Genomic DNA, 144,179 nt, shown 5'->3' on the forward strand with positions numbered 1-144,179 from the left:
CTCAAATAAGAAAATTTTCTCTCATTTAGAACAAAAAATTCAAGAATCCGAAAGGAAACTTGAGGCACTTAAGGCTTCTATAGTGGAAAGCACAAAAACTAGTTATGAGGACCTTAAAAGTAGAATGATGAACTTTGGGTGTGATACTTGTTACATTTGACAAAGTGAAGTAAGGAACCTAAAAGCCAAACTTAACAAGGCTCTTGAGCCCAAGATTACTTTTGCTATTGATAAATCAAATTTTCGAACAAGTATGGTTAATCCATATCAAAAGTACAAATATGTTATAAAGGATGAAGATAGCAAAAGTAATCAAAATGAAAAGTTCTCTTGTCTTTATTGTTGCAAGAAGGGTCATTCCATTGCTAAGTGTAGATTTAGGAGATTTTTAGTTCCTAAAGGCATTTATCAATGGATGCCCAAATGCAACCAATTTGCTTCTCACCACTCAGGACCCAATAAGCCATTGGGTACCTCCTTTTGTTAATTATCTTATCACAGGTACAATGCCTCGAGACTACCGAGAGAAGATGGGTTCTCGATAGTGGATGCTCAAGGCATATGTCAGGAGACATATCTCTCTTCATTGACTTCGTGGCTAAGAAGAAGGGATATGTAACTTATGGTGACAATAACCGAGGAGCAATACTTGGTAAAGGTAGTGTAGGTAATCCCTCTTCCACTACTATTTCTGACGTATTGCTTGTCGAAGGTCTTAAACATAACCTACTTAGCATCAGCCAGTTATGCGACAAAGGATACAATGTATCGTTTTCAAAAGATTGTTGCAAAATTGTGCATACTGATGATAAGAAGAGCATGTTTAATGGTCTTCGTGTGAACAATGTCTATATGCTTGACTTAAATGAAGTATCGTTAACAAGTGACAAATGTCTTGTAACAATGAATGAAGATTCATGGTTATGGCATCGACGTTTAGCACATGTTAATTTCGACTTACTTAACAAAATAGTCTCAAAAGATCTAGTCCTAGGTCTCCCCAAAATTAAGTTCACCAAGGATCACCTTTGTGATGCTTGTCAAAAGGGGAAGCAAACGAGGATCTCTTTTAAATCCAAAAACATCGTTTCAACAACGAGACCTCTCGAGCTTCTCCATATGGATTTATTTGGGCCATCTAGGATTAAGAGTCTAGGAGGAAACTATTACGGTTTCGTAATAGTGGACGACTTTTCTCGATTTTGTTGGACTATTTTCTTAGTAAGTAAGAGTGACACATTCGCCGCCTTTGAACGATTTGCTAAGCTTTCTCAAAATAAACTAAACACAAACATTGTTGCAATTAGAAGCGATCATGGAGGTGAATTTGAAAATCACCTATTTGAAGAATATTGCGGTAACCATGGCATTGATCATAACTTCTCTGCTCCACGCACTCCTCAACAAAATGGGGTTGTGGAGCGTAAAAATCGAATTTTGGAAGAATTGGGAAGAACAATGATCAATGAAAGTGGCTTACCAAAATATTTTTGGGCCGACGCCATTAGTACGGCGTGTTACGTTTTGAATAGGGTGCTCATTCGCCCCATTCTTAACAAAACACCGTATGAACTTTTAAAAGGGCGAAAGCCAAATGTCTCTCACCTTCATGTCTTTGGTTGCAAATGCTTTGTGTTAAACAATGGAAAGGAAAACTTAGGGAAATTTGATTCCAAGGCCGACGAAGGTATCTTCCTCGGATACTCTCAATCTAGCAAAGCATATAGAATTTACAACAAGCGATTACTTACAGTAGAAGAGTCTGTGCATGTTACCTTTGATGAATCCAATCCGAGAAACGTCGGAAAGGATAGTGTTTTTCATGGTGCAGGTACATCTACCAAAGACATCCTCAATGATGGCGAGCCGGGGATTGATCAACCCGACACAATCAAAATTGAGGAGGACAAAGATGTACACCATGATGAAACAGAAGTAGATCATCCGCCTTCAAACAATGATCTTCCTCAAGCTTGGAAGTCTTCCAAAGACCATCCAATCGACAACATTATCGGAGATATCTCAAAGGGTGTAACAACTCGGTCTAAGATAAGTAATTTCTGTTATCACTTCGCTTTCGTTTCGCAGATGGAACCTAAAAACCCTAAAGAAGCCCTACTCGATGAACACTGGTTTTTATCAATGCAGGAGGAACTTAATCAGTTCACCAGAAATGAGGTTTGGGACCTTGTCCCTCCTCCGCGAGATCATCGAGTAATCGGCACCCGATGGGTGTTTAGGAACAAGCTGGACGAAAACGGGGTAATAACCCGTAATAAGGCGCGTTTAGTCGCGCAAGGGTATAACCAAGAGGAAGGCATCGACTATGAGGAAACTTATGCGCCGGTTGCCCGACTCGAGGCTATACGCCTTCTCCTTGCCTTCGCTTGTGCAAAGGATTTTAAGCTATTTCAAATGGATGTAAAAAGTGCCTTCCTTAACGGTCACATAAATGAAGAAGTGTATGTCGCACAACCTCCGGGATTCGAATCCCATGAGTATCCTGATCATGTTTATAAGCTAAAAAGGGCTTTGTACGGCCTCAAACAAGCTCCTAGAGCTTGGTATGAGAGACTAAGCAAGTTCCTATTAGATCAAGGTTACTCAAGAGGAAAGGTTGACACAACCCTCTTCATTAAACGTCAAGGAAAGCACTTGATACTAGTGCAAATTTATGTGGATGATATCATTTTTGGATCTACTAACATGAAACTTGTGAGAGAGTTTTCTGACCTTATGCAGGGTGAGTTCGAGATGAGTATGATGGGGGAGCTTACATACTTCCTCGGTCTACAAATCAAACAGCTCAAAGAAGGAACTTTCGTGAGCCAGACAAAGTATTGTTTGGACCTTATCAAGAGATTTGACATGGCAAAAGCTAAGGCCATAGACACCCCCATGCCTACGTGTACCAACTTGAACAAAGACGAAGACGGTAAGGAAGTAGATGTAAAACGGTATAGAGGTATGATTGGTTCACTCCTTTATCTTACTGCTTCTCGTCCCGATATTATGTTTAGTGTTTGCATGTGTGCAAGATACCAATCATGTCCCAAGGAATCCCATTTAAAAGCCGTTAAACGGATACTTCGATATTTATCCGGTACTCCGAAATACGGACTATGGTATTCCAAAGGTAATGATTGTTCTTTGGTAGGTTTTTCCGATTCCGACTTTGCCGGTTGTAAATCGGATAGGAAAAGCACAAGTGGCACTTGTCATCTATTTTCAAACTCTTTGGTTAGTTGGCATAGCAAGAAACAAGTTTCTGTCGCTTTGTCAACCGCCGAAGCTGAATACGTTGCAGCCGGTAGTTGCTGTGCCCAAATCTTATGGATTAAGCAACAACTATTGGATTTTAACCTAAAACTGGAACGTATTCCCATATTTTGTGACAACACGAGTGCTATTAACCTAACCAAAAATCCTGTGCTACACTCTCGCACTAAGCATATCGAAATTCGACACCACTTTCTTCGGGATCATGTAGAGAAAGGTGACATCGTGTTTGAACACGTAAACACTGAAAATCAACTAGCGGACATTTTCACAAAGCCGCTAGCAAATGAACCTTTCTTTCATATTCGTCGAGAACTTGGCATCCTCGATATTTCGGAACGGGCAGTCTAAACTGCTGTTTACCTTCTCCCATATTAAGCCTTAATACTGTACTTCTAACAAATTTCTGTTGTTGCAAGCACATGTCTAATGTTCACTAAGTCACTGTGGTATTAAGGTGATATCGTTCCTTTCTCTATATCTCTGCTAAAGCTCATGACTTCAAAATTTCATCTCAAAATGATGTGGTTTATATATATATTCCCTTAATATATCCATTTGGTTGTGTATTGCTGTATATATTGTTGCTTATGCATCAAACTAGTCATTGCATGTGGTAAACAGTGGAAAATGAAAATTTGTACAGTATGAGTCGACCGCACCAGGGTTATGGTCGACGCATGAAAATTAATTTCTGCATATTTTCAAAAATCAAACAGTATGCGTCGACGCATACAGGGGTATGGTCGACGCATCGCTCGAAAATTCCGTTTTTCTGCAGAAAAATTTGAATCATCACTCATGCATTCCATCATTAACCGTGCATTTACACTCCACACCCTTCCAACTACCCACTACATTGTAACCTGCACCTACCCACTAGCTAGTGCTCTATAATCTTCCATCTTCCCAAAACCCTAACCTTTCCACTATAAATTAAAAAAAAAAAAAAAAAAACCCTCTCTTGAAAAATCACTCTCAAAACCCTCATTAAACCTTCTCTATACATCCAAACACTCTATCTCAAACCCACTCAAATGGCTTCTTCATCACGCAGACCTTCCGGCAAGAGACCACGTGAATCATCTGGTGTATCTCTTCCCATATCTGCCGTATCTCTCGTTCCACCTGCTCGTGTTGAAACCTACAACCAAGACATCGGTAAACGAAGTGTTGTGCAACAACATGCGTTCTACAGACTTGAAGCTGACCGTATGCACTTACCGGAAGTTTTGGCTCTGCTGAAGCATCAAGGTCTCCTAAATTTCTTGGAGTGCAACTCTCAATACAGTGAAGACCTTGTCCGAGTCTTCTACTCCGGTCTTCATGAGAAGTTTCGCGGACACAAACTCTCCTCCAAAGTTGGCTCTGTTAAGGTATCAGTTAAATCAAACTTTTGGAATAGATATTTTGATTTGTCTGTGGATGATGCCGGAAACTCCCTGCCTGAGGTGACTGATACTCACCACATTGATGGCTATGAGTTTAAGCGCGCATTGAATGACATGTTGGTACGGCCATATTCTGATGATTTTGTGCAGAGTGACATGTTCCCACGAACCGTCACTGCCGGCAAACTGAACGCCGGGGAAAGGATTCTTCAGTGGGTTGTCTCACGCATCCTGCGGCCCAAGAAGGGCGGTCTCTCCAGAGTCGAACAGCCCGAAGTTCATTTGATCTATATTCTGAAAAATAAGATACAGATCAACTGGCCATACTACATTGCCAGTAGAATGTATAATCTTAGGGATTCCGGACGAGGAACTGCTCTCGCCTACGGATCGTTCATCCAAGAAATCCTCACATCAGCAAATGTTAGCCATCCGTCCTTCCCGTTAACATCAATCACACCTGACAAAGAGTTTAGCACAAAGACCATGTCTATGATGGGTTATCTATGGTGCAAGGAGCGGAAGCAATATAAGTTTGTTAGAAGATCAAATATTCCTGTAAGGGATGACAGTGATGATAGTGAAGATCAAGAAGATGAAGTGGAAAGAGAACAAGAAGAAGAAGCAGAAGAAGAACAAGAAATAAGGCACGATGATGCTTTCATTGGTGGAGATGAAAGTCCTCCACCAGTTGACACGCATGACCACTCCGGCTCTGCTTGGGTACAGCAGCCGGATACATATGAAGAAGATGCTCCACAGTGGGGTGGCTGGGGTGAATGGCAACATTCAGGTTGGACAACTCAACGTGAATTTTACCAGCCATATCACCAGGTTGAGGAAGAACTTCCTCCATCCCCTCCACATCAAGCTGATTCTTCAGAGCTGTTGGAGATGATGCAAAGCATGCAGCTTGCCCAACAAACATTCATGCAATCCCAAGATGACCGACTTGCTCAAATTAACAGTCAACTTCAGACCCAAAATGAGCGGCTCGACAATCTCTCAACAAGCCTAAATGAACGGTATGCAGATTTGGATCGGCAAGTCACCGGTAGTCTTAGGCATCTGGAAGGTGTTACTGATTATCTAGAAACTCTGGCTGACCCCAGCAGAAATCCAGGCGTATGCTACCATCCTGGACACCGTCACTTAAGACAATAGCCATTCATATGCACTTTACATGTTGCTTGTTGTTTTTGCATGTATTTTGTTGTTGTTTTGCCTGTTTATGCACCACAACTTCATTATGTATTTTCTCATTCTTAATTAATGACCAGTGTTAAGAAATGATATTTGTGTGATATTATTTCGTTGGTATCTACTACTGCCTGTGACTTTATCGTTGCAACCTTGAATAATTACTCTGTCCCTCTTTTTGATGTTGTCAAAGGGGGAGAAAAATGCTGACATTGCTGACAAACTAACAGTCTGACAAACTGCAAATGGCCTTAGATTACAAAAGAAAGGGGGAGTGTGCAAAATGTGTCAATGCTGCATGATGTTCGTCACGCTGAGTTATACGGGTTGTCATCATCAAAAAGGGGGAGTATGTAAAGACAAAGTCTCATACACATACGATGTCAAGTTTCGATGATGACAAAAGACCATCATGCAAGTCTACGAACAAATGCATCACATTACTCACCATATCCTTTTCAAGTTATCCTAAAGCTATTATGATCATTAAAGACATACAAACAAAGCGTGATCATGACCATATATATAAAATTCACTAACCACAGTTTTTCTGCAGATTTCATGGCTTTGAGTCGACCATAGGGGTCAGCTCAAAGCCCACGGGTCGGCGCAAGGGCTCTGCCCAAACTGGTGGGAGTCAGCGCAAGAACCCTATGCGTCGACGCATAAGGTCGACGCTTAACTCACGGGTCGGCGCAAAAATCCCTTGCGTCGACGCATGCAGTCAGCGCGTGCCCCACGGGTCAGCGTGCGCTGACCCTATGGTCGACCGTTCGCGCGCAAACTCAATTTTCTGAGTTATTTCAAAGTTTAAATTTCTGTTCTGTCTGTTTGGTTTTGTCTGTTACTATAAATAGAAGCAAAAACACTTCTATTAACTAACATTTGAATTTTTGAGTACAAGTGTTCAAGGAAACAAGAAAGAGTGAAATAGTTGTCAAAGATTCATCATCTTCATCTTCAACAGTCCAAAAATTCATCAACTGCACACAATAACTTTTGATGCAAATTTGTGACAGCTTGAAGGTGATAAGGTTCGAGGTAGCGATTGAAGAATCGGGTTCGAGTTGAAGTCTTGACAGGTTCTTTCTTGAATAAAACCATTAAGGTTTTATCCTCCAATACCGGTTTGCGTTTGGGGGTTTTTGGACGGGTTGCTTCATTATCATTCAGCTGAGCGAAGGTAACTGATAAGAGAAAGTCTTCATCAGTTTAGTAGCGGAGTCGGTGATTGAGCAGTGAAGAATCCGGGTTTGATTGTTCTTGTTCGTGATCAGCCGGGCCAAGGGATTGAAGAACGGAAGGTTCATCAACAAGCGGCAGGAAACGGAGGTCAAACATCAACAATCAAAGGTCTTGATTCATCTTGAATCAAGGGGAAAGGAGAAGAAGTATCATTCAACATATTGCGAAATTCTGTTGTTTACATACTCTGCACTCCTTGTAAAAACGATTAAACATCACAGGTTATATCTATTGATCATCTCAATTCTAATTTTAGAATTGAGGGCAGACGTACCCCGAAGCGAGGACGGCGGGGGAACTGCCTCATCAAATCTCTGTCTTCTTTAAATTTTCTGCACAAGTTAATTTTCAGCTTAAAATTTAAGTGATTTTAGTTTAAGCAATTTTCTGACAAACATTGATTTAAGTTGAGAAAGTGGTGCAAACGGTTGTTGGAATACTAAGTACAATAACATATTGTACTAGGAAAAATCGTATCACTTACTTAACTCAAAAATCACTTGGAGTGCTTGTGCACACCAAGTGTTTGTAATATTGCCTAAGCTAAAATTACCTTAAGTTTTCTCTTTGGTATTTTGACTCATTGGAACTAGGCTTGCAAATAAGTGATCTAGATAATTGATTGTGCTTTGTGTGTAGTGAATTGTATCTCTTCTAATCAAATAATCCATTCGCTTAACGCATATCCGGTTTTCCAATAACGGTTCGTTTTAGACTAATTTTCCTCGGCAGCTTCCGCACCTAAAAACATTTTTAAACCAATTTTTCTTTTAAATTGGTAGCGCCGACTAAAGTTTTTAATTGGGATCTATTCAACCCCCCCTTCTAGATCCGTGCCATAGTCTAACACAATCTTCATCTCATTTCTGATTTCTCATTGCTTGACTTTGACTTTTCAATGTCATTTGGTCAACACACATGGATTGGTACATTTGATCTCTCCTTATGCACTTTATTCTTATTTCCTTTTCCATTATTCATCTCTTTCTTCTTCTTTTTCTTTTTCTTTTTGATCAATGAGTTGAAGGTTGATAAGTTAGCATTGATTAGGGAGGTTTAATCTTCCTTGATTCAAATCTAATTCATCTTGATCAATTGATCAAGTGAGTGACTTTGCATTAAGGATAGGTTGCTTCCTTGATCATGCAAAAGACTTAAACCAATACAAGAATAATTCTCTTCTTCCTTTTGGCATGGCAAGTTGTTGGAACTTGGTTCACTAATCAAGACTTCTAACTTGTGTTGTTGCCTACATTATTATTGACCGGCCTCAGATAATTGTGACTTCTACATAAGTCCAATTACGATTGCTTAACATAGCGCTAAATTTGCCTTATGGCACACTAACTACTAACACTAACCATTAACCATTAACATTTACTTTTTGCTCTTTACTTTTATGCTATTTACTATTCTTGCACATATTATTCATTTTCTTTTCCTTTTGCTCATTTGAGCATATGTTTATGCTAATTTCATTTGCCCTTTGCTCACTTGAGCACATGTTTATGTTAATGCAATTTTCCTTTTGCTCACTTGAGCATATAATTGTGTATATATCTTTTGTGCTTGTTTTTGTCTGTTTGTTGTGAACCAAATGCAAAGAATTGGACAAAATGGACTTAGATCTTAGGACTTTACCCAAGCTAATGGAGTTTGAAGAGCAACTAGCCCTCACTAGCATGTTGAAGTTATCCTCACATGGTGGATTTGTGGTTTTAGGTTGAGTTTTCTCCCTTGGATAACAAAAGACCTTAAGGCTTTTGGACCAATCAATTCACCAACTCATTTTTTGAGATTTTTACCCCGAACTACGAGGTTTTGATCCAACCTTTTAAGATGGTACGTAGGCAATGGGTTTATCCATCCAAACACAAAATGTAAATAACTTGTATATTCTTTTCTCATCTCTTCAATCATGTTTGCACAAACAATTTTTCACAAAAACAACAACCTTTACAACAAATGTGAAAAGGGCTCCCTAGGAGTACCTAGGATGTTTTGGGTGCCTAACACCTTCCCATTACATAACCAACCCCCTTACCCAGATCTCTGACTCTCTTTTACTAGTTTTTGATTCGATAAAACTATTAGGTTTTTGTTTGCTTTCTAACCATTCCTTTGGATAAATAGAAGTGCGGTGGCGACTCGACTTGTATGATTTACCTTGGATTTAGTCAATATCTCTAATGGTAACGAATACCCCGCTACACAAGTCAATGAGAAACACCTTGCATTTAATAAAGTCATAACAAAGGAAGGACGAGATTAAATCTGGAAAACACATCACACAGTTCACATTTGGATTCAATTGTGCAGCATATCAGGCGCCTTCAGGTTGTGGAATGATGAAGCCAAGCACACTTATTTATAGCAAATGGCAAAGACAAGCATGAGAATTGTGTGTGCATGAATGAAGAGGGCCTGTACAGGCGCATGGAGGGCCCAAATCCTATTGGTTTGGAAAGCTTAACATCAGCATAGTAGTTTTGGACGTGCAGATATGATGTAATTGGATCATGCATGAAGTTTGAAACAAGTTTCCATATTTGCACTAAAATATTCCCCTCTTCGAAAATGCCTCTTCCAAAAATAAAACATGGCCTCGTGGGTAATGGTTGGAAAGGTCTTGACATGAGGATCAATTGTTATGTTGAACAAAACTTCATTTGGAAATGAGAAATTAGTGAAAATTGGTCATAAAGTTCAAGGTGCAAAACATGTGCATGTGAAAGTTTCCAAAATGGGCCAACTTCAAGCCCTTCTGTTTAAATTATGCAAGCTCCAAATGACAAAACCTTCAACATAAAAGTTGTAGATAATTTAAAGAAAATCAATTTGGACTCAAATTTTTCATAATTTGGATTTTTGATGAGAAAGTTATGGGCACTTGAAGTTGGACTTTTTCACATTTCAATGCCTTTAGTCCAAAGTGACCTATAATGTTTTGCATTATCACATGTGTTTCATTTAGGATTATAAAAATTTGTTCAACATAACAAATGAAGTAAACATCTTAAAATTTCCAATGCATTTGATCCCACCTCAAAATCCTGAAAAATGAATGAGTTATGTTCTTGGGAAGTTGACCCAAAATTAGGGTTTCAGTAAAAATGACCCATAATGTTTTGAAATGGATGATGACCAACCAAGATTCAAATCAATTTTTGATGAATATGAAAGTTGTTCATATGGTTCTGAAGAACAGTTTATATTTTGGGGTCATCTTCATTTGACAAACATATTAAAAGTTAGGTCTCAGTGGATTTCAAAATAGTCAGATGAATTGACTAGTCAACTTCTCAAGTCCATACCTAAAACCTTGATGAATGGATGATTGAGGACACTCAAATAAGATAAAATATGCATGAAATGATGAATGAAAGAACTTCCCTTGATTGTATTTGATCATGGGTTAAGGTTGCTTCATGAGCAAGGCATAATTGATGCACAAATGAATTAGGGTTTCCTTGGGAAACAAGTCTCAAGCCCTTTGGTTTGCTTTGATCAAATTGACAAATTGAGATATTTGGGAGGCATATATGATGATTGAGAGCTTTGTGAACCATTTTCATGCTTGCTTTCACCTTCACCTGACCATATCAATGAGTATAGGGACCATCTAGGAGCTTTGGTTCGTATGATTGCTCAAGCTACAAAACAAAAGATGTTAGTGACCTATTTTTCTGCTTTTGGTTAGTAAACAAAAGAAGAAAAGCAATAATATACAATTCAAGCATGCTTGGTGATCTCAGATCAACTCACACAAGTGTTCCCACCCAAAGGTTAAGAAGCCAAGATACTATGATCCTTGAGGCAAGATGCAAAATGCAATGATATGATGCCATGAGGGAACTTAGGGTCAAAATTGGGGTCTTACAGATGCCCCTATTTAAGGTCATTCTAGCCGGAGATATGAAGGTTAAAATCTTCGTCTCGACGAGGTAGAATGGGCTTAAATAATATCAAAGAGATACTTCGGATAAAAATCCGGACTCAGGCTGGGAAAATCCACCAAGGGACTCCGATGGGGATTGTTCAAAGAGGACTCAGCTGAGGAAACAACAAAATGAGGTATTTCCGGTTACTGGGTAATAAGCTCAAAGAGACATGTGATCAAAACACCGGTATAAGGGCGAGAGAACAACATGCTCGGGGAGAATGACTATCTAAGATCGGTATAAGGGTGAGAGATATCAATCATCCAAAACATATGAGGAAGACCTAAAAAAGGCATATTTCAACTCAGGAAAATCTGACTCCACAGGGGACCAAAAAGTCATAAAAGGGAGCAGAAGGGAAGGAACACCAGGGATACCGGTTACTGGGTATATAATAGGTGACCAACCAAGCGTGAATTGGGGAATATTTCCAAAATACTCATCATCTGAAAGGAGGGCTGAAAAAAAGCAAACTCGATTACAGGATGGACATTCGATTCCATAAGGAAATACAAATCTTACTCGACTGGGGAAGAAAAAGACTTCGACTGAAGAGCGCATGAGATATATTATCTATTACCTGTTAGAACGTAGATAACATACTCGCATGGAAGATTATCCACAACCAGTTACTGGGTTAATAAAGGATGAATCGACCGAAAAGAAAGGACATCGGGATACTGACTACTGGGTCCAAAATGATGACCAATCAAAGGGGAGAAACAATCATTACCAACCAAGGGTAAATGAAAGATGACTCGCTGGGGATAAATTGCTTTATCAGAGAAATTATCCAAGAGATATATCACCGGTTACTGAGAGATATACTCAAAAAGGTGAAGGAATATCAATACCGAATATTGGATAAAGATAACCAACAAGAAGGGGATTACATCTACCGGTTACTGGGTAGAAAACAACAGGAGAGAGTAACCGTCATCGGTTAGGATGAACAAAAAATCAAGGGTTAACTCTGCAAGGGGATAAAAATGGGGTTTACAACTACCGGTATGAGGGTAGAAAACCACAAAGATAGGACTTACAACTACCGGTTACTGGGTAGAAGGCCACAAATTCCGCCGGGGAAAAGATGGACAATTACTGGTTACTGAGCAATCATTCATCTAAACTACGGGGAAGCTGTAAGTGAAATAACAAGAGAAGTCAATCTAGGAACAAACTAGAGAGACACAATGAAACAAGACTCAACCCAATGAGGATATAACTCAAGGGAGAAATTTAATCCCAATACATGTTTTGGGAGGAAACATAAATAAAAACCATCCAAGAGGACATAACTCAGTGGGGAAGGCGGAAGAAAGGGGTAGACACTTTCTGCTTATGGGGCTGACTCTATATGGGGAGATCAAACACCAACATCTGCTTGGGGAGATATATATCACCAAATAGCAGGAGATAACAAACAAAGATATATGGCAAAGAATGCATCATGAATATCTGAATGTTATACTTATGCATATATATGCATGGTTTATGTGTGATTGATGCTGACAAACAGACATATCTAACACAACCAGGTCCGAGAATCAATGGACAAACATCCGGTACTAAATCTCAAAAATAGAAAACCAGGCCCACTGGGGAGCTCCCAATCTGGTGGGGGCTAAAGATACCAGGAAACAAAGATCTCTGCAGGGGAACAAGGCCAATGCTCAGGATAAAATAGAATCACTGCCAGGAACACAGACTAATGCCAGGGGATACGAACAGGATCACCGGGAACCAGAGACTACTGTTGGGAATAGGCAAGGGATCACAATCACCAAAGCTAGGGGATCTTCCAACAGTATGCAGAGATAAAGATCAGTCAGAGAAGAAATCTACCGGGGATCTTATCAGAGGATAATGTAGAATTCTATGGGAACAACCACCAAACAGAAGCACATCAAACAACAATCACTTCTAATCATGGAAGGAAATATCTCTGCTAAGGAGGAGGAGAACCAATCACTCCACCGAGACGCTCATTTTTGCCTAAGACGCCCTTTTGGGTTTTAGCGAGCTATTCTGTTTTTATTTTAGGCGAAGTATTTCTTGACTACATCTGAATTCAAAGGACGAGTGAAATCCTCCTCATCCATAGTCGTAAGTATCAAAGCACCGCCTGAAAAGGCTCTCTTGACAACATATGGTCCTTCATAGTTTGGACTCCACTTGCCCCTGGAATCGGGCGCGAAAGACAAGACTTTCTTGAGCATAAGGTCGCCTTCCCGGAACACGCGAGGTTTGACCTTCTTATCAAAGGCTTTCTTCATCCTTTGCTGATACAACTGACCATGACACATGGCAGTAAATCTCTTCTCTTCAATTAAATTCAGCTGGTCATAACGACTCTGAACCCATTCATCCTCGGTCAACTTGGCTTCCATCAAGACTCTCATTGATGGGATCTCCACCTTTACTGGGAGCACAACCTCCATGCCATAAACAAGAGAGAAAGGGGTATCCCCTGCTGAAGTGCGGACAGATGTACGATAGCCAGCATCTCTTGCCAATCTTTGTATGTAACAGCCATCTTCTGGATAATCTTCTTGATGTTCTTGTTAGCAGCTTCAACAACCCCATTCATCTTGGGTCTATAAGGAGAAGAATTATGATGTGCAATCTTGAACTCGCTACAAAGCTCTTTCATCATCTTGTCGTTCAAGTTAGATCCATTATCAGTAATGATCTTGTCTGGCACACCATAACGGCATATGAGTTGATTCTTGATAAACTTCACAACCACCTTCCTGGTCACGTTTGCATATGATGTTGCTTTAACCCACTTGGTGAAGTAATCAATTGCTACGAGAATGAACCTGTGACCGTTGGACGCTTTTAGCTCTATCGTGCCAATCATGTCAATTCCCCACATGGAGAAAGGCCATGGTGATGAAATCATATTCAAAAGTGTCGGGGGAATATGAATCTTATCCGCATAAATCTGACTCTTGTGGCATTTCTTCACATATTTGCAGCAATCAAACTCCATTGTCAGCTAATAGTAGCCTGCTCTCAACATTTTCTTTGCCATGGCATGTCCATTGGAATGAGTACCAAATGAACCCTCATGGACTTTAGTCATTAACAGGTCTGCTTCGTGTCTATCCACGCATATGAGCAGAACCATGTCAAAACACCATGCTCCTTCGGGAACCATGCTCTGGCCCTTCATCAAGCGTAGGCTCATCGCAATCTTTCATTTTCAAATACAAAATCGCCTCATCCGGGAAGTCGTACCGAACCGACTGATAATCCTCAATTGGTTGATGTGCCAAGTGCTCAGTCAAGATACTACCTTTAATAGCTTACTGAGCTCGATACTCGATATCATACTCAGATAACAACATCTGCCAACAAGAAATCCTCCCAGTTAAAGCAGGTTTCTCAAATATATACTTAATTCGATCCATTTTGGATATCAACCAAGTCACATGATTCAACATATACTGGCGTAAGCGCTTAGCAGCCCAAGCCAAAGCACAACATGTTTTCTCAAGCATTGAGTATCGAGACTCACAATCAGTGAACTTCTTACTCAGGTAGTAGATAGCCATTTCCTTCTTTCCAGATTCGTCTTGCTGACCAAGGACACAACCCATAGAGTCTTCAAGAACTGTCAGATACATAATTAAGGGTCTCCCTTCCACAGGCAGAGACAGAATCGGCGGTTCGGACAGATACTCTTTAATACTGTCAAAGGCCTTTTGGCAATCCTCGGTCCAATCATGACGCTGATCTTTCCGGAGGAGCTTGAATATAGGCGCACATGTGGCAGTCACATGGGATATGAATCTGGAAATATAATTCAAGCGGCCAAGAAAACCTCGGACTTGCTTCTCAGTTTTGGGCGCAGGAATCTCTTGTATTGCTTTGACCTTGGCAGGGTCAACCTCAATACCACTCTCGCTGACAATAAAGCCCAATAACTTGCCATAACGGACTCCAAATGTACACCTGTTAGGATTCAGACGAAGCTTATACTTCCTCAAACGCTGAAAAAGCTTCAAGAAGTGCTCAACATGTTCAACTTTCGTTCTTGACTTTGCAATCATATCATCAACATATACCTCGATCTCCTTGTGCATCATATCGTGAAACAAGGTAGTCATAGCGCGTTGATACGTGGCTCTGGCGTTCTTCAAACCGAAGGGCATCACTCGATAACAGAATATTCCCCAAGGTCTGATGAATGTTGTCTTCTCCATATCCTCGGGTGCCATTTTAATCTGATTATAACCGGAAAATCCGTCCATAAATGAGAAGACATTGAATTTTGTTGTATTATCTACCAACATATCAATATGTGGTAGAGGAAAATCATCTTTCAGACTAGCTTTATTCAAGTCTCTATAGTCCACACACATTCAGACTTTTCCATCTTTCTTAGGCACGGGCACAATATTGGCCACCCATTGAGGATATATAGAAGTCACCAGAAACCCCGTATCAATTTGCTTCTGAACTTCTTCTTTGATTTTCACTACCATACCAGGATGAGTTTGTAGGTGTTTAATTGGCTGCATTATATGGTAAAACACTAATGTCTTGACTGATGTCATAACATGTATGTGTGACTACATTGTAGTTACTGCAGGACTAGCTAACACAGGATTTATTGAATGTCAAACTGGATGTTGTGACACTCATACCTGTTAACAGATACTAAGGAATAGAACAGCAGGAGTTCTGTTAGAACTTAGTATTTAAGTGCAGTCTGGTTATCAAGGAAGAACCAGACCTGGCATAAGGCCTACTGATTGAATGTCAAACTGGATGTTATGACATTCCTCATTGAAAGCAGCTGCTGAAGATTAGACAGAGTGGTGTTCTGTTATACTTCAGCATGTAACTTAGTTTGTTCTTCAAGAGAATAACAAAACTAACTTAAGGCCAAATGTGTAAATGTTAAGTTGGACACTTTGACATTTATTAATGTAAGCTGTTACTGTAGTATGGTCATTTTGATCATGTACAGGTCAGCAAAATTGTACAGTCTGTTTTCTGGAAAAACAGACTCAGCATATGGACCTTGATGTCAAGCTGAATGTCGTGACATTCATGCCTGACAGCATATGCTATATTGTAGGTTGTTCAGTTTTCTGTTTCAGCTTTTTCTCAGGCTATTCTTTAGGAAGTCAACAGCTTAGAGAAAAACCAGGAAATCAACAACCAATCTACATTCAATGAACCTAACAAATAGCCTATTTGTTAGTAACCTAAATGTTGAATTTATGGGAACTTGTGTGACCTTAAATTCAGGATAATACAGGTGCAAAAGCCCAGGATGCTGCAATATAAAAAGGAAGGCGTTCCTTCATTCAGTTTCGGGGATTTTGAGGGTGAAGATTTTGTGTGTCCATCATACTTCACTGCTGTATTTTTGTGAGTCTAGTATTAGACGTATCTTGTAAGCCAAGCCATTATCAAGTAGATGATAGCTTTGGCATAGGGTGTTCATTGAGTTGTAAGTGTTGTGTCACTCAAAGCTTTTAAGCGTGAGTGCTGTGTATCTTGATTTAAGCTGTGAAGCATAATCAAGAGTTGTTTTTGAAGTGTGACTTCAAAGTGTCTTTAATATCACTGAGGTGATTGAGGGGGAGTGAGTAGGAACTCTGATCTTAGGTTAAGATTGAAATTGCATTGGGTAGGGATTAAGTGATAAGTTGTAAACGGGTGAGTTTAGCTTTGAATTGATACTACTAATAGTGGATTTCCTCCCTGGCTTGGTAGCCCCCAGATGTAGGTCATGTTGGACTGAACTGGGTGAACAATTACTTGTGTTATTTACTGCACTTACTGTTAAGTTCTGCATAATCCCTGTCTGTGCAGAATGGGATGTCATAATAACCAGTGTGACATCCAAAGTCTGATAACTAGAATTTCAATTGGTATCAGAGCAGGCACCCTGCCTGTGAATTTCTGGGTGAGATCTAGGGAAGTTACTTTCTAGTACCATGGACAAGGATTTAGGACACTCAAACAGACCACCCATGTTGGATGGATCTAATTATGATGACTGGAAGCCTCGTATGATAGCCTTCTTAAGGTCTCTAGACAGCAAAGTCTGGAGAGCTGTCAACAAAGGATGGGAACATCCAATGAGGACAGGTGAAGATGGAGTCAGTGTGCAGATTCCTGAAGAAGAGTGGGACAAGGAGCAAGAGGCGTTAGCTCTTGGAAATTCCAAGGCCTTGAATGCATTGTTCAATGGAATCAGCAAGAACATCTTCAGGCTGGTACACCACTGTGAACTAGCTAAGGAAGTTTGGGATACCCTCAAGGTAACTCATGAAGGTACTTCCAAGGTGAAGATGTCCAAACTTCAGATGCTGACCACCAAGTTTGAAAATCTGAGGATGAAAGAGGATGAGACTATTCATGACTTTCACATGAATATTCTTGAAATTGCAAACACCTCTGGTGGACTAGGTGAGAAAATGGCTGAAGAGAAACTTGTAAGAAAGATTCTCAGGTCCTTGCCTAAGAGATTTGCTATGAAGGTCACAGCCATAGAGGAGGCGCAAGACATATGCAACATGAAGGTGGATGAGCTCATTGGTTCCCTCCAAACCTTTGAAATGGGCTTGGGTGAGTATGCTGAGAAGAAGAACAAAAGCATAGCTTTTGTATCTAATGCTGAAGAGGAGTCAGAAGCAGGATATACTGAAGGTGATGAAAGTATATCAGAAGCCTTAGCCATGCTTGGGAGGCAGTTCAACAAGTTCGTGAAGAAGATTGATCAAAGAGGTAGACCTAATGTCGAGAACATCCCGTCTGACATTAAGAAAAGATCAACTTCTGATGAGAAGTTCAACCATGGCAAGGGGATCCAGTGTCATGGTTGTGAAGGGTATGGACACGTCAAAGCTGAATGCCCCACTTACCTCAAATTGCAAAATAAGGGGCTAGCTATCACATGGTCTGAAGGAGATTCTGAAAGTGAATCTGAAGGAGAATCTGCCAAACATGTCACTGCACTAACCAGTGTTTGTGCCTCTAATGATGACTCAAGTGCAGATGAACTGTCTTTTGATGAACTTGCTGCAGCCTATAAGAAGCTGTGTTCCACCAGTGCAGAGGTGCGTGCACAAGGAGAAAAGCAGAAGAAACTCATCAAGGAACTGGAAGATGAGAGACAAAAGCAACTGTTTGTCATAGAGGGTCTAAATGGTGAAATAGCCCTGCTGATCTCCAAGCTGAACCAGATGACTAAATCCATCAGAATGATGAATAAGGGAACTGACACCTTGGAAGAGATTCTCAAGGTGGGACAGCAATCTGGAACCAAATCTGGCCTAGGATTTGGGAAAAGATCCTCAACCAAACACAAACGCCCAAAGGCTAAAGTTCATAAGTACAAGCAGAAGTCAAAGCCAATGTCTTAACATCGAGGATCTAGGATGAATGATCATCAGAAGAGGAAATACCAGGATTGGAGGTGTCACCACTGTGGTAGGCTTGGACATATAAAAGCCTTCTGCTACTGGATTCATGGTTTCCCTAACAGAGCCTCACATGTCAGACCTAAGCATAAAACACATAAGCGATGTGTTCCCATTAAGAAGCAACAATGGCATGCTAGGATAGCACACACTGCCCTAAGGGCTTCTTCCAGAGAAGACTGGTACTTTGACAGTGGATGCTCAAGACATATGACTGGTATGGAAAATCTACTGGTAGATATTCAACCTCACACAACCAGCTATGTGACCTTTGGTGATGGTGCCAAAGGAAAAATAAGAGGTGTGGGCAAACTGGACTGTTCTGGAGTGCCAAAACTGAACAATGTGCTGTTAGTAAGAGGACTAACTGCAAACCTCATCAGCATAAGTCAGCTGTGTGATCAAGGTTTTCATGTTCAGTTTACTAAGGAGCTGTGCATTGTGACAAATGGTGACAATCAGGAAGTTATGAGAGGAACCAGGTCCAAGGACAACTGTTACCTGTGGGAACCTGAAGTCTCTAACTTTTCCACAACATGCTCCTCAGCCAAGGAAGAACAGGAGGTGAAGTTGTGGCATAGACGTCTTGGACATCTCCACTTACGGGGAATGAAGAAGATTATATCCAAGGAAGCAGTCAGAGGAATCCCAAAGCTTCTGATTGATGAAGGAAGAGTCTGTGGAGAATGCCAGTTGGGCAAGCAAACCAAGATGTCACATCCGAAGCTGGGACATTCCACAACCTCCAGAGTTCTGGAACTATTGCACATGGACCTAATGGGACCTATGCAGGTTGAAAGTCTTGGTGGGAAGAAATATGCTTACGTGGTGGTGGATGACCATTCCAGATACACGTGGATAAGCTTCATCCGAGAGAAGTCAGATACATTTGATGTCTTCAAAGACCTATGCATAAGACTTCAAAGGGAAAAGGACAGTTGTATGGTCCGGATTAGAAGTGATCATGGTACGGAGTTCAAGAATTCCAAGTTTGATGAGTTCTGCTCGGCTGAAGGAATAAGTCATGAGTTCTCCTCCCCTATAACTCCTCAGCAGAATGGAATAGTTGAAAGAAAAAATAGAACTATTCAAGAATCTGCCAGAGCAATGATCCACGCAAAGAAGCTCCCAATGCACTTTTGGGCTGAAGCAATGAATACCGCGTGCTATGTTCACAACAGAGTCACCTTGAGAAAAGGAACCTCCTCCACTCTGTATGAAATATGGAAGGGCAGAAAACCCACTGTGAAGTACTTTCATATTTTTGGAAGTAAATGCTACATTCTCACCGATCGTGAACAGAGAAGGAAGCTAGATCCCAAAAGTGATGAAGGCGTATTTCTGGGATACTCCACTAACAGCAGAGCCTACAGAGTGTTCAACTACAGGACCAATGTCCTGATGGAATCCATAAATGTCATTGTGGATGATAAAGAGGAAGGAACTGATGTCATGGAGGATGTTGAAACATTCCTTGAGAGTCCAACTGACAGTCCAGTCAAGTCTGAAGAAGTACTGGAACCTCCTCCTGAATGTGAAGTAGAGGCACCCACCAAAGTGCCATCTATCAGAATTCAGAAAGACCACCCTAAGGATCTTATCATAGGGGATCCCACCAGTGGTGTAACTACCAGGTCAAGAGGAATAAACTCAAATTTCTGCTTTGTTTCCAAGGTTGAACCAAAGAATGTGAAAGAAGCCCTGACTGATGAATACTGGATCATTGCCATGCAAGAGGAACTTGAGCAGTTCACAAGGCATGAAGTATGGGAGCTAGTTCCAAGACCTGAAGGGTCCAACATCATTGGTACCAAGTGGATCTACAAAAACAAATCTGATGAGAAAGGAGTAATTACTAGAAATAAAGCAAGACTAGTAGCTCAAGGATACACTCAAGTTGAAGGGGTAGACTTTGATGAGACATTTGCTCCTGTGGCTAGACTTGAGTCCATCAGATTGCTGTTGGGGGTAGCATGCATCCTGAAGTTTAAGCTATTCCAAATGGATGTGAAAAGTGCATTCTTGAATGGCTACCTGAATGAAGAAGTCTATGTGGAACAACCCAAAGGGTTCTGTGATCCTAACCAACCGGAGCATGTATACAAGTTGAAGAAAGCCTTGTATGGGTTGAAGCAAGCACCCAGAGCTTGGTATGAAAGGTTAACCGAATTTCTGACCTCAAATGGATACAGAAAGGGTGCCATAGATAAAACCTTGTTTGTGAAGGATGAAGAAGGAAAAATCATGATAGCTCAAATCTTTGTTGATGATATAGTCTTTGGTGGAATGTCAGAACAAATGGTTAAGAAATTTGTTCACCAGATGCAGTCTGAGTTTGAAATGAGTTTAGTGGGAGAACTGACCTATTTCCTTGGAATGCAAGTAAACCAAATGGAGGACTCTATGTTTCTCTCCCAAAGCAAGTATGCCAAGAACATAGTTAAGAAGTTTGGTATGGATAATGCCAGGCACAAGAGGACTCCTGCTCCTACTCATCTGAAGTTAACCAAAGATGATGGAGGGCCTAGTGTTGATCAATGCCTGTACAGAAGCATGATAGGTAGTCTGCTGTATCTAACTGCAAGTAGACTTGACATTTCTTATGCAGTTGGAGTGTGTGCCAGATACCAAGTAGAGCCCAAGGTGAGCCACTTGAATCAAGTCAAAAGGATTCTCAAGTACATCAATGGGACGTGTGACTATGGGATGCTGTATTCACATGGGTCTGAGCCTGTCCTATCTGGGTATTGTGATGCTGATTGGGCTGGAAGTGCTGATGACAGAAAAAGCACATCAGGTGGATGTTTCTTCTTAGGAGAAAACCTCATATCATGGTTCAGCAAGAAGCAAAATTGTGTCTCTCTGTCCACTACAGAGGCTGAATACATAGCTGCTGGAAGCAGTTGCTCCCAACTGGTTTGGATGAAACAGATGCTCACTGAGTACAATGTCTCTCAAAATGTCATGACATTGTTCTGTGATAATCTCAGTGCCATCAATATCTCCAAGAATCCCATCCAACACAGCAGGACCAAACATATTGACATTAGGCACCACTTCATCAGAGATCTGGTGGAAGACAAGGTGATCACTTTGGAACATGTAGCCACGGATCTTCAACTGGCTGACATATTTACAAAGGCTCTGGATGCAACTCAGTTTGAAAACTTAAGGAGCAAACTGGGAATATGTCTCTCTGAGACCTTATAGCAACCACTGATGTTGGGAATAAATTGTTTAATATCTCTGTCTATTAAACAATTTGTACTAAGTTATGATTGGTCACCAGATCATAGCTATGCTACCTGTAACAAGGGTGGATACAAGAGGGTAAGGAGACACCCTACTGTGAGAAGGCCAATGTACCTGCAGGAGTTCAAGGATGTTGTTCATGCAGGAGTGGTTCTGGATGTCAGAAACAAAATCAGGGCATCTGATATGGTGGTACCTACTGTAAAGCAGAAGTGGGTGATTACTTGATCGAAGCTGTGAAGCAAGATCAAGGGGATGTTAACTTGGTTGAAACTGTGAAGTAAAACCAAGTCTGGAACTCTGTCATTGTGCTCTGGCTATGTTGTTGGCTTTGGCAACATTTTTGACAAAAAGGGGGAGTAATAACCACCACCACACCACCACTACCCCTGACAAACAGAGTGGGTCTCTACAACAGACTCTCATGACAGATCTGAAGATTCCCTCCCCTGCAGCAACTGTGTGTGTGCTGCTGTGTGAAGTTGGTATTTAACTTCCATGTGTGTGAGTGTGTTGCCACTCTGAGTGTATTAGCTAGTATTATTCCGCTGCTATGAACTTTGTTATGGGGATCAAAGTGTTTTAGCCAAAAATTTGCCAAAGGGGGAGTTTGTAGGTGTTTAATTGGCTGCATTATATGGTAAAACACTAATGTCTTGACTGATGTCATAACATGTATGTGTGACTACATTGTAGTTACTGCAGGACTAGCTAACACAGGATTTATTGAATGTCAAACTGGATGTTGTGACACTCATACCTGTTAACAGATACTAAGGAATAGAACAGCAGGAGTTCTGTTAGAACTTATTATTTAAGTGCAGTCTGGTTATCAAGGAAGAACCAGACCTGGCATAAGGCCTACTGATTGAATGTCAAACTGGATGTTATGACATTCCTCATTGAAAGCAGCTGCTGAAGATTAGACAGAGTGGTGTTCTGTTATACTTCAGCATGTAACTTAGTTTGTTCTTCAAGAGAATAACAAAACTAACTTAAGGCCAAATGTGTAAATGTTAAGTTGGACACTTTGACATTTATTAATGTAAGCTGTTACTGTAGTATGGTCATTTTGATCATGTACAGGTCAGCAAAATTGTACAGTCTGTTTTCTGGAAAAACAGACTCAGCATATGGACCTTGATGTCAAGCTGAATGTCGTGACATTCATGCCTGACAGCATATGCTATATTATAGGTTGTTCAGTTTTCTGTTTCAGCTTTTTCTCAGGCTATTCTTTAGGAAGTCAACAGCTTAGAGAAAAACCAGGAAATCAACAACCAATCTACATTCAATGAACCTGACAAATAGCCTATTTGTTAGTAACCTAAATGTTGAATTTATGGGAACTTGTGTGACCTTAAATTCAGGAGAATACAGGTGCAAAAGCCCAGGATGCTGCAATATAAAAAGGAAGGCGTTCCTTCATTCAGTTTCGGAGATTTTGAGGGTGAAGATTTTGTGTGTCCATCATACTTCACTGCTGTATTTTTGTGAGTCTAGTATTAGACGTATCTTGTAAGCCAAGCCATTATCAAGTAGATGATAGCTTTGGCATAGGGTGTTCATTGAGTTGTAAGTGTTGTGTCACTCAAAGCTTTTAAGCGTGAGTGCTGTGTATCTTGATTTAAGCTGTGAAGCATAATCAAGAGTTGTTTTTGAAGTGTGACTTCAAAGTGTCTTTAATATCACTGAGGTGATTGAGGGGGAGTGAGTAGGAACTCTGATCTTAGGTTAAGATTGAAATTGCATTGGGTAGGGATTAAGTGATAAGTTGTAAACGGGTGAGTTTAGCTTTGAATTGATACTACTAATAGTGGATTTCCTCCCTGGCTTGGTAGCCCCCAGATGTAGGTCATGTTGGACTGAACTGGGTGAACAATTACTTGTGTTATTTACTGCACTTACTGTTAAGTTCTGCATAATCCCTGTCTGTGCAGAATGGGATGTCATAACAACCAGTGTGACATCCAAAGTCTGATAACTAGAATTTCAGAGTTCTTCTAAGCTTCTGCTTCATAGGCACACACTCAGGCTTCAAAGGCAGGAAATGTTGCACGATATCAGCATCCAGGCCAGGCATGTCTTCATATGACCAGGCAAAGACGTTGACGTATTCTCGTAGCAACTCAATCAACCCCTTCTTCACAGACTCTTCTAGGAGTGCCCCAATCTTCACTCCTCGCACATAATCTTCAGACCCCAAGTTGACTGTTTCCAGATTCTCAAGATGTGGCTGAATGATCTTCTCTTCGTGCTCAAGTAGAAAGGTAATCTCATCAGAAATCTCTTCAACATCATCTTCTTCGGCCTCAAATACAGGGAACTCAAAGTTGGGAGATGGTGTTGGATCATTATGTTCAATGGGTTTGATCAACCTGCATAATGATTTTGGATATAAAGAGATTTTAGAATTCAAACAAGGAAAATCATTATGTAGATGAAAAGATTGATTTTATTCTATTTTTAGGGTTTTATGTGATCATTAATTTCATGCAAAAAGCAAGAAGTGAAAATAATTGGAAAAACAAACATTTAACATGAGTTTATTGAATGAAATATCATTGTATTTATGGGCCAACAATGTCATCACTCCTCCTTTTGGCATGGGAGAAGGGTTTTTAAACAAAAATGAACATTACGTTGATTTATGGACAACTGTTGGAACATCAACAACGACCCAGTTATTGTAGACCCCTCCAGGGATGACACAGTTGCCAGAGTCTTCCTCTACATCCTCTTTCACAACAGCACCAACTTCCTGATCTTCAACGGTGTGGATGAAACCACCACTCTGAAACAGCCAATGCTTGTTGGAAGTGCCCGAGGAATACCCTATGCCAGCCCGTGATTTATTGTCTTCCCGCTTGATCATTTGTCCTAAACCAGTAGTTGCGCCATGCTCAATGGCCAACTTAGCATCATTGGAGGATGCAAATGAAGAAGTTCCTTTCTTAGAAGGTTCAACAATAGACAAAGCTTCGAATGGCGTTCCAACTTCGTCCTTAGCATCTATATAAGAAAAGGAAGACAGATGGCTAACCAAGAGAGCCTTCTCCCCCTACCACTACCAACTTTTTGTTCTTTACAAATTTCAATTTTTGGTGTAGGGTGGATGTCACGGCGCCTGCCTCGTGAATCCATGGTCTGCCCAACAAACAACTATATGATGGGTGGATATCCATGACCTGAAAAGTGATCTGGAAATCACTTGGTCCAATCTTGACTAGGAGCTCAACCTCGCCAATCACAGTTTTGCGGGATCCATCAAAAGCTTTCACGACCACTCAACTCTGCCTCATGGGAGGCCCCTGGTAAGAAAGTCCAGCAAGAGTGGATTTTGGCATCACATTCAGTTATGATCCAGTGTCTACCAGCATATTAGACATGGCATCATCCTTGCAATTCATTGAGATGTGAAGTGCCAAATTGTGGTCTTTTCCCTCCATAGGGAGATCAACATCACAGAAACTCAGATTGTTATAAGCGGTAATGTTTGCCACAAAACTATCGAATTATTCTATTGTGACGTCATGATCTACATACGCCACGTCCAACACCTTCTGTAGAGCTTCTCGGTGTGGCTTAGAATTCATTAACAAAGATAGCCCAGATATCTTTGATGGCGTTTATAGAAGCTGATCTACAACGTTGTATTCACTCCTCTTGATGAGCCTCGGCATCTCATCACAATCCTCTTTCATCATGCCATTCTGGCCAGCAGGGACAGGAGTTTTAGCAACAGCGGCAGAAGGTTTATTAACAGCAAGTGCCGGATTCAGAGAATTGGAAGAATTTCCCACGGGATGAACGACACTATCAGCAACATCAACCCTTCTTGTGTCAGCCTGGGGTTTCGGTGGAGCCGAGAAACGCGACCACTACGGGTCAGGCCACTGATATCAGCGATATTAACAATTGAGGTGGAGGGTAGGCGCACCTCCTTCCCATCTTCTAATGCCACATCATTATAACGATAGGGAACAACCTTATCAGAAGAATATGGCACAGGGCCAGATGGCTTGATTATGAGAGTAGGAGAAGCCTTCTGCTTGCTGCCATCATACTGGATGACAACAGGCCCAGGAATCCTGAATACTAGCGATATCACATTGACTTCATCATCCTCATCGCGATTTTGAAGTATTTCAATTACACCTTCGTCCAGCATTTCTTGGATGTCTTTTCTAACTTGACGACATCCTCTCTCATTGACAGTGCAAACACGACATCTGTCATGGTCATGCTCGTAATAACTGTATCCACACAACAGTCAGTGCATCTCGACCAGAGATTATCAGATATGGTTGACATATCGGACCTTATACTTGCCAGGGCAACCCTGAACCATGTTGACAGCAGATTTCCCATGCTCGGGCAATGGGTTCTTCTTGACGTTAGGACCTACGTCCTCGGAAAACAATATACCGCTCCTAACAAGGTCTTGAACCTTGGTCTTCAGCGGGTAGCAGTTCTCCACATCATGTCCGGGAGCACCGGAATGATAAACACAATGAAGCTCAGGCTTATACCACCACTGAGGGTTGATAGGTATAGCCAGTGGGTCACGTGGAGTGATCAGTTTCCTCTCTATAAAAGAAGGATATAGCTTTGCCTAGGTCATCGGAATAGGATCAAAACTGACCCTCTTCCTATCATAGCTTGTACTGGTCTGATTATTGTTTCGAGGCTGGTAGGCCTGCTGTTGAGGACGGTGCTGTTGTTGTTGATTTTGATGATGTTGCTATTGCTGGTTCTGATTGTGATGCTGATATTGCTGGTTCTCCTTGAAAACAGGTGCTATATGAGCCACCTGGTGCTGGTTACCGGCGGGACGCACAGTCTTCCTCTTCACAGAGGGTCTTCTGGATTTGACATGGGAGGTCACAACATGTGCCTCACCATCTTTCTTCTTCCCAAACGCCCCATAACATTTGGCAGAAGAGCCTTCTTCTCTAGTCAGGCGCCCTTCGCTGACTCCTTCCTCCAGACGCATCCTCATATTCACCATCTCGGTGAAATCAGAAGGAGCGCTGGCAATCATCCGCTCATAATAAAATGAGCTCAAGGTCTTCAAAAAGATCTTGGTCATTTCTTTTTCTTCCAGCGGAGGCACAATCTGTACAGCTAATTCTCGCCACCTCTAGGCGTACTCCTTGAAAGTTTCCTTGTCGTTCTGGGACATGGCTCTCAATTGATCCCTATCTGGAGCCATATCCATGTTATATTTGTACTGCTTGATGAAGGCTTCGCCAAGGTCATTGAAGGAGCGGATGTTCGCGCTGTCCAAACCCATGTACCATCTCAGGGCGGCACCGGACAGGCTATCCTGGAAATAATGAATGAGGAGGTGATCATTGTCGGTCTGAGTCGACATCTTTCTCGCATACATAACCAAGTGGCTGAGAGGGAAAGTATTTCCCTTGTACTTTTCAAAGTCAGGTACTTTGAACTTTATAGGGATCTTGACATTTGGAACCAGGTAGAGCTCAACAGCAAACTTGCCAAAGAGGTCTTTCCCTCTGAGAGTTTTGAGTTCCTTACGAAGCTCAAGGAACTGATCGTTCATAGCATCCATCTTCTCATACACATCTGGGCCCTCATATGGCTCAGAGTGATAAATGGTGTCGTCTACTCTTGGCATTGTATGCACGACCGGAGGTGGCACAACAAGGACCCAGTTAGACACCGACAGAGAAGCAAACGTTGGGGCGAGACCCTCAGGAACAAAATTCGCGGGCATCCCCCAGGGAAACCCGGCTGGCATAGCAGTTGGTGTGAAATGGGCACTGGCAGCAGGCACTGTCGAGGAGGCAAACTCAAAAATGACTGTCCTCTTGGGAGGAGTTGAAGGCGTTGGAATAGACTGGCTTTGGGAGGCCAAGAAAGACTCCATCAGGGCAGTCAATCTTGCCACTTCCTACTTCAAGTCCCTGTTTTCTTGGTCGAGGTGATCCATTAGCTTTGATGACTTGGTTATAGTATAGTACCAGTGCGTCAGCTTGTCTTCAAGATAAATGAAGAACACAGAGTTAAACCACTAAACAAGAAGCCCGTAGCAAAACCTGCTTATGCACATGATGCATGAAATGCTTGTGCATATGATTTATTTTTAATTAGAGGAACTTTAGAGTTCTATTTGCAAATATTGGAAATATTAATCATTTAAACATATATGGAAATATCATATTAATAATATCTGGAAAATAATTTTTACACCAAAGAAGTATAGTCTTGGTAACCAAATAAATTATAAGAGAGAAGGAAAATGAACTTCCTATGGAACCCTAGAAACAATCGTCCAAGACTCTTGAGACCGGAAGATAAGCTGCACGAAGCCTCTTCACCTCTCGCTCATAGGCTGCCTCCATATCTGCCTTCTCCTTGGCGAGTCGATCATACTTCCTCTTCCAAAACTTGGAAGACTGAGAAAGAAGAGAAGTCGCCACATTATCAGGCTCGTCGATAACCCGATGCTCAAGAAACTCTATTAATGCATCCTTATCTCTAAGCTGCTGAAGTAGCTCCTCTCGTTCACGGATCCAGGCACGCGAACGGTCTTTGTCTCTCAACTCCTCTACTCCTTGGTCAGGGAGGGTTGAAGGCCCAGCCATAACCAACGGTGTAGGTCTTGGATACTCATAAGGCATAAGGTACTCAGAAGCTTTCCTCCTAACCAACGAGGTATAGGGTTCCAAAGCGATACAACTCTTCGGACCAAGCTCTTTCCTTCCCTTCTTATGAATCTTGCGCCAAGCGCGGACCATCCTGCCTTTCAAGCCTTGGAGATCTTTACCCTCTTGAAAGAACACACCTTCTAACAGAATGTTATTAGGTTATCCTTTAAGGGGAACCCAAGCTGACGACGTGCTAAAACAGGGTTGTAGTTAATCCCACCACATGTACCAAGAAGAGGCACATTAGAGAATTCACCACAAGAATCGATAATCTGCACACTATCATATACACGGTTGCACCAAAAGATATCATCATTAGTGAGAGACATAAGTCTCGTGGACCACTGTAGACATCCTTTGTTCTCCTTGAAGGCGACAGTCTGTGGCAAGTGCGAAATAAACCACTTATACAACAGAGGCAAATAGCACACAATGGTGTAGCGGTGTATTCGTCACTTTATGATTTATTGACTAAATCAAAAGCAAAGCATACAAAGAATCGAGTCGCCACCGCACTTTTATTTATCCAAAGGAATGGCTAAAAAGCGAACAAAAGCCTAAGAAGTTTTAAACATAGAAAACTAATGAAAAGATCAGAGATCTGGGTAAGGGGTTAATTACGCAATGGGAAGGTGTTAGGCACCCAAAACATCCTAGGTACTCCTAGGGAGCCCTTTTCACACTTGTTGTACGAAAGGTTATTTGTTTATGAAATATTTATTGTGCAAACATGGATGGAAGGGTAAGAAAAGAATATACACTTTTATTATTTTTGTGTTTGAACGGATGAACCCGTTGCCTACGTACCTTTCCAGGGAAGGTAAGGATCAAAACGCCGTAGTTCGGCTAAAAGATTTCCAAAATATGAGTGGGTTCATTTTAAAACAAAAGCCCTAAGGTCTTTCGTTATCCACGGGAGAAAACTCAACCTTATACAAACAACAAGTCCACCATGTGAGAAAAGCTTCAACTTGCTAGTGAGGGGTTAACCCTATAATAAGCAAAGAAGTCTTATAATTCAATCACTAAGGACAGAAGGTTAGATTAACATCAACCAACTAGGATAAATCAAACCTATGGCTAATGTATGAAAACTTATCAAGAATGGACAAAGCCACAAAACAATTGTATGAGTTGGATTAACCAATTAGAATTTATTCACAAAAGAGGGTCAAAATATGATTAGAATTCAATTCAAAGAAGTATTATGAAATGGAGTTTGAAAAAATCAAAGGCCTAAAGCCTAGGTTTCTAATTTGAAAAGAGATGAGAATGTTTGCACAATATTTTTCAGGTTTTGGATTAGCATGCACATGGAGGTTTAAAGAAACAAAAAGGTGGGAGGGTGAGGAAGTAAAACTTCTTAGATGTTCACCTCTTGAAATCATATGTAGATGATTCAAGTGATTCCTTTGGAATAAGGCAACAATGCAAATAAGCAAATGAGCAAAGCAAAGGGATACCGGATGCCAATCAATGGACTTATACCAATCTCACAAACAAACATGGATACCGGATACCAATCAATGGATTTACACCAATCTCCTAAAACAAAACAATGATACCAGATGCCAATCAATGGACTTATACTAGTCTCACACCATATCATAGGAACAACTGCTAAGTAATGGACTTATGCTTGTCTCCTCCATGGACAAAGCAAAATGCTATAAAGCAAAGCTTATGAAATGATATACAAATGATGATGATAAATGCACAAAGGCACACTCAAGCAAATATGCACAGATGAATCAAGTAGGCAGACAATCAAGTCAGTTAGCACACACTGTAGACAATCAATTAGGGTCAAACAAGGTTAGACTTTACGGTCAACTGGAATGGGGTACTGTGAGCTCTTAACCCTAACATTGAGAGTTAGGGTGAAGCAGATGAAATGGAGATGAGGGGTGTGCCTCATAGCTCTTATCCCTGGCTTGGGAGAGCTTTAAACAATAGAATGTATGGGAGTTCAGAAAGTTGGAACTCTTCTCCACAAAGAGACTCTATAAGATCTTGGGTTAATATCCACAATGTATCAACATGTTATGTGAGCAAAGTGGATGACACACTGAGTAGTAGGAGATGGACTACACATCTCTTTTATCTACCAATTGCCTCATAAGAGGACTTTTCCTGCTTGGCACAAAGATAAACAATCACAAGCATTGCCTCTTAAGGAGGACTTCAGACAGGTGCCTGCCCACATAACAGGACAGGTCTTCCAGACTACATGAAGAAGAGAGGTTATACCTAAGTGGTTAAGCAACCAAGCAAAAGCAAGTTCAAAGTGAACTCAAAGCAACTAATGTACCTGTGGAAACATCAAACCAATCAGTACAACTATACAGACAAACAACCAACAGTTAATATCAAACAAACAGTCCCAATGTGCACAATGTGTGAGTCAAAAGTCAAACTCAAATGAGTCAACATCAACCTACAAAACACACAAAGATTAGTAATCAAAGGCAAACATCAATGCTCAAATGATGGAGCATCCTTAACCAAGTAACTTGGATGTTCAACCTGAAATCAAAGCTCAAACATGAGAGGTAAACCACTAGGTCAATACCTAGGGTCAAAGATGGAGAAAAAATTCAAAACAGAAGCTGAAAATTAACATGAATCAACTTCAAACACATCTTGAAACAATCCAAAAGGTCTCACATAAATATCATATACCAATTGAAGTTCAAGGCAATTTTAAAGCTCAAATGTGATCAACCAGAATGAAAAATCTCAATTAAATCAGAAATGATTCAAATAATTCCAAGAATATTCATGCTCATTCACAACATCCATAGTATGCATCACACAAAAAATCAGGACAATTGAAGATCATTTGGCATGGCAAATTCATCACATAAGTTGAACAAGCAAAGGTGTGACACAAATTGTAACACCAACTTAGAACAATCATAAAACAGAAATGATATTGATAAAAATACCAAATCAACACCAAAATGTCAAGCAAAGTGTCTAGTTTCATCATGTAAATTTTCAGATTCATTGGATAAATTACCAGCATTTCACAAATGATATAGCAAGGCAAGGTACAAAATGGATACATGTTCACAAACCCTAGCACAAAATGAAATCCAGCCAAGCACAATTTATGGAAAAATGATCAAAAAATACTAGGAAGAAAATGGAATGCAATGCAAAAAACCTCATAATTTTTGGGTCAATTTTCGATTATATACGAATTTTGTAAGATGAAGAAAAAAATAAAAAAATGCATGAAGCATGGTACATGAATATATGAGGAAAATAGATGAAGCATATGAAGAAATGCTGGCACGGAGGATCGAACAGAGTGACAATTTGAATGTGATTGGCGCCAAGCATGAAACGCCGCGTTTCATTTAAACGCTGGCTTGGTCAACACAAGTCAAAGCGGAGAGGACCAATCAGAACGCGCGCATGGGATTTCTCATGACCAATCAGAACGCAACCCTAACCAAACACATATGGCAACGCTTTATCGTGGCAAAACGCATCAAAACCATTCCCTTAGACCTGGACTTCGTCTTCCTCAATGCGCAACAGAGAACAATGAGTGTTCATCATCACTCAAGAACAAATATCCCAGATTTCAAAAATAAGCACATGTACACATAGCATATTCATCATAGATCATGAATCAAGCATGGAAATGACATGGATCATCATGTACACATGGAATCGAGCAAATCAAAAATCAACCATGAAACTTGAATCTACCATATCTAACTCAATAATGCATGGAAATTCATGGTTCAAAGCTCAGTTTAATCAGCACACATAGATCTACAACATTAGCATAATAATTTTGAGAAAAGAGAGATTCGATTCAATGACCTCTTGAAGATGCAGAACTGGAATTCAGGCCTTGTGATGCTCAACAGTTCTTCTACAATGCTTGTGAAGTTGATTGGAAGAGAAATTACAGCTCAATTGCACACGATTTTGCCAGAATTTGGATCTACCATGGATGCTTCCAAGCTTCACAAATGCTTCAATGCTGCAATGTTTCCACTGATTCCACGTATGATCCTGCTCAAAAACAACTCAACAACAAGAATTAAGCAAGAAAATGGATTGAATGTGTAGAAATTGGAAGAAAATTTTGAGAGAATTTTTTTGTGATTTTGATCTAGATCTGAATTTGTGATTGTTGTTATGCTGAAAACTGTTAGGGTTTCATTTATATATGCTATGCTAATCACCCTCCTAATCATGTTTAAGCCAAATGGTAAGTGAATTAGCAAAATGAGGTGTTATTGCAAATTGTGGTTTTCACCCTATGCATGGTTTTCACTTAAAATGCGATTTTAAAATCATTGGTGAAGGCAAAATGTTCAAATAGTTCACTAAATTTGAATATTGAAATTTTCCCTCCAAAAATCCAAGAATTTGCAAATGATTATATGATGACAAATTATGCAATGCAATGTATGTTTTGGAAACTAGAGGTCAAAGTGAGAATTTAGCAAAAAGAACCACTTGAATTGGAGCTATGGTTGAGAAGTTATGCACATTTGAAGCTCAATGTACACTTTGCCATGTTTTGATCATATCTCCTTAACCACACATGATAAATTGATGATCTTGGACTTTTTGGAAATGGGATAGAACGATCTACAACTTTCATGTTCAACAAAATTTCATTTGAAGCTTTCTTGATGATGTAATTTGAAGTTGAAGTTAGGTTAAAACCTTTCCATTTTTGGCAAATTTGAATTATAGGTCACTTTCTATTTTTGGAAAGTTTTGACCTGACTTTATTTTCTTCAATGTTGATGTTTGAAATGTCAAATGAGACTTGTTTGAACATGAATGAAGTATTTCTAATCACTTCCCACCTCCAAATCCACAGTTGACTTGGCAGTTGACTTTCTAGGTCTTCAGTTGACCTGGCAATGTTTTGATGAAATTCAAGCCTCTACCACTCGGGATTTTGATTCAAAATAACATCATAGCTCATATGAACTCTTGATAATGATTGTGGTGTCCAAATTCTGAAGAATGGCCACCATCTATGGCTAAATGAATGCTTTTGACTGCTTTGACTGTTGATTGCTTCATTTGCAAGACAAAGGTTAGATGACATATTTTTGTACTTTTGGTTAGTGGTAAAAAGAAATGAAATGATATACAAATGCAAAACATGCTTGGTGATCAAGAACCACTCTCAAAAAGATAAACCACCCATAGGGAAGGAGGCAAGTTGCACCATGATCCTTGAGGTAATGAATGATATGATATGATGCCATGAGGGATCTTAGGGACAAAATTGGGGTCTTACAGATGCCCCTATTTAAGGTCATTCTAGCCGGAGAAGTGAAGTTTAGAAATCTTCATCTCGACACGGTAGAATGGGCTTAAATAACAGTAATGAGACAAATTTTGGTCCCTAAGAGACCTCATGATGCAGATGTATACGTGCAAAAGAAACAAGACTCTGTGGGGAATAACTGGTCCACAAAGAAAAGACGATCCATCGGAGTAATACACTCACCAGGAACAGAGACTCTAATAGGACTCTCATGGGGATAAGAAAAGAATGTGTGAGCAGGACACGACTATGAATTAGGGTAAAAGAACTAGACACAGCGTGAACAAAACACGACTGGACTAGAGACCTCACTAGGGAGCGAAGGACTCAAACTGGGAACAAGAAGAACTCCAAAGGAAAACACATCCATTGGAAAGACACAAGCTGACTCAAACTATCCACAAAGGACACTTCGGATGAAAATTCAGACTCGGACTGGGGAAAAGATTCACACAGAACCTCCCTGCCGGGAGAAAATGCATATATTGGGGAAAACGCCAATACAGCAAAAGGGCAAAAATCACAACGGACACTCCATTGGAGAAGGTCTAACAAAGAGACTCTCTTGAGGAAGCAACAAAGAAATGAGGTGTTACCGGTATAAGGGTAACAAGCTCAGGAAGAATGAATATCTAAGACCGGTATAAGGGTGAGAGATATCAGTCAACCAAACATCTGAGAGAAACCTGAAAAAGGTACATCAACTCAGGAAAATCTGACTCCACAGGGGACCAAGGTCATAATAGGGAGCAGAAAGGAAGGAACACCAGGGATACCGGTTACTGGGTATATAATAGGTGACCGACCAAAGCGTGAATTGGTATATATGCCAAAACACTCATCATCCGAAAGGAGGGCTTTGAAAAAGCAAATCGACTTACAGGATGGACATTCGAATCCGCAATGGGAAAACGAATCTTACTCAGCTAGGGACACAAACCCAAAGAGTGCATGAGATACAATATCCATTACCGTCAGATCGTGGATAGTATGCTCGCATGAGATATATTATCTATTACCGTCAGAACGTAGATAACACACTCGCATGGAAGGAAACACCAGGGATACCGGTTACTGGGTATATAATAGGTGACCTACCGAAAACGTGAATTGGTATATATGCCAAGACACTCATCATCCTGAAAGAGCAAAACGCAAACTTATCAAAGGATGGATATTCGATTCTTTAAAGTATACGAATCTTACTCTACTGGGGAAGATCAACAAAGGATTCCAACCAAAGAGTGAAAGAGATATATTATTCATTACCGTCAGAACGTGAATAATATACTCGAAAAGGAAGAGACACCAGAGATATCGGTTACTGGGTATATAATAAGAGGCCTACCAAAAAGAGAGACGATCGATACCACAACAACAGGGTAAACAAAAGATAACTCACAGGGGATAAATTGCAAACATCCGGCAATTATCCAAGAGACAACAAATATTTGATTCCACAAAGGAGTGCGAATCTTACTCGACTGGGGAAACACAACAGGCTTCGATTGAAGAGTGCATGAGATATATTATCCATTACCGTCAGAACGTGGATAACATACTCGCATGGGAGATTATCCACAACCGGTTACTAGGTTAATAAAGGATAAATCAACCGAAAAGAAAGGCATCGGGATACCAAAACTAGGTATATAGAGATGACCAATCAAAGGGAGCAACAATCATTACCAAGCAAAAGGGTAAATGAAAGACGACCCGTTGGGGATGAATTGCATAAACAACAACTATCCACAAGGACTTACTGGGGATACAATGGCTAGCAAACGGAAATTACCCAGAAGCAAGGAGGGAATATCAACATAGAATATTGAATGAAGATAACCACAAAGAGTAACCATCATTGGTTAGGATGAATCAACAAGGTTAACTCTGCAAAGGGGAGAAATTAGGGTTTACAACTACCGAATACGGGGTAGAAGACCACAACTCTGGCTAAGGATAAAATTGCTAGCATCCGGCAATTATCCACAAGAAAGCACAGACTCCGTTGGGGATAAAACCACAACAACATAGGATTTACAACTACCGAATACTGGGTAGAAAACCACAAAATCCACCATCAACCAGAATGAACCACAAAGGTTACCTCTGCTAGGGGAAAAGAGATAGGACTTACAACTACCGAATACTGGGTAGTAGCCAACAACTCAGATGAGGATAAAAAGATAGGGTTTACATCTACCGAATACGGGGTAGAAAGCCAACGTCTCTTGCTGAGGAACAAAAGGTATATAACCACAAATCCTACCAAGAGGAAAATAGGAACATAGGACTTACAACTACCAGTATAAGGGTAGAGGCCCAAAATATTCCGCTGGGGATAAAAGAATTATTGCCGGTTACTGGGAAATTTATTCATTTATTCCACAGGGAAACACGAGAAACAATTGACAAATTCCAATTCAGGATCAAACCGAAAAGACAGACTGAATCAAGACTCATCCTAATGAGGATATAACTCAATAGGAAAATCCATCCCAATATATGTGTTGGGAGGAAACGGAAGAAACCGTCATCCACGAGGATATATCTCAGTGAGGAACTGCAGAAGGAAAGACAGACACTTTCTGCTTATGGGGCTGACTCTATATGGAGAGATTAAACACCCGACATCTTCTTGGGGAAGATCTATTGGAGAGATTTGTATCATCCATAGCAGGAGACAACAAACAAGAGATATATGGCAAAAAATGCAATCATGAATATCTGAATGTTTATGAGTATACATGAATATGCGGAATTTATGTTTGATGAATGCTGACCAAACAGACATTTCTAACACAAACAGGCCCAGGAATCAAACGCCCGGTACTACACTTCCAGAGGATAACCAAGGAATCCAACTGGAAAGCCAATCTGCCGGAGATCTTCAAGCTGAAAAAGCAAAGATCTGCGGGGAGGCAAAAGAGTTCAGAGATATCAAAGAAAATCACAAAATCTCTGAGTGATGGATCAACAATCAACCCAACTGGGGTACAGAAAGTCATAACAGGCCTGAACAGCCACAAAGACAAATCTGTTGGGGAAATAGAGAAATCCCGAGATATCTGCAGGGAGATCCTCAGTATCAACTGAGAAACAGAAGTTCACTGCATAAGAGAACAGAACACACAAGTAGAATCTAGCTGCACAAGCAACTCTACTGGGAATAATGTCAGCCACTCCATCGGGGATACACCCACTGAGGGAAAATAGATCACAAAAGTAGTTTCTGCAACAAGCCATCTACTAGGGATCAAAGCATCAGGGAATCAACCAAATCCGTGGATGATAGATCACCAACCAATCCTACTGGGGAAACAGAGATTTCAACAGGCAGAAACTGCCACAAAAACAACTCTGTTAAGAATACCAACTCTTGGCGGGGATCCTGACTCTGTTGGAGATACCAACTCCATCGAGGGATCACATAGATACAATCCACCATACCATAAATCTACTGGTGGCTCAACTGGGGATGAGGAGGAGAGCTGGGGGTCAACCACCGAATGCTGCTCTGCTGAAGGAATAAGAGGTGAAAACCTCAACAAGCACTCTGATGGGGAGATATAACACACATGCAGTATATCATATCAACAATTTTGCCAGCGACTACTGAGGAAAGTGATGAAATACCGGGATATCAACCCAACTGTCACACCCCGATTTTGACCCTGATATTCATATCATTATTTCATTCATTATTTACTCCTCATGATTTTGTTCCTCTACTATGGTACTCCTTTTTCATGAGCATCAAGTGGTCTCCTTTTCTGTTATGGGTGCACCTTGTTGTGTTGTGCGCATTCAAGGCGAGGTTCTACCGTCAACATATTTAGATGCATAGGCGCATTCCGCGTCGGTGGTAATCAAGGAATTCGAGGATTATTGTGTTTGGATTAGAGTATGTGGTCAAAAATATTAGTCATGAAAAGCTTTGATGGACATTGTTTGATTCAAGGAGATTCCAGTGGTTTACCATGTTTTAAGGGAGAGTCATTATCATGTGAGTTTTTTAAGAGGGACCGAGCCTGGTTATCGTCGGAATCAAGCTAGTGGCCGAAGGTCATCGTTCATTTGCATGGATTTTAATAGATAATTCAATGGTAACACAGATGAAATCTCTTCTCATTTGACTAGTGGGTCTTTAAACTTAGATGGACACAGTGGGAAAATATTAAAGCAAACGACATCTTGGGATGTCCAACGTTGGTTCCTATTTGGGAACTCTGTGGAAAACTTGCAACTCAACATTCATGCTCCGTGTATACAAGCTTGACATGGGCACTTTCATTCCTTGATAAGCAACTTGTTTTTTTTTTAGCTTGAAAATGTTGTTCAAATTTTATAATTTTTCTAAATTACAGAGACTGAGATAATATCTGTCACATGATAGTAATTGATATCATACAATCACCAAGTAGGAGAGATTGATAAGAAACATCAGAAATAGTACAAAGAATAATTTGACCTCAGACATCCAAGGAAGGATATAGCAGCATTAACTCTCAAGCCTGGCGAAAGGCGAATGCTCTTAGGCGGCCACTGCGAATGTTTTGAGAAACAAGCCTTAAATTTTATCATCACTGGTCATTGGTGCACTTTGTGCCGTTTTGCCTTCATTTGTTCACACTGTTGAATCCGCTGCTTCAAATTTTCTTTTGGAGTGTTTGCTCCAACATGAACATGAACATCGTCAATGGTCTGCTGCAATTTCTCTTGGATTGGTCTCCAGTTGCCTCCATGTAACCGATCATAAAGAAAGATATCATAACATCACAGGACTTCTTGAGGTAATTTTTGTTTGCAAAGTTCCCTTGTTAAAGGTGCATGTGGTGTTGGATTGGAGTTTTTGTGCCAAGATCTTGTACCAGAGTTGAAGCTGTTGATGACTCTACTGTAAAAAAGAAAACAGGAAAGGAATATGTTGTTTTGCTTCGAAGACATAAAGTTGCTGTTATTATACAGAAAAAGAAAAGTTGTGTTTGAAAGAGACAAAATTCAGACTGTTAAAGATGCTACAATTGTCATACAATCAATCATTCGTGAATGGTTGGTAAGAAGATGCTCAGGGGATATTGGATTTTTGAAACATGGGCGACATTGCAATGATGCATTTCCAGGCTCATGTTGTGAAGCGAATCGTCGGGCGTATAACAGCTCACTAATTCCACCATCATCGAATCACCATCATATTCACCTGCATTTCATGCATGCAGCATCATGAAGAAATGGAACGGAGTCGCGAATGGATTAAGTTTATCATGAGCAATCAAATTCAAGAGAAAACTAACTGAATTGGATTGGCGATGCCGACAGGAGAAAAAAGCATCACCCATAACAGGAAGGTCAACAACACCAACTGCAGGAATATCAGACCATGACTCCTTCCGTTAGTTGATGTTAATACCACAATCACATGACATCCACATTAACCATTTGGGCATAAAAATACACATGCATTTGGCTTTGAACTCACAATGAGGAGAAATGCTCATGAAGGCTGTAGCAGCTAGAATCAAACCTGCAAAAACCAGTTGGCAACATCAGCATACACACTGAACCCAACATGTGTGAACTCTGCATAAAATGCCCACTCATGACCAAAAGGCTAACCAAATGATGAAGCAAAAACCAATGGACCTGCATTGAGCTACAAAAGAAAACTACAAAATTGGTCAGCAACAACATCAAGTAGCCTTCAAACTTGTAATCACAAATAAGCAAACAATGGCCAAACATCATAAAATAATGCATTGCAACCAGCCTGCAGCAGTTCCAACAATGGAAATGCATAACACTCTCCAACACAACAAAACAAATAGAACCTGCAACAAACAACAAAGTTAGCAGCAGGCACAATGTTCACAAGCTGACTTCAATTTGAAACACAAAACAAACTCTAAATCGTACCGAAGTTGTGCTTGAGCCGTACCAAAATCGCACCGTTGAACCGAGTTGTATACCAGCGACACGCTAAAGCATGGCAAATAACAGCAAGGTTGTCATTCGAAGGAGGTTGTAACGATTGAATAGAAAGCTCACGCCTACAAAGAGCAGGTGACTGTCCACCATAGCCATGACCAGTATGAACCCCACTCTTACGGCAAAACAGTTTGGTCTTTGAAGTACATAACAGGTGAATCTGGGATATTGCTGCCTCTCGAGTTCAACGGCCACGTAATTTCACCAAGCATAGAGACGATAATTGCAGATGAACCGTCTTAACAAGTTCGTACCTCAGAGTTGACAACTTCGAAACAACCTCTAAACCACCATTCTTTAAGTTATGCCCTCCGAAGCACCATGGACAGCGGTTATCATACCGTGATGGATACCACAACGATTCTCCAGTAGACTCCCAACTGTACCTTGAAGAGCATATGACAGAACTTGGTGATGAGTAAAGCAAATTTGATCAGTACCCTGTTTCTTATGATAAGTGGTCTTCAACAACTCAACATTAGCAATGTCCTAGAGGCGCACTGAGTCATTCTAACTAGCATTGATTTCACAAAGAAATTTGAGCTGAACACATAACGAATCTTGGTTTCGAATATGAAACTCTGAACCAACAATCACCAATTTCACTGCAGTAAAAAAGTAGAGTTAATTAACCAAGGCAGTAAAATTCAGAAGAATACCCAAAACAGAGTTAAGACAGAAATGAAGAAGAAAGTAGCGAGCTCAGAATATCATTTTCGGTTTTAGCATTAAACAGGGCAATTCGTTTCTGAGTAGATCAAAAGTAATTCGCAAGGATGCTCCTTTGAACACAAAAAACACCAATTGAAACCCTAGCTGCAGAAATATAAAAGGAGAAGCGAATCAGGAATTGACGACAAAAAAAACTTGGAGGCGAAAATCTCAAACGAAACCCTAAAATCCAAAAATCGAATACCTGGATTGGGAGGCCAACTTCTTCACGCCTTTCACCGCCGCCGTGACACTTTGTGAGAATTTTTCCTTTTTCCTTTTATCATTTTCATGTGTTTGTTGATAGAGACTTTGTTGAGATGCGATTGAGAGATTCGTTGAGGGTGATGAGAGTAGAGAGAGTCTCGTCTGAGAGAGAGCTGTTGAGGCGGGAAGGTACAATTTAGAGGGAGAGATTTCTTCGAGTTTGGGAGGGAGTTCGTGAGAGGAGAGAGCGAGCTTGCCGAGAGCGTGAGATGGGGAGAGAACGAGTCTGTTACTATTCCAATTTATCTTTTCCTTGATTTATTTTTAAACAGAATAGGTTTTTTTAAAACATTAAAGGTTTTGCTTAGAATTCCTAGGTTTAGTTAATAATTGTTTTTATGTTTTCAACTTATCCCCCATTGAAAAACCCAACAGCCAAGCGGCTGGGATTGATTATGGTAGTCCAACAGTTTTTCTTTTTTATTAGTTTTTTTATTTTAATTCTAATTTTTATTCTATCTTAGTTTATTTATCCAAACTAGCACCAAAATAATAACTATGAGTGGTCTGGTGGAGAAGGGTAGTATCATAGTCTTGAGTGGGGTGGGTTCAATACTCATGTGTAGCATTTTTTTAGTATTTTATTTTTCTTTTAGCATTTTATTTTCTTTTAGGATTTTATTTCTTTTAACATTTTTTGTTATGTTTATGCTTTATTATTTTCATAGTTTCATTATCATAACATAGATTTGTTTTCTTTTAATTTCATCACTCATACAAAACCATTTTTAAACTATAAAAATCATACTTTTCTCGATTCAATGTCGAGCCCATTTTCCATACCCTTGTAAGTCGATTGCTTTTTAAGCGTCGCTATCAACCTCACATAGCTTACTCTTGGGCTTTCTTACAATGAGCCGGTTCTCTTGCACTTACACTCATATTTCGCATCATTTGTTGTTTGGGCCTGATCTAATTATTTCATGATTTTGAATTCCCATTTGACAAAATGTACCCCACTTCTCCAATGTGTATATAATGTTGTATTGTTTTATTTCTCTATTTGTTTTAGACACTAACCAAAGAGTAAAATCCACCATTTCTGAAAAAATACAAAAATATGACTCGATCCAAGGTCGAGTATTTTCTCAATAAACAAATCAATTCATTTCTCCCTCCTATTCTATTCCTTTTCTTTCAAACTTTCATCAAATGCTTGATTCAACGTCAAGCCATTTTCTCTAATAAAAACTCAAAAAATATTAATTCATAGTCAAGACTTTTTCAATAAAGATGGAAGTGGAACGTGGTGTATACCACGCACTCCTGAGACTAGGATTCGAGATGTATATCTCGCCAATCCTAGCTCTCGCCATCATCCAATTTATCCACTTTGCTCTATCAAACACTCATTCAAATCTTTCTCAAACGTCCATCAATACTTGATCTAGGTCAAGTCATTTTCACAACAAAACCCAAAATACCTAATTCTTATTTAACACTTTTTCAATAAAGGTGGAAATGGAACATGGTGTATACCATGCACTCCTGAGACTAGGATTCGAGATGTATATCTCGCCAATCTTAGCTCTCGCCATCGTCTAAAATTGTCAATGCGGTTTCTTCAAACCCTTTCTCAATCAAACCTAAAAACACGTAATCTCTATTAAACACTTTTGCAAGTAAAGATGGAAATGGAACATGGTGTATACCATGCACTCCTGAGGCTAGGATTCGAAATGTATATCTCGCCAATCCTAGTTCTCGCCATCACTCAAAGCACATCCAACCAATCAAACTCTTTTTCTCGCCGCCGTGCGACCAATCAAAAACCTTTTAAAATGAAAGATATATTGTCTTAAGAAATACAAAACAATGTTTCGGCCACGATTGTTGAGTAGAGATAATTGACGCTTTTCTGAATGTAGATTTGTAAATCCTAACACCTAAGTACATATTGCATGACAACTCTAGGGCAGAACTTCCCCATTTCTTTTAGACCTTTCGTGCGTCTCCGATCTTGTGGCATGTCAACCCATCCTATTGCAAAGAGGTAACTGCCTAAGACTCGATTCAGCGAGCTGCGACACCTGCTGCTAGGATGTGAACACATTGCCCATTCTCCTTTGACACAACTGGTGTCCTCCTTTGTAAGTCCATGTTCAGGTGGCAATCCCTATGTAGCCGAACTACGGCAACTCTGATTCTCATGTTCAGATGAGATACGTAGGCACAAGATGCAAGGTCTTGCCGAGTTAGACTGACAACTAACAACTAATCTTTGTTTGTTTTCGCCCTCGTTGCGATCGAGACCTTCCCTTTCTCTTGCCCTAGTTGCAATCGAGACTTTTGTTCCCGTTAGTTAGCCGAACTACGGCAACTCTGATTCTCATGTTCATATGAGATACGTAGGCACAAGATGCGATGTCTTGCCGAGTTTGACTAACGACTAACAACTAATCCTTGTTTGCTTTCGCCCTTGTTGCGATCCTTTCTCTCGCCCTCGTTGCGATCGAGACCTTCCCTTTCTCTTGCCCTAGTTGCAATCGAGACCTTTGTTCCCGTAGTTAGCTGAACTACGTTTTGCTCTGATTCTCATTCCCGATGAGATACGTAGGCATAAGACGTGACGTCTTAGCGAGCACACTCCTCTTTAACCCATAGGTAGCCGAGCTACGAAGACTCTGATTCTCATATTCATATGAGATACGTATGCAATGGATGCGATATCCGTGCGAGTCATTTTTCTCTTGACCCTTTTAGTAAATAGTACATTAGATAAACACACACCCTTTAGACAAGAACAACAAGAGTGGATCCCGTAGAGTACTACGGATGCGTAGGGGTGCTAATACCTTCCCTTCGCATAATCGACTCCTGAACCCAAGATTTGGTTGCGAGACCTTGTCTTTTCCTTTCCTCTCTTCAGGTTTACTTCGAGTGTTTCCTTTCCCTCCTTTGGGATATATAACGCACGATGGCGACTCTTCCGTCACTTCTTTCTCGCCGGTTGTTTTTTTTCGCACCCTTCTGTATTTTTCAGGTTGCGACACCAACCACCACTGAATCTTCCAAAGGAAAGCACCCATGCTGAGGAGAGAAATACTGTTGGAGAGGACCATGGAGTCCTAACAAACATTCCGCTTGGGGAACAACCCCAACAAAAGCTCTGCTTGGGGAACAACCCCAACAACAAAATATGGAGAAAGAGGATACAACCAAGCCAGTAATATGAACAAATGTCTTACCTGTTGGAAATCATGCCACCCTTGGGAGAGCACTGAGAAATTCTTAAGTATCCTTTTATCATTGTGAATGTTCACTTTGTTTAAAAACAACAAATTTTGAAAAAATTTATTTGTTTAAAACAATGACATTTTATCAATTAAAACATGTAAAACATTTGTTGAATCGAAACAAATAAGAGTGCAAATAATTGGATAAAAGCTCAAATTGATTTGATGGAATGGTAGCCTGCAAATGGCAAGACTCCATAGATATGTACAAATTTGAAATCAGTGATATATATTGGAAGAGGGCTACATTGAACATAATGATCCTTTCTCTACCAATTTGAATCTCGATGTATTCGAAGCATCAGTTGATGACGAATTGAGAATCTCTGACGAACAGACAGCTGCGGAACAGAAAGTCTTGTCAGGACGCAGTTACTTGCCAAATCCCTAATTTTTGCCTAGATTTCCCCAGGGTGAGGTACTCAATCTAGCGGGATGCAAATTCATTTTTTTTTTCAAGTCTCTAACTTTTGCCTGGATCGCCCTTTCGGGTTCTCCACCGAGACTCTCATTTTTGCCTAAGCCGCCCTTTCGGGTTTTCAATTTAGCGAGCTATTCTGTTTTTCTTTTGCATACTTTTTTTTAGGCAAAGTATTTCTTGACTGCATCTGAATTCACAGGACGAGTGAAATCCTCCCCATCCATTGTTGTAAGTATCAAAGCACCGCCTGAAAAGACTCTCTTAACAACATATGGACCCTCATAGTTTGGAGTCTACTTGCCCCTGGAATCGGGCGCGAAAGACAAGACTTTCTTGAGCACGAGGTCACCTTCTCGAAACACACGAGGCTTGACCTTCTTATCGAATGCTTTCTTCATTCTCTGCTGATATAACTGACCATGACACATGGCAGTCAATCTCTTCTCTTCAATCAAATTCAGCTGGTCATAACGACTCTGAATCCATTCAGCATCAGTCAACTTGGCTTCCATCAAGACTCTCATTGATGGGATCTCCACCTCTACTAGGAGAACAGCCTCCATGCCGTAAACAAGAGAAAAAGGGGTCGCCCCTATTGAAGTGCGAACAGATGTACGATAACCATGCAAAGAAAATGGCAGCATCTCATGCCAATCTTTGTACGTAACTGTCATTTTCTGGATAATCTTCTTGATATTCTTATTAGCAGCTTCAACAGCCCCATTCATCTTAGGTCTGTAAGGAGAGGAGTTATGGTGTGCAATCTTGAACTCAGCGCACAAGTCACCCATCATCTTATTATTCAGATTAGATCCATTATCAGTAATGATCTTATCTGGCACACCATAACGGCAAATCAGTTGTTTCTTGATAAACTTCACGACCACCTGCCTGGTCACATTTGCATAAGAAGCGGCTTCAACCCATTTGGTGAAGTAGTCAATTGCTACGAGAATAAACCTGTGTCCGTTGGACGCTTTCGGTTCAATCATGCCGATCATGTCGATTCCCCACATAGAGAAAGGCCATGGTGATGAAATCACATTCAGAAGTGTCGGAGGAATATGAATCTTATCCGCGTAAATCTGACACTTGTGACATTTCTTCACATATTTGCAGCAGTCAGACTCCATTGTCAGCCAATAATAGCCTGCTCTCAACATTTTTCTAGCCATGGCATGTCCATTGGAATGAGTACCAAATGAACCCTCATGGACCTCAGTCATCAACAGGTTTGCTTCGTGTCTATCCACGCATCTGAGCAAAACCATCTCAAAATTTCTCTTATATAGCACTTCACCACTGAGGTAGAAACTGCCTGACAACCTTCTCAAAGTTTTCCTATCTTTCAAAGATGCCCCAGGCGGGTAGGCCTGGTTCTGGAAGAAATTCTTGATATCAAAATACCAAGGTTTGTCATCATTCACTTCTTCAACTGCAAACACGTGAGCTGGTCTATCCAAGCGCATCACGGTAATGTTGGGAACTTCATTCCAATACTTGACCACAATCATGGAAGCAAGCGTAGCAAGCGCATCTGCCATCCGATTATCTTCTCGAGGAATATGATGAAAGTCAACTTCAGTAAAGAATGTTGAAATCTTCCTCGCATAATCTCTGTACGGAATGAGACCAGGCTGATTCGTCTCCCACTCACCCTTAATCTGATTGACAACCAGGGCCGAATCACCATATACATCAAGATGCTTGATTCTTAAATCAATGCATTCTTCCAGTCCCATAATACAGGCCTCATACTCAGCCATATTATTCGTGCATTTGAAAGTTAGCCTTGCTGTAAAAGGAATATGCGTGCCATGAGGAGTGATGATTACTGCCCCAATTCCATTTCCGTGCTGATTTAGAGCGCCATCAAACACCATCGTCCATTTGGAACCAGGTTCTGGACCCTCATCAAGTGTAGGCTCATCACAATCTTTCATTTTCAAATACAGAATCTCCTCATCTGGGAAGTCGTATTGAACAGACTGATGATCTTCAATCGGTTGGTGCGCTAAATGGTCAGCCAAGATACTACCTTTGTTAGCTTTCTGAGCTCGATACTCGATATCATATTCAGACAACAACATCTGCCAACGGACAATCCTCCCAGTTAAAGCAGGCTTCTCGAAAATATACTTGATTGGATCCATTCTAGATATCAACCAAGTTGTATGATTTATCATGTACTGGCGCAAACGCTTAGCAGCCCAAGCCAAAGCACAACACGTCTTCTTAAGCATAGAGTATCGAGACTCACAATCAGTAAACTTCTTACTGAGGTAGTAGATATCAGATTCTTTCTTCCCCGATTCATCTTGCTGACCCAGGACACAACCCATCGAGTCTTCAAGAACTGTCAAATACATGATGAGAGGTCTTCCTTCTACAGGCGGAGACAAGATCGGAGGTTCAGACAGATACTCTTTGATACTGTCGAAAGCTTTCTGGCAATCCTCGGTCCAATCATGGGACTGATCTTTCCGGAGGAGCTTGAATATCGGTGCACATGTTGCAGTCATGTGGGATATAAATCTGGAAATATAATTCAAGCGACCAAGAAAACCTCGGACTTGCTTCTCAGTTTTGGGCGCAGGCATCTCTTGTATTGCTTTGACCTTTGCAGGATCAACTTCAATACCTCTGTCGTTGACAACAGAACCCAATAACTTGCTAGAACGGACTCCAAATGTACATTTGTTCGGATTCAGGCAAAGCCTGAACTTCCTCAGACGCTGAAAAAGCTTCAACAAATGCTTAACATGTTCAACCTCCGTTCGGGACTTAGCAATCATATCATCAACATAGACCTCTATCTCCTTGTGCATCATATCATGAAACAAGGTAGTCATAGCACGTTGATACGTGGCTCCGGCGTTCTTCAAACCGAAGGGCATCACTCGATAACAGAATGTTCCCCAAGGTGTGATGAATGTTGTCTTCTCCATATCTTCGGGTGCCATCTTGATTTGATTATATCCGAAAAATCCGTCCATAAAGGAAAAGACTTTGAATTTAGTTGTATTGTCTACCAACATATCAATGTGTGGTAGAGGAAAATCATCTTTAGGACTAGCTTTATTCAAATCTCTGTAATCAACACACATACGGACTTTTCCGTCCTTCTTAGGCACTGGCACAATATTGGCCACCCATTGAGGATATGTAGAAGTCACCAGAAACCCCGCATCAATTTGCTTCTGAACCTCTTCTTCGATCTTCACTGCCATATCTGGATGAGTTCTTCTAAGCTTCTGCTTCACAGGCACGCACTCAGGCTTCAAAGGCAGGAAATGTTGCACAATATCTGTATCTAGACTCGGCATGTCTTCATACGACCAAGCAAAGATATCGGAATATTCGCGTAGCAAGCTGATCAACCCCTTCTTGACATACTCTTCAAGAAGTGCCCCAATCTTCACCATACGAACAGAATCGTCAGACCCCAAGTTGACTGTTTCCAAATCTTCGAGATGCGACTGAATGATCTTCTTCTCGTGCTCAAGGAGACGGGAAATCTCATCAGGAATTCCTTCAACATCATCTTCCTCTACCTCGAATACAGGGAATTCAAAATTGGGAGATGGCGTTGGATCATTATGTTCAATGGGTTTTAGAATCAACCTGCATAATGATTTTGGATAATAAAAAACTTTAGAATTTAAACAAACAAATCATTATGTAGATGAAAAGGTTGCTTTCATTCTTGTTTTTAGGATTTTTTGTGATCACTGATTTCATGCAAAAGCAAAAAGTGAAAACAAATGGAAAAACAAATGTTTAACAATGCATTAATTGAATGAAATATCATTGTATAAATGCTGCCAAGAATGTCATCACTTCTCCTTTTGGCATGGGAGAAGGGTTTTGAACAAAGTGAACATATTACGCTGACTTATGAATGACCGTAGGAACATCCACAGCGACCCAATTATGGCAGACACCACCAGGGATGACGAAGTTACTCAAATCCTCTGCATCCTCTTCCAGAATAGCAGCAACTTCCTCAGCTTGATCATCATGGATAAAACCTCCGCTCTTGAACAACCCTTGCTCATTGAATGCCCCAAAAGAATAGCCAATGCCAGCCCAGGATTTATTGTCTTCAAGCTCGATCATCTTCCCTAAACCAGCGACTGCACCACATTCAATGGCCAGTTTCGCATCACGATAGGAAGCAAATGAAGGAGACTTCTTCTCAATTGGCTCAACAATAGACAAAGCTTGGAAAGGAGTTCCAACTTCATCCTCAGCATCAATATATGAGAAAGAAGACAAGTGGCTAACCAGGAGAGCCTTTTGTCCCCCTACCACAACCAATTTCTTATTCTTGACGAATTTTAGCTTCTGGTGTAGGGTGGATGTCACGGCGCCATCCTCGTGAATCCATGGTCTACCAAGGAGACAGCTATAAGATGGGTGGATATCCATAACCTGAAAGGTAACTTGGAAATCACTTGGTCCAATCTTGATTGGGAGATCAACTTCCCCAATCACAGTCTTACGCGACCCATCAAAAGCTTTCACAACAACACCACTCTGCCTCATAGGAGGACCCTGATATGACAATCTCGAAAGAGTGGTCTTCGGCAATACATTTAAGGATGACCCAGTGTCCACCAACACGTTGGACATGGCGTCGGTTTTGCAAGTCATGGAAATATGTAAAGCCATGTTGTGGTGTCTTTCCTCCTCAGGGAGATCAGCGTCACAGAAACTCAAAGTGTTGCAAGCAGTAATATTTGCAACTATACTATCAAACTGTTCAATTGTGACATCGTGATCAACATAAGCCAGATCCAAAACTTTCTGCAGAGCCTCCCTATGGGATTCTGAATTCAGAAGCAAAGATAGCACGGAGATCTTGGACGGCGTTTGCAGAAGCTGGTCTACAACGTTGTACTCACTCTTCTTGATGAGCCTCAGCATCTCATCACATTCTTCATTCACAGTGCCACTCGGGCCAACAGAAGAAACAGGAGTCTTTTGTACAGAGGAGGATTTGGCAACAACAAGTGCCGGATTCTGAACATTCACCGCAGTCCCAACCGGATGCTCAGCAGAATCAGAAGCAACAGCTCTAGCCTGAGGCTTAGGCGCTGAAAACACACGACCGCTATGGGTCAACCCGCTCACATCAGCAATATTAACAACGGAAGTCGAAGGCAACGACACTTCTTTCCCATCTTCCACGGTAACGGGATTATAGCGAAAGGGAATTGCTCTATCTGAAGAATAAGGCACACGGCCCTCAGGCTTGATTACCAGAGAAGGAGAAACCTTCGGCTTGCTACCATCATAACGGATGACAACAGGCTCGGGCAACTTGAACACCAGGGAAATCACATTCACCTCTGGTTCGTCTTCATCAACATTTCGATTCTGCAGAATCTAAATGGTACCTTCATCCAACAGCTCTTGAAGCTCTCTTCGCACTTGGCGACAACCCAATCTATTGACAGAACAAGTACGGCATCTGTCATGGTTGTGCTCCATATGACTGTACTGACACAGCAGACGATGCAACTCGACCAATGACTGTCGAATATGGCTGACATATTTGACTTTATATTTGCCAGGGTAACCCTGGAACATGTTAACCGACTTCCCATGCACGGGCAATGGGTTCTTCGTAACATTCGGGCCTGAGTCCTCAAAGCTCAGGATGCCGCATTGCATAAGGTCTTGAACCTTGGTTTTCAATGGATAGCAGTTCTCGATATTGTGTCCCGGAGCACCGGAATGATAAACACAATGTTGGTCGGGCTTGTACCACCACTGCGGGTTAGCAGGCACAGCCGGAGGCTCCCTAGGAGTAACCAGTTTCCTCTCCAATAAGGAAGGATATAGCTCAGCATATGACATAGGAATGGGATCGAAGCTGATCTTCTTTCTATCATAACCCAAATTGGCCTGATTATTGGTACTGCCACGAGGCTGGTAAGCCTGTTGCTGTGGACGATGTTGCTGATACTGAAGTTGTTGCTGATTATGCTGATGTTGCTGATATTGTTGAGAATTATCTCTGAAAACAGGTGCTATGTGAGCCACCTGATGCTGACCGCTGGCATGACGCACAGGCTTCCTCTTGGCAGAGGGTCTTCTAGGTTTAGCATGAGATTGCACAGCATGTGCCTCCCCATCTTTCTTCTTAAGCGCCCCATATCATTTAGAAGAGCTCTCATCTTTAGACAACCGTCCTTCCCGGACACCTTCCTCCAAACGCATCCCCATGTTCACCATTTCGGTGAAATCAGAGGAAGCACTCGCAATCATCCGCTCATAATAAAATGAACTAAGAGTCTTCAAAAAGATCTTAGTCATCTCCTTCTCTTCCAGCGGAGGAGTAATCTGAGTTGCTAATTCTCGCCACCTCTGGGTGTACTCCTTAAATGTCTCTTTCTCCTTCTGAGACATGGCCCTGAGTTGATCACGGTCAGGAGCCGTATCAACATTATACTTGTACTGCTTGACGAAGGCTTCGCCAAGATCGTTGAAGGATCGAATGTTTGCACTATCAAGGCTCATATACCAATGCAGAGCTGCACCAGACAAACTATCCTGAAAGTAATGAATCAGAAGCTGATCATTATCAGTCTGAGTAGACATTTTCCTGGCGTACATAACCAGGTGAGCGAGAGGGCAGGTATTCCCCTTATACTTCTCAAAGTCAGGGACTTTGAACTTGACGGGTATCTTCACACCGGGAACCAAGCATAACTCGGCAGCAGACTTGCCGAATAGATCTTTCCCTCGGAGGGTCTTCAATTCCTTTCGGAGCTCGAGGAATTGGTCATTCATGGCATCCATCTTTTCATTAACATCTGGGCCCTCAGACGGCTCAGAATGATAGATGGTGTCGTCTACCCTGGGAATGGTATGCACGACAGGAGGAGGCATAACAAGGACCGGGCTAGATGCCAGCATGGAAGCAAATGTTGGAGCTGGAATATCTGGCATGAAACCAGGAGGCATACCCCAAGGAAACCCGGCTGGCATGGCATGCGGCACAAAATGAGCACTAGCAGCTGGCACAAAAGGAGTTGCAGGAGGTGGAGATGATTGATTCTGGGCAGCCAACAATTGCTCCATCAGAGCACCCAATTTGGCGACCTCTTCCTTCAGCTCTCTGTTCTCTTGTTCTAACTGATCCATCACTCTTGCAGAATTGGCTCTGGTATAGTACCGATGAGTCAGCTTGTCTTCAAAATAAATGAAGAGCACAGAGTTAGGCCACAGACAAGAAGACCAGAACAACCTGCTTATGCAAAATGATGCATGCAATGCTTCTGCACATGCTTTGTTTTTATTTCAAGGAACTTTTAGGGTTCGATTTGCAAATTTGAAATTTTAAAGCATTTAATAGCATAAGGAAAATATCTCATCAAATATATTCAAGACAAAGAAGTACAACATTTTTTATTATTACAAGGGAAAAGGAAAATGAACATCCTATGGATCCCTAGAAGCTCGAGATGCTGGAAGACGAGATGCACAAAGCTTCTTGATCTCTCTCTCATATGCTGCTTCCATATCTACTTTCTCTTTAGCAAGTCGATCATACTTCCTTTTCCAGAATTTGGAAGACTGAGGAAGCAGAGAAGTCCAAGTATCATTCGGATCATCGATCACCTGATGCTCGAGAAACTCAATCAGAGCATCTTTCTCCTTGATTTGCTGAAGCAACTTTTCTCTCTCACGGATCCAGGCACGTGAAAGGTCTTCGTCTCTCAACTCCTCTACATCTTGATTAGGGAGGGTTAAAGGCCCAGCCACAACCAACGGTGTAGGTCTCGGATAATCATACGGCATAAGATATTCAGAAGCTCTCTGTCTGACCCAAGAAGTATACGACTCCAAAGCAATGCAGTTCTTCGGAACCAATTCATTCCTACCCTTCTTGTGAATCTTGCGCCAAGCGCGAACCATCCTGACTTTCAGGCCTTGGGGATCTTTACCCTCCTGAAAGAACACACCTTCTAACAGAATGATAGGAGGTTTATCCTTTAGGGGGAACCCAAGCTGACGACGTGCTAAGATAGGGTTGTAGCTGATCCCACCACATGTACCAAGAAGAGGCACATTAGGGAATTCACCACAATAATCAATGATCTGAACAGTATCATACACGCGATCATACCAAGAGATATCGTCATTAGTGAGAGACATAAGTCTCGTAGACCACCGTAGACATCCCTTGTTCTCCTTGAAAGCAACCGTCTGCGCTAAGTGAGAAATAAACCACTTATACAATAGAGGCAAATAACACACAATAACTCCTCCACCCTTTTCATTCCTCAGATGCAAAGAGAAATAGGCATCACCCAACAGAGTCGGAACGAGATTAAGAACAGAAAAGATCCTAATGGCGTTCACATCCACAAATTTGTCGATGTTGGGGAACAAAACCAAACCATAGTTGAGCAACACGAATATGGCCTCAAAGGCATCCTCACTCATGGCATTCCCATAGACGGTAGCTTGAGCGATGAGGAAATCAGAAGGAAGACCCTGAATTCCACCTTTGGTGGTCATATGCGTTTCAATCAGTAATTCATCTATGTGCAACAAGTCTGCAATCTCTCGAGAAGTCAGAATACTCTCCAAGCCACTGAACGACACCTGATCCAGAATAAGAATACCCACAAGATGAGCATACTCCTCGAGCGTAGGCAACAGCTGGAAAGCCGGAAAAGAGAAGCAGTGATACAGAGGATCATAGAACTGGGCCAGAGTACTCATCAACCCTTCGTCAACCTGAGTAGTCAACAGAGGCAGAAGCTTCCCATAACGAGCTTTGAAACCCAAGGGATCTAATACATAGGATGTCAGATTCCTTAACTCTTTCACATCGGGCTGTCTAAAGCTGTACTTCTTTGTATGCCTTTTTGGTCTTTCCATGTCTGAAAATTTTGCAAATAAACCCTTTAAGTTCCTTGAAAATTTTCTGATTTTGCTGATGACATGAATGCAGATGAATGCATGAATGCATGAATGCAGCAATCACACTCAAGGATCAAGCAAAGCACACTAGACAAAGGTCATGGGAAAGCTCATAGTATCCTTAATATCAATCATCCATTTTGGTGGATTATGGTTTTCACCTTATCGACAACCAAGTTCCATTGATATTAACAATACATGATCCGACTCAATCATCCTTAATATCAATCATCCATTTTGGTGGATTATGGTTTTCACCTTATCGACACCCAAGTTCCATTGATATTAAGGATGTCTGAACGACTCAACCATGAATCACGGGTTTGCCGAGAGTCACGAGCTTGGAGTCTCGGTTAAGGACCACCCAAAGGGAGTGTACTATGGTTTAAACCTGCCGAACATGTTCTACCAGAGGTTCCCATAGTCATCATCCCATCTTTCGAATATTATCGGAGGAACGAATACTCGTATTCCAAAAATATTCTCAAGAGAGACTCTTATGAGTGTAGTATCGCGTAACAATCGCATCAGATCTGACATCTGAACGACCTCCGCACTACGTCCTAAAAATAGGCCAAGATGGGCTTGGTAAACTAAGGTCCTTGGCTTCTAAGGCACATGATTGAAATAATAATGCCTAACCACAAATAACTTGTGTGACATTATTAATCCAACATGACCTCCACCAAGTGAATGGACTCGCAAGTCAACTTGTTAAGGAATACTCCACACAAGTCGACGAGACTATGCCATTCTCCTATCCTAAGGTGCACTCGAGTTCAGGTATAGAACTCATCTCACAGAGACCACCAAGCAAACAACAATTGTATATCAAGCAATTCAATCATTACAATCAATACAGTTATCCCAAATTGTACAAAAATATGTCATATAACAAATAAACAAATATCATACAACAAGGGTGAAAAGTAGGCAAAACCACCAAGGATTGTTCCCCAGCAGAGTCGCCACTTTTCTGTAGCGGTGTATTCGTCACTTTATGATTTATTGACTAAATCAAAAGCAAAGCATACAAAGAATCGAGTCGCCACCGCACTTTTATTTATCCAAAGGAATGGCTAAAAAGCGAACAAAAGCCTAAGAAGTTTTACACATAGAAACTAATGAAAAGATCAGAGATCTGGGTAAGGGGTTAATTACGCAATGGGAAGGTGTTAGGCACCCAAAACGTCCTAGGTACTCCTAGGGAGCCCTTTTCACACTTGTTGTACGAAAGGTTATTTGTTTATGAAATATTTATTGTGCAAACATGGATGGAAGGGTAAGAAAAGAATATACACTTTTATTATTTTTGTGTTTGAACGGATGAACCCGTTGCCTACGTACCTTTCCATGGAAGGTAAGGATCAAAACTCCGTAGTTCGGCTAAAATATTTCCAAAATATGAGTGGGTTCATTTTAAAACAAAAGCCCTAAGGTCTTTCGTTATCCACGGGAGAAAACTCAACCTTATACAAATAACAAGTCCACCATGTGAGAAAAGCTTCAACTTGCTAGTGAGGGGTTAACCCTATAATAAGCAATGAAGTCTTATAATTCAATCACTAAGGACAGAAGGTGAGATTAACATCAACCAACTAGGATAAATCAAACCTATGGCTAATGTATGAAAACTTATCAAGAATGGACAAAGCCACAAAACAATTGTATGAGTTGGATTAACCAATTAGAATTTATTCACAAAAGAGGGTCAAAATATGATTAGAATTCAATTCAAAGAAGTATTATGAAATGGAGTTTGAAAAAATCAAAGGCCTAAAGCCTAGGTTTCTAATTTGAAAAGAGATGAGAATGTTTGCACAATATTTTTCAGGTTTTGGATTAGCATGCACATGGAGGTTTAAAGAAACAAAAAGGTGGGAGGGTGAGGAAGTAAAACTTCTTAGATGTTCACCTCTTGAAATCATATGTAGATGATTCAAGTGATTCCTTTGGAATAAGGCAACAATGCAAATAAGCAAATGAGCAAAGCAAAGGGATACCGGATGCCAATCAATGGACTTATACCAATCTCACAAACAAATATGGATACCGGATACCAATCAATGGATTTACACCAATCTCCTAAAACAAAACAATGATACCAGATGCCAATCAATGGACTTATACTAGTCTCACACCATATCATAGGAACAACTGCCAAGTAATGGACTTATGCTTGTCTCCTCCATGGACAAAGCAAAATGCTATAAAGCAAAGCTTATGAAATGATATACAAATGATGATGATAAATGCACAAAGGCACACTCAAGCAAATATGCATAGATGAATCAAGTAGGCAGACAATCAAGACAGTTAGCACACATTATATACAATCAATTAGGCTCAAACAAGGTTAGACTTTACGGTCAATTGGAATGGGGTATTGTGAGCTCTTAACCCTAACATTGAGAGTTGTGGTGAAAAAGATGAAATGGAGATGAGGGGTGTGCCTCATAGCTCTTATCCCTGGCCTGGGAGAGCTTTAAACAATAGAATGTGTGGGAGTTCAGAAAGTTGGAACTCTTCTCCACAAAGAGACTCTATAAGATCTTGGGTTAATATCCATAATGCATCAACATGTTATGTGAGCAAAGTGGATGACACACTGAGTATTAGGAGATGGACTACACATCTCTTTTATCTACCAATTGCCTCATAAGAGGACTTTTCCTGCTTGGCACAAAGATAAACAATCACAAGCATTGCCTCTTAAGGAGGACTTCAGACAAGTGTCTGCCCACATAACAGGACAGGTCTTCCAGACTACATGAAGAAGAGAGGTTATACCTAAGTGGTTAAGCAACCAAGCAAAAGCAAGTTCAAAGTGAACTCAAAGCAACTAATGTACCTGTGGAAACATCAAACCAATCAGTACAACTATACAGACAAACAACCAACAGTTAATATCAAACAAACAGTCCCAATGTACACAATGTGTAAGTCAAAAGTCAAACTCAAATGAGTCAACATCAACCTACAAAACACACAGAGATTAGTAATCAAAGGCAAACATCAATGCTCAAATGATGGAGCATCCTTAACCAAGTAACTTGGATGTTCAACCTGAAATCAAAGCTCAAACATGAGAGGCAAACCACTAGGTCAAAGCCTAGGGTCAAAGATGGAGAAAAAATTCAAACCAGAAGCTGAAAATTAACATGAATCAACTTCAAACACATCTTGAAACAATCCAAAAGGTCTCACATCAATATCATATACCAAAAGCATTTCATGATCAATTGAAGTTCAAGGCAATTTTAAAGCTCAAATGTGATCAACCAGAATGAAAAATCTCAATTAAATCAGAAATGATTCAAATAATTCCAAGAATATTCATGCTCATTCACAACATCCATAATATGCATCACACAAAAAATCAGGACAATTGGAGATCATTTGGCATGGCAAATTCATCACATAAGTTGAACAAGCAAAGGTGTGACACAAATTGTCACACCAACTTAGAACAATCATAAAACAGAAATGATAATTAATAAAAATACCAAATCAACACCAAAATGTCAATCAAAGTGTCTTGTTTCATCATGTAAATTTTCAGATTCATTGGATAAAGTACCAGCATTTCACAAATGATATAGCAAGGCAAGGTACAAAATGGATACATGTTCACAAACCCTAGCACAAAATGAAATCCTGCCAAGCACAATTTATGGAAAAATGATCAAAAAATACTAGACAGAAAATGGAATGCAATGCAAAAAACCTCATAATTTTTGGGCAATTTTCGATTATATATGAATTTTGTAAGATGAAGAAAAAAATAAAAAAAACGCATGAAGCATGGTACATGAATATATGAGGAAAATAGATGAAGCATATGAAGAAATGTTGGCACGGAGGATCGAACAGAGTGACAATTTGAATGTGATTGGTGCCAAGCATGAAACGTCGTGTTTCATTTAAACGCTGGCTTGGTCAACACAAGTCAAAGCGGAGAGGACCAATCAGAACGCGCGCATGGGATTTCTCATGACCAATCAGAACGCAACCCTAACCAAACACATATGGCAACGCTTTATCGTGGCAAAACGCATCAAAACCGTTCCCTTAGACCTGGACTTCGTCTTCCTCAATGCGCAACAGAGGAACATTGAGTGTTCATCGTCACTCAAGAACAAATATCCCAGATTTCAAAAATAAGCACATGTACACATAGCATATTCATCATAGATCATGAATCAAGCATGGAAATGACATGGATCATCATGTACACATGGAATCGAGCAAATCAAAAATCAACCATGAAACTTGAATCTACCATATCTAACTCAATAATGCATGGAAATTCATGGTTCAAAGCTCAGTTTAATCAGCACACATAGATCTACAACATTAGCATAATAATTTTGAGAAAAGAGAGATTTGATTCAATGACCTCTTAAAGATGCAGAATTGGAATTGGATGAATTCAGGCCTTGTGATGCTCAACAGTTCTTCTACAATGCTTGTGAAGTTGATTGGAAGAGAAATTGCAGCTCAATTGCACACGATTTTGCCAGAATTTTGATCTGCCATGGATGCTTCCAAGCTTCACAAATGCTTCAATGCTGCAATGTTTCCACTGATTCCACGTATGATCCTGCTAAAAAACAACTCAACAACAAGAATTAAGCAAGAAAATGGATTGAATGTGTAGAAATTGGAAGAAAATTTTGAGAGAAAATTTTTGTGATTTTGATCTAGATCTGAATTTGTGATTGTTGTTATGCTGAAAATAGTTAGGGTTTCATTTATATATGCTATGCTAATCACCCTCTTAATCATGTTTAAGCCAAATGGTAAGTGAATTAGCAAAATGAGGTGTTATTGGAAATTGTGGTTTTCACCCTATGCATGAAAATGCATGGTGAACAGTGCACGAGTTTGATGGAATTTCACTTAAAATGCATTTTTAAAATCATTGGTGAAGGCAAAATGTTCAAATAGTTCACCAAATTTGAATATTGAAATTTCCCTCCAAAAATCCAAGAATTTCCAAATGATTATATGATGACAAATTATGCAATGCAATGTAGTTTTGGAAACTAGAGGTCAAAATGAGAATTTAGCAAAAAGAACCACTTGAATTGGAGCTATGGTTGAGAAGTTATGCACATTTGAAGCTCAATGTACACTTTGCCATGTTTTGATCATATCTCCTTAACCACACATGAGAAATTGATGATCTTGGACTTTTTGGAAATGGAAGAGAAATATCTACAACTTTCATGTTCAACAAAATTTCATTTAAAGCTTTCTTGATGATGTAATTTGAAGTTGAAGTTAGGTTAAAACCTTTCCATTTTTGGCAAATTTGAATTATAGGTCACTTTCTATTTTTGGAAAGTTTTGACCTGACTTTATTTTCTTTAATGTTGATGTTTGAAATGTCAAATGAGACTTGTTTGAACATGAATGAAGTATTTCTAATCACTTCCCACCTCCAAATCCACAGTTGACTTGGCAGTTGACTTTCTAGGTCTTCAGTTGACCTGGCAATGTTCTGATGAAATTCAAGCCTCTACCACTCGGGATTTTGATTCAAAATAACATCATAGCTCATATGAACTCTTGATAATGATTGTGGTGTCCAAATTCTCAAGAATGGCCACCATCTATGGCTCAATGAATGCCTTTGACTACTTTGATTGTTGATTGCTTCATCTGCAAGACAAAGGTTAGATGACATATTTTTGTACTTTTGGTTAGTGGTAAAAAGAAATGAAATGATATACAAATGCAAAACATGCTTGGTGATCAAGAACCACTCTCAAAAAGATAAACCACCCATAGGGAAGGAGGCAAGGTGCACCATGATCCTTGAGGCAATGAATGATATGATATGATGCCATGAGGGATCTTAGGGACAAAATTGGGGTCTTACAAATGGTACCACCACCCTTTGCATTCCTCATATGCAAAGATAAATAAGTGTCACCCAACAGAGTAGGAACGGGATTAAGAGTGGAGAAAATCCTAATAGCGTTCACATCCAAAAACCTGTCGATGTTGGGGAATAACACTAGCCCATAGATGAGAAGTACAAATATGGCCTAAAAGGCGTCCTCACTCATGGCCTTCCCATACAAGGTAGCTTGAGCAATGAGGAACTAAGAAGGTAGACCTTTAATTCCACCTTTGGTAGTCATATGAGCACCCACAATAGATTCATCTATACGCAACATATCAACAATCTCTTGAGAAGTAGGAACCCTCTCCAAGCCACTGAACGACAACTGATCTAGAATAGGTATACCCACAAGATAGGCATACTCCTCAAGCGTAGGCAAAAGCTGGAAATCCGGAAATGTGAAGCAACGGTACAAGGGATCATGGAACTGTACCAACACACTCATCAGACCTTCATCCACCTGAGTAGCAAGAATAGACAGAAGCTTCCCATGACGAGCCTTGAACTCTAAGGGGTCTAATACATAGGATGTCAAACTCCTTAACTCTTTCAAGTCGGGTTGTCTGAAACTGTACTTCTTCGTATTCCTTCTTTATCTATCCATGTCTGAAAATTTGCAAATAGACCTCTTAAGTTCCTTGAAAATTTTCTCATTGTTGATTATATGGATATGTATGAATGCATGAATTCATGAATGCAACAATCACACTCAAGGATCAAGCAAAGCACACCACACAAATGTCATGGGATGGCTCAAGTCATCCTTAATATCAATCATCCATTTTGGTGGATTATGGTTTACACCTTATCAACACCCAAGTTCCATTGATATTAAGGATATACAAGAACGGATCAACCATGAATCAAGGGTTTGTTGCAAGTCACAAGCATGGAGTCTGGGTAAGAACCACCCAAAGGGAGTGTACTAGGGTTAAACCTACCAAACATGTTCTACAAGAGGTTCCCATAGTCATCATCCCATCTTTCAGATATTATCGGATAAACGACTACTCGTATTCCAAAAATATTCTCAAGAGAGACTCTTATGAGTGTAGTATTGCGTAACAATCGTATCAAATCTTACACTTGAACGACCTTCGCACTACGTTCTAATAAATAGGCCAAGATGGGCTTGGTAAACTAAGGTCCTTGGCTTCTATGGTCTATATTGGAAAGTGTAATGCATAACCACGACTACTCGTGTGACATTATTGATCCCAACATAACCTCCACCAAGTGAATGGGCTTGCAAGTCAACTTGCTAAGGAATAACTCAACACAAGTCAACAAGACTATGACATTCTCCTATCCTAAGTGCACTCTAGTTCGGGTATAGAACTCATCTCACAAAGATCACCAAGCATACAAGCAATTAATATATCAAGCAATTCATACATTACAAACAATACAGTAATCCCTAATTGCACAAAAAATATGTCACAAAATAATACACACAATACAATACAACAAATGTGAAATGTAGGCAAAACCCACTAGGCACCAAACTCCCCAGCAGAGTCGCCACTTTTTTGTAGCGTGGTATTCGTTACTTATAGATTTATTGACTAAATCAAAAGTAAATCATATAATTCGAGTCGCCACCACACTTCTATTTATCCAAAGGAAAGGTTAAAAAGCAAACAAAAACCGAGAAGTTTTATCAAATCAAAAACTAATAAAAATGTTAGAGATCTGGGTAAGGGGGTTGGTTATGCAATGGGAAGGTTTTAAGCACCCAAAACATCCTAGGTACTCCTAGGGATCCCTTTTCACAATTATTGTAAGGTAGGTTGGTATTTGTGAAAAACATTATTTGTGCAAACATGATAGGGGAGATGAGAGAAGAATGTACAAATTATTTACAATTTTTGTGTTTGAATGGATAAACCCACTGCCTACGTACCATCTTAAAAAAGATTAGGATCAAAACCTCGTAGTTCAGGGTAAAAATCTCAAAACAAGTTGGTGAATTAATTGGTCCAAAAGCGTTAAGGTCTTTTGTTATCCAAGGGAGAAAACTCAACCTAAAACCACAAATCCACCATGTGAGGATAGCTTCAACATGCTAGTGAGGGGTTAACCCTATAATAAGCATGGAAGTCTTATTGTCCATCACTAAGGATATAGGTGAGTATTATATCAACCTCAAGGATAACTCAAATCTAATAGCTAATGTTTATGAAAAGCTTTGATAAGAAGTGGCCATTGAAACCACAAAAACAATTGAGTGAGTTGTATTTACCAATGAAAGTATTTACAAAATATGGTCAAAGTTGACTTAGGATTCAATTCAAAATAAGTTTTATGAAAAGAAAGGTTGAAAATCAAAAGCATAATGCTTAGGTTTCTAATGTTGAAAACAAATGTTAGTGTTTGCACAAAAGTTTTGGCTTGGGTTAGAGTGGAGGGAAGAAGAAGAATGGCTAAGGTCCTAAACATACAAAGATGAAGGAAGAGAAATAAAACCACAAGTGGAGTTCCCTTCTTGAGATCATAGTGATGATCCAAGTAGCTCCCGTCCTTTGGAATAAGCAAGCAAATAAGCAAGTAACTCAAGCAATCAATCACATAACAATCAAGCTCCTAGGAATCTTCCAATGGCTTTTGTATTTCTCACTCTGGATGCTCATGACAATGGTTCTTCACTTTGGCTCCAACTGGGATCCCTAGCACAAGAACACACATATCAAAAAGTTCTATAATGAAAACAAATAATGGACAAGAGGGAGTTTAGAAATTAGGTCCTTTCAAAGTCCTCTTCAAGATTAAGCATTCTAAACGCATGAGGCCTAGTTGCTCTTTGACATTTTTCTTCTTTTATAGCATTCTAAAGGCATGAGGCCTAGTTTCTCTTTGACTCCAGTTAGCATAGGGAATGTCCTAAAGTATAAGTCCTTTTGTCCATTTGCATTTGGTTCACAACAATCAAAATAAAACACAAGCACAATAGTATATACACAATTATGTGCTAAAGTGAGCAAAAGGCAAATTGCATTAACATAAACATGAGCTCAAGTGAGCAAAGGGCAAAATCAAATGAATAATGTACAAGAATATTAAATTGCATAAAGTAAATTGCAAGAATTAAATGACTTGAAGTAAAAGTTAATGGTCAATAGTTAGTGTTAGTGTGCCATAAGGCAATTTAGCGCTATGTTAAGCAATCGTAAGTGGACTAATGTAGTAGTCACACCTATCTGAGGTCGGTCAATAAAAATATAGGCAACAAACACAATTTTGACCTTGACTAGTAAGCCAAACTCCTACAAATTGCCATGCCAAAAGAAAATGAGAATGATTATGTATTGATTTAGGTTTTTTGCTTGATTAAGAAGCAACCTATCCTTAATGCAAAGCCATTCACTTGATCTTTGATCAAGACAAATTAGATTTGAATCAAGGAAGGTTAAACCTCCTATACATCAAGGCTAACCACCAATCTTTAACTCATTGATCAAAAAGAAAAAGATGAAGAAGAAGATGAATAAGAATGTACATTAATGGAATTCAAATGAAGTAAGTAAAGCACATTGACCAAAGATAGATGGAATCAAGGTCAAATAATAGTAAACAGAAGAAAAATGAAACTTAAAGGTCAAGAAACAAATAAAATATTTTTTGCATTTTTGGAAATTAAAATAATACTTGAATTAAAATAAACAATTAAAGGTCAAACTTCAAATCCATTTCAAATCAACTTTGAAAAGTCCAAATGGATCATCCAAAGTTCAACAAGGTCAAACAAAGTTTGACAAAAAATTTCAGCATTTTTAGAAACCAGAAACTATTTTTAATCAATTAAAAATGAATAAAAAATAACCTAATTGAACTAAAATCTCAAATAAATCTCAAATCAACTAATAAATTGATGAGAATATTTTTCATAGACCTTTCATCATTCAAAGAGGTTAAGAAAATATTTTTGTATTTTTTGAATATCAGAAACTATTTCAAATGAATTAAAAATAACCAGAAAAGAGAAAATTCACAAAAAATATCAAATGATAAAATAAAAAATATTAAAAAATATTTTTAGAAACTAGAAATTAAAAGGGAAATAATACAATTAGTCCCATATTTTTTGGAATTAAAATGAAAGAGTTATGATTTTTGAAATAAAATAAAATAAAAGAAATAAAATGGATTAAATCAGAAAATAGGAAAAAACACGTGCGTTGGATGATGTCTCATTAATTGACCCGACACATCTAATGGTCCAGAAGTGCGCGCTCACCATGAGTCAAAGTCAATGACAAACACCTTGCATTTAATAAAGTCATAACAAAGGAAGGACGAGATTAAATCTGGAAAACACATCACACGGTTCACATTTGATCTGGAAACCAGACGGTGGTGTACACCACTGTCTTCTCCGATGAGCTTGTGTTTTCCGATGAAAGTTGCAGACATGGCAAACTCAATAAAAATAGGCGATCCGTATATCATTGGAAAGCTGGGGTGATGTACATCACCCCTGTACCATTGGTTTTCACTCTAGATCTCCATGGGAAGAGAAATCAGAGGTGGAAAATAATGGTGTTCACCCTGAACTCAATGGATTTTCAAAATTAAGCACACTATTCAATTGCCTTTGATGAGAGGACTTTAGCCAAACCAACAAATACAAGAAACAAGCAATAAATAGTGTGTTTCGAAGAAAAAAAGTTTGATCATCAACCTTGGAAATGTGGATCTGTGAAGCACGATTCCTTTCAACTATTGATTGCAGTTTACTCTTGAGGTGAAGATGAAGCAAGGCCAAGGAATTAGAGTCCAAAGAACAACCAAGGAGATTGAAATTTGGATCTGAAAATTGAAAGTGAAATAGAGAAATTCCTTTAAAGTGAGGTTTGGATTCAATTATGCAGCATATCAGACGCCTTCAGGTTGTGGAATGATGAAGCCAAGCACACTTATTTATAGCAAATGGCGAAGGCAAGCATGAGAATTGTATGTGCATGAATGAAGAGGGCCTCCATGCATGGGCCAGTACAGGGACTTAGAGGTCCCAAATCCTATTGGTTTGGCAAGCTTAACATCAGCATAGTAGTTTTGGACGTGCAGATATGATGTAATTGGATTATGCATGAAGTTTGAAACAAGTTTCCATAATTGCACCAAAATATTCCCCTCTTCGAAAATGCCTCTTCCAAACATAAAACATGGCCTTGTGGATATTGGTTGAAAAGGTTTTTACATGAGTATCAATTGTTATGTTGAACAAAACTTCATTTGGAAATGGGAAATTATTGAAAATTGGTCATAAGGTTCAAGGTGCAAAACATGTGCATGTGAAAATTTCCAAAATGGGCCAACTTCAAGCCCTTCTGTTTCAATTATGCATGCTCCAAATGAAACAACCTTCAACATCAAAGTTGTAGATATTTTCAAGAAAATCAATTTGGACTCAAATTTTGAATCAGTTGGGTTTTTGATGAGAAAGTTATCGGCACTTGAAGTTTGACTTTTTCACATTTCAATGCCTTTGGTCCAAAGTCACCTATAATGTTTTGCATTATCACATGTGTTTCTTTTAGGATTATGAAATTTTTTTCAACATAACAAATGAATTATACATCTTATACTTTCCAATGCATTTGATCCCACCTCAAAATCATGAAAAATGAATGAGTTATGTTCTTGGGAAGTTGACCCAAAATTAGGGTTTCAGTCAAAATGACCTATAATGTTTTGAAATGGATGATGACCTTCCAAGATTCAAATCAATTTTTTATGAACATGAAATTTGTGCATATGGTTCTTAAGAAAAGGTTTTCTCTTGGGGTAATCTTCTTTTGACAAACACATTAAAAATTAGGTCCCAGTGGATTTCAAAATAGTCAAATGAATTGACTAATCAACTTCTCAAGTCCATACCTCAAACCTTGATGAATGGATGATTGAGGACACTCAAATATGCATGAAACGATGAATGAAAGAACTTCCTTTGATTTTATTTGATCATGGGTTGAGGTTGCTTCATGAGCAAGGCATAGTTGATGCACATATGAATTCGAGTTTCCTTGGGAAACAAGTCTCAAGCCCTTTGGTTTGCTTTGATCAAATTGACAAATTGAGATACTTGTGAGGCAAATATGATGATTGAGAGCTTTGTGAACCATTGTCATGCTTGCTTTCACCTTCACCTGGCCATATCAATGAGGATAGGGACCATCTAGGAGCTTTGGTTCTTATGATTGCTCAAGCTACAAAACAAAAGATGTTAGTGACATATTTTTGTGCTTTTAGTTAGTAAACAAAATAAGAAAAGCAATAATATACAATTCAAGCATGCTTGGTGATCTCATATGAACTCACACAAGTGTTTCCACCCAAAGGTTAAAGAGCCAAGATACTATGGTCCTTGAGGCAAGATGCAAAATGCAATGATATGATGCCATGAGGGATCTTAGGGTCAAAATTGGGGTCTTACATCAGCGAGAGAGGTATTGAAGTTAATCTTGCCAAGGTCAAAGCAATACAAGAAATGCCTGCGCCCAAGACTGAGAAGCAAGTCCGAGGTTTTCTTGGCCGCTTGAATTATATTTAGAGATTTATATCCCACATGATTGCCACATGTGCGCCTATATTCAAGCTCCTTAGGAAAGATCAGCGTCATGATTGGACCGAGGATTTCCAAAAAGCTTTTGACAGTATCAAAGAGTATTTGTCTGAGCCCCCGATTCTGTCTCTGCCTATTGAAGGGAGACCATTGATTATGTACTTGACTGTGCTTGATGATTCCATGGGTTGTGTCCTTGGTCAACGAGATGAATCAGGAAAGAAAGAATATGCAATATACTACTTGAGTAAGAAGTTTACTAACTGTGAGTCTCGGTACTAAATGCTTGAGAAGACATGATGTGTGTAGCGGGGTATTCGTTACCATTAGAGATATTGACTAAATCTAAGGTAAACCATACAAGTCGAGTCGCCACCGCACTTCTATTTATCCAAAGGAATGGTTAGAAAGCGAACAAAAACCTAAAAGTTTTATCGAATAAAAAACTAGTAAAAATGTCAGAGATCGGGGTAAGGGGGTTGGTTATGCAATGGGAAGGTTTTAAGCACCCAAAACATCCTAGGTACTCCTAGGGAGCCCTTTTCACATTTGTTGTAAGGTTGGTATTTTTGTGAAAATTTGTTTGTGCAAACATGATTGAAGAGATGAGAAGAGAATATACAAGTTATTTACATTTTTGTGTTTGGATGGATAAACCCATTGCCTACGTACCATCTTAAAAAAGATTAGGATCAAAACCTCGTAGTTCGGGGTAAAAAATCTCAAAAAACAAGTTGGTGAATTGATTAGTCCAAAAGCCTTAAGGTCTTTTGTTATCCAAGGGAGAAAACTCAACCTAAAACCACAAATCCACCATGTGAGGATAACTTCAACATGCTAGTGAGGGGTTAACCCTATAATAAGCGTGGAAGACTCATTGTCCATCACTAAGGATATAGGTGAGTATTACATCTACCTCAAGGATAACTCAAACCTAATAGCTAAAGGTTATGAAAAGTTTTGATTAAGAGAGTGGCCATTGAAACCACAAAAAGGTATTTTGAATGAGTGGGATTTACCAATGAAGAGTATTTACAAAATATGGTCAAAGTTGACTTAGAAGTTCAATTCAAAATAAGTGTTATGAAAAGAGAATTTGAAAATCAAAAGCATAAGGCTTAGGTTTCTAATGTTTGAAAAACAAGTGTTAAATGTTTGCACAAAATGTTTGGCTTGGGTTAGAATGGAGGGATGAAGAAGAATGGCTAAGTACTAAGCATACAAGAGATGAGGGATAAGAAACAAGACCACAAATGGAGTTCCTCTCTTGAGATCATATTGATGATCCAAGTAGCTCCCATCCTTTGGAATAAGCAAGCAAATAAGTGTAAGCTCAAGCAATCAACATAATCAAACAAGCTTCTTAGAAGATCCCCAATGTATCTTGTATCTTTCACTTTGGATGAACATGGCAATGGTTCTTCAATTTGAGCTCTCATAGGATCCCCTAGCACAAAAGCACACACATCAAAGAGTTTTATGAAGCAAATCAAGAATGGACAAGAGTGAGTTTTAGAGGTTTGGTCCTTCTAATCCATCTTCAACATTGAGGTCCTTTTACTCCAATTTGCATAGGGAAAGTCCTAGAAACTAAGTCCATTTGTCCATTTCTTTGCATTTGGTCCACAATAATCACAACAAAACACAAGCACAATAATATATACACAATTATATGCTCAAGTGAGTAAAAGGCAAATTGCATAAACATAAACATGTGCTCAAGTGAGCAAAGGGGAAAAGAAAATGAATAATATGTACAAGAATAGTAAATTGCATAAATGTAAAGTGTAAGAAGTAAATTTTAATAGTTAATGGTTAATGTTAGTAGTTAGTATGCCATAAGGCAAATTTAGCGCTATGTTAAGCAATCGTAATTGGACTTATGTAGAAGTCACAACTATCTGAGGCCGGTCAATAATAATGTAGGCAACAACACAAGTTAGAGATCTTGATTACTGAATCAAACTCCAACAACTTGCCATGCCAAAAAGAAGATGAGAAATTATCTTGTATTGATTTAGATCCTTTGCGTGATTTAGGAAGCAACCTATCCTTAATGCAAAGCCATTCACTTGATCCATGATCAAGATGAATTTGATTTGAATCAAGGAAGATTAAACCTCCCTAATCAATGCTAACCACCAATCTTTAACTCATTGATCAAAAAAGAAAAAGAAGATGAAGAATTACAGTGCATTAATGGAAATGGTTGTATTAATCAACAAGCATTGACCAAAGATAGAGAAGATCAAGGTCAAATAATAGAAAACAGAAGCAAAATGCGAATTAGAAGTCAAGAAACAAATAAAATATTTTTGGCATTTTTTAATATTAAAATAAAACTTGAATTAAAATAACAAAGATGGGTCAAACTTCAAACTCACTTCAAATCAACTTTGAAAGTCCAAGTGAATTATCCCAAGTTCAACAAGGTCAAACAAAGTTTGACCAAAAAACTCAGCATTTTTAAAAGTCAAAAACTATTTTAAATCAATTAAAAATGCATAAAAATAACCTAATTGTACTAAAATCTCAAATAAATTGATGAGAATATTTTTCATAGATCTATCATCATTCAAAGAGGTTGGAAAAATATTTTTGTATTTTTTGTATATCCAAAACTATTTAAAATGAATTAAAAATAACCAGAAAAGAGAAAATTACTAAAAAATATCAAATTATAAAATAAAAAATATTAAAAATCACTTTTAGAAAGTAGAAATTAAATGGAGAAGAATGAAATTGGTCCCATAATTTTTGGACCAATAATGAGAGAGATATGAATTTTAGAAATAAAATGGAATTAAAAGAAATAAAAGAAAATAAAATCAGAAATTAGAAAATATGGTAAAACACGGAGCGTTGGATGATAGCTCATTAAATGAGCTGGTAGATCATGTGGACTACATGCGTGCATCCACCATGCGCTTCAGTCAACTGAATCACACGTAGCCCAATAAAAAGTCATAACGCTGGGTGGATGAGATTAGATTTGGAAAAAGAAATGGACGGTCCTGATCTGATCTAGAGACCAGACGGTGGCAAGCACCACCGTCTTCTCCGGCCAACTTCCAGCCAAACCAAAATTTGCAGAAATTAAAACATCAACCAAAATGCACGATTCAGGTACCATTCGAAAGCTGGGGTGATGTACATCACCCCTATGCCACTCAATTCCACTCTAGATCTCTAGATTAAGAGAAATCAGAGGTGGAAATTCTGTGGTGTTCAAGTGAACTTAATGATTTTCAAAAATTGAAAGCATAGCAATGTTGCCTCTATACAGAGGACATCAGATCACACAAGAACAAAGCAAATAGAGAAATATATGAGCTGGTTCGAAGCAAATAACAGTTGAAGTAAACCTTAGAAATGCAAGGATTTGAGTCAAGATCTTTGGATTCTTTTGCAAACAGTTGGCACTATGGATCAAGAGGAGAAGGTTTAGAAACTTTGAGGTCTGAAGATTGATCAAGGAAATCAAAATTCAGATCTGAAAAATTAAAGAGAAATGAAATAGTTCCTTTAGTGAGGGTTGAGTTTTGAGTTCAGCAGCAATTGGGGCGCCTTAAGGTTGTCAAAATGAGAGGCCAAGGCATTGTATTTATAGCTGAGCAAGGCTGAATTGCATGATCAAATCGTGTGCATGAATGAAGAGGGCCTCCATGCATGGCCCTGTATAGGTGCATGGAGGGCCCAATTCTGATTGGAATGGCAAGCTTATATCATAATTAGATGGAATGGACGTGTAGAAGTAATGTAATGAGCTCATGCAATGTGTTTTCAATAAGTTTCCAAAAATGTACCAATACTTTCTCCTCTTCGAAAATGACATGTCCAAAATCAAAATGCAACCATATGAGTAATGGTTGGGAAGCTTATTGCATAAGGAACAAATGTCATGTTGATCAAAACTTCATTTGGGCCTTGGATATTAATGAAAATTGAACTTGAAGTGTAGGGTGCAAAACATGCATATGTGAAATTTTCCAAATTGGCCAAAGTTCAAGCCCTTTTGTCCCAATGATGCAAGCTTCAAATGACAAAATATTCAACATGAAAGTTGTAGATATTTTCAAGACACTCAGTTTGAGCTTAAATTTTGCATCATTTGGATTTTTTATGAAGAAGTTATGGGCACTTGAAGTTGGACTTTTTCACATTTCAATGCATTTGGTCCAAAGTGACCTATAATGTTTTGCATTATCACATGTATTTATTTTGAGATTTTGAATTTTTTCTCAAAACAACATTCAAAGTGGACATCTTAATCATTCCAATGCATTTGATCCCACCTCAAAATCATGTAAAATGAAGGAGTTATGTCCTTGGGAAGTTGACCCAAAATTAAGGTTTCAGTCAAAATGACCTATAATGTTTTGGAATGGATGATGACCTTCCATGCTTCAAATAAATTTTTGATGAACATGAAAGTTGTTCATATGGTCTTTAAGAATATATTTTCTCTTGGGGTCATCTCCATTTGACAATCACATAAAAAGTTAGGTCTCAGTGTATTTCAAAATAGTCAAATGAATTGACTGATTAACTTCTCAAGTATAAAACTCATATCTTGATGAATTGATGATTGAGTACACTCAAATAAGTTCATATATGCATGTAATGATGAATTAAAGAACTTCCCTTGATTGTATTTGACCATGGGTTGAGGTTGCTTCATGAGCAAGGCACAGTTGATGAAGAGATGAATTAGGGTTTCCTTGGGAAATAAGCCTCAAGCCCCCTTGGTTTGCTTTGATCAACATGATGAATTGAGATACTTGGGAGGCATATTTGATGGATGAGAGCTTTTGGAACCATTGCCATGCATGCTTTCATCTTCCCTTGACCATATCAATACACATAGGATCTCCTAGAAGCTTTGGATCTTGTGACTGCTCAAGCTACAAACAAAAGATGTTAGTGACATATTTTTATGCTTTTGGGTTAATAAAAATGAGAAAAGCAATGATACACAATTCCAAGTATGCTTGGTGATCTCAAACGAACTCACAAGAGGGCCCACCTAAAGGCAAAGGGAACCAAGATGCTCATGATCCTTGAGGTAATGTGAATGCAATGCTATGATGTCATGAGGGATCTTAGGGTCAAAATGAGGGTCTTACAGATGCCCCTATTTAAGGTCATTCTAGCCGGAGAAGTGAAGGTTAAAATCTTCGTCTCGACGAGGTAGAATGGGCTTAAATAATAACAAATAGACGAATTTTGGTCCCTAAGAGACCTCATGATGCAAATGTATGTATGCAAAAGGAAATACTCTCTAGGGATATGTGTCCACAAAGAAGAAAAGAAATATGGAGAATCAGACAATCCATATGAGTAATACACTTCATGGGACAGAGACTCTAGGGATTCTAATGGGGATAAGAAATGGGATAAATTGCGTGAGCAGGTCACGACTTAGAACTGGTGAGAGACACGAGAAGAGATTCCATGAAAATAAACAATGGAAAGACTCGAGCTGACTCAAAGATGCATGTATTGGGGAATATGCAAAACTATCCAGGAAGGATACTTCGGATGAAAATCCGGACTCAGATGGGGAAAATCCACTAAGGGACTTCACCGGGGAAGGTCCAAACAGGACTCATATGAGGAAACAACAGGATGAGGTATTACCGGTTACTGGGTAATAAGCTCGAGGGAACATGTGATCGAAACACCGGTATAAGGGTGAGAGAACAACATGCTCACGGAGAATGAGTATCTAAGACTGGTATAAGGGTGAGAGATCTCAAACATCCAAAGTCATCTAAGGAAGACCTACAAGGTATATTTCAACTCAGGAAATCTGACTCCACAAGGGACAAAAGTCATAATAGGGAGCAGAAAAGGAAGGAACACCAGGGATACCGATTACTGGGCATATAATAGGTGACCGACCAAGCGTGAATTGGGGAATATTTCCAAAACACTCATCATCCAAAAGAGAGCTAAAAAGCAAACTCGATTACAGGATGGGCATTCGACTCCGCAAAGAGGGGATACGAATCTTACTCGACTGGGGAAGAGCAAAAGACTTCGACCAAAGAGCGCATGAGATATATTATCTATTACCGTCAGAACGTAGATAACATACTCGCATGGAAGATTATCCACAACTGGTTACTGGGTTAATAAAGGATAAATCGACCGAAAGAAAGGACATCGGGATACCGAATACTAGGTATATAATGATGACCAAATCAAAGGGAGAAACAATCATTACCAACAAAAGGTAAATGATAGATGACCCACTGGGGATACATTGCCAAAGGTAATGATCCGGGAGATATATCACTGGCTACTGGGAGATATACTCAAAAAGGTGAGGGAAAATCAATACCGAATATTGGATAAAGATAACCGTCAAGGAGGGGGTTACATCTACCGGATACTGGGTAGAAAACCACAGAAGACTAGCCATCATCGGTTAGGATGAACAAAAACAAGGTTAACTCTACAAGGGGATCAAATGGGGGTTTACAACTACCGGTATGAGGGTAGAAAACCACAGACTCCGCCGGGGAAAAGATGGATAATTACTGGTTACTGAGCAAGCATTCATCTATACTAAACGGGGAAGTGCAAGGAGAATCACAAGAGGCCAAATCTAGGAACAAACTAGAGAGGCACGATGAAACAAGACTCATCCCTTTGAGGATATAACTCAAGGGGAACTCCATCCCAATATATATGCTGGGAGGAAGCAGAAACAACAATCATCCACGAGGACATAACTCAGTGGGGAATACGGAAGAAAGGATAAGCACTTTCTGCTTATGGGGCTGACTCTACATTGGGAGATTAGTCACAAACATCTGCTTGGTGAAATATGTATCACCGAATAGCAGGAGACAACAAGCAAAGGTATTTATGGCAAATAATGCAACATGAATATTTGAATGTCAAAATTATATGCGTATATGCGTGGTTTATGTATGATGAATGCTGACAAAACAGACATATCTAACATAAACAAGTCCGATGATCGATGAACAAACATCTGGTACTACATCTCGAGAGTGAAAGCCAGGCCCACTGGAGAACATCCAATCTGATGGGGGTAGAAGGTACCAAGAAACAAAGATCTCTGCAGGGGAACGAGCATCAGTCATCTCAAGCTGGAGACAGGGGCCACTCATGGATAAAATCCGCCGCGGAAGCAACTCTATTGGGGAAATTATCATAGGAGATAATGGAACTCTGTGGGGAACAACCACCAAACAACATCTTCCAGGGTCACCACCATCACATCTGCTGAGGAGGAAGAATCAAAACTCTACTGAAGTAAATATAGACTTCTTCGCTAACCACTCTGCTCGGGAAGAAACCACAAACATGCTCTAAAGTAAGGGGATACAATCATGTCGGGAATATGAATAAATGTCTTACCCTTTTGGGAATCGTGCCATCTTTGGGAGAGCACTGAAGACGGCCCAAGTATCCTTTCGTCATTGTGAATGTTCACTCTGTTTAAAATGAATTATGAAAAATTTATTTATTTTAAAACAACGATATTTCTCAATTAAGCCATGCAAAACATTTGTTGAGTAGAAACAAATAAGAGTGCAAATAATTGGATAAAGATTCAAATTTATTTGATGGGATGGTAGTCTGCAAATGGCAAAACTCCATGGATCTTTACAAATTTGAAATTGGTGATATATATTGGAAAAGGGCTACATTGAACATAATGACCATTTCTCCACCAACTCTAAATCCGATGTATTTGAAGCTTCAGTTGACAATGACTGAGCGAGAATCCTTGACAGATGACAATTGTAGAACCAAGTCTTGTCAGGATGTAGTTACTTGCAAAAATGTCTAATTTTTGCCTAGATTGCCCTAGGGTGAGGTGCTTAATCTAGCGGGATACAAATTTATTTTTTATGTCTCTAACTTTTTCCTGGATTGCCCTTTCGGGTTTTCAATCCACCAAGACGCTCATTTTTGCCTAAGCCGCCCTTTCGAGTTTTCAACTTAGCGAGCTATTCTGTTTTTATTTTTAGGCGAAGTATTTCTTGACTGCATCTGAATTCACAGGACGAGTGAAATCCTCCCCATCCATTGTTGTAAGTATCAAAGCACCGCCTGAAAAGGCTCTCTTAACAACATATGGACCTTCATAGTTTGGAGTCCACTTGCCCCTAGAATCGGGCGCGAAAGACATGACTTTCTTGAGCACAAGGTCACCTTCTCGGAACACACGAGGCTTGACCTTCTTATCAAAGGCTTTCTTCATCCTTTGTTGATATAACTGACCATGGCACATGGCAGTCAATCTCTTCTCTTCTATCAAATTCAGTTGGTCATAACGACTCTGAACCCATTCAGCATCAGTCAACTTGGCTTCCATCAATACTCTTATTGATGGGATCTCCACCTCTACTGGGAGCACAACCTCCATGCCATATACAAGAGAGAAAGGGGTTGCCCTTGTTGAAGTGCAGACAGATGTACGATATCCATGCAAAGCAAATGGCAACATCTCATGCCAATCCTTGTACGTAACAACCATCTTCTGGATAATCTCCTTGATATTCTTATTAGCAGCTTCAACAACCCCAGTTATCTTGGGTCTATAAGGAGAAGAATTATGATGTGCTATCTTGAACTCGCTACACAGCTCTTTCATCATCTTGTTGTTCAAGTTAGATCCATTGTCAGTAGTGATCTTATCCGGCACACCATAACGGCATATGAGTTGATTCTTGATAAACTTCACGACCCCCTTCCTGGTTACGTTTGCATATGATGCTGCTTCAACCCACTTGGTGAAGTAATCAATTGCTACGAGCATGAATCTGTGACCGTTAGACGCTTTCGGCTCTATCATACCAATCATGTCAATTCCCCACATGGAGAAAGGCCATGGTGATGAAATCACATTCAGAAGTGTCGGGGGAATATGAATCTTATCCGCATAAATCTGACACTTGTGGCATTTCTTCACGTATCTGCAACAGTTAGACTTCATTGTCAGCCAATAGTAGCCTGCTCTCAACATCTTTCTAGCCATGGCATGTCCATTGGAATGAGTACCAAACAAACCCTCATGGACCTCGGTCATTAACATGTCTGCTTCATGTCTATCCACGCATCTGAGCAGAACCATGTCAAAATTTCTCTTATAAAGCACTTCGCCATTGAGGTAGAAACTGCCGGATAATCTCCTCAAAGTCTTTCTATCTTTCATAGATGCCCAGGAGGGTAAGTCTGGCTCTGAAGAAAACACTTGATATCATAATACCATGGCCTGTCATCTTGTACCTCCTCTACTGCAAATACATGAGATGGTCTGTCCAAGCGCATCACGGTGATATTGGGAACTTCATTCCAAAGTCTTCCCACAATCATTGAAGCAAGTGTAGCAAGAGCATATGCCATCCGATTCTGATCTCGAGGAATATGATGGAAGTCAACTTCAGTAAAGAACGTTGAAATCCTCCTCGCATAATCTCTATATGAGATGAGGTCAGGCTGATTCGTCTCCCATTCGCCCTTAATCTCATTAACAACAAGGGCCGAATCACCATGAACATCAAGATGCTTGATCCTAAGATCAATACATTCTTCCAATCCCATAATACATGCCTCATACTCAGCCACATTATTCGTGCACTTGAAAGTTAGCCTTGCTGTAAAAGGAAAATGTGTGCCCTGAGGAGTAATAATCACTGCCCCAATACCATTTCCATATTGATTTACAGCATCATCAAACACCATACTCCATCGGGAACCAGGTGTAGCACCTCAAATTTGCACCTCCCATTTTGTACATTCATTTTTCATTTTAGGTCATTAACATTTACATTGTCCACTGCATAGCATTGCATTGTCCATTGCCTAAGTGTAAGTCATCAGTCAAGACTGGTCAGGAGATCCAGTTGTGCAAGCAAGCAAGTGCATTTCCTATGGAGGCAAAGCCCTGGGGTTGGTTCAACAAGTGCATATAACCTAGGGATCATTGTGATGTAGTTTGGCCAAAGGTTGGATGTTCAGAAGTCATCAGTCACGATGCAATTCATCTGAAACCCTAGAAAGTCAACCAAAGTCAATTGTGCATTCAATCATGGATTTGAAGGTGGGAGATGGTTAGAGAGGCCTCATTCATGTCCATACAAGTCTCATTTGACATTGCAAACATCAACAATGAAGAATTTGAGGTCAGATGAAAAGTTTCCAAAAATAGTAAGTGACCTGTAATTTGAAATTGCCAAAAATGGAAAGGTTTTCTCCTCAAGTTTACATCATCAAGAAAGCTTCAAATGAAATTTTGTCCAACATGAAAGTTGAAGATCTTGCTCTCACCTTTCCAAAAAGTCCAAGAACATGAATTTCTCATGTATGGTTGAAAAGTTATGGGTCAATCATGGTCAAGATAATTTGAAGTTCAAAAGGGGATAACTTTCACACCAAAAGGCCAAATGAGATGGTTCTTTTTGGAACATTTCTCTCTTGATCTCTACTATCCAATTCATGCATTGCAAACCATGCATCTCCATCACAAAATTTTGGCATTTTTCATTTGAATTTCATTTGAAATTTGGAGGGAAAACTACAATTTGAAAATTAAGCATTGTCCATGCATTCCAACATGTGCATTTGGCTCCAAATGGATTTTGCAAGGAGAATTGACACTGAATTCGTGCACTGTAGCATTCATTTACATGCATATAGGGTGAATTTCCAATTTGCCAAAACACTTGCATTTCACTTAATCTAATTGCATTTGGTTAATTGTGATTAGCAGCTTCATTAGTCCATCATATAAAAGGATAATCATAACAGAAAACAGGTTAACACATCAAAATCTCAGATCTAGATCCATTTCTGCATTTTTTTCACAAACTTTTTCTCTCACTTTTTCTGCAAATTTCTCCAAATCCATTGCTTGGTTCTTGGTTGAATCATCATTCACAAGCATAGTTGAACAAGATTGAGGCAAGATCCATCCATTTTCGAGCAGCTTTTGGAACTGTTGAAGCATGTGTTCATCAATGGCAATTGAAGATTCCAGCTAGATCGTGCATGTTCAACACTCAAATCTTCATCCATTCATTCATCCAAGCATTGTAGAGCATCTGTTTCAACTTGCCAAGACCTGAATTGCACGATTTCACTTCTGTTGCATCATTAAGGTCAGTTTTCGAATGCTCCAATTCTTGAAATAATCATGTGCTTCTGGTAGATCTTTGAACATAGGTCACACTGAGCTTTAGATCTTGGAATTTCATTGAGTATTGAAGTAGTTATGATGATTACAAGTTTGGTTGATGAAACTTCATGTGCTTGAATCTTTTGATGCCTGTTGATTTAGATCAAATTAGCTATGGCATGATGATGTATGTTAGAAGACGATTCCAATGATATGCGTTTGGTAAATTTCTGTGCATGAGTGTTCTTGAGTGTATGAACATGATGAATCTGATGAAGAACCCTAGGATTTTCGTTTCCAGAAAGTGATTTGATCTTGTAGCGCGCCTATTGCATGTGTTTTGCTGTTTATGCTCATGTATTGGCTGCATGATATCTGGCGTGGCAAAATGATTGGTAGCTAGCGTTTCCCTGTGCCACATCACCTTTAATGAAACGCGGCGTTTCATTGATAGAGCGCCAAGTTCAAATTCTAACATGGTTCGAATCCGGCCGTGTGCAATTTCAAACCATGCTTTAGCATTTTTGCATTTTTTCCCTTCATGTTCATGTATGCTTGCTTATGTGTTTTTTTAATTTCTTCTCCATTTCAAAAATTCATATCTCCACGAATATTAATCCAAATGAGATGATGTTTTTTGCATAATGTTCATTATGATCTCTACTATTCTTTGATGATTTTTCCAGAATTTGTGCACGCGTGGATTTTAATTTTGGCTAGGGATTGTGTGTACATGTGTTTTCTTGACATGCCTTTCCATTTTGGTTGTGAAATGATGGATATTGCTCCAATGATTGTGAAATTTTGTGTGCTTAAAATAGACATCCTAATGGTCATTTTGGTATAGAGTTTGAATTTTTCCCATTTCTGGTTGATGAGATATGATCTGTTTAATGTAGGTGTGACAATGTGTGTCATACCATTGCTTGCTTGACTTGTTGATTTTCTTTACCATGCCAAATAAATGCCAAATCATGTGAATTTTTTCATGATGCTACCTATGGATGTTAGGATTGCTTGTGAAGTTTTATCGATTTTTTGGATGCATTTGTGATTTGTTTGGAATTTTCTTTTCTGGCTTGTCATTTGTGGACCTTTTGATAGTCATGAATTTAGATGATTTGTGAAATGCTTGATGTTTATCATATGAACTTGAAATTTTGCACATGGATTCTAGACACTTTGAAGTTTATTGTGGCTTTGGTTTGAGACATTTATCATGTGTGGATTCTGTTTTAGGCTTGTGTGAAGTTGATGCATCCATTTGTGCCCTAATTGAGCTTGTTTGTGCTTTCCTTGCCTTATGGAATTAATTTGCCATACTTAAAATTGTCCAAATGACTTGAATTTTGGTGTGATGATTATGTGATGTGTGCTGATTAGCCATGATTTTGCTTGAGATTTATTGAATCATTTTTGAGTTGATGTGAATTGGTTCATTCTGTTTGCTTCTATGAGCTTTGAACTTGCATGCCTTGCCATGATTGCTTTGTGAAATGATTTTGGTGAATGTTATGGATATGAAACCACTTGGATTTTGTTCTTAATTGGTTTAATTTGATTCATGCTAATTTTCATGTTCTGTTTTGAAATATTTCTCCTTCTTTGACCCTAGGCCATGTCCTAGTGGTTAGTGCTTATGTTTGAGTTGTGTTTTCAGGACAAGAAGCGCATATGGCCTTGAGGAGTGTGATTCATTTGCTCATTTGGATTGATATTTGATTGATGTTGATTAACATTAAGTTGTTTTTTAGGTGGATTAGCTCCTTTGAGTTGAGCTTGTGCTTTGCTTGATGCATTGCTTGTTGTCTGTTTGTACAATTAACTGTTGACTTTTAGTCTGTCTGTTTGACTTTTTGAGTTGTGTATTGACTGAGTTAGATTGTTTTCAGGTACATTAGTTGCTATAGTTCATTATGAACTTGCTTTTGCTGTTGCTTGGTTGCTTAACCAATTTGAGGTATAATGTCTCTGACTCCATGTAGTCTGGAAGACCTGGCCTGTTATTTGGTCAGGCACCTGTCTGAAGTCCTCCTTAAGAGGCAATGCTTGTGTTTGTTTATGTTTGTGCCAAGCAGAAAAAGACCTCTATGAGGCAATTGGCAGATAAAAGAGATGTGCAATCCATCTCCTGCTATTCAGTTGAGTCAACCCTTTGCTCACACACCGTGTGTTGATGCATTGTGGACAGTAACCCAAGATCTTTTGTTGAGTCGGTCATATGTGTAGAAGGGTTCCAACTTTTTGAACCCACACTTTCATCTGTCTAAAGCTCTCCCAGGCCAGGGATACGAGCTGTGAGGCACACCCCTCACTTCCTATTTCATCTGCTTCACCCTAACTCTCAATGTTAGGGTTAAGAGCTAACATCATCCGATTCAGTTGGCTTGTGTTTCACAGCCTAACCCTTGTGTGAGCCTACTTTGTGTGTATATAGTGTGTGCTATTTGTGATTGTTTGCTTTGACTGTGCTGTTTAGGATAGCTTGCTCCCTGTGCAAGTTAGATAGCAACCTTAACCTAGGACCATAGTGAATTAACATGATAACTATTAGGCTCGAGTTAGTCTCCCTTCTAGTATGTCATTTCCTAGTCTCTGGTTAGGTTAGAAGTTCCTTCCCTGCGTAGGGGAACTACGTCGCCCTAATCCTCATACCAGATGAGGTACGTAGGCAGGAGATGAGCAGATCTCTTCGGGCGCCCTTTTGTTTTGTTTGTGTGAGTTGTTTCTCCTTTTCTGGTTGGAGTCCGATGTAAGTCCAGCGATTGGCATTCGGTTTCCAGTTTCTTTGTTTGGAGTCCGACATAAGCCCAACGATTGGCAGTTGGTTTCTAGTGTGTGTGTGTTGGGTTCAGAGTCTGACATAAGTCCAGCGATTGGCAGTCGGTTTCCTGTGTGGTTTTGTTTGGCGTGCATGAGCCGAGCTACGAGTGCTCTGATTCTTCTCCGGTTAGAGAAGATACGTATGCATAGGATGCGACATCCTAGCGAGCACGTTTCCCCTAGTCCCGAACTACGTCGACTCTGATGTCTATGCCTGATAGACTACGTAGGCCCAGGATAAGATATCCTGCCGAGTTAGTTTCCTTTGTCTTTCTGTGTCTCTTTTCAGCCAGTGTTTGTTTGAGCAGCGTTTTAGCAACCTTTATCCTTCCTTCTGTGCGTGGATCCCGTCGAGTACGACGGATGCGTAGGGGTGCTAATACCTTCCCTTCGCATAACCGACTCCCGATCCCATCTCTCTCTGGTCGCGAGACCATGTCTTTTCTAGGTTTACTTTGAGCGTTTCCTTTCCCTCTTTTGGGACAAACAACGCACGGTGGCGGCTCTGTTGTTTTGTTTTCCCGCCGGTTTTTCGCGTAATGCGACACCAGGCTTTGGCCCTTCATCGAGCCTAGGCTCATCGCAATCTTTCATTTTTAAATACAGAATCTCCTCATCTGGGAAGTCATACTGAACTGACTGATAATCCTCAATCAGTTGATGTGCCAAGTGGTCAGCCAAGATACTACCTTTAATAGCCTTCTGAGCTCGATACTCAATATCATACTCAAATAACAACATCTGCCAACGGGCAATCCTCCCAGTTAAAGCAGGCTTCTCAAAGATATACTTGATTGGATCCATTTTGGATATCAACCAAGTCATATGATTCAACATATATTGGCGTAAGCGCTTAGCAGCCCAAGCCAAAGCACAACATGTTTTCTCAAGCATCGAGTATCGAGACTCATAATCAGTGAACTTCTTACTCAGGTAGTATATAGCATATTCTTTCGTCCCCGATTCATCTTGCTGACCAAGGACACAATCCATTGAGTCTTCAAGAACTGTCAGATACATAATCAACGGTCTCCCTTCGACAGGCGGAGACAGAATCAGAGGCTCAGATAAATACTCTTTAATACTGTCAAAGGCCTTTTGGCAATCCTCGGTCCAATCATGAGACTGATCTTTCCGGAGGAGCTTGAATATCGGTGCACATGTGGCAGTCAAGTGGGATATAAATCTGGAAATATAATTCAAGCGGCCAAGAACACCTCGGACTTGCTTCTCAGTTTTGGACACAGGCATCTCTTGTATTGCTTTGACCTTTGCAGGATCAACCTCAATACCTCTCTCGCTGACAATAAAGCCCAATAACTTACCGGAATGGACTCCAAATGTACACTTGTTAGGATTCAGACGAAGCTTATACTTCCTCAAACGCTGAAAAAGCTTCAATAACTGCTCTACATGCTCAACCTCCGTTCTTGACTTTGCAATCATATCATCAACATATACCTCAATCTCCTTATGTATCATATCATGAAACAAGGTAGTCATAGCTCTTTGATACGTGGCTCCGGCATTCTTCAAACCGAAGGGCATCACTCGATAACAGAATGTTCCCCAAGGTGTGATGAATGTTGTCTTCTCCATATCCTCGGGTGCCATTTTAATTTGGTTATATCCGGAAAATCCGTCCATAAACGAGAAGACATTGAATCTAGTTGTATTATCTACCAACATATCAATATGTGGTAAAGGGAAATCATCTTTCAGACTATCTTTATTCAAGTCTCTATAGTCCACACACATTCGGACTTTTCCATCTTTCTTAGGCACGGGCACAATATTGGCCACCCATTGAGGATATGTGGAAGTCACCAGAAACCCCGCATCAATTTGCTTCTGAACTTCTTCTTTGATCTTCATTGCCATGTCAAGATGAGTTCTTCTGAGCTTCTGCTTCACGGGCACGCACTCAGGCTTCAAAGGCAGGAAATGTTGCACGATATATGTATCTAGACCAGGCATGTCTTCATACGACCAGGCAAAGACGTCGACGTATTCTCGTAGTAACTCAATCAACCCCTTCTTAATAGACTCTTCCAGGAGTTCCCCAATCTTTACCTCGCGAACACAATCTTCAGACCCCAAGTTGACTGTTTCTAGATTCTCAAGATGCGGCTGAATGATCTTCTCTTCGTGCTCAAGTAGACGGGTAATCTCTCTCTCTTTTTCCTCCAGGGTTTTGTTCCAAGGAAACCTCAGAGTGTTTTCAGCTTTCACCAATTCTCCTCCTCCCCTTTTTTTCTTTACTGAAATTTCAGAATTTATAACTTGATTGTGGGCTCAAATGAGAGAGGTCCAAGTCCAAGATTTTTCTGTTATATTTTTATTTATTTATTTATTTATTTATTTTCGTTTTTTTTTCAAAACGCGTGGGCTTCGCCTAGCAAGCATGACAGTTCAGGAAATTCCTCTGAGCGTAGGTGACTTTGGTGGCTTTTCTTTGGACTCGCTAGGCGACCCATTCTACTCGCCTAGCGAGCATGACAGCTCATGAACAAACTTTTGCTCCTTCAAGATTAACGTTTTGAATGATGAATAGACCCTATTTGAACATATTGGAAGTAACTCAAGTCATTCCCTAGCCATTTCACCTTCAGTTGACCAACAGTTGACTTTTGGCTTCATAGTTGAATTTTGAACTGTACTGAGCCCATTAAGCTTGATCCTTCAGATAGAACCCACAAAGTGACTTGGATGACATCCTCTTGGAGCTAATTCTGATTGACATGATGAAATGCAATATGAAATGTTAAATGACCTAAAAAATGAATGCATGAATGAGGAGGGCAAATTTGAGGTGCTACAGCTGGCACAGCAGGCGGGTCTCGTGGAGTAATCAACTTCCTCTCTATTAAAGAGGGATATCCTTCTACATATGTCATGGGAATAGGATCGAAGGTGACCCTCTTCCTCTCATAGCTTGTATTGGTTTGATTACTGTTTCGAGGCTGATAGGCCTGCTGTTGAGGACGGTGTTGTTGTTGTTGATATTGCGGATGTTGTTGTTGCTGATTACTATTGTGATGCTGATACTGTTGATTGTCTCTGAAAACCGGTGCTATATGAGCCACCTGGTGCTGGTTACCGGCAGGACGCACGGTCTTCCTCCTTGCCGAGGGTCTTCTTGGTTTAACATGGGAGGTCACAGCATGTGCCTCACCATCTTTCTTCTTCGCAAACGCCCCATAACGTTTGGTAGAATAGCCTTCTTCTCTGGTCAGGCGCCCTTCCCTGACTCCCTCTTCCAGACGCATCCCCATGTTCACCATCTCGGTGAAGTCAGAAGGAGCGCTGGCAATCATCTGCTCGTAATAAAAAGAACTCAAGGTCTTCAAGAAGATCTTGGTCATCTCTTTCTCCTCTAGCGGGGGCATAATTTGTGCTGCTACCTCTCGCCACCTTTGGGCGTATTCTTTAAAAGTTTCTTTGTCCTTCTGGGACATGGCTCTCAATTGATCCCTATCGGGAGCCATATCCATGTTGTATTTGTATTGCTTGACGAAGGCCTCACCAAGGTCATTGAAGGATTAGATGTTCGCGCCATCCAAGCCCATATACCATCTTAGGGCAGCACCGGACAAACTGTCCTGGATGTAGTGAATGAGAAGTTGGTCATTGTCGGTCTGAGTCGACATTTTCCTGGCATACATGACCAGGTGGCTGAGAGGGCAAGTATTTCCCTTGTACTTTTCAAAGTCATGCACTTTAAACTTTACAGGGATCTTGACATTAGGGACCAAACAGAGTTCAGCAGCAGATTTGCCGAAAAGGTCTTTTCCTCGAAGAGTTTTCAATTCCTTGCGGAGCTCAAGAATTTGATCATTCATAGCATCCATCTTTTCATAAACATCTGGGCCCTTAGACGGCTCAGAATGATAGATGGTGTCGTCTACTCTGGGCATAGTATGCACGATAGGAGGAGGAATGGCTAGGACCGGGCTAGATGCCGACAGAGAAGCAAAGGTGGGTGTAGGACCCTCAGGCATTAAGTTGGGAGGCATTCCCCAAGGAAACCCGACTAGCATGGCTGTTGGTGCAAAGTGGGCGCTGACCGCATGACTGTTGAAGAGACAATCTCGGAGATGACTGTCCTCTGGGCAGGAGTTGAAGGTGTCGGAGGCGACTGGCTCTGGGCAGCCATGAATGACTCCATCAGGGCAGTCAAATCTGGATACTTCCTCCTTAAGCTCATGGTTCTCTTGTTCCAAATGATCCATTAGTCTTAATGCGTTGGCTCGGGTGTAGTACCGGTGAGTCAGCTTGTCTTCAAAATAAATGAAGAACACAGAGTTAGACCATAGAACAAGAAGCTTGGAGCTAAACCTGCTTATGCACATGATGCATGCAATGCTTGTGCATATGATTTTTTTTTGATTTATCAGAGGAACTTTAGAGTTCTATTTGCAAATATTGGAGCATTTATCACATATGGAAATATTATATCAATAACATTTGGAAATATTTTTACACCAAAGAAGTACAGTCTTGGTAACCAAATACAAAAGAGAAGGAAAATGAACATCCTATGGAACCCTAGAAGCAATCATCTAAAGCTCTGGAGACTGGAAGATAAGATGCACGAAGCCTCTTCACCTTCCTCTCGTAGGCTGCCTCCATGTCTGCCTTCTCTTTGGCGAGTCGATCATACTTCCTCTTCCAAAATTTGGAAGACTGAGGAAGTAGAGAAGTCCATGCATCATCAGGCTCATCAATAAACCGATGCTCGAGGAACTCTATCAAAGCATCCTTCTCCTTGATCTGCTGAAGCAACTCCTCTCGTTCATGGATCCAGGCACGCGAACAATCTTCGTCTCTCAACTCCTCTACTCCTTGGTTATGGAGGGTTGAAGGCCCAACCACAACCAAAGGTGTGGGTCTTGGATATTCATAAGGCATAAGGTATTCAGAAGCTCTCCTCCTAACCCAAGAAGTATAAGTCTCCAAAGCGATACAATTCTTCGGACCTAGCTCCTTCTTTCCTTTTCTATGGATCTTGCGCCAAGCGCGGACCATCCTGCCCTTCAAAATGTTATTGGGTCTATCCTTTAGGGGGAACCCAAGCTAACGACGTGCCAAAATAGGGTTGTAGTTAATCCCACCATATGTACCAAGAAGAGGCACATTGGCGAATTCACCACAAGAGTCGATAATCTGCACACCATCATATACACGGTTGTACCAAAAGATATCATCATTAGTGAGAGACATAATTCTCGTGGACCACCGTAGACATCCTTTGTTTTCCTTGAAGGCGACCGTCTGTGGCAAGTGCGAAATGAATCACTTGTACAACAGAGGCAAACAACACACAATGGTACCACCACCCTTTGCATTTCTCATATGCAAAGAAAAGTAAGTGTCACCCAACAAGGTCAGAACGGGATTAAGAGTAGAGAAAATCCTAATAGCGTTCACGTCCACAAACTTGTCGATGTTGGGGAATAACACTAGCCCATAGTTGAGAAGTACAAATATGGCCTCAAAGGCGTCCTCTTTCATGGCCTTCCCATACATAGTAGCTTGAGCAATGAGGAACTCAGGAGGGAGACCTTGAATTCCACCTTTGGTAGTCATATGAGCACGAACCAGAGATTCATCTATATGCAACATGTCAGCTATCTCTTGAGAAGTAGGAACACTCTCCAAGCCACTGAACGACAACTGGTCTAGAATAGGTATACCCACAAGGTAGGCATACTCCTCAAGCGTGGGCAAAAGGTGAAAATCCGGAAATGTGAAGCAACGATGCAAGGGATCATAGAACTGTACCAATACACTCATCAATCCTTTGTCCACTTGAGTAGTCAAAACAGATAGAAGCTTCCCAAAACGAGCCTTGAAACCCAAGGGATCTAATACATAGAATGTCAAATTCCTCAGCTCTTTCAAGTCGGGTTGTCTGAAAATGTACTTCTTTGTATTCCTTCTTTGTCTTTCCATGTCTGAAAATTTTTCAAATAGACCTCTTAAGTTCCTTGAGAATTTTCTCATTATTGATGATATGGATTCAAATGGGTGCATGAATTCTTGAATGCAACAATCACACTCAAGGATCAAGCAAATTACACCAAACAAAGGTCATGGGATGGATCATGTCATCCTTAATATCAATCATCCATTTTGGTTGATTATGGTTTACACCTTATCAACACCTAAGTTCCATTGATATTAAGGATACAAGAACGGATCAACCATGAATCAAGGGTTTGTTGCAAGTCACGAGCATGGAGTCTTGGTTAAGAACCACCCAAAGGGAGTGTACTAGGGTTTAGACCTGCCAAACATATTCTACAAGAGGTTCCCATAGTCATCATCCCATCTTTCGGACATTATCGGATAAACGACTACTCGTATTCCAAAAATATTCTCAAGAGAGACTCTTATGAGTGTAGTATCACGTAACAATTGTATCAAATCTTACACTTGAACGACTTTCGCACTACATCCTAAAAAATAGGCCAAGATGGGCTTGGTAAACTAAGGTCCTTAGCTTCTAAGGCCTATATTGGAAAGAGTAATGTCTAACCACGACTACTCGTGTGACATTATTGATCCCAACATGACCTCCACCAAGTGAATGGGCTTGCAAGTCAACTTGCTAAGGAATAACTCCACACAAATTGACAAGACTATGCCATTCTCTTACCCTAAGTGCACTCAAGTTCGGGTATAGAACTCATCTCACAAAGATCACCAAGCATACAAGGAATTAATATTCAAGCAATTCAATCATTACATACAATACAGTAATCTCAAATTGCACAAAAAATATGTCACAAAATAATATACACAACAATACAACAAATATGAAAAGTAGGCAAAACCCACTAGGATAATTTCCCCAACAGAGTCGCCACTTTTCTGTAGCGGGGTATTCGTTACCATTAGAGATATTGACTAAATCTAAGGTAAACCATACAAGTCGAGTCGCCACCGCACTTCTATTTATCCAAAGGAATGGTTAGAAAGCGAACAAAAACCTAAAAGTTTTATCGAATCAAAAACTAGTAAAAATGTCAGAGATCGGGGTAAGGGGGTTGGTTATGCAATGGGAAGGTTTTAAGCACCCAAAACATCCTAGGTACTCCTAGGGAGCCCTTTTCACATTTGTTGTAAGGTTGGTATTTTTGTGAAAATTTGTTTCTGCAAACATGATTGAAGAGATGAGAAGAGAATATACAAGTCCACCATGTGAGGATAACTTCAACATGCTAGTGAGGGGTTAACCCTATAATAAGCGTGGAAGACTCATTGTCCATCACTAAGGATATAGGTGAGTATTACATCTACCTCAAGGATAACTCAAACCTAATAGCTAAAGGTTATGAAAAGTTTTGATTAAGAGAGTGGTCATTGAAACCACAAAAAGGTATTTTGAATGAGTGGGATTTACCAATGAAAAGTATTTACAAAATATGGTCAAAGTTGACTTAGAAGTTCAATTCAAAATAAGTGTTATGAAAAGAGGATTTGAAAATCAAAAGCATAAGGCTTAGGTTTCTAATGTTTGAAAAACAAGTGTTAAATGTTTGCACAAATTTTGTGGCTTGGGTTAGAGTGGAGGGAAGAAGAAGAATGGCTAAGTCCTAAGCATACAAGAGATGAGGGATAAGAAACAAGACCACAAATGGAGTTCCTCTCTTGAGATCATATTGATGATCCAAGTAGCTCCCATCCTTTGGAATAAGCAAGCAAATAAGTGTAAGCTCAAGCAATCAACATAATCAAACAAGCTTCTTAGAAGATCCCCAATGTCTCTTGTATCTTTCACTTTGGATGAACATGATAATGGTTCTTCAATTTGAGCTCTCATAGGATCCCCTAGCACAAAAGCACACACATCAAAGAGTTTTATGAAGCAAATCAAGAATGGACAAGAGTGAGTTTGAGAGGTTTGGTCCTTCTAATCCATCTTCAATATTGAGGTCCTTTTACTCCAATTTGCATAGGGAAAGTCCTAGAAACTAAGTCCATTTGTCCATTTCTTTGCATTTGGTCCACAATAATCACAACAAAACACAAGCACAATAATATATACACAATTATATGCTGAAGTGAGCAAAAGGCAAATTGCATTAACATAAACATGTGCTCAAGTGAGCAAAGGGGAAAATAAAATGAATAATATGTACAAGAATAGTAAATTGCATAAATGTAAAGTGCAAGAAGTAAATGTTAATAATTAATGGTTAATGTTAGTAGTTAGTATGTCATAAGGCAAATTTAGCGCTATGTTAAGCAATCGTAATTGGACTTATGTAGAAGTCACAACTATCTGAGGCAGGTCAATAATAATGTAGGCAACAACACAAGTTAGAGATCTTGATTAGTAAATCAAACTCCAACAACTTGACATGCCAAAAAGAAGATGAGAAATGATCTTGTATTGATTTAGATCTTTTGCATGATTTAGGAAGCAACCTATCCTTAATGCAAAGCCACACACTTGATCCATGATAAAGATGAATTAGATTTGAATCAAGGAAGATTAAACCTCCCTAATCAATGCTAACCACCAATCTTTAACTCATTGATCAAAAAAGAAAAAGAAGAAGAAGAAGAAGAAGAATTAAAGTGCATTAATCGAAATGGTATGTATTAATCAACAAGCATTGACCAAAGATAGAAGATCAAGGTCAAATAATAGAAAATAGAAGCAAAATGAGAATTAGAAGTCAAGAAACAAATAAAATATTTTTGGCATTTTTTAATATTAAAATAAAACTTGAATTAAAATAATAAAGATGGGTCAAACTTCAAACTCACTTCAAATCAACTTTGAAAAGTCCAAGTGAATTATCCCAAGTTCAACAAGGTTAAACAAAGTTTGACAAAAAATTTCAGCATTTTTAAAAGTCAGAAACTATTTTAAATCAATTAAAAATGCATAAAAATAACCAAATTGAACTAAAATCTCAAATAAATCTCAAATCAATTAATAAATTGATGAGAATATTTTTCATAGATCTATCATCATTCAAAGAGGTTGGAAAAATATTTTTGTATTTTTTGTATATCAAAAACTATTTAAAATGAATTAAAAATAACCAGAAAAGAGAAAATTACTAAAAAATATCAAATGATAAAATAAAAAATATTAAAAATCATTTTTAGAAAGTAGAAATTAAATGGAGAAGAATGAAATTGGTCCCATAATTTTTGGACCAATAATGAGAGAGATATCAATTTTAGAAATAAAATGGAATTAAAAGAAATAAAAGAAAATAAAATCAGAAATTAGAAAATATGGAAAAACACGGAGCGTTGGATGATAGCTCATTAAATGCGCTAGCAGATCATGTGGACTACATGCGCGCATCCACCATGCGCTTCAGTCAACTGAATCACACATAGCCAAATAAAAAGTCATAACGTTGGGTGGATGAGATTAGATATGGAAAAAGTAATGGATGGTCCTAATCTGATCTGGAGACCAGACGGTGGCCAGCGCCACCGTCTTCTCTGGCCAACTTCCGGCCAAACCAAAATTTGCAGAAATTAAAACATCAACCAAAATGCACGATCCAGGTACCATTCGAAAGCTGGGGTGATGTACGTCACCCCTATGCCACTCAATTCCACTCTAGATCTCTAGATTGAGAGAAATCAGAGGTTGAAATTCGGTGGTGTTCAAGTGAACTTAATGATTTTCAAAAATTGAAAGCATAGCAATGTTGCCTCTATGTAGAGGACTTCAGATCACACAAGAACAAAGCAAATAAAGCAATATATGAGCTGGTTCGAAGCAAATAACAGTTGAAATAAACCTTTGAATTGCAAGGATTTGAGTCAAGATCTTTGGATTTTTTTTAAACAGTTGGCACTATGAATAAAGAGGAGAAGGTTTAGGAACTTTGAGGTCTGAAGATTGATCAAGGAAATCAAAATTCAGATCTGAAAAATTGATGAGAAATGAAATAGTTCCTTTAGTGAGGGTTGAGTTTTGAGTTCAACAGCAATTGGGGCGCCTTAAGGTTGTCAAAATGAGAGGCCAAGGCATTGTATTTATAGCTGAGCAAGGCTGAATTTCATGATCAAATCGTGTGCATGAATGAAGAGGGCCTCCATGCATGGGTCTGTACAGGCGCATGGAGGGCCCAATTCTGATTGGAATAGCAAGCTTATATTGTAACACCCCGATAAAATATGATAATTATTTAAATTAAGTTAATAGTATATTTATTAATTTAATTAAATAATTGGAATATTATTGGATTATTATTATTGGAATAATAAAAGTTAAAATCAGTAAAAAGGTCCCATTTGGTAAAAAGGGTTTTCACGTGAAAGCAGAGAACACGTAACATTGAGAGAAAGAGAAGAAACTGAAAAAGGGAGAAGAAGAGGCTAGGGCTCAAGAGGAGAATTCACGATTGTTGAAGGTCAAAGAATCAATTGCCGGATTAACTCAGGTAAGGGGGGTTTATCGTCGTTTAATGGGTATTATGGGTTAACATGTAATGGGTAGTAATAAGCCATTGAATTGACCCTAATTGGGATGAGGAATGCTGTAAATGGTGATGAATAAGTTATGTTAAAACTGTAATTGAATCTATATGTGGGTGAGTCGTAAATTTCTGGACGTGTAGCTTTTTACGAAATTGAAATCGGAGGTCCGGAAGTCCTCCGACGGCGAGAAATGCGGGAAATCTGCATTCTGTTTTCGTGTTAGCGCAGGAACAGCTTTCTGTTCTGCGTTAACCGGTTAACCCAGGGTGTTAACCGGTTAACACTGTTATGATTTAGAAAAATTAATTTATGTTCTGCGTTAACCGGTTAACCCAGGGTGTTAACCGGTTAACATTGTTAAAAATTGCCAGAAAGCGTGTTCTGTGTTGCGTTAACCGGTTAACCCAGGGCGTTAACCGGTTAACACTGTTTGGAAAGTGGAAAATTGATATTCAAATATTGTGTACATATTTGACGTTTGGCCTATATTGGTGTATGATATAGTAGGGATCATTTCCCGTTGTTTTGAGCAGTATAGGTATTAGTAGAGTGTGCTAATACTGTGATTTATTATTTGGCATGAGATGAATATGATTCTTTGATAAATATGCTGATGATGTATGATGGTATGCATAATGCTGTGAATGTATCTGTTATGTATGCAATTGTGAATGGACTGTTTATGGCTTAGAGTGTGAGCATATGTCTATCTTGGATTGTTGTTGATGTTTGCATGCTAGGTGATTTAGCGTGTATAGCATGGCCTTTATGGTGGTAGCTAATTCCCATGGTGAGGAATTAGTGAGTGAGTTGTTGTGGATTGTTGTTGATGTTTGCATGCTAGGTGATTTAGCGTGCATAGCATGGCCTTTATGGTGGTAGCTAATTCCCATGGTGAGGAATTAGTGAGTGAGTCACTAGGTCTCAAATGAGTGGGACTAGTGAGCTTGGTAGCCGTATCTGGGTTTGATCGGTGAGGTTGAACTATGCGTTCACGAATAGTCGGTACCGCATGCATGGAGTCTCATTGCATAATGTATGTATGGCGTATAATATGAATGGATGTATTCCAATATTATACGTGTGTTTTGTGTTTGTGTTGAGTATGATTTTGAGTGGATGTTGCCGTTGCTGAATGTGTGATCTGATTAGGGTGATGAATGTGTTAATTTACTTAGCATTACATGATATTTTATAATGCTTATTATATCGATTGAGGAACTCACCCTTACAACTATGTTTCAGGTAACGAGCAGTGATTGAGTAGAAGCTAGTGCTTGAAGTCTAGTGTAGTTCCTTAGTGGGTCATGCTCTGGTATATGTAACATCGGGACGGGATGTTTTACCTTGTTTTCATTTGGTTGTTGAATAATTTTACATGTAATGTGTTACATGGTTTGCATATCCGCTGCGAATTGTGCAATATTTTATTTTGATGATTAAATGAGCATGACAAACTATTTTGGTGAATGGTGTGAAGTGTCAAGTGTGACACCCTGAAATTGCATATCTACTCTGATTTACATTTTGTTGTTTTATTTAATTATTGGGGTATTTTAGAAGGGTGTTACATATATCACAATTAGATGGAATGGACGTGCAGAAGTAATGTAATGACTCATGCAATGTGTTTTCAATAAGTTTCACAAAATGTACCAATACTTTCTCCTCTTCGAAAATGACATGTCCAAAATCAAAATGCAACCTTATGAGTAATGGTTGGAAAGCTTATTTCATAAGGAACAAATTTCATGTTGATCAAAACTTCATTTGGGCCTTGGAAATTAATGAAAATTGAACTTGAAGTGTAGGGTGCAAAACATGCATATGTGAAATTTTCAAAATTGGACAAAGTTCAAGCCCTTCTGTCCCAATGATTAAAGCTCCAAATGACAAACTCTTAAACATGAAAGTTGTAGATCTTTTCAAATCACTCAATTTGGACTTAAATTTGGCATCATTTGGAATTTTTATGAAGAAGTTATGGGCACTTGAAGTTGGACTTTTTCACATTTCAATGCATTTGGTCCAAAGTGACCTATAATGTTTTGCATTATCACATGTATTTCTTTTGAGATTTTGAAATTTTTCTCAACATAACATTTGAAGTAGAAATCTTAAGATTTCCAATTCATTTAATCCCACCTCAAAATCATGAAAAATGAAGGAGTTATGTCCTTGGGAAGTTGACCCAAAATTAGGGTTTCAGTCAAAATGACCTATAATGTTTTGGAATGGATGATGACCTTCCAAGCTTAAAATCAATTTTTTATGAACATGAATGTTGTTCATATGGTCCTTAAAAATATGTTATCTCTTGGGGTCATCTCCATTTGACAATAACATAAAAAGTTAGGTCTCAGTGTATTTCAAAATAGTCAGATGAATTGACTGATCAACTTCTCAAGTCCAAAATTCATATCTTGATAAATTGATGATTTAGGACACTCAAATAAGTTCAAGTATGCATGGAATGATGAATTAAAGAACTTCCCTTGATTTTATTTGACCATGGGTTGAGGTTGCTTCATGAGCAAGGCACAAGTGATGAACAGATGAATTGGGGTTTCCTTGGGAAATAAGCCTCAAGCCCCCTTGGTTTGCTTTGATCAAGATGATGAATTGAGATACTTGGGAGGCATATTTGATGGATTAGAGATTTTGGAACCATTTCCATGCTTGCTTTCATCTTCCCTTGACCATATCAATGCACATAGGATCTCCTAGAAGCTTTGGATCTTGTGACTGCTCAAGCTACAGACAAAAGATGTTAGTGACATATTTTTGTGCTTTTGGGTTAATAAAAATGAGAAAAGCAATGATACACAATTACAAGTATGCTTGGTGATCTCAAACCAACTCACAAGAGGGCCCACCTAAAGGCAAAGGGAACCAAGATGCTCATGATCCTTGAGGCAATGTGAATGCAATGCTATGATGTCATGAGGGATCTTAGGGTCAAAATTAGGGTCTTACAATGTGCTTTGGCTTGAGATGCTAAGCATTTACGCCAGTATTTGTTGAATCATACGACTTGGTTAATATCCAAAATGGATCCGATCAAGTACATCTTTGAGAAGCCTTCTTTAACTGGTAGAATTTCTCGTTGGCAGATGTTGTTGTCTGAGCATGATATTGAGTATCGAGCTCAGAAAGCTATTAAAGGTAGTATCTTGGCTGACCATTTGGTGCATCAACCAATTGAAGATTATCAATCTGTGCAATATGACTTCCCTGATGAGGAGATTATGTATTTGAAGATGAAAGATTGTGATGAGCCTACGCTCGATGAAGGGCCAGAGCCTGGTTCCCAATGGGGTATGGTATTCGATGGTGCTGTCAATCAGTATGGAAATGGTATTGGGGAAGTGATTATTACTCCTCAAGGCACACACTTTCCTTTTACAGCAAGGCTAACTTTCAAATGCACGAATAATATGGCGGAGTATGAGGCTTGTATTATGGGTTTGGAAGAATGTATTGATCTTAGGATCAAACATCTTGATGTTTATGGCGATTCGGCCCTGGTTGTTAATCAAATTAAGGGTGAATGGGAGATGAATCAGCCTGGCCTCATTCCATATAAAGATTATGCGAGGAGGATTTCAACTTTCTTTACTAAGGTTGACTTCCATCATATTCCTCGAGATGAGAATCGGATGGCGGATGCCCTTGCTACGCTTGCTTCAATGATTATAGTGAAGTATTGCAATGAAGTCCTGAATATTACTGTGATGCGCTTGGATAGACCAGCTCATGTGTTTGCAGTTGAAGAGGCGAAAGATAATAAGCCGTGGTACTATGATATCAAGTGTTTTCTCCAAAGTCATACTTACCTGCCTGGGGCATCTGTTAAAGATAAGAAGACTTTGAGGAGATTATCTGGTAGTTTCTACCTTAATGGTGATGTGCTTTACAAGAGGAATTTTGACATGGTTCTGCTCAGATGCGTGGATAGACACGAAGCAGACCTATTGATGACTGAAGTCCATAAAGGTTAATTTGGTACTCATTTCAATGTACATGCTATGGCTAAGAAGATGTTGAGAGCAGGCTACTATTGGCTGATAATGGAGTATGACTTCTGCAAATATGTGAAGAAATACCACAAGTGTCAGATTTACGCGGATAAGATCCATATTCCCCCGACACTTCTGAATGTTATTTCCTCACCATGGCCTTTCTCCATGTGGAGAGTTTACATGATTGGCATGATTGAACCTAAGGCGTCGAACGGTCACCGTTTTATTCTCGTAGCCATTGATTACTTCACCAAGTGGGTTGAAGCGGCATCATATGCAAATGTGACCAGGCAGGTGGTTGTGAAGTTTATCAAGAACCAACTCATATGCCGATATGGTGTGCCAGACAAGATCATTACTGATAATGGATCTAACTTGAACAATAAGATGATGAAAGAGTTGTGTAGCGAGTTCAAGATTTCACATCATAATTCTTATCCCTATAGACCCAAGATGAATGGGGCTGTTGAAGCTGCTAACAAGAACATCAAGAAGATTATTTAGAAGATGGTTGTTACGTACAAAGATTGGCATGAGATGTTGCCATTTGCTTTGCGTGGCTATCGAACGTCTGTTCGCACTTCAACAGGGGCAATCCCTTTCTCTCTTATGTATGGCATGGAGGTTGTGCTCCTTGTAGAGGTTGAGATCCCATTAATGAGAGTTTTGATGGAAGCCAAGTTGACTGAGGCTGAATGGGTTCAGAGTCGTTATGACCAACTGAATTTAATTGAAGAGAAGAGATTAACTGCAATGTGCCATGGTTAGTTATATCAACAAAGGATGAGGAAAACCTTTGATAAGAAGGTCAAGCCTCGTGTGTTCCGAGAAGGTGACCTCGTGCTCAAGAAAGTCTTGTCTTTCGGGCCCGATTCCAGGGGCAAGTGGACTCCAAACTATGAAGGTTCATATGTTGTTAAGAGAGCCTTTTCAGGCGGTGCTTTGTTGCTTACAACTATGGATGGGGAGGATTTCACTCGTCCTGTGAATTCAGATGCAGTCAAGAAATACTTCGCCTAAAAATAAAAACAGAATAGCTCGCTAAGTTGAAAACCAGAAAGGGCGACTTAGGCAAAAATGAGCGTCTCGGTGGATTGAAAACCCGAAAGGGAGATCCAGGCAAAAGTTAGAGATATGAAAAAATTATAATATATATATATATATATATACATATATATATATATATATATATATATATATATATATATATATATATATATATATATATATATATATATATATATATATATATATATATATCCCGCTAGATTGAGTACCTCACCCTAGGGCAATCTAGAAAAAAATTAGGGAATTAGCAAGTAACTGCATACTGACAAGACTTTGTTCTACAGCTGTCATCTGTCAAAGATTCTCGCTCAGTCATCATCAACTGAAGTTTCGAATACAATGGATTCAAAGTTAATGGAGAAATGGTCATTATGTTCAATGTAGCCCTTTTTCCATGTATATCACCAATTTCAAATTTGTAAAGATCCATGGAGTCTCCATTTGCAGACTACCATTCTATTAAATAAATTTGAGCCTTTATCCAATTCTTTGCACTCTTATTTGTTTCTGTTTAACAAATTCATGCATGTTTTAATTGATGAATATCATTGTTCTAAATAAATAAAGTTTTCATAAATAAACTGTTTTAAACAAAATGAACATTCACAATGACCGAAAGGGTAAGCACGATGTCCTCAGTGCTCTCCCAAGGATGGTATGATCACCAAAGGGTAAGACATTTGTTCATATTATGGCATGTTTATATCCTCTTCATCATCTTTCAGTTGTCTCCCCGCGAGCGTAATAGTACGCCATCATCTTCCCAGAGGGTCTGATATGAGAGGTTCTCTCTGATTGCAGTAGATTGATCTACCTTATTGGATAGCTTTCTCCTGGCAGAATTCGTGGATGTTCATCCAGCGCATTCCCGGATAGTTTGTTTGTGCATACATGCTTGCTTCCCCCGCGGGGTCTAGGCAATCCATGATTGGTTGTACGGTTGATCTATGGGTGATCCTTTCTGTTCCAGTTCTTGCCTTGATCTTTTAGAGACGTGTATCCCTCTTTATCAGGCACTAGCATGTGTGTTTTATCAATTATATGGTTGTTATCCCTTGTGTGGACTGACCTAAAATCTGTTATAGATTGATAAAAGGTGATATGCTATTCTACTCACGAGGAGGTTCGTCTTTCCCCAGTGTGAGCAGAAATTCCCAGCGGAGTAAGCATATGTTCCCCGCAAAGCTATCTTTCTAGATAATTGTCTCCTCAGCAGGAAGTTGCTAGAGCAATTGATAAGGGCTTCTCTCCCTTTTCATCCCCAACATGTCGTTTATTGACAAAGGATTCATTTCCGATTTGCCTCAACCAGGGTAGTTCATTTGCGTCCTGTCCCCAATAGGGTTGCCTGGTCCGAGTTTGATGATTTGTGTCCCCTCTGAGTCTGAAGATTTCTTCTAGCATTAAGAGCTGGTGTTGAAGATGTTTATTTCCTTCCCCAGTGGAGAAAAGTGTTATGTCTCCCCTCAGCGGAGTTTCCTCACCAGCAGTTAGAAGGGAGCGTTTTGACTGACGTGTACCTGATTGGTGGTTGCTCCCCATGGAGTTTCACATAATTCCTTGATAAGTTCCCTAGTAGATTTTCCTCTCCGGCGAATCTTTTTGCCTGTCCCCAACTGTGGTTGACATCTTCCCGTTGTTTTTCTTCTTCCCTAGATAATCCCCACCAGAGTTGAGTTTTCTGCTTTATTCACTTCTTTCGCTGCTCCTGAATACATATTCTTTGTATCCTTAGTGAGTGTAGCTTTGGGATAAGGTTTGATATCCCTGATGATTTATTTTCATCCTGCTCGGGTTGTTCCCAAGCTAAGCTCTCCAGTAGGCTTTGCCCTTCTTGTTGAGATGTTGTGTCGGGTGTCTGTTTGTGATTCTTGGACTTGTTTGTGTTATATATGCCTGTTTGTCAGCATTAATCATACACAAATCATGCATACACATGCATAATCATAGAATTCAGATATTCATGTTGCATTCTTTGCCATATAGCCTCGCTTGTTATCTCCTGTTATTGGTGAAATACTCTTCCCCAAGCAGATGTTTGTGTCTGATCTCTCCATATAGAGTCAGCCCCATAAGCAAAAAGTGTCTATTCTTTCTTTGTTTATTCCCCACTGAGTTACGTCCTCGTGGATGATTATTGTTTCAGTCTCCTCCCCAAGTGTGTGTCGGAACGGAATTACTCCCCTGAGTTATACCCTCATTGGGTTGAGTCTTGTTTGATTGTGTCTTTCTAGTTTGTTCCTAGATTGATTCCTTTCTTGTTATCCCCTTCAGTTCCCTGTGGTTTAGTTGTTCAATTGCTCAGTAACCAATAATTGTTCATCCTTTCCCCAGCGGATTTTGTGGCCTTCTACCCAGTAACCGGTAGTTATAAGTCCTATTTATGTGGTTTTCTACCCAGTAACCGGTAGATGTAATCCCGTCCTTGTTGGTTAGCATTACCCAGTAACCGATTTTGATATTCCTTCGTTTTTGAGTATACCACCCAGTAACCGATGATATATCTCCCGGATAATTGCTTTTGCCAGGCAATTTATCCCTTGCGAGTCATCTTTCATTTACTCTTGTTTGGTAATGATTGCTTCTCCATCCTGATTGGTCATCATTTTATACCCAATAACCGGTATCCCGATGTCCTTTCTTTTCGGTCGATTATCCTTCATTAACCCAGTAACGGGTTGTGGATAATCTTCCATGCGAGTATGTTATCTATGTTATGATGGTAATAGATAATATATCTCATGCACTCTTCAGTCGAAGTCTTTTTCTTCCCCAGTCGAGTAAGATTCATATTTCCTTGTGGAATCGAATGTCCATTCTGTAAGTCGAGTTTGCTTTTTCAGCCCTCCTTTCGGATGATGAGTGTCTTGGATTTGTTCCCAATTCACGCCTGATTGGTCACCTATTATATGCCCAGTAACCAGTATCCATAGTGTTCCTTCCTTCTGCTCCCTATTATGACTTTTTTGTCCCCTGTGGAGTTAGATTTCTCCCTGAGCGTGTTAAGTTTATTACCCAGTAACTGGTGTTTTGATAACATGTCTCTCTTTGATTTTATTACCCAGTAACCGGTAATATCTCAGTGTTGCTTCCTCAGCTGAGTCCTTTGTGGATCTCCCCGTCTGAGTCTGGATTTTTATCCGATGTATCCTTTATGGATAGTTTTGATGTATTGGCATATTCCCCAATACATGCATTTTTTGGATCAGCTCGAGTCTTTCCATCGATCTATTTTCGTGAAATCCCTTCGTGTCTCCCAACAAGTTTTTCAAGTCGTGACCTGCTCACACATTTTTACCTTATTTCCCCCCAGAGTCTCTGTCTCCCTAGTGATTGTGTTACTCCTATGGACTTTCAGTTTCTCCTGATTTTTTCCCTTCGTGGCAAGTATTCACCATGAAGATTTTATTTTTGCATACATACATTCGCATCATGAGGTCTCTTAGGGACCAAAATTCGTCTCTTTGTTATTATTTAAGCCCATTCTATCTCGTCAAGATGAAGATTTTAACCTTAATATCTCTGGCTAGGATGACCTTAAATAGGGGCATCTATAAGACCCTAAATTTGACCCTAAGATCCCTCATGGCATCATGTTATTACACAAGTGCATTGCCTCAAGGATCATAGCATGTTTGGCTCCTTAACCCTAGGGTTGGGACTTGTGTGAGTGGTTTGAGACCACCAAGAATGCTTGTATTGTATGTTATTGCTTTTCTTATTTTTATTACTAACCAAAAGCACAAAAATATGTCACTAACTCTTTTTGTTTTGAAGCTCAAGTGATCATGTGCTCCAATGCTCCTAGGAGGCTCCTAAGCCCAATGAAATGGCTAGATGAAGATGCGAAAAAGCATGAAAATGGTCCACAAATTTCCTAATCATCATATATGTATCCCAAGTATCTCAATTTACCAATTTGATCAAGATAACCCAAAGGGCTTGAGGATTGTTTCCCAAGGAAACCCTAATTCAATTGTGCTTCAATTGTGCCTTGCCCATGAAGCAACCTTAACCTATGATCAAATTTAATCAAGGGAAGTTCTTTCATTCATTATTTTATTCATATATGAGCCTATTTGAGGATCCTGAATCATTTAATCATCAAGATTGGAAGTTTGGCCTTGAGAAGTTAACTAGTTAAGTCATCTGACTAAATTGAGGATCAATGAGATGTAACTTTTGATGTGTTTGTAAAATGAAGATGACCCCAAGAGAAACAATGTTCCTACTAACCATATGAACAACTTTAATGTTCATCAAAAATCCATTTGAAACATGGAAGGTCATCATTCATTTCAAAACATTATAGGTCACTTTTGACTGAAACCCTAATTTTGGGTCAACTTACCAAGGGCATAACTTCTTTAATTTTTATGATTTTGAGGTGATACCAAATGCATTGGAAATATTAAGATATCTACTTCAAATGTTATGTTGTACAAAATTTAATAATCCTAAAAGAAACACATGTTATAATACAAAACATTATAGGTCATCTTGGACCTAATCCATTGAATTTGAAAAAGTACCTAACTTCAATTGCCCATAACGTTGTCATGGAAAATTCAAATGATGAAAACTTTGAGTCTAAATTGATCATCTTGAAAAGATCTACAACTTGGATGTTGGAGGTATTTCCATTTGAATCTTGCATCATGGAAATATAGGGTCTTGATTAGGCTTACTTTTGGTGAAAATTTTCAAAGGTGACTTAAACATGTTTTGTACCTAAATTTTCACAGCCAATTTTCATTAATTTCCAAATGTCAAATGAATTTTTTCCCAACATGAATTTTGTTCCTTATTTCAAGGGGTTTCCAACCATCACTCACATTTTTATTTTGGATTTACCATGTGTGAGTTTTGAAGAGCTCTTCATTTATGTTCATTTTGGCATTTCATGATGAAACTTAATGTGCAAGCTAGTTCCACTTCATGTACACGTCCAATTCCATTCCAAATGAACTCAACATGGTTTTGCACTCATCATTGGGCCTCACATGCGCCTGTACAGGCCCATGCATATCCATTTTCAAATGCCATGCACACGAGGGAAGCATGATGCACAGCCAATTTCAGCTATAAATAAGCACTCCTTCTCATTCATTCATCAACCTTTTGGAGATCTGAAATGCTGCAGCACTGAAACCATACCCATACCAAAGGAATTTTCCAGAAACGTTTCTCACTTTCAAGCTTGAAATTCAACATCATTAGTTGATTTACAAAGCTCAATTCCTTAGCCAATCATCTCCACTGCACCCCTAGAGCAAAGAGGAGCCAAGATCTTGAAGGTTTCGTGGCTTGAAGAGCTTCAATTCAGAGGTAGAACTTCAAACTTTTTGGATCTAGAACTTGCAATTCAATGTAGTATTCTCTTGTTTGTGTGGTTTTCTGAAGTCCTCAAACTTGAGGCAAGCCAATGGTGGTTTCAATTTTCCATTTCGTGCACTTTCAGTTTGAACACCATGATCTTCCACTTCACATTTCTCTCAATATAGGAAGAGTGAGGAAAATCCATGGATACAGTGGTGATCTACATCACACGAGCTTCAATTTGATGTCCTTATTTTTCATTTTTGTTAAAAAAAAATCTCTGCAACTGGGGACCGGAGATTGTTGGTTCACCGGAGAAGATGGTGGTTTCCACCACCATCACCACGTGTATGCCTTCATGGCCCTTGGATCATGTTCCAACGTTCTAATCCTGATCATCCATTGTGTTTACTTTTTTTAAATCACTTTGTGGCGCGCTTGACTTGGTTGTATCGTGTTCCTCATGATCTTGACCATTCAGCCTTGCCACGTCAATTAATGAATCTGATCCTGTGGCGCTGGATTTTCCATTATTTCTATTTTTCATTTTATTTTCAATTAATTCCTTTTATTTTCAAAAATTCATAAAAAATTTATTTGAAGTCATAAAAATATGACACCAATGCCAAAAATTTTCTTGAAAAATCTAGTTTCATATTTTGATTTTCAATTATTTTTGTGGCTTCATTTAATATTTTTCGTGAATTATTTGGTTTTTATTAGTTTTAATTCATTTTAAAATACTTTCTGACTTTTGAAAAATCCAAAAATATTTTCCTAACACCTATGGATCATGATAAGTCAATGAAAAATAGTCTCATCAATTTCTTATTTAATTTGAGATTTATTTGAGATTTTAATTCATATTGTGTTATTTTTTAGTGTTTTTAATTGTTTTTAATTACTTTCTGATTTCAAAATTTGTTGAGAAAATTAGTCAAAGCTTGTTTGACCATGTTAGACCTATGAGAATTTAATTGGACTTGTTGAAGTTGATTTGAATTGAATTTGAGGTTTGACCTTACTTGATTTTTTTTTATTTGCATATTATTTTAATTCAAAAAGTACAAAAATAATATTGTTGACTTGTAATCTTCATTTCTTTTTTGTTTGGTGTTGGTTGATGTTGATTTGATTCACATTTGATCAATTGGACTTGATACTTGTCTTATTTTTCCATTCCCTTTCATCTTCATCTCATTTTTTCCATCATTGGCGAATGAGTTAAGTTTCTTATGGTTGGTTTTGACAAATGGGAGGTTTAACCTTCTTTGATCCAAACCAAACTCAACTTGATCCATGATCAAGTGAGTTGTTTTGTGTCCAAGATAGGTTGCTTCTTGGTCAAGCAAATAACCTAAAGACACTACAAGACCCTTCCCCTTTTGTTTTGGCATGGCAAGTTTATGGAGCTTGGCTTACTAGTCATGACCTCTAACTTGTGTTATTTGCCTATATTTTTAGTGATCGGTCTCAGATAGGTGTGACTACTACATTAGTCCACTTACGATTGCTTAACATAGCACTACATTGTCTTATGACAAGCTAACATAACCTCCACTAATTACTAACTTTAATTTGAGCATTTAATTTCTTGTTCTTTACTTTTAATGCCATTTATTTCTTGCTCATTTATTCATATTGCTTTTCATTTTGCTCACTTGAGCACATATTTTATGTTTATGTCATTTTTCTTTTGCTCATTTGAGCCCATTATTGTATATAAATATATATTGTTATCTTGTGTTTGCTTTGTGTTTGTTTTGTGTGAACCTAATGCAAAAGGAGAAAGGACTTATAATTAGGACTTACCTATGCTTAAAGGAGTTCAAGAGAAACTAGGTCTCATGTCTTTAGAATGCTAAATTTGTTGAGGAGCAACTAGGCCTCATGCCTTTAGAATGCTAAAATCTAAAGTTGATCTCAAAGGACTTCTCATCCAAATTTATTCTTTGTCCATTCCTCTTCTTGTGTTGTGAACTTTTTGATGTTTTCTCTTGTGTGATAGGGATCCCACCTTGAGATTGTGAAAAGAGGACCATTGTCATGAGTAGCCAAGTTAAGAGACAAGCCAAATGGAGATCCCAGGAGCTTGAATCCAAATTGTGTGATTGATTGTTTGTGTGCTAAGTCCAAAGGAAAAGAGCATCTTGAATCATCTCTATGATTTCAAGAAAAAGGAACTCCAAGGGTTTATCTTTCCCCTCTTGTCTTTGTATGCTTTAGGACTAGCCCTTCTCTTCTTCTCTCCACTCTAACCAAGCCAAAATCTTTTCTTCAAGCTTTGATTTTGTTTTAAATTAGAAACCTAGGCCTTATGCCTTTGACTTTTTTCAAAACTATTTTCGTCAATACTCATTGTGAATAAATCTTAATTCAACTTTGACTTCATTTTGTAAATAAACCTAACTTGTAAATATAACTCACTTCAAGTTGTCTTTGTGGTTCCAATGGCCACCTTGTTAAAACCTTTTCAAAAACATTAGTCATAGGTTTGAGTTATCATAGTGGTTGATGTAAATCTCACCTCATCCTTAGTGATTGGATTATAAGTCTTCCATACTTATTATAGGGTTAACCCCTCACTAGTATGTTGAAGCCTTCCTCACATGGTGGATTGTTGTTTTAGGTTGAGTTTTCTCCCTTTGATAACAAAAGACCTTAAGGCTTTTGATCAAATCAATTCACCGATCTTTGAGATTTTTACCCCGTACTACGAGGTTTTGATCCTCCTTTGTGATGGTACGTAGGCAGTGGGTTCAACCATTCAAACAACAAAATTTGTAAATATAATTTATTCTCTTCTCATCCCTCCAATCTTTTGTACAAATCTTTTCACAAATACCAACCTATAACACATATTTTCAAAAAGGGTTCCCTTAGAATACTAAGGATGTTTTGGGTGCGTAAAACCTTCCCATTTCATAACCAACCCCTTTACCCAGATCTCTGACATTTTTATTAGTTTTTGATTTGACAAACTTCTTACCTTGGCTTTTGTTCGCTTTTTAGCCTTTCCTTTGGACAAATAAAAGTACGGTGGCGACTCGAATTGTATGTTGACTTTTGGTTTAGTCAATAAACCTAAAGGTAACAAAAACCCCTCTACAGGTACTAGGCTAAGATTCAAAGGGAGAAAAGAAACATGAAAGAACTTGGGGGAGTTAAACTACATCCATCCACTTTCAATCAACAATAGTTCCTCTATTTTTCTTCTCTTTTTTATTTTTTTTATTTTTTAGAAGAAATATGTAAGGACGTTCTTCTTTGCTTTTTCCTTTTTTCTTCTTTTTTTTCTTCTTTTTCTACAGATAGATTTTTTCCTTTTTCTGCCAACTTTTGAATTAAATATCACAACTATAGTTACTCAACCCCAAACAACTCCAAACAAGACTCTTTCAACCCTGTGAATGGGTGATAAGATTGTTTTTCATATTCAGGCTTGTAATGAGTTTAAACAAAGAATGTGATAATTGGCTCAAGGGATTTTCAAACAAAGGATGAAATTTTTCGGGGTTGGCTTTTTGGCTAAGTAGATAAACATAAAACTAAAATAAGTTGCCTTTATCATATCAGTGTGCATAAGTAATCAACAGTTTCAGAAAGAGTAAATTCAAGTTCTAGAGACTGACAGACTTGAGTGAAATCACACAACAAAGAAAGAGATGGATTTTTTAATGTTATCCATTAAAAGGCTCAAAATCTCACAAGATTAATTGATCCACCACAAAAAATGTGCAATTTAGAGTTTAGTCCTACATATCATACTAAGAATGCACAAAAAGAATCAATCACATCACCCCATAATTCTTTAATCAAGAGAACAAAGAAAATACTCACAATTGTAACTTAAAAACCACAGAAAAAACATGCACTTTTTATGTAAGAAAACAAACAAAAACAACGAAACTAAATGAAACAAAACAAAGTAAATGGTTCCCTCCCTCATACTTAAAACTTACATTATCCTCAATGAAAGAACATAAATATAACATAAGAGGTTGAGAAAGGAAAGAACACACCCGAGGAGTCAAAGCGTATAAATGATCGCATAAGTAGCCTTTCCCAAAGAGAGCTTTTTTATAGTTTCTTCTTCCAAAGAGGGGATCTCGTGGAATAGGTTTGGATAGTGTCCATTAACCTTGAATATTTGATTAATGCCTTCTCCTTGAATTCCAAGATCAAAGAAGGATCTTCGATAAGTAAAAGTGTTGAATGGGCACATGAAAGTGATCTTATTTTTCACAACATCAAGAATCAAAGGATTTCGGGGTTGCATCGCTACTTTTGTTCCATCTTTAAGTGATATCATATGCATACATATGGATGGGCTAATATCATGAATGTCAGCCGGGATGTCAAGAGTTTCAGCTATATAAACAACTTAATTTACACTGTCACCCTACAAGGCAACATCAATCTCAACACAAATAGTAGAAAGGTTAGTGTTAGTATTGTCATCATATGAGTAAATATCATCAAAACCAGAAAAAAGTTTGAAAATCCACTGAAAAAAAATCAGAATAAGCTTCATCAACAACTTCGGAAAGCAACTCTATTTGAAAAACATAATGCTCTTCCTCGTCAATCTTCTTATTTTTCAGTACTCTTTGTGGGAGAGGGATTGGTGGTACATACTCTTTTTCAGCCTCAACAACAATAGAAGGTTCTGGTTTATTTTTAGGTGATGCACTAATAATTTTTTTATTTTTTATGGGGCTGGTTCTACAACTTTTTCGGATCTCAAGGACATTGCAATCACATTAGGGACTTTTGGATTAACTACTGTTTGGACAGGTAGTTGGTTAGATCCTTAAGCTTTTTACATGGAATTCATTGAAGTGGTAAGTTGTCTAATTTGTGTTTGCAAAGTCAGAATACTAGAATTTGTTCGCTGCTGAAATTGGAGACTGTTCATAGCCATTTGCTTGACAAGTTCCTCTAGTGAAGGCTTGGAAGGTGAGGAGGTGGTTACTTCTGGAGGGTTATATGGTAGTGGTGGTGGCATGGGTAGCATAAATTGTTTCACTAAATAGGTAAGTTCATCAATTCTAGTTTCTAGAGCTTTGTTGAAAGAAGAAATCTGAATCTCATTCACACCTTTTGCGTGGACCATAGGATTATCCCTAGTTGTGAGTTGTTGGGAGTTGAGTGACATGTTGTCAATCAAGGATTTGGCAGTAGCTGGAGTCTTATCAACAAGTGCTCCATCACTAACAACATCTAAAATGTTTTTGCCCATTGGTAGCAATCCTTCATAAAAGTATTGGATAAGTAACTCCTCGGTAATCTAGTGTTAAGGACAGCTGGACATTGACTGTTTGAATCTCCCCCAATATTCTGCCAATGATTTATTGCCCTGTCTAATACCACATATATCTTTTTTGATTGATGCGGCTCTGGAGGTAGGAAATTATCTTTCAAGGAAGAATTTCTTTAAATCTTTCCATGTTGTTACAAAATTTGGCTCAAGATTGTATAACCAATCTTTTACAACACCCTATAGTGAGAACGGGAATGCTCTCAGCTTTATGTGATCCTCTGTGATTCTTTTAGGTCTCAAAGGTGTAGAACATATAACCTAAAATTCCTTCAAATGTCTATGTGGATCCTCACCTGCAAGACCATTAAACGTTGGTAATAAGTGCATTAAACCAGATTTGAATTTGAAAGATACAACAGCAATAGGATATTCCATACATAAAGCATTATAATTAACATCAAGAGCAACAAGTTCTCTCAGAGTTCTTTGGTCAGCCATATTAAACTTAATAGAAAAAAATCAACAAACAATGAGAAAACACATAACTAATTCAACAATGCAGTAACAAATAGGAAAATACCGACAATGCCCATATTAAGCAAAAACAATGGAAATACGAAAAACAAACGATTAACTTAAAAGAAAAAAATACAAAAACATGAAAAATAATCTAATAAGGTCAATTAAGAATTTTGAGAATTTTTTCAGAATTTGCTAAAACTATCAAAACAGAAAACAAATCATAAAAAATAGAAAATTACGGAATTTCAGATTTTTAGGGGACATCCAATATTTAGTTCCTAAATAGAGGATTTTGATCCTTGATTTTTTTTAATGAATCGACAAAGAATCGGAGTAATCTAAAATGATTTTCTTAAAAACAATTTTTTTATGCTAAAACACGGAAAGACAAGAACACAAGAACGTTGGGGAATGAACACGGAAACACACTATCTACGATTATACTAAATGTTAAAATCTACAAGAGTCCCCGAAAACGGCGCCGATTTGATCCATTGTGGCACACAGGTCAAAAATGAGTAACTAAGAATAATAGTCTAGGGAAGCGGCACTCGAGTATCGTATCGCAAAGACTCTTGGGAAATTAACTAAATAAGAAAACAAAATAGGGGATTTTTATTCGATTTAGAATAAGTGATTATAAAAAGTGATTATGAAAAGTGATTAAAAAAAGTGATTATGAAATAAGCTGATCTACTGTTTTGGTTTCCTAACTTAATATTGGTTAATATAATTTTCATTCCCTAAGTGAATTCTAATCCCTTTTTTATTACAGTAACAATAACAAGCGCATTGATACTAATATATGATATGTGTTCCTAATTTCTGAATTAAGCAAACAGATTATGAATTAAGCGAACGAGATAAGCATACACAAATTAAGCAAACACGATTATTGAACATATATAAATCGAATTTAATCAACACATATTCTATAGAATTGAATAAAGCATACAAGACATATAACAAAATATTGAAAGGAAAAAGACATTTGATTGAAAATTAAGAAAACCTCAAAGTATCGGCGAAAACCAATTACAACATATCAACCTTGTGAACTTTAGTTCTCCATGAAATTGTCTAAGTAATATTGTATCTTCAAAATTCATAATAGGGTTACTGTAGCAGTGAAAGACCTGATAAAATAAAAGGGAAATTCGGGCCCTTATGGGATCCGACCCAAAAATTAAAAAAACCAGCTCAAACTAACTATTTTAAGTAAGTCTGGAACTCCAATGAATTATTCGATCCTTCTTCATTCCGAATATGATTTTGACTTCAACATGAAACTTGTATCTCTTTCTCTTCGCTTTCTAACGCATATTAGAACGTGTCAATCTGACTTCTATAGCTCAAGTTATGATCTATATTGTGACAAGGTATCAAATAATTGTTTATACTGAAAATAAAGTATGAAAATAAAATAAAGTCATAAATAGACTTAAATATAAAAAAACACTAAAATAGTAAAAATAATAGAATAAACTATAGATCTAACTAAGTAGAATAGTAGAAGAATATGCATCAAAATATACTGATCAGTCACATAACAAAGGGATAATGCTCAAAGGTTTTAACAATAGATAAAATTAATACTGGGTGGTTTGAAAAGACTGATTGTTTTAGACAAAAAATTGCTTCGGTGTGTAATAATTATGAGCAATTTACTTAGCAGAAATATCAGAAGTTCTGGAAAATAGACAATTGCATGGAAACATTCAATAGAAAGGAAAAGATAAATAATGGAATATTTAGGCGCAAACCTTGCTAGTTAAGCTTTATGGAAGTTGAGTATACATCAAAGAGAAATCATTCATTTTATTTGTATTTCCATCCACGTTTAGAACTTCCATTACAACTGAGTTTTTTTCATCAATGTCTGAATTATTTTTACTTTGATTTATGGTAATCATTGATGAAGAAGTGTTGCTAATAAACTAATTTTTTTAGAAAACAAGACGTTCATTAAAACCAAGGAACAAAACAACTTAACAAATTATACATGCCAACAAAGAATCTCATCCAACAAATTATCCACCCATCAAATACTTAAACCTATCGATCAATTATACACAACCTAAAACACTTATCAATATCACCACGTATCTCTCACATCAATGTCCATGTTTGCAACACCGACGAGAGTTCTATTGTATTGTCTAATCAATGATCTCTCAGCCTATCAAACAACATGGAGCATTAAGAATAGATACCACTATAAATATTAGACCTATATCCATGACTAGACTTTAGAATCTAATATATTTTCATCTTAGATCGAGTTTGAACCGTATATGTCTATAGCAATCTAAATTCATTAAGATAAATATTGAAATCAAAGATAACATCGATAAAGATTTGTAAAAGAGATCGTATACAATGCCATGATCAATAAAAATACATATTATAAAAGTAAACTTACATACAAAACCCCAACAAGAAAGGGTACAAAGAGAAGAATGAAGATGAAGAGGAATCTCTCGGTTTGTCAATGCCGATCGAAGCAGATTCAGCTCCAAATCATCAAAATGTTATCTCTATTGTTGTTTCTAAGCCTATCTACTCAAAAAATGTTGGTGATGGAGTGGGAGCCAAAAATACCCAAACCATGACCCTAGAAATGAAAAAACATGAAAATATAGTATGCTGGAAAGTGAAATCGCGCTTAGCGGTAGTAGATCCCGCTAAGCGCGCTCTATTGCAATGCGAAAATCAGAATCTTAGTTTGGTCATAACTTGAGAACTGGAACTCCGATTTACGCATGGTCAAAAGCGTTAGAAAGCTTATTCAATGCTATATATTACAATGACTAAATATCATTGGATGAATACCTACAAAAATGAGATAAAAATAATCAAACTCAATGATAATTACATAATAAGCAATATTTACACTAATACATAAAATATACACAATGGATACAAAACTGAGGAGTATTAATGAAAAACAAATGAATTAAGTCGATGAGTGCTAATTATTTCAAACTCAAAATATCAACAATTTAGCACTCATCAAACTCTACCCAACTTAGACTTGTTTGCCTCAAACAAGAATCGATCAACTCAAAGAAACAAAAGCAATTATCAAGAAATCATGCTCAACAAGTATTTACAAATGGAAAATAAATGTTTGGTACAAATATCAAAAGTACACGCAAGGCAATGCTTACCACTAAACTACAACGACAAAATGACTATGAAACAAATTCTAAGTACAAAACATATGTCAAATACCCAAAAGCAATACATGTTCAAGAATGAATTACAACTAACACGCAACTTCATCAAGGGATGAAATACAAATATGAGGGACAAACTCACACACAACAATATTGCTAACATAAATTCAAATTATTCATTCATCTAAAAAAACTCATATTTAAAGTATAAAATCAAAAATCACAAGGGCTTTAAAGGATTGTAATATGGCTTGGGTAACAAATAATTGTTTTTCTCAAGGTAAATGAAACAAAAACTTTTCCTAATCCAATGAGAATGATCACTTCTCATTTTCTTAAGCATTCGCAAATTTCCTTCACCCTTTTCTCTTTTCCAAATTGTTACACCAATCCACACAACTTATTAGCACAATGTTATTCTATTTTTTTCTTTCTCAAGTCTTTGACTTTTTTTCTTTTCTTTTCTTTTTCATTTATTTATTTCTTTATCAATCTTTTTCTTTTTCTCAACCTCTTAGCAACCAACATTTCTTCTCCCCAATTTAAATACAATCAATCATGTAATGTGAATGCTCCCAAACTTTAAGGCAAGGGTAAAAATTCAACCACAAATCATGGTTATGGTTCAAGAAAAATATTATAATACATACAAAAATTAGCTCAACATCAACATGGATTCTAACATAAGGCTTAAAGGGGTGAATAAATGCTCGCTCACTCACAAGGTAGATTGACTATTTGGTCAGTGGTTGTGCTCAAAATCAACAAAATGCATTTATCATTTTAGTGCTATCATACAAATCAACACAAATGAAAGATTAAACATAATTCAAACGAGTTAAACATGAATGTTGGTCTCCATGAAATTTAGTAAACAATGGAAAGGTTCCTCACATTGGTTATGAACTAAAGTGATTCAAAATGGAATAAAAGTTGCAAAAGAAAAAATGACATGTAAGTTACACAAAGCCTAAGGTTCATAAGCATTTTAAGTTCTAGAAAAGCAATAAACGCAAACCTCGACAATGCAACTTTCTTTAAACTGTTCACACTACCATAACATTTCCTTGTTGAAACAACCAAAATTGAACAATCACACAATGCACCCTCAAGCTAAGCAAAAACAAAACTTGAGAACAAACAAAAAATTTATTTTAACAACCTAACATAATTGAATTAAAACTAACTAAACACTAAACACAAAGACCAAAATTGGTGTAAGTGGATGGAAAATGAGAGATTTTTCATCATACAGCAGGGCACGCTAAGCGCCCTCTGTGCGTGCTAAACGCGAACAGGAAAACTTGGTCTTTCAAAATTAGCTCTTCCTCTCATATAATCCATCCAATCTCACACTATACTATCTATAATACTAAATAAAAACTATACAAACTCAAAAACCATTGGGGTGCCTCCCACAAGCACTTGTTTTACGTCGTTAACTTGACGCCTTTATTGTACTTGGCTAGTAACCTCCTTTTTGACACACTGATGCTTCGCCTCAAGCGCAAACCTAAAGAAAGTTTCCTAACCAAACACTTAAGCAAACTTTACGAAAACAAAATGTATACACCACTTAAACAAACATAATGGAAAACACACATATAATGAAAAAAATGTGAAAATATAGTATGCAGGAAAGTGAAATCACGCTTAGCGGTAGCAGATCCCGCTAAGCATGCTCTGCTGCAATACGAAAAATCAGAATCTTATTTATTCCATAACTTAAGAACCGTAACTCTAATTTATGCCGGTCAGAAGCGTTGGAAAGATTATTCAATGCTATATATTAAAATGACTAAATATACTTGGTTTAATACCTACAAAAAATAAATAAAAACAATCAAACTCAATGATAATTATATAATAACGCAATATTTAGACTAATACGTAAACTATACACAATGTATACAAAACTGGGGATTATTAATGAAAAAAAATTGAATTAAGTCGATGAGTGATAATTATTTCACACTCAAAATATCAAAAATTTAGCACTGATCAGTACTTGTCAATGTTAAAGATGTTTTCAGAATTTGTCGGATAGAAGTTGGAAGCTAGAATACGGTGAGGTAAAAGAAATATTTAATTTGGTGATGTTCGATTATTATTGTGCGACTTGTTGTATGTTGAAATATGAAGTTGAAGACAAGTTACTTGAGGAAAAGCAACGATTCAAGTTTGGGGTTGTGATAATAGTCTGTCATTTCATATATTTAGTGGAAGACTCAAAGCAAAACAAGTGAATGTCGAGCAAATATGAGGAGGAATGACCAAAGAATGAGGGAAAATAGCTAAGGATGAAAATTGTGGACTTAGTGAAAATATGAGTGAAAAGGATAAAAAAGAGTGAAGCTTTGGAAATAATCACATCCACCATCGCGCAACACTGTGCACACTATAAGGAATTAAAAGTTGCATTGCCCGCGGTGCAGGGTATCGTGAACGCGATGGTCACTTTTCTGGGCCTTTTTCTGATGCATTCTAGTCCATTCTTACGCTTTACAAGAGGAAATTTTGTATTTTCACAAGGGCTACGAATTTTGGCACTTGGAGCATGATTTCATAGCATCAAAGAGGAATTTGAGAGCATTGGAAGCCATTGTAGGCCAATCCTTCAAGGGAATTCATATGTTATTCTTCTTTATTCCATATGTATTGTAATTTTAAATATGAGTAGCTAAGTTCCTCTAGGGTAGGTTGTGTTATGATGAACCTTATTCAATCTTGTTGGCATTATATGTTGGTTTGACATTGTATGAATACTTTGAATTGTAATCTTATTCACTTGTTTCTTAATCTTATTGTTTTTTATTTGAGATACTCTATTAATCTGATATTGGACACATATGGATTACTGACTCTTAGCCTATGTGTTAGACCTTTGACAATTGTTCTACTTACATTGGTTGAATAGGGATATGAGACCTCGAGTAATGGCATAGGGAATTAACGTTATGTACATCGCCTAATCCTGCTTACACTGGTAGACTAGGAATAGGAAGCTCCAAGTAGTTATTAGTGAGTTATTTCATAATAGATTGGTTATAACGATTTGTTAATTAACCGTGAGATTACAAGGATAAGATCATTCATACAAGGCATCATACATCAACAACAGAGGATAAAGGGGTTATATAACATAACCTAATTGTCTTAATATTTCTGTTTTAAACTTGTAGTTTGTTTTTCGTTCTCAAAACTAACACCCCCCTCATTTACTATTTTCTTTTACATTACACAATTGTTGGCTTGTTCGAACACAATCCCTATGGATTCGATCTTTTATTACTACGACACTATCGGTACACTTGCCAAGAAATCATCATAGGACTTCTTCAACATGTATATTTTCAACCAACCCCAACAAATTGTTCCCCTAATATCTCAATGAACTAACAAATTATTTATACCCAATTTATTGATGAATAACTGTTTCCTTTAATTACAATTCCCTAATGTCTTAGGAGAGTTTATAATCAAAAGAGAGTTTTCTGCAAGTTAATTTCTATATCACAAAAGAATAATTCATTATGTCTAAAGTAATTATTTGATTGAATAGATAAATTATATTGAGTTTTAAACATTGCAGTTAGTAATTATTCTTAAAGTAAAATCAACTCATACATTCCTTAACATATAAAAGGCATTAAACACAAATTTAACTAAATAATACTAGGACTACAATTTTATAGAATAATACTCTACAGGTTCATGGTTTAAATAGTTCAAATTTTTTTTATCTCAAAGGCCTAATCAAAGAGAATTTAGCTACTCATAATACAATTATCCATAGCTAAAAAATTTTAAGATACATGAATTACATATGAAAATTGGTTTTCAATTGTGTGAAGGCTTCAATCTACGGTCTCCAAATCCTTGCAGCAGCTAAAATTCTAGAAAAACCTTAAATACCTAAAAATTATGCAACTTTTCATTTTATAATAGGCTTAAACGGGGTCAAAATCATGCAACAATGCTAAAGCATTGCGCCACTATTTGGTCCAAATCGAACCATGATTAAAGCATATAATTTCACTATTTTTCCAACAGTATGCCTTGGATGTTATATTTCATTTGTCATCGGTTTCATCACAATTGAAGGTACGGGGCTCTAAATATGGTTAAAATACTACACAAACATCATGATGTAAAATGTGCTTAAAATAGAATTGTTAATCTTCCTAAAAATTCGATGTGCTCCTTTTTCTCTTTGGCAGTTTTCTCCCTTGTCTCAAATATTTCCAAAATTCATATTCAAACCATGTAATTATTCATCAAACACTTCTAAAAATACTATAAACTACTGATAAAACTCAATGATGATAGGCTGTCATCATTTTGCTTGCACTATTTTGCACATTATTTTGTTGCTAAAGTCCATTTGTTGTGGTTGTTATTGTTCTTTGTCCCACACATGATTACTCTCAATGAAATTAATATTATTTTTAGATTTTCAATAAAAAGGTCTTGGTTTTGTTGAACATTTTAATTTCTCAATAACTGGTACCCACCGTGGTGCGAAAAGGTTAAGTTTACAAGTGTGCTTCATGAGTTCTAAATGAGATATAGATAACTTTTTAGGAGAAAATGATTTTGGGTTGTGGTAATTAAAGATGCAAGTCATCTTAACTCAACATAAATGTGTAGAAACATTGAAATGAGAGACATTTTTGCGTCCATGCTTAACACAAGTAGAGAAGATCAAGATGGTGGATAATGATAGAAGTTCCATTATCTTATCAGTAAGAGATAAAGTTCTAAGGGAAGTTTCCATGGATAATTATGCGGTATCGAGTGGGAAATTCTTGAATATTTGTATTTGAAAAAGTATTTGGCTCACAAGTTGTGTTCGAAATAACAAGTATACTCATTTATAATTGTAGAGAACAAATCCATAATGAAGCAATTAACAAAATTTCCCTAAAAAATGTAGAAAATACAATAGTCTTATAACCTTTATAGAAAAGGAACATATGGGTTGTCTCATTCGAGATTGGAGTTCCTATACATATGCATGTTCATGGGGTTTAGTTGTATCGATCCCAAAGTACCTCTTGATTGAGTTGAATATGAGATCTGAAGCCAACCACTACCGCATAAGGGGTCATGTGTTGGCTGCAAATGGTGTCACAAAATGTTTATGGAATTGTGGAAACCTTTTTGACATTGGGCTTGAGGTGGTGTATTACCCTATTTTCGCTCCTATTTCATCTCAACATTATTTCTCTTAGGTGTTTCTTCTATAATTTGTTGGTTATATTGGTAAAGTGGTTAGTAATTCATGGTTTTCCACCAGCATAACCCCTAACAGGTCTTATCATGGTTGAAACCATCAAGGTTGGTACTGGTACATCAAGTATTGGAAAATGTGTTGTGGATTAGTCGAGACAAGTGAGAAATAATCCCATATTTGTTAAGTCTAATAATTCACAAATGGACTTTGTGTTTCTGCTACTACGCTAAGATGTGTCCTTCTGCATAAGATGTATTGTTTGCTTGTATAGTGTTAATGAAAGAAAAAACTTACAACATAAGAATTTATGATTTTACTTCGGGTGAACTTTTTTTCATATGTAACTATCCAAATTGAATATTAATTTGGTTAATCATGTCATTCAATACTAGCCCCCTAATTATGGTAAAAGTAATATGATGTGATATAGGAAATAAAAGGTACTTGGTGTTTAAGGATTCAATTAGGTCTCTAAAAGTCTTGTTGTTGAAAAAGTTAATTGGCTTTGAGTTAGAACATATGTCTAGCATAGGGTTACTTGAATCCCTTGGATTGTATAAGTGGTCGTTTGTCCTCCAACTCTAATTTGTTAAACTTTATTGTAAACCGCGAGTTTGATAATGTTCAGTGAACATTGTATCTCCATGTCGATCGATTGTCTAATGAAAGACATGGTCATAACTATTAAGGCGTCATTTTATTGACTGGTGTATTTTCAAGAGCATCGAGAGGATGTAAGAATTTCCAACGTATGTGAAGGGGTTGTTAGGTCTATGTTGGTATGACCTCTTGGATAAAGATGATGATGGTTGATCCATATTTTTTAGGCTTTTTATTGAATGCAAATGCACACGTGAAGCGCAATCGTAACATGGCGTGTTCCATTGGGCAAGCCAAAAAAATTGTTGAAGTTGAAAGTTAATCGATGTATCAGCTAACCGCTATTGATTGTGATTCATTTTTCTTCGAACAACAATTACGTTTAGGAAATATCTTTGTCTCTCGACTATTGATTACTTAACTCTTCCAAAGAGTGTTACGTAATTTTTTTTTGAATATTTTAAGCTATTGAAATATTAAAAAAGGTTTAAAAAAGGTAAAGAAGAACGATAAAAGGATTTTAAAAATTGTAAAAAGCTTTTTTTATTGATTACATGTGTTTGAAACAAATTACAAATGCAATATTTATAGGCAAACACCAGTCGTACAAGTCAAAATGAGGTGTGGTTTAGAAATTTTAGCTTTGTTCGGGTGATTACGTGAATAATACAAGATTTTTCCATTACTAGAGGATACACGATGCCCCAATTCTGACATTCTCTTTCTTCTTACGGGATAAGTCATGTTTCTCTGTTTTATGTGTGCATTGTTTTTTTTAAATGTTGATCCTTACCAATAGTAACTTTGGCTAGTGGCGGTACAAACAAGAAATACGAGTAAAATGTCAAATTTTTATGTTCTATTGAGTTTTGAGTTAACCAAACAACTTCGATCTTAGTATTTGAGAAAGACCATACTAACTGACATTTAAATGTATTTATACTCCTTAAACTTTCATCACCTAAGAGAAGTTTCTCTAATCTTATATTCGTCTGTTTGCCAATTTCGACTAACTTGTAATTTATTTTTAGATGTAAATAAGAACCATAATTTAGGATTAACTTATGATACATTAAAATCAGTTCTAAAAACCCATGTAATTAATTAAATGAATTGCTAAAATTGTGTTATGGAATGGGGATAATGAGTGCATGAAGCAGTTGACACTAGCGCTATCTCTTGTATTCAACATCAAATCCTCAAAAACCATATATAGAAATTCACATCATTCTCACTTTTGAACAATTAACTCTCAAGGGGCCAGCCTTAGTAAAACTTTTAGCAGCCACACCATGGGTTCATTTACAACCAAATGATTTGAATTAATTTCCAAAATGTGTTGCTCCTTATCCTTGTCATATGGCCAACAAAAGCTGAAAATTCCAAATTCCAATAACAAAAAGAAGGGATAAAAAGTTAGATTCTACATTTCTTAAGAGAGGAAAAGTATTGTTGTCTTTTCGTTATATACTTAGGATTCCTCACTTATTCTCCCTTTAAGGCCATTTTTGTTTTCAAATAAATGAAGCTTAATTCTTTAATGCAAGATAAGGAAGCAAGAGGTGTAAAGGAACCTTAGTGTACACATTTATAAGACAAAAATAAAAAGGTAGCAATCTTAGTGCTTAATTGGTCCCCATGACTATGTTGGTGCACATGGCATCATCTAATAGGTGTGCAAAATAATTATGATTAGTACAATACTTATGAATTTGATGATTTGGTGACCATAATTACTATGTTCATTCATTTCCACACATGCCATAACAATAAGTAAATTATAAGGTAGAGAAAGTAGTGTGATCAAAATAACCCAAACTCTAAAGTAAACTATTTCGCCCTCGTGATATGGAGGATTTTGGTGGGAGCCAATCGCATGATAAAATCCAAATTCTCATTCTCACACTTTTTGTGGCCAATGAAATGGCATCACGTCTGGCCTCAGGCCCCAATTTGTGGAACTGCTAGCAACCATTCATTTCCACACATATGCCATTCATATCATATCTAGAAGGGGAAAAAAGCTCAAAGATTGATATGATAGTGAGGGTTAATGTTAAGAATTTTTTTATAAATATTAGTATTTGATAAATTTTTGTATTTTTAATAATTTATAATAAATTTGTAATTGAAAATACGATATCAATTAATTAAAAATAATAACTATGTTTTATTTGAAATAAAAAATATATCCTTATAAATTGAATGATATCTAAAATATAATTTTATAAAATTAAATAATTCAAAAAAAGATTTTTTTTTTAAAATTATCATATTTTTTAAATTAATTTCTAAAATAACTATTTTTTCAAAAAAATTACCTAAATAATAACTTTTTCAAACAGATGCATCAGATCAACTGACGCATCCATTTAACATGAAGAGGATGCGCCAGCACCATTGGCGCATGCTTTCAAAGAATTGCGTGGAGGCGCCAAGGTTGTTGGCGCATGCAAGTGTCTTGCGCCTATGCTCCTGGCGCATACATGTGCTTCTGATTATGTGCTTGTGGCGCCTAGCCTTTTGGCGCATGAATTGAAAGCTTCTTCTATAAATACCTCGCGCATCTCCCATATTTTTTCACACAACTTTTATCCTTCAACCACATTTTTTTTCATTCTACTTCAATCTCCTTCAATTTTTTGATTTTTAACCATGTCTGAATACATTCACAAGAGAAATGTCGATTTAATCTTTTCAGCAGTCGCACCGCCGATAAAGATTCGACTTTGGAATATAGATTCGTTAGAACGTCTTAACCGGACATTGGATAATCGGACATTGGATCGTTTGTTAGAAGGAGAAATTGCAGATGGTGAAAGGATTAGAAGGATTCAATGGCTTGAGTCCACGTTCAACCAAAATGGAGAAATGCGTGAATGAGTGAATATTAAGACTTGCAAAGACGTTCGCAGGATGGTGCATAATATGTTAAAAAAAAATTTGATGATTGTAATCGCTTAGTTATAGTAATTGTATTTTAATTATTGTAGTTGTTTGTGTTGTTGTTTATGTGTTACTTGTGTGTTGAATGTGTTGTATTTGTTTGTAATGGTATTTCCTCACAAAGTTACCATATGAAATAAATTTTGTCTTTTATATATTGCAAAAGAGGTACATGTAAAATTGTCTTGTTGTGCTCGTTCCAACACTAAGACATTTAGTACGATTGTGACCTAGCTGATGGCATGAACTACATAATCGAACAATTTTGTTCGCCGTATCCATTTCGGTTCGAATACAGGTGTTGTTTGGGCGACCCTTCTTCTTTCTTCGCATAACTTCATTGTGCCAGAAAATGTCCCCTTGATATTATTTCCAGTAATCCTCTTTTGTAACTACTCAAAAACTAATTTTGTAAACATTGGATAGGCTTGTGACTTTGTAAACGTCAGATAAACTTAACGTCAATAAAACCAGAGTCGCCACCGCGTTTTTATTATTTTCAAAGGAAAAGGGAAAAGTACGAACAAAACCCAAAGATAAGAAGTTTTTATATCAAAACTAATAAAATGCCAAAGATTACAAGTAAGGGGGTTGGTTACACAGAGGGAAGGTGTTAGCACCCAGAGTGTCCTAGGTACTCCTAGGGAGCCCTTTTTATGTGTGTATGTGTTTTAGTATAAAAAATGTTTGAGAAAAAATAGAGTGTGGGGATGAGAAAAGAATTTATTGGTTATATTTTTTTGTTTGACAAGACCTTCAGACTTGTGCCTACATACCAACATAAAAATGAGGGATTAAAACCTCGTAGTTCGTGGTATCAATTTTAAAGTGGGTGGATTGCTTTTAATCAAAAGTTTAAGTTTAAAGAGGCACAAAGGGCCTAGAAGTTTGAATGAGTGATAGTTCTTTTTGTCTTATTTACAAATTTGATTTGAGGAAAAAGGTTTGAAAATTCAATGGCATAAGGCCAAAGTTTCTAATCATTTAAATAAAGTCTAAGTTTGAAATTATAAGCAAAGAAAACTTTTAAAAAGGGGGGAGAGATTTGAAATTTAAGAAGTGGGAGGAGATGAAGAGGCTAACTTAAGCATAAAATTAAAAGTTAAGAGTTGAAAAGATCTGACCAATGGGATGCAATCCAACAGACAAGAATGTCATATAAAAAATCCATTTTCCCTTTGGACTTTGAATCAAGCAAATATCCACAAGCAATTAGCAATATGAAGAGCAAGGCATCAAATAAAGATGACCACATCCAAGCAAGCAAATTCATAGCTAACAGTCTTCTTTTGTCTTCTCATATACCAGATGAATTCAAGTGGATCCCAATACTTGCATCAGATGAAAACTTCAAATTACAAGAACTTGGTCTCAAAAATGTTGGCATTGGCCAAGTCCTTTTGCATATGGAATGTTGCCTAATCCTAGGTCCAAAAGTTCAGATCAAACTCAACAGTCCACACAAACATTTTTTAGGGTTTTTGTTATTTATTAGGTATTTTAAGGTCCTAAGACCACAAACACAAATAAAATACACAAACAAATATATACAAATACAATATATGGCTCAAATGAGAAAAGTGAAAATAACATAAACATAAACAAGTTAATATGAAATGAAAATGGCAATGAATGGTAAATGGCTTGAAATTAAATTTCATAAAGTAAATGACTTGAAAGTAAAGTAAAGTCAATAATAGTTAGTGTTAGTCAAAGTTAATTAGATGTTAATGGAGTTTTTCATTTTAAGTCATTCTTTGGAGAACACTCAACCATCTATTCACAAGCATGGATCCTTGAACCAAGACATCTTCCATAGGAAGGAAAAAAGACCAAGTTTCCACATAATACCATGAAAGATGGGAGACTTACAATCTCACTTACTAGAATGATATGCCTTTAGGGTCAAATTTAGCTCTATGTTAAGAATCGTAATTGGACTTATGTAGAAGTCACAATTATCTGAGGTCGGACAGTAAAAATTTAGGTGCTAATGCATGGTAGAGATTTGGTATAATGAACCAAACTCCTAAAACATACCATACACTAAAATAAAAAAGATCAAAAGGATGGACATATCTCATCCATACTTATATTGGTTCATCTAACACAAGGTTATTGATGAACCAATTAGCCTTAGGATTTTGAGATTTCATTGGTCAATGAAAGGTATGGGAAAGAATGGGATTAAAGATGAAGAGTGAAGGAAGCTGAGAGAAACACAAATTGGTCATGGGAGGAATTTTATCAAATTAAAATCATTCATTCATTTTGGGAGATGAAATGTACATTTCATCAATCCCCTAAATCCAATGATTTTAATCCAACAAAAGTCAAATCAACCTTGACTAAGGCACAAACACATAGTCAAACATCACAAGCCAATAAAAATTGCTCAACATAATTTTTACACAATTAATCAATTAAAAATGCATGTAAATTCAATTTAATTTGGTCAAAACCTAAAATCTCTTCAAAACGCTAAATAAATGGCCAAGCGATTTATCATAGGTCAAACAAGGTCAAAGGACCTTAGACAAAAAATTTCATGATTTTTGAAAAGTCAGAAGTATTTTTAAACAATTAAAAATATGCACAAAAACAATTAATTCATAAAAAATATCAAAATTAATCCAAAAAATAATTTTAATTTAGAAAATGAAATAGGAAAATAGTTAAAGATTTTTGGTGAAAGTCCCATATTTTTTTGGATTAAAAATGAAATTAATATGAATTAATCAAAATAAATGGATTAAACATAAAATAAGAAATTAAAATAAAAATAGAAAAAAACAGAGCCATCAGATCTCCCTCATTAATTGAGGTTACAGATCTGATGGCTGCACGCGTGTCATCCATGGTACACCCTAGTCACGCGCTGCAAACTTGGTATTTAAAACCAAAGTCCAAGATTAAAACAATTTAAACAGATCTGATGGTTGATAGGCGTGACAACACACCACCGGAGCTAGGGCTCTTGTCTTCTTCTCCGGTGGACCTCACCGGACTGGTCCACTATCAACCATCACCAAATTAAAAAACAAGGACATAAATTCAAAGAAAAAATGCTCAGGAGCTCGAATCTGGCCTCAATTTCCTCCAATTCTAACTATATAGAAAGATACAGTGATTTGAATTTTAACGATCATGAACTGAGTTGCTTTGATTTGACCTCAAAGCAACTCAATCTTGTTGCCTACATTGGTAGGACTTCAGAAAACTAAAAATCACAAAGAATGGTGAAGAATTGAGAGAGAATCAAAGAGATGCAGTTTCTGAAAAATCACCTTCGAGTTGCTTCAAATTCACTTGATCTTGATCTGGATTTGCTTGCTTTCTTTTCCTCTTGCTTGCAGAAACCAATTGGATAAAAAGGGAAGTGAATTTCTGGAGTTTGAACTTCCAAACAAAAGATGAAGTTCAAGCTCGATTTCAAAAGAAATCTTTAGAAATTCTATGCAATGGAGGGTTTGGATTAGACTAGCAAAGCTTGGGCAAGGTGTTGATGGAGTTCTGATCACAATGCACTCCTATTTATAACTAATGCAATTGATGTTCACACACTTTCTTTCAAATGTTCAAAAATAGCAAGTTTCTTCATGAGCTAGCATGGCCGTGCACAAAGCCCAAATAGTCATTTGCAAAGGTCCGAAATTGTGCATAGGTCATGCTGAAAGTGTTGCATTAAGCCATGCAAAGTTGGAATGAGTTTGATCATGAAATTCTTCCAAATGGTACCACACATTGCACCCATGCACAAGTCCTTCAATTTTGATCCAAATGCGATGATCTTGGACTTTTTGGAAAGATGAGATCAAGGGGAACATCTTTCATGTTGACCATGTTTCCATTTGAAACTTGGATCATGATGAATTTTGAGGTGGAAGTTTGGAAAATCAAACATATTTAAAAATTTTCTAAGTACCAAGTCAAATGTTCACTTCTTCCACCTTGAATAACTTTTGCTATGGACTTCAAATGGAAAAAGTTCCTTCATCAAGGTTGTAATTATTTCAAATCTATTTAATTTGGTCATGAATTTGACCTCATTTGGATTTGGCATGAAGGATTTATGCATTTTAGAAGTTGAGGAAAATCACTTGTTCATTGGTAATGGTCCAAAGTGACCTATAATGTTTCCTCTTGGCACATGCACTTGCAAGTTGAATTTGAAATTCCTCCAAACATAAAAGTTAAATTAGACATCTTAAATTTGATCATGGAATTTTAATGGCTTTCATCTCATAAAATTTGAGCAACTTATGGTCTTGGGAAGTTGACCTCCTAACTAGGGTTCAGACAAAATGACTTATAATCTCTCACCATAAAAAATTACCTTCCAAGCAAAATTAGCTCTTGACTTCAACATGAAAGTTATTTGGAATGTAACTTTAAGTAATGTTTCTCTTGTAATCATTTTCATATGACAAACATTGTAGGAGATAGGGTCTAGGGAACCCTAGTTTGGACTAGTTGAATTTCTTTGGTCAACCACCATTAACCATCTTGCTAGATTGATAGTCTCTTGACTTTTGGGACTCATGAAGGATCATATAGGCATAATATGATGTAATATGAAGTATCCCTTTAAATATTTGATTAATTGATGAAGAAACTTGTTGAGAAGGTCACATAAGATACCCAAATGAATTAGGGTTTCCAAGGAAAACAAGCTTCAAACTCTTGATGATTTCTTGATCAAAATGACATGTGAAGATCATGGGGATCCATATATGATGCCTAGAGACAATGTGAACCATTTATTGATTTAATTCCTTGCATTGAGGGTCTTAAACCCTATATATGAGCTTGATAGAGCATGGGTGAGCATACACACTACCTACAAAAGCAACAAACTATACATTGACATATTTTTTATATTTGGGTTAGTAAATGATGAAAAACAAGGTATGATACAATCAAAATGTTCTTGGTGATCTCTCCCAATACATACCCTATGAATGAAGGGTAAGGAGGATGCCAATGTGTGATCCCAAAGCTAATGCATATGATGAGATAGCATGAGGGATCTTAGGGTCAAAATTGGGGTCTTACAACTGCCCCTATTAAAGGAAATTCTAACTGAGGATGTGAAGGTTTAAATCTTCGTATCGACTCAGTAGAATGGACTTAAATAACAATATATATAAACAAATTTTGGTCCCTAAAAGACCTCATGACGCATATGATATGAATGTTAAAAATAATCTTTGTAGGGAAAATGTTGCCACAAAGGAAAAGATTCTGGAGAGACTGAAAATCCACAGGAGCGTAATGTATTCCCTAAGGAAAAACTCACTGGGGAGACAGAGACTCTAGGATATAAAAGTGTTGTGGTAGGCCAGGCTACGACTTAAAAACTGTGGGAGACACGAGGGAATTCCATGAAACTAAATCAATGGAATGACTCGGTTGGGGATAAATGAGATTCTGCAGGGGAAATGGGGTAGATTAGAATAAAACTGAAATACCTGAATCAAACTTAACTGGTAAAGAATAATCTTCAACACAGGAGTAATAGAAATATATTATCTATTACCGTTTACTGGGTAGGAGGATAACATAATCTGACATAGAGGCATATGTTATCGGTTAGAGTAAACATATCAAGGATGACTCTCAGAGGGAAATAAGAGGTGTATTCATTATCGGTTACTGGGTAAGAATAGCCTACTAGGGAAAATAGTATTTACAACTACCAGTTATTGGAAAGAAGACCAAAGAGAGAATATTCGTCACCATTTAAAGTGAATATATCAAGGATGGACTCAGAGGAAGAATATTCGTCATCGGTTAGGATGAACATATCAAGGATAGACCACCTGGGTAAAAATAGGAATTATATCTATCTGTTACTGGATAGAATACCAAAGAGAGAATATCTGTCACCGGTCAGGATGAACATATTAAGGATAGACTAAGAGGGGAAAGTGGGATTTACAACTACCCGGTATGGGGTAGACGACCGCAAAGAGGATAAAACCCGTCATCGGTTAGGATGAACATATCAAGGATTAACTCTTTGGGGAATGAAATAGGGATTGCAACTACCTTTTTACCGGGTATAAAACCACAAAGGGGAGAATATCCTTCATCGGTTAGGATGAACATATCAAGGATAGACTACCTGAGGAAACATGAAAACGAATCTGCTGGGGAACATAAAGGAGGTAAATTACTTTTACCGGGTATTGGGCAAAAGTAAAGTGCCTGTAAATCGAAAAGAATATTACCAGTTACTAGGTGATATACTTTTGGGGGACAAAAAATATTTGTCTAGGTAAGAGCTAGAAAGAAACAGTCAAACAAAGACTTAACCTGACGAGGATATAACTCAGGGGGAGTGGTTGCATCCAAATAATCAACTGGGGAGGAAACTGAAATAATCATCCACGAGGAAATAACTCAGTGGGGAATGAGAAAGGTTAAATTCTTTCTGCTTAAGGGGTGACACTCTACCATTGATAGAGGACAGACGCACCAAATCTGCATAGGGAAACAATATCACCGTAGCAGAGGATCAGAGGCAAGGAATCAAATGCAATAAAATGCATGATGAAATATCGAAATTTCTCTTGTAAAGAACATCACCATTCAGGTAGAAATTGCCAGCTAATCTTCTCAAAGTCTTCTTATTTTTCAAAGATGCCCCAGGAGGGTAACTCTGACTTTGGAGGATACATTTGATATCAAAATCCCATGGCTTTTCATCTTTGACCTCTTTAACAGCAAACAAATGAGTTGGCCTATCAAGACGCATGTAACACCCCAAAATTTGCCCTCCTCATGCATGCATTAATTTTTAGGTCATTTAACATTTCATATTGCATTTCATCATGTCAATCAGAATCAGATCTAAGAAGCTTGAATATCATCCAAGACACTTTGTGGGTTCTATCCGAGTGATCAGTCGACACAAGGGAAAGATTTGAGTTACTTCCAACAGGTTCAAATGGGGTCTATTCATCATTCAAAGCACTAAACTTGAAGAAGCAAAAATTTGTTCCTGAGTTGTCATGCTCGCTAGGCGAGCAGATTGGTTCGCCTAGCGAATCTGGACTGTCATGCTCGCTAGGCGAGCAAATCCTTCGCTAGGCAAAGCTCACGCGTTTTTGAAAAAAATAACAGAAAGTCATGGGCTTGAGTTGCCCTCATTTGAGCCCACCAAACCACGAAAATCAGGTTATAAATTCTAAATTTCATTGAAACAAAACCCTAGAGAGACAGAGACAGAGACAGAGACAGAGAGAAAGATATAAAGAGCTAACAGAATTCAGAGCAACCTCCGGAGACTGAAGAGAACTCATATGCATAGAACCAATCCCATCTCGTATAAACCCTAAAGATTGTTCTGCAGACCCAACGGTGCAATTCAATTTCAACCGATCTCTCCAGTCAGGTTTGCCCTATTCCCATTATCTTACGCCTTCAATTTGAATGTTCTAAATGTGTGAGGCATTGGATTTTTCATTTGGGTTTAGATGTGATTGAATATGTAAAACAATACCTTGAATGTTTAATTGCTTAATTTCTGAAATGGAGACCACGGGGTTTGGGGTTTCTGAAATCGTACTGTTATTAATGGAGAATCCAGAACCCGCAGGCATTCGCTAGCCGCATCGCTAGGCGAGCCTGCATCGAATCTTCTCTAAGCCTTCGCTAGGCGAAACAGTAGCGATCGCGATAGTGGCTGTTTTTGTTTTTCTGTTTTGTGTGCTCTCCAATCTGTTTCAGGCTTTGTTATGACATGATTTCTATTGCCTCCGGGCACATGTTTACATATGTATGTCATATCTTGATGTGTGGATCCTGGCCCCCTGACCTTGGGTTTTGACATCCTTTCGATGCATTTGTTGGACAAGAGGCTTAGGCCTCCTACCCTTGGTTGCTTTTTGTGAGCTTTCTCTTTTTGTGAACTTTAATGGCATGATTCATGTGGTTACATTTTGATTTGGGGAAACTCTTGATTGCACCCCATCTTGTTTCTCTAACCTGTTTGTTGAGTTTTTGTTAGGGCTCACATGACTCTTGCAGAGATGGCTTGCTTGGTATTCCACTTTATTTGTGGGATACCACCTGGAGGTTTATTCCGATTATCTGTACTGACTTTATTTCTTTGATGATGCTAGCTTGAGAGATCTCCGGGTTTCTTATTCCTTTAATTGCTATTACTTCGGATCTTTATCCGTGCGGTAGACCTCTTGATCCCTTTATTTTTCCCGCATGTTACCGCTTTCTTAGCTGGAAGATCTCGATAGGAGGCAATGTTTTTGTGTGTTTACTTTTGTGCCTAAAGACCTCAAGAAGAGGCACCAGTGCTAAAGACCTCCATGAAGAGGCAATTGACGGATAAAAGGGATTAGTAGTCAATCCCCCGTTATTCAGTGCGTCGTTCTTTAAGATCACACTACGTGTCGATATTTCAGAACAAAAGCCCAAGATCTTTTGTCCGGTCGGTCAGTGGAGAGGGTTCCATCTTTCTGAACCCCCACACCTTGTCATGAGCTCACCCTGTCCAGGGTTAAGAGCTATGAGGTCGTATCCTCGTTACCCTTTTGATCTGCTCACCCTGACGTTCAATGTCAGTGGTTAAGAGCCCATTTGATTACCCTTCCATGGCTTGTTTGTCGAGGTTGATATGACCCCTCTTGACTAAAGCCCTACCCATGTATGTTTGAGCCCCTTGCTGGTGTGTTTACTTTAAGATACATGTTTTATGTGGTGTGATCGTCTTCCCATAGGATTGCTTGACTCCGAATAGTCTCTCGTTTGCATGTCAATTAAGGTAGCATGGTTCCTTCGTCTAGGACTGCCTTTTTGCATGAGCGTTCCTAAAACGCAAACAAACTCATTGATTTTTCTTCTCCTAAGAACACGTTAACTCCTTCTACTACAGGTGAGTAAGTCTCCAAAGGTCGAGCATCCGGTAGATTGCGTAGTAACGTCGTTCACCTAAAACACAAACCCGTAGTTAGCCAAACTACGTTTTGCTCTGATTCTCATTCCAGATGAGATACGTAGGCATAAGACGCGATGTCTTACCGAGCACACTTCCCCTTAACCCGTAGTTAGTCGAGCTACGAAGACTCTGATTCTCATATTCAGATGAGATACGTATGCAGTGGATGCGACATCCGTGCGAGTCATTTCCTTTTGACCCTCTTTTAGTAAATAGTGTATTAGATAAACCCACACCCTTTAGACAAGAACAACAAAAGTGGATCCCGTAGAGTACTACGGATGCATGGGGGTGCTAATACCTTCCCTTCGCATAATCGACTCCCGAACCCAAGATTTGGTTACGAGACCTTGTCTTTTCCTTTCTTTTTTCCAGGTTTACTTCGAGCGTTTCCTTTCCCTCCTTTGGGATAAATAATGCACGGTGGCGACTCTTCTGTCATTTTCTTTTTTCGCCGGTTGTGTTTTTTCGCACTGATTTTTTTCAGGTTGCGATAGTTGGCGACTCTGCTGGGGACCCGGTTTCCCTAAGCGAGTCCCTGCTAGCTTTTGTAGGTTTCTTGTTTGTTAGGTGTTTATTCTTTTGTACAGTTATTTATTTTTCAGCACTTGTGTACATATCATCGCTGTGTTTGTTGGCTCTATTGGGTTGTTTGTTTGTGGGAGTGGGATGTTCTGTGTGAGATAGGCCCAATACACAGGCCTGAGTGCACTTAGGATTCACGTGGTTTCACATGCCCTCACGTTCCGTCTCGGTCCGATGTTGGAATATGAAAACACAATTCAGATGTGGATCTTTCTAGAGAATTCTATGACGTGGATCTCCCACAGTGCTAGAGCTATCTGGGAGAACCGTTAAGTCTGGATGACCTTTAGGATGACCTTTACCTTACTTTCATGGGAACTTGGCTGAGACACTCCTCTTATAGTGGTAATGCCAAACCGGAAACGGTGGACGTATTATTACTATTCGGCCTGAGAGTCCGTGATATCAATGTCTCCACCCTTTAGCCTCCACATGTGAGTTGGGTGGGTGGTTTACAGGTGTGCAGGAACCCTTGACCTCATCATACCCTGATATCTGATGCCTGGTACCTGATCATCATGGTTCTATTTCCTGGACCCGAACTTCTGGCACTGGTTTTATTTGTGGATCTGAACTTTTAAACCGGCATATCCGGACCTGCCGACTTTTGAGGACTTCTTCACAGAGAACAGCCCGTGGTTCAGTATATATAGCCGGAACCGGTCACATGTCCTTTGCATTGCATAACATCATCTGCATATTTGCATCCAACATCTCATGCTTATTCATTTGCAGGGTATTCCCTTTCTCGGTTTGGTTTGGCTGATCTGTGTTTATTATGGAGGCTCCCAGGAAGAGTAACGTGACCTATCATTTCTTCGATACCAAGATCGGCCCATTGCGTCAGATAAAAGCTTTGATTACTTCTGACCATGTGGGTTTATTCCGAGATACTTATGGCAACATCTTGCCTATGGTTGATGACTTGGATGCTTCTCAGAGGAGTTTGATACATACTTGCTTGCAGTTTTATGATCCTCAGTTGCGTTGCTTCACTTTTCAGGATTTCCAGTTGGCTCCTTTATTGGAAGAGTATGCTATGATCTTGGGTGTTCCTCTACAACATTGTGTCCCTTTCAACTCCGGTATACCTCCACCAGAGCATAAGGATATTGCTAAGGCTCTTCATCTGGAAGTGTTTGTTGTAAAGGAAAATCTCTATTCTAAGGGAGGTCTGTCTGGTTTCCATCTGGATTTTGTGGTAGACAAAGCCGAAGAGTGTGCTGCTCAAGGAAATTGGGAGGTTGTGTGTGCTCTGTTAGCATTGAGTGTCTATGGTATTATGCTATTCGCCGATGAACCGAAGTTCGTGAGTATGAGTGCTATTCATATCTTTCTGCTAAAGAACCCGGTTCCCACCCTTCTTGGTGATTTCTATTGTTCCATAAGTGGCTCGTGGGGCACTTGCCAAATGAAGATGCTTTTCTGAATCTGCATCAAGCCAGGAATTGGGCCAGAAGGTTGGTTGTCTTGACTGCCAAAGACATCAGATGGTGTAATCAAGACCTGGTGGAATCTTTCTACTTCCTAGTGCAAGATAATCTAGAACTGGTTAAGCAAGCTGCCGGAGCTTGGAGGAATATTCAGACTAAAGGTGCTACTATCTATGGAAAATGTAACAACATCTCTTCTTCCCAGTACTATAGTTGGTTGCGAGAAAGAGCTCGGATTACTCTTCTACCTTTCTCTATGGGAGAACCATCTGATCCGGTTATTGTTGAGTCTGTCAGCATGGTTGAGTTCAACAGTTTGAAGCAAGAAAAGGGAAAAGCCGATAAGTTGAATGCGAAGCTGAGTGAAGGCCTCAGGAAAACTTTGTGCGCTAAGAAAGAAGCTGAGAGAGAAGTTCAAAGATTGAATGAGCTTCAAAAACAAAGCAATGAGAGGATTGCTGAAGATGCTAATTATATCCGTAAAGTCTATTCAGGTGAGGATATACTGAAGAAAGCTTGCAAGGCTGCTAAGGAGCAGTTAGGAAGAGCTGAATATAGGCTTATTGAGTGCCAGCAAAGATGGGAAGAATTGTCTGATCGCCGAAGACAGGTTGAGATAGAAATCAAAGTAGAAAATGAGCAGTTGAAGAGTAAGGAGAACGAGCAACATGAAGCACTTCGATTGGCTGAACAAGAGATCGTCGAACTAAAGATTCGAGCGGGGGTCAAGAGAACAAAAGAACAAGACAAGTACAAGAAATTGGAAGAAGCGGTCAAGAAGAGGAATTTGTTGATTCAAGGCCTTACAGAACACCCTAATGACCCGGTTACAGAGGCGCTTCTTAAGGTAGTTCGAGAAGACTCGTTTGGGCTAGGTGTTTGATTCCTTTTGTTTTCGAAGAGTTCACCATCAGGCTTGTTGATGGGTTCTCATTTCTATGTTCGTCGCTCTCAGAACAGTTTGTATTTTGACTATGACACCTTTCAGATGTTTCATTCTCTTTGATTATTTCGCCTGTGACCAAGGCTTCTTATCACCTCTCCTCGGTATTGTTATTTGCACGTTTGATTGCAATTGGACACGTTGTTCTGGAAGGTCAAACCGGAATTGAGAAGGGCGTGCCTTAAATTGAATAAGCAGCGCATCGCATACCATGCATATTAACCCTTGTTTGTTTTGCAGGTGTCACCGTAATGTCTAATGTTTGTTCCCCGTTTCAGGCATTATTGGTCCCAAGAGAGTCTACAGGTACCCGACAAAGGAAAATCGTCCGCAACTAGCAATGGACCAGGTACAGAAAGAGCTGGCTGATATGCGTGAAAGGATGGATCAGTTCATGACGTTGATGACTGGTATGGCAGAAGGCCAGGAAAAGCTAAGGGAGATACAAAATGTTAAGGGAAACACTTGTAACCCTGGGAACACTGATAACCCTGTGAAAACTGGTAACGCGGGTAACCCAAATGCTGATGGAAACCCGGGTAATGTTGGCAACACGGGGAATGTTGGAAATGGTATTGGCGGAAGGTACAATGTGAATCAAGGAATTCGGATTAACGGGCGCCCCGTTACTGAAGATTATCAGTATGATCAATTCTCTTTGCACGACGAAGCCCACGAGACCACTCGCCGTATGGATGAGCTTGCTGAGAAGCTCAAATCTTTGGAGTCTCAAAATTCCTTAGGTTTTAATGTCATAAATCTTGGTCTGGTTCAGGGAGTAAGGATTCCTCACAAGTTCAAACCCCCTACTTTTGAGAAATACAACAGGGCTTCTTGCCCACGCACTCATCTCCAATCTTATTTGGGGAGGTTGGGAGCTCACACGGAAGATGAAAAGCTGTGGATGTACTATTTTGAAGACAGTCTAACTGGGGCTTCTCGTGAATGGTATTCTCATTTGTCTCGTACTACCATCAAGAGCTGGAAAGACTTGGCAGAGGCTTTTGTCAAGCAATATCAATACAACTTGGACATGGCTCCAAATCGAACTTTGTTGCAAGGAATGTCTTAGACTGCCAAGGAGACCTTTAGAGAATATGCTCAGCGTTGGAGACAGATTGTTGCGCCCGTCCAACCCCCTATGTCTGAAAGGGAGATGGGAGACATGTTCATGAACACTCTTTAAGGCAATTACATTGAGAGATTGGCTGCTTGCCTGTCAATCAGCTTTGCAGAGATAGTAATTGTTGGAGAAAGAATCGAGAGTCTGTTGAAGATGGGCCGAATTCAAGACAATAGTGCTTCCAGCTCATTAGGTCCCAAGAACCCGTTTGCTGGTAACGGTCAGCGACGAAGAGAAGGCGAGACAAGCGTTGTGTATGCCGGTAGAGGCAGGGACATAGGACGCCCTAATTATTATCAAGATCAAGTGGCTGCAGTCACTATTCCGACACCTGCTCCTCAACAGCAACAACAACCGCAGTATCATCCGCAACAGCAACCCAGGTACAACAATCAACAACAAGGAGGTAATCCGGGTCAGCCGAGACACTATCAACTGTTGGTGTAAGCCCTAGAGGCCAATACTTTTGGTACTTGTATCGAATTATTTATTAATAATAAAAGGCATTTTCTTTATTATGGTTGATTAATAAAGTCCCTAGAATAGATAGTCCGTTTAACGTATTAAGTATGACTTAATCATGAGAACATATTAAACATAAGGGCACTATTCTTAAAGTATCCGTAGTCGAGCTTTAATGTGAAGTGGGATAACATTAAAGCATTACGACTATTATGTTTGTAGACTGATGATCACATCTCATGGATCATGGATAAAGAGTTATCAAGTCTTAAACATAGGTATGAATATTAGGAGTAATATTTATATCGGATTGACCCGCTATGAGAATACTATATAGAAAGTTATGCAAAGTGTCATAAGTTATTCTCATGGTGATAATAGTGTATACCACTCTTCGACCTGAAACCACTATGGATCCTAGATGTAGAATCGAGTGCTTTATTGCTGATCCAACATTATCCGTAACTGGACAACCATAAAGACAGTTGATGGGTACTCCACGAAGCATGCTGAGGGACATGAGTGTCCTAGATGGAATTTGCCAATCCTGCGTAACAGGATAAATGTCTATGGGCCCAATATTGAACTGGACAAGGGTGACACGGTCTATACCTTATGTTCAATATAGACATAAGGGCAAAGGGGTAATTATACACATAATTATTATCACAGGAGGTTTTGTCAGATCACATGACATTTTCGTGACTTGGGTAGCAATGATGTGTTGCTAGATACCGCTCACTGTTTATTATGTTAAATGCGTGATTTAATATAATTGCCAACGTCGCGAAAACCTATAGGGTCACACACAAAGGACGGATTGATGAGAGATAGAATAATTAAGGAACACCGTAAGGTACGGTGCACTTAAGTGGGAGACGAAATATGGTAAGGTACCAAATACTTAAGTGATTTTGGCATATTATGAGATATGGGCCAAATTGCACTTAAGTGGGCTTTTTGGCTTGAAGCCCACACAAGTGGTTCTATAAATAGAACCCCTTGGGTAGAAGCATTGTCACTCCATTCCACTCAGACAAAAATTCAAGTAGAGACTTGGAATTTTGTTTCCCTCTTTCTCTCACTCAAAGCCTTCATTCATAACAGCTAGCACTGCGATTGAAGGAATCCGTTCGTGTGGACTGAGTAGAGACGTTGTCATCGTTCAACGTTCGTGATCGCCCCGTGGATCTGTATCAAAGGTTTTGATCATTATCAGAGATCTGCACCAAAGGTTTGAATCGCCACAAGAGGTAACGATTCTATCACTGATCATGCCCATTCGTAAGGATCACTAAATGGAGAAATTTTTAAATTCCGCTGCGCCTTGGATGGCTATTCTCCTTCATCAACAACGTCCAAGGCAGACGGACCGGGTCATTGAGCCAATCCCAATGCCTTATTCTGTATTACTTCCCAGGATGATTGACCTGAATCTGGTTACGTTAAGAACCTCTGGCCCCACCAATCGATCCCAATAATTTTCCTAGAGGTTATGATGTCAACGCCAGATGTGCTTTTCACTCCAACGCACCTGGCCATACTACAGATAATTGCAAGGCTTTCCAGCTAAAGGTACAAGATTTGAGAGATGCCAAGGCTATCAATTTTTCTCTGGTGCCTAATGTTATCCAAAACCCGATGCCAGCCCGCGGCGGACAGAGGATTAATGTTGTTGATAGTGGGGAAACTTTGAATTTGGTTTCTGATGTGACTCAAGTGAAGACTTTGCTATCGGTAGTTAAAGACCGACTTTTGAAAGGACAGGTTTTCCCGGGCCGTGGGGAAGAATGCAGAAATTGTCAAGCTGCCGAGAACGGATGTGACAGTTTGAAAAGGGGTATTCAGCAACTGATAGATGAAGGTTGTCTTTAGTTCGATCAGACTCGTCCAGTGAAGAATGATGTGTCGACAGTGACGATTTATTTCACTCCTGAAGAAATATATGTTCCCGAGAGACCCGCTCCGACAATAATATATTTCCCAGAAAGTACAAAACCAGCAACGGTGAACATCGAAAGTTCAACACCAGTTACAATTTACTCTGACAGCCCTCAACCGGCTTTGGGTAGTCCGGTCACCATCACGGTACCAAGACCTGTTTCGTATGAGAAAGACAGTGCAATCTCGTGGCACTATGGGGCTGATATCTACTTTCAGGGGCGGAAAGTTAACAGGGAGGACATTGACATTGGTAGCTCCGCTGTAGACAATGTTGGAGGGGTTGGTGGCTTCACTCGCAGTGGACGCCTATTTGCACCATCAACATTGCGCACGAATACTGAAGCTAAGGCAGCTGCCAAGGCTAAAGGAAAACAGGTAGCCCCCAAAGAGGTTGCTACTGAGGAAGCTCCTCTTAAGACCGAATTCGAAAAGGAAGTGGTAGAGTTTATGAGGATTATCAAGAAAAGTGACTACAAGGTAGTCGACCAGCTAAATCAGACACCCTCAAAGATCTCCATTCTCTCATTATTGATGTGCTCTGAGGCGCACAGAGCAGCCTTGTTGAAAGTACTGAATATGGCCTATGTTTCACCAGAGATAACTGTTAACCAGCTAGAGTCAGTAGTCTCTAAGTTAAACGCTAGCCATGGGCTAGGTTTCACCGATTATGACCTGACATCTGAGGGCAGGAATCACAACAAAGCCTTGCATATCACAATGGAATGCAAAGGGGCGGTGCTTTCCCATGTTTTGGTTGATACAGGCTCTTCTCTGAATTTTCTCCCAAAGAAAGCCTTGATGAAGTTGGATTGCGATAGCATCATCCTAAGGCCAAGTAATTTAGTTGTGAGGGCTTTTGATGGCTCTAAGAGATCTATCTTTGACAAAGTTGAGTTGCCAGTAAAGATTGGACCGCAGATGTTCAAGAGCACCTTTTATGTGATGGATATCCAGCCTGCGTATAGCTGTCTGCTAGGTCGGCCCTGGATTCATGATGCCGGTGTTGTTACTTCTACTCTCCACCAGAAGATCAAATATGAACTAGAAGGTCAGGTCGTCACTATCTGTTGTGAAGAGGATATTTTTGTTATCCACCTGTCTACATTTAAGTATGTGGAGATGGATGGAGAGATGCATGAGATGCTGTGTCAGGGCTTCGAGGCCATAAACATCAGTGAGGTCGCGCCCGGAGCTGTCTTTTCACCTGAGTCTGAGAAGGTCGGGACTTCTATCTCTTCATATAAGCAGGTTGTCGAAGTGGTTAAAGCTGGTAATGCCCAAGGCTGGGGCAAATTTGTGGAGCCAATCATCAAAGAAGATAAGTTTGGATTGGGGTATACTCCGGGGTCTCAGAAGAATGAAGCCGGTACTTTCTCCAACGGGGGTTTGGTTTCTCCCCACATCGTCAATGCTGCAGATGAAGACAAGGCTGACAACGACTGTGACTTAGATAGCTGGATTCGCCCGTGTGTCCCAGGAGAAAAGCTCAACAATTGGTCGTCCGAAAAAGTCGTCCGGGTTACTCTATTGAAAGAGTAATTTTTATTGTTTTCCTTTTATTACATGCATAATAAAGTCTTACACTTTGCCCAAGGTGTAATGACTCATCTGTAGGGCCATCCATTTAGTTACATTTCGCAATTATTTTCATCATCAATAAAGGACAGCTTTTGCAAATAATTTTGTGTTCTCTTTCTTTTAGTTATTTTTTACTTTTACAGAAAAAACAATAATAAATGGCAATGTTTCTTTTTCGTTTTTCTTTCCAAAAAATCTCGTTCTAAGATAAAGCATGATCCTCCATCATGTAGAGATGATCACCCGGATCTCACTGCTAACGACAATGTTATGGCCAAGTATGACTTCGGCAATCCTATCTATCAAGCCGGAGAAGGGGTTGAGGAAGATTGTGAATTTCCTGAAGGGTTAGCCAGGTTGTTGAAACAGGAGGACCGAGCTATTACACCTTATCAGGAGGTGATTGAGACCGTCAACATTAGTACCGAAGACGACAAGAAAGAGATCAAGATCGGGGCCAGTCTACATACCGAGGTGAAAGAACAGTTGACCAGTATGCTTCGTGAGTACGTCGACATCTTTGCTTGGTCCTATCAGGATATGCCAGGTTTGGATATAGACATCGTTGTGCAAAGGTTAACGTTGAATGAAGATATGCCGCCGGTGAAGCAGAAGTTACGCCGAACTCATCCTGACATGGCAATGAAAATCAAAGAAGAAGTTCAGAAACAGTGGGACGCAGGGTTTCTCGCTATGGCCAGTTACCCACCATGGGTTGCCAATATCGTACCAGTACCCAAGAAGGATGGAAAAGTACGGATGTGCGTCGATTACAAAGATCTGAATAGAGCTAGTCCAAAAGACGACTTCCCATTACCTCACATCGATGTTTTGGTTGATAACACAGCTCAGTTCTCCGTATATTCTTTCATGGATGGTTTCTCCGGTTATAATCAGATCAGGATGGCACCGGAAGACATGGATAAAACGACATTCATCACACTGTGGGGTACCTTCTGTTAGAAGGTCATGCCTTTTGGGTTGAAGAACGCAGGGGCAACGTACCAACGGGCTATGGTAACACTTTTTCATGATATGATTCACAAAGAGATCGAGTGCTCTGTGGATGATATGATTGCCAAGTCCCGAACAAAAGAAGAACATCTGGACAATCTGCAGAAGTTGTTTGAATGTCTGAGAAAGTTCATGTTAAGGCTGAATCCGAACAAGTGCACTTTTGGAGTGCCAACTGGTAAGCTGTTAGGTTTCATTGTAAGTGAAAGAGGAATAGAGGTAGACCCTGCGAAAGTAAATGCTATTTAAGAAATGCCTGCACCTAAAACAGAAAGAGAGGTTCGTGGCTTCCTGGGCAGATTGAACTACATTTCAAGGTTCATATCTAATCTTACAGCCACATGCGAGCCATTGTTCAAAATGCTGAGAAAAGAGCAAGAGGTCAGGTGGAATGATGATTGTCAAAAAGCCTTTGAAATAATAAAAGGGTATTTGCAGGAGCCCCCGATTCTAATGCCTCCAGTAAAGGGAAGAACGTTGATCATGTACTTGACTGTGTTAGAAAGGTCAATGGGTTGTGTGCTCGGTCAGCATGACGAGTCATGTCGAAAAGAGCATGCAATATACTACCTTAGCAAAAAGTTTACCGACTGTGAACAAAGATACTCACTACTCGAGAAAACTTGTTGCGCTTTGGCATGGGCTGCTCGCCGACTAAGATAGTATATGTTGACTCACACGACTCTATTGATATCAAAGATGGATCCAGTCAAGTACATTTTTGAAAAGCCAGCGCTTACCGGAAGGGTTGCTAGGTGGAAAATGATACTGATAGAGTATGACATCCAATACACTTCACAAAAAGCCATCAAAGGAAGAGTCTTGTCAGACTATCTTGCAGAGCAACCGATTGACGATTACCAACCTATGAGGTTCGACTTTCCTGATGAGGACATCATGTTTCTCAAATCGAAAGATTGCGAGGAACCACTCCCGGAGGAGGGGCCTGACCCTAAATCCAAATGGTTTATGATGTTTGATGGGGCGGTCAACGTCAATGGTCGCGGAGTTGGTGCAGTGTTGATCACGCTAGAGGGGGTTCATATGCCATTTTCTGCCAGAATAACTTTTCCCTGCACCAACAATGAAGCCGAATACGAAGCTTGTATCCTAGGACTTGAGGAAGCCATCAACCTACGGATTAAAACCCTGGATGTATACGGGGATTCAACTTTGGTCATCAATCAAACCAATGGGAAATGGTATACACATCAGCCTCATTTGGTTCCTTACAGAGACTACACGAGAAGATTGTTGACTTTCTTTACGACGGTGAAGCTGCATTACATTCCTCGTGAAGAAAACCAATTTTCTGATGCTTTGGCTACCTTGTCTTTGATGATTAAGGTGCTATGATGGAACTACGTACCCAGAATTGATGTATCTCGGCTTGATATACCCGCCTATGTGTTTGCTACCGACGCAGTATCTGATGATAAGACGTGGTATCATGACATCAAGCGTTTCCTGAAGAGTCAAGAGTACCCAGCTGGGGCGTCTTCGAACGATAAGAAGACGTTGAGGAGGTTAGCCGGTAGTTTCTTTCTGAACTTAGATGATACTCTGTACAAAAGAAATTTTGACATGGTCTAGCTCAGATGTGTGGACAAGCAGGAGGCGGACATGTTAATGCAAGAAGTACATGAGGGATCTTTCGGTACCCATGCCGGAGGACACGCAATGGTTAAAAAGTTGTTAAGATCGGGATATTATTGGTTGACAATGGAGGCAGACTGTTGCGCATACGCCCGAAAGTGTCACAAGTGCCAGATTTACGCAGATAAAGTGCACATCCCTCCAAGCCCATTGAATGTCATGTCGTCACCTTGACCTTTTGCAATGTGGGGCATTTATATGATTAGCAAGATCGAATTGACTGCTTCCAACGGCCATAGGTTCATTTTGGTCGCTATTGATTACTTCACTAAGTGGGTGGAAGCAGCATCCTATGCGAATGTTACGAAGCAGGTGGTGGCCAGATTTTTGAAAAGAGATATCATCCGTAGATACGGAGTTCTCGAGCGGATCATTACTGATAATGTTTCGAATCTCAATAACAAAATGATGGCAGAGCTTTGTCGGGACTTCAAAATCGAGCATCACAATTCTTCTCCCTACAGGCCAAAGATGAATGGCGCTGTTGAGGCAGCTAACAAGAATATTAAGAAGATTGTGCAAAAGATGGTGGTAACATACAAGGACTGGCATGAGTTGTTACCGTTTGCATTACATGGGTATCGAACTTCAATTAGAACATCCACCGGGGCAACACCTTATCAGCTTGTATATGGCATGGAAGCAGTTCTTCCGGTTGAAGTCGAAATTGCTTCTTTGCGGGTTCTGATGGATGCTAAGCTGGACGAAGCAGAATGGGTCCGTTCTCGATACAATCAGCCGAGCCTAGTTGAGGAAAGGAGACTAGAAGCTATGTGCCATGGCCAATTATATCAGAGACGAATGAAGAGAGCATTTGATCAGAAAGTGCGCCCTAGGGAGTATCAAGTCGGTGAATTGGTACTCAAAAGAATTCTTCCTCCCAACACAGATCACAGGGGAAAATGGACACTGAACTATGAGGGTCCTAACGTGGTTAAAAGGGTTTTCTCTGGCGGAGCTTTGATGCTAACAACCATGGATGGCGAAGACTTCCCATCCCCTGTCAACTCAGACGCAGTTAAAAAATACTTCGCATAATTGACCCGCTGGACAAAAGAAAAAGAGTCCAGGCAAAAAAGGGCATCCCGACGAACAAAAAAAAACAGAATAAAGAGGTTCGAGCAAAAATTAGGGATATAAAAATAAAAAAAGTGTACACCCGGTGAGTCGAAAACCCGAAAGGGCGGCTTAGGCAAAAAAAGGGTATCCTGGTGGATTGAAAACCCAAAAGGGCGGTCCATGCAAAAGAGGGGATAAGCGAATGACTGCGATCTGAGTTCATCTGTGTTATATCACCGTTTCATTCAATCCGACAATCTTCGAAGGTTAAAGATCGACTAATCATCCACTTCATAAAGCAAGATGAGCAGAGCGTCTTGAGGTCATACGAGCCATAACAGAGTCGAAACTCAGTGGGACCCCGTATCCACATTGCCATTAGGATAGTTTTCTTTCGTTCAATTTATAGCGATCGCCTCTTTTCAGGGATCAGCTTCCTGATGTACTCGCCTATTCCTGGCACAAATTTTTCAACCAATAAAAGTCAAATAATTCAGTTAAAGAGCCTCTTTATTTTTCATTTATCAGTTTGTTTGCAAAAGATGTCTGAATTCTTGATTAAGCATATTGCATCTGAACATAATGGTGGCTTTTGCAGATGATTTGCACAGGAAAACATTTAAAATTGCTTTGAATGTGCTTAATCTCGGACGGTGAATTCAAACCGAGTAATTCCCCCGGGACATACGTGCGTGATTGCAGGTCACAGGAACCGGATGCCAAGTCATGAATCCTCATCCCCAAGCGGTTGGCAAAGCCTCTCCTCAGCAGAGCATGTCCTCCAGTAGAGTTGCACCTTGTATCCCCAGCAACAGCGGAGTAGTTGCATACCCAACAAACAAGAGGGTGGTGTTCCCAGTGTCCATCTCATTCCCCAGCAGATTATTTTAACAGATTTGTTCTGATCCTCCGCCTGAGGATGATTAGCAAGTTCATATCCCCAGCAAGGGTCGATTCCTACGACATTTCCCCAGGAAGTGCTTTCCCCAGGAAGTGCTTTCTCCACAGACTCTCCTCACAGAGCCTCGCCAAACAAAGTTCCCATAATTGATACTTCCCCAGCAAGGTCAACTTTTCAACAAAAAAAAGAGAGAAGCCAATTTATTTTCGTTGGCTCCCCGGTCCCGGCAGACGGATCATTCCCCACAGAGCATTCAAGGATTGATACAGCGATCCGTTCCCTACCGGAGTTCGCTTCCCCAAGCAGATTTCTCTTTTAACCATGCATAACATTTGCATTTTCATGCATATCAAGCATACACATAAGCTGATAAACAGGTTCTTCAAAGCAGACTGAAGAATTACTTTACAACCAAAGTCATGAGATTCAGCCAGAGGATCAAGTGTGTGTGATCCATCATGAGGGTCATTTCAAAGATTCAGCCTGAGAATCGTGTTCCAATGAGCCAGCCTAAGGTTCAATTTGAAGATTCAGCCAGAGAGTCGCCTACAAGCGTTATTTCCCCAGCAAGCCAGCTAGGGGAGTAGATTGACAGATCAACAGAAAATCAACCTACAAGAGGATCCAGCCCACGGGTCGCAATTTTAAAAAAAACAAAGTCTAATTGAAGAGTCGTTACAACATGTTCTAGCCTGAAGAATATGTACGAAGCCCAAAAAGTGGAATATTCTCGAAGCTGCCTATCTAACATGAAGATTGGGTGTAGATTTCGAAAGAGGATCAACCAGCGCATGCCTCATATGCGAGATCCTGATGATGGGAATTTATCTTCAAAACAATCCAGATCTAGCCAGAAGATCGAAGTCAGGTCTAGCTCGAAGACCGGAAATAGATTCAGCCAGAGAATCAAAGAGAATAGATTCAGCCAGAGAATCGAAACGAAGAAGATCTAGCCTGAAGATCGAAGTAGATCTAGTCAGAAGATCGAAGTCAGGTCTAGCCCGAAGACCGAGAATAGATTCAGCCAGAGAATCAAAACGAAGAAGATCTAGCCAGAAGATCGAAGTAGATCTAGCCAGAAGATCGAAGTCAGGTCCAACCCGAAGACCGAGAATAGATTCAGCCAGAGAATCGAAACGAAGAAGATCTAGCCAGAAAATCGAAGTAGATCAGGCCAGAAGGTTGAAGTCATGTCTAAGAAGTTTTACACTTGAATCATCTTCCATATGATTTCAAGAGGTGAACATCTAAGAAGTTTTACACTTCCTCGCCCTTCTATTTTTGTGTGTGTTTTCAAAACTCCCTTTTCACATGTTAATTCAAAAACTTTGACAAATATTGTGCAAACATTCTCATTTCTTTTCAAACTAGAAACCTATGCACTATGCCTTTGACTTTTCAAACTTCATTTTCTTAATACTTCTCTTTGAATCAAATTCTAATCATACTTTGACCATATTTTGTGAATACTCATAATCAATTAACTTCACTCACTCAATTATTTTGTGGCTTTGTCCATTCTTGATAAGTTTTCATGCATTAGCCATAGGTTTGATTTATCCTAGTTGGTTGATGTTAGTCTCACCTTTTGTCCTTAGTGATCGAACTGTAAGACTTCCGTACTGAAAACAGGGTTAACCCCTCTAGTACGTCGAAGCTTTTCTCACATGGTGGACTTGTTGTTTGTATAAGGTTGAGTTTTCTCCCGTGGATAAAGAAAGACCTTAAGGCTTTTGTTTTAAAATGAACCCACTCATATTTTGGAAATCTTTTAGCTGAACTACGACATTTTGTTCCTTACCTTCTATGGAAAGGTACGTAGGCAACGGGTTCATCCGTTCAAACACAAAAATAATAAAATTTGTATATTCTTTTCTCATCTTCCCAATCATGTTTGCACAATAATATTTTCATAACAAATAAACATTTCGTACAACAAGTGTGAAAAGGGCTCCCTAGGAGTACCTAGGACGTTTTGGGTGCCTAACACCTTCCCATTGCGTAATTAACCCCTTACCCAGATTCTCTGATCTTTTCATTAGTTTTCTATGTGTAAAACTTCTTAGGCTTTTGTTCGCTTTTTAGCCATTCCTTCGGATAAATAAAAGTGCGGTGGCGACTCGATTCTTTATATGCTTTGCTTTTGATTTAGTCAATAAATCATAAAGTGACGAATACACCGCTACAGAAAAGTGGCGACTCTGTTGGGGAAAATATTAGACCTTCCTTGGTGGTATTTCCTACTTTTCACCCTTGTTGTATGATATTGTTTATTTGTTATTTGACATATTTTTGTATAATTTGGGATAACTGTATTGATTGTAATGTTTGAATTGCTTGATATACAATTGCTATTTGCTTTGGTGATCTCTGTGGGATGAGTTCTATACCCGAACTCGAGTGAATCTTAGGATAGGAGAATGGCGTAGTCTTCTCAACTTGTGTGTAGTATTCCTTAACAAGTTGACTTGCGAGCCCATTCACTTGGTGGAGGTCATGTTGGACTAATAATGTCACACAAGTTATTTGTGGTTAGGCATTATTCCTTCAATCATGTGCCTTAGAAGCCAAGGACCTTAGTTTACCAAGCCCATCTTGGCCTATTTTTAGGACGTAGTGCGGAGGTCGTTCAGATGTCAGATCTGATGCGATTGTTACGCGATACTACACTCATAAGAGTCTCTCTTGAGAATATTTTTGGAATACGAGTATTCGTTCCTTCGATAATATTCGAAAGATAGGATGATGACTATGGAAACCTCTAGTAGAACATGTCTGGCAGGTTTAAACCCTAGTACACTCCCTTTGGGTGGTTCTTAACCGAGACTCCATGCTCGTGACTCTCAGCAAACCCGTGATTCATGGTTGAGTCGTTCAGACATCCTTAATATCAATGGAACTTGGGTGTCGATAAGGTGAAAACCATAATCCGCCAAAACGGATGATTGATATTAAGGATGACTGAGTCGGTTCATGTATCGTTAATATCAATGGAACTTGGGTGTTGATAAGGTATAAACTATAATCCACCAAAATGGATGATTGATATTAGGGATACTATGAGCTTTCCCATGACCTTTGTCTGGTGTGCTTTGCTTGATCCTTGAGTGTGATTGTTGCATTCATGCACTCATGCATTCATCTGCATCCATATCATCAAAAAATGAGATTTTTTTCAAGGAACTTAAGGGGTTTCTTTGCAAAATTTTCAGATATGGAAAGACAAAGAATTATCCAATGAGATATTTCCAGATGCGATAAGTGCTTAATATTTTCAAAGTTTGCAAATAAAACCCTCGAGTTCCTTTGAAATAAAAACAAAGCATATGCACAAACACTTCATGCATCATATGCATAAGCAGGTGTTGTTCTCAGCCCCCGTCCTGTGGTCTGATCCCCGTGCTCTTCATTTATTTTGAAGATGCACTGACTCGCCGGTACTACACTGCGTTATCTCTGCCAGATTGATGGATCATTTTGAGCAAGATAGTTGTGAACTCGAGGAGGAATTTTCCAGACTAGGTGCTTTTGATGGATTTATTCCTGGTTAGCCACTTGTCTTCTTTCTCATACATTGATGCTGAGGATGAAGTTGGAACGCCTTTCCAAGCTTTGTCTATTGCTGAGCCAATTGAGAAGAAGTCTCCTTCATTTGCTTCCTATCGTGATGCGAAACTGGCCATTGAATGTGGTGCAGTTGCTGGTTTGGGGAAGATGATCGAGCTTGAAGACAATAAATCCCGGGCTGGCATTGGCTATTCTTCTGGGGCATTCAACGAGTAAGGTTTGTTCAAGAGTGGAGGTTTCATCCATGCTGATTGAGCTGAGGAAGCTGTTGCTATTCTGGAAGAGGATGCAGAGGACTTGAGCAACTTCATCATACCTGGTGGTGTCTGCCATAATTGGGTCGCTGTGGATGTTCCTACAGTCATTCATAGATCAGAGTAATGGTTCACTTTGTTCAAAACCCTTCTCCCATGCTAGAAGGAGAAGTGATGACATTGTTGGCAGCATTTAAAACAATGATGTTTTCATTCAATTAATGCATTGTTAAAACATTTGTTTTTCCATTTGTTTTCACTTTTTGCTTTTGCATGAAATCAGTGATCACAAAAAACCCATGAAAAACA

The 144,179-nt window shown here is 38.9% G+C and overlaps 1 non-coding gene across 1 annotated transcript; it reads right to left on the reverse strand.

Annotated features, from left to right (window-relative positions):
* Positions 1 to 38,218: 38,218 nt before the first annotated feature.
* On the reverse strand, positions 38,219 to 38,342 carry LOC127077072 (small nucleolar RNA SNORD14). Its single transcript, XR_007787057.1, has one exon. It is a non-coding gene; the product is annotated as a small nucleolar RNA SNORD14 (small nucleolar RNA).
* Positions 38,343 to 144,179: the final 105,837 nt, after the last annotated feature.

The sequence above is a fragment of the Lathyrus oleraceus genome, chromosome 4 (genome assembly GCF_024323335.1).
Source record: "Lathyrus oleraceus cultivar Zhongwan6 chromosome 4, CAAS_Psat_ZW6_1.0, whole genome shotgun sequence".
Taxonomy (NCBI): domain Eukaryota; kingdom Viridiplantae; phylum Streptophyta; class Magnoliopsida; order Fabales; family Fabaceae; genus Lathyrus; species Lathyrus oleraceus.